At 38.7% G+C, this 144179-nt stretch overlaps 3 protein-coding genes, 5 long non-coding RNA genes, 19 other non-coding genes and 1 pseudogene across 28 annotated transcripts; 6 read left to right on the top strand and 22 right to left on the bottom strand.

Annotated features, from left to right (window-relative positions):
- The first annotated feature begins 5292 nt into the window (after nucleotides 1-5292).
- LOC129432191 (uncharacterized) lies at nucleotides 5293-34797 on the top strand. Of its 2 annotated transcripts, XR_012369918.1 has the most exons (4): nucleotides 5293-6157; nucleotides 27294-27455; nucleotides 27551-27602; nucleotides 33902-34797. It is a non-coding gene; the product is annotated as an uncharacterized lncRNA (long non-coding RNA). The 2 variants fall into 2 exon arrangements; XR_012369917.1 differs by lacking the exon at nucleotides 5293-6157 and having other exon boundaries at nucleotides 26703-27455.
- Nucleotides 34798-42497: 7700 nt separating this feature from the next.
- LOC129436135 (uncharacterized) lies at nucleotides 42498-43928 on the bottom strand. The gene is made up of 4 exons (XR_008641732.2): nucleotides 43601-43928; nucleotides 43409-43503; nucleotides 43198-43316; nucleotides 42498-43118 (listed from the first exon to the last, which is right to left on the bottom strand). It is a non-coding gene; the product is annotated as an uncharacterized lncRNA (long non-coding RNA).
- A 166-nt stretch (nucleotides 43929-44094) lies between these two features.
- LOC129436128 (uncharacterized) lies at nucleotides 44095-45996 on the top strand. Its single transcript, XM_055194047.2, has 3 exons — nucleotides 44095-44370; nucleotides 44706-44761; nucleotides 45256-45996. Exons 1-3 carry the CDS (start codon nucleotides 44340-44342, stop codon nucleotides 45844-45846), a joined length of 678 nt encoding a protein of 225 aa, XP_055050022.2. The 5' UTR covers nucleotides 44095-44339; the 3' UTR covers nucleotides 45847-45996.
- Nucleotides 45997-61566: 15570 nt separating this feature from the next.
- On the top strand, nucleotides 61567-63031 carry LOC129434321 (uncharacterized). The gene is made up of 3 exons (XR_012369806.1): nucleotides 61567-62505; nucleotides 62584-62694; nucleotides 62772-63031. It is a non-coding gene; the product is annotated as an uncharacterized lncRNA (long non-coding RNA).
- A 4206-nt stretch (nucleotides 63032-67237) lies between these two features.
- Nucleotides 67238-67319, bottom strand: trnas-aga (transfer RNA serine (anticodon AGA)). The gene has a single exon. It is a non-coding gene; the product is annotated as a tRNA-Ser (tRNA).
- An 87-nt stretch (nucleotides 67320-67406) lies between these two features.
- trnak-uuu (transfer RNA lysine (anticodon UUU)) lies at nucleotides 67407-67483 on the bottom strand. Its single transcript has one exon. It is a non-coding gene; the product is annotated as a tRNA-Lys (tRNA).
- A 767-nt stretch (nucleotides 67484-68250) lies between these two features.
- LOC141364419 (uncharacterized) lies at nucleotides 68251-76771 on the bottom strand. The gene is made up of 14 exons (XM_073869106.1): nucleotides 76712-76771; nucleotides 75581-75730; nucleotides 75408-75494; nucleotides 75205-75321; nucleotides 74929-75045; nucleotides 74751-74831; nucleotides 74469-74630; nucleotides 73766-74343; nucleotides 73318-73645; nucleotides 71618-72422; nucleotides 71302-71511; nucleotides 70907-71196; nucleotides 69427-70302; nucleotides 68251-69327 (listed from the first exon to the last, which is right to left on the bottom strand). The coding sequence occupies exons 2-14, from the start codon at nucleotides 75728-75730 to the stop codon at nucleotides 68251-68253; spliced, it is 4878 nt and encodes a 1625-aa protein (XP_073725207.1). The 5' UTR covers nucleotides 76712-76771.
- Nucleotides 76772-77688: 917 nt separating this feature from the next.
- Nucleotides 77689-77829, bottom strand: LOC141364574 (U4 spliceosomal RNA). Its single transcript, XR_012370285.1, has one exon. It is a non-coding gene; the product is annotated as a U4 spliceosomal RNA (small nuclear RNA).
- A 484-nt stretch (nucleotides 77830-78313) lies between these two features.
- Nucleotides 78314-78395, bottom strand: trnas-uga (transfer RNA serine (anticodon UGA)). The gene has a single exon. It is a non-coding gene; the product is annotated as a tRNA-Ser (tRNA).
- A 125-nt stretch (nucleotides 78396-78520) lies between these two features.
- Nucleotides 78521-78592, bottom strand: trnah-gug (transfer RNA histidin (anticodon GUG)). Its single transcript has one exon. It is a non-coding gene; the product is annotated as a tRNA-His (tRNA).
- Nucleotides 78593-78785: 193 nt separating this feature from the next.
- Nucleotides 78786-78867, bottom strand: trnas-aga (transfer RNA serine (anticodon AGA)). Its single transcript has one exon. It is a non-coding gene; the product is annotated as a tRNA-Ser (tRNA).
- Nucleotides 78868-78961: 94 nt separating this feature from the next.
- trnak-uuu (transfer RNA lysine (anticodon UUU)) lies at nucleotides 78962-79034 on the bottom strand. Its single transcript has one exon. It is a non-coding gene; the product is annotated as a tRNA-Lys (tRNA).
- A 595-nt stretch (nucleotides 79035-79629) lies between these two features.
- On the bottom strand, nucleotides 79630-79770 carry LOC141364572 (U4 spliceosomal RNA). Its single transcript, XR_012370283.1, has one exon. It is a non-coding gene; the product is annotated as a U4 spliceosomal RNA (small nuclear RNA).
- A 484-nt stretch (nucleotides 79771-80254) lies between these two features.
- Nucleotides 80255-80336, bottom strand: trnas-uga (transfer RNA serine (anticodon UGA)). Its single transcript has one exon. It is a non-coding gene; the product is annotated as a tRNA-Ser (tRNA).
- A 126-nt stretch (nucleotides 80337-80462) lies between these two features.
- On the bottom strand, nucleotides 80463-80534 carry trnah-gug (transfer RNA histidin (anticodon GUG)). Its single transcript has one exon. It is a non-coding gene; the product is annotated as a tRNA-His (tRNA).
- Nucleotides 80535-80723: 189 nt separating this feature from the next.
- On the bottom strand, nucleotides 80724-80805 carry trnas-aga (transfer RNA serine (anticodon AGA)). Its single transcript has one exon. It is a non-coding gene; the product is annotated as a tRNA-Ser (tRNA).
- A 94-nt stretch (nucleotides 80806-80899) lies between these two features.
- trnak-uuu (transfer RNA lysine (anticodon UUU)) lies at nucleotides 80900-80972 on the bottom strand. Its single transcript has one exon. It is a non-coding gene; the product is annotated as a tRNA-Lys (tRNA).
- A 576-nt stretch (nucleotides 80973-81548) lies between these two features.
- LOC141364571 (U4 spliceosomal RNA) lies at nucleotides 81549-81689 on the bottom strand. The gene has a single exon (XR_012370282.1). It is a non-coding gene; the product is annotated as a U4 spliceosomal RNA (small nuclear RNA).
- Nucleotides 81690-82172: 483 nt separating this feature from the next.
- trnas-uga (transfer RNA serine (anticodon UGA)) lies at nucleotides 82173-82254 on the bottom strand. Its single transcript has one exon. It is a non-coding gene; the product is annotated as a tRNA-Ser (tRNA).
- Nucleotides 82255-82380: 126 nt separating this feature from the next.
- On the bottom strand, nucleotides 82381-82452 carry trnah-gug (transfer RNA histidin (anticodon GUG)). The gene has a single exon. It is a non-coding gene; the product is annotated as a tRNA-His (tRNA).
- Nucleotides 82453-82641: 189 nt separating this feature from the next.
- On the bottom strand, nucleotides 82642-82723 carry trnas-aga (transfer RNA serine (anticodon AGA)). Its single transcript has one exon. It is a non-coding gene; the product is annotated as a tRNA-Ser (tRNA).
- Nucleotides 82724-82817: 94 nt separating this feature from the next.
- On the bottom strand, nucleotides 82818-82890 carry trnak-uuu (transfer RNA lysine (anticodon UUU)). The gene has a single exon. It is a non-coding gene; the product is annotated as a tRNA-Lys (tRNA).
- Nucleotides 82891-83466: 576 nt separating this feature from the next.
- Nucleotides 83467-83607, bottom strand: LOC141364570 (U4 spliceosomal RNA). Its single transcript, XR_012370281.1, has one exon. It is a non-coding gene; the product is annotated as a U4 spliceosomal RNA (small nuclear RNA).
- A 484-nt stretch (nucleotides 83608-84091) lies between these two features.
- Nucleotides 84092-84173, bottom strand: trnas-uga (transfer RNA serine (anticodon UGA)). Its single transcript has one exon. It is a non-coding gene; the product is annotated as a tRNA-Ser (tRNA).
- A 3619-nt stretch (nucleotides 84174-87792) lies between these two features.
- LOC129444501 (G2/M phase-specific E3 ubiquitin-protein ligase-like) lies at nucleotides 87793-97244 on the top strand. Its single transcript, XM_073868228.1, has 4 exons — nucleotides 87793-87876; nucleotides 92299-92471; nucleotides 94638-94852; nucleotides 96967-97244. Exons 1-4 carry the CDS (start codon nucleotides 87874-87876, stop codon nucleotides 97221-97223), a joined length of 648 nt encoding a protein of 215 aa, XP_073724329.1. The 5' UTR covers nucleotides 87793-87873; the 3' UTR covers nucleotides 97224-97244.
- Nucleotides 97245-104480: 7236 nt separating this feature from the next.
- On the bottom strand, nucleotides 104481-107197 carry LOC141364131 (uncharacterized). The gene is made up of 2 exons (XR_012369805.1): nucleotides 105417-107197; nucleotides 104481-104944 (listed from the first exon to the last, which is right to left on the bottom strand). It is a non-coding gene; the product is annotated as an uncharacterized lncRNA (long non-coding RNA).
- Nucleotides 107198-107348: 151 nt separating this feature from the next.
- Nucleotides 107349-108345, top strand: LOC141364130 (uncharacterized). Its single transcript, XR_012369804.1, has 3 exons — nucleotides 107349-107884; nucleotides 108035-108100; nucleotides 108198-108345. It is a non-coding gene; the product is annotated as an uncharacterized lncRNA (long non-coding RNA).
- Nucleotides 108346-113190: 4845 nt separating this feature from the next.
- On the top strand, nucleotides 113191-116258 carry LOC129434514 (uncharacterized; annotated as a pseudogene).
- Nucleotides 116259-144179: the final 27921 nt, after the last annotated feature.

Raw genomic sequence — 144179 nt, 5'->3', positions numbered from 1 at the left:
TTTTTACCGGAAACTTGCATTTAGAAACATTAATTATAAAGTATTTACAAGAAAACATTTTAGAAATACTTTCATTGGACGTTCATTACAAGAAACGTTTACAATTAGAAACATTCATAATGTATTTACATGGAAATATAAGAAATACATAAATTATAAAGTATAATTGTCACGGTAGGAAATCCTCTGTTTCCTCCGTGTCATGTGTGTGTGTGTGTTTGTGTGTTTACTCACCTCTGCCATGTGCTCGTTTGATTAAGTGTTGTCACCTGTGTATGATTGCCTCGCTCCAGCTGGTCCTCATTACCCATCAGCTACATATACTCACTCAGTTCTCTTCCTGTTGTCAGATCCTCATTTCATGTTCCAGCCATTCCACTTGGATTATCGTCTCTCGTCGTCGTGTTTGGATCTGTGTTCGTGTTGTCGTCTCCGTGTGAGTGTTTGGTTCGTTCCTGGTTTCATCCATTGGCCATCTTCACACTCTTCACTGACTTCACGCCTCAACACTCTTCACGCCACCGTAGACCTTCGACCACCATTGCCAACATCCTGGACTCAGTCACTTGCTCTATGTGTTTCCCTGCATTTACCATCATTTATAATAAATCTGTTTTGATCGCCTGCGCTTGCTTCCTCCACTTTATTGTGTCGTTACAATAATAGTCAAGTCCGGTGTAAAGGAACCGGTATAGCTTCTTTTATAAATCTCCTCAACCCCTTAGCAGTCACTACGAAGTCACACGCACATTCAGGAGTGATTTTCGTAGGGTTGAAGCTGTTCCTACGGATCTTGATTTAAAGGGCGTTTTGCAGGTAAAATTTTTCAACGAATTTGTGCAATTTGCTTGTTGATAATAAACATTTAAACTGTTATCCATTGTATTTTATGTTGTTGGGTATCACAAAACCCGAAAAAGTATGAAAAAGTACAGCGGTTTGCAATGATTCTCCTTTCCCCCACAACGCACTGTACCAAAGCCGCCTTGAGACCATTGAGAATGACTATATAAAGACGAGTAAAGTACAGTTCTGATAGCGCAGATAATAGATAGATAGATAGATAGACAGATAGATAGATAGACAGATGGATAGGCTAGTATAGAGAGATAGGCAGACAGCCAGATAGCATAACGTTAGCATATCTTCGTGTAGAAAGTAAACAAACAATTAACATACTCGTGCATGCTGGCTTGAGGGGGTCCATGATCCTGCCTGAAATGGGTGTAACTTTATGCGATCTTCAGCACAAACGGTTTTGGCAGCATGTCTCTAATCCTTGAAGGTGAGTGAAGCACCGTCACGTCTGTTTGCGGGTACCAGCGACCCAAACGCACTCACTTTCTTACAGCCAGTAGCGGAATGGCAATCGGGAGAGTCGGGACTTTCCCGGTGGGCCGATCTGATAATAGTTATACATTTCGAGTTATATTAGCACACCGTCTGGCGGCGTGATGTGCGGCCGGTTCCCGCAGCCCGCTGGTCAAACTGTGCAGCCTCTCTGCTCAACAAAGTATATAAAAGTGCTCAACCTGTTCGGCAGGTCCAAACATGTACAGGATTTATAAAAATACGGTGATCAATGAGCGGGTCCTCCTCAAATGACATAGCCTGTCGTGATGGAAAAAGCCGCCGAACGCCTGTTTATTATGTATGTATGCGGTCGGATCCGAGTATGCTGCAGCTGCTGACTGCTGCTGCGTATAAAATGATCGTGTGATTCGTTATAATCGCATAAACAATATAACAAGCATCCTTTTATTTCACAAAACAATATATTTGAGATATTATTTGATAGACTAGTAAGTGTGGATTAAGGATGTTTAAAAATCTCTAGCCTGGTGGTCAGGACATGAATGGATCAAATCAGCAGATTTGCGAAGTTTTATTTATCTCCACATATATCATAAATAATAATTAGCATGGTAACTTTGCAGTATAACACATTATATATTTCCTACGATGTATATATGATTTCCAAATTATATACGTAAGTATTAAACGGCAATAAATGTCTCATCTATCTCTATGGCTCTGGCTGAGTCTTTCTCCACTTCTCCCCAACGTGACGTCATCACAGAATTGCGTTAAAAAACCGTTAATACCAAAAACGTTAAAAAAAGGGGTCTTTAAGACCATTTTTGAGACATTTTAAACATTATACACATATCTTGAGTGATTTATGTACCCATTAATCGACAGTGGTGGTTAACCTGCAACACGCACTTTAACACTGAGCCCGTACCGCAGTATTTACAGGAGTGAAAACTTATCTCTGTGTTATTATAACGTGACGAATGGGAAGAAAACAATGTAATGCTCCGTTTTTCCATTTGAAAGCAAGTTAGAATTCATTCTAGTTAACAAGGAAATGGAAAAGACATTTTTTGCATTTCATATTCACTTTAAATTGGGGTCCCCAAGGGACAGATTAAAGATCACATATTTTTAGGCTTTCTAGAGTTTTATTTTAGGTTATGATGTCCTTAAGAATATATATTTGCTGTTTAAGTACCAAAAACAATCTCTATATATTTTTTACAGCTCCTCCTTCAGGAGCTCTGCTAAAAACAGGTCGTTTTGGCATGTAATAAGTAATATTCATGAGCCTCTCTTCTGATAGGCCTGTTATTTTATGAGTGAAATACGCAGTTGAAATAAAGTTACCCATGGAATGACACTAAGTGTTAGTTTCTGGACACTAAAAATAGGTTAGTAAACCAATAGACACGGAGACTAAGAGATTTTAACCTTACCATGTTTAACTCAATAAACAAACAGACACCAAAAGGGCTTGTGTCTGTAACTTAAGAATACAAACAACGTCTGATTTCCAACAGATATTCTATCAAAACCGGTGGCTACCAAAGACTTTAACGTTACAAAACAACACTTTAGCATCTAATTAGCAAACACGTTAGCGTTGCATAACTGTTTACAACATATCATTTCAGTTTTCTCTGGCTCCATAATGTAATTTAAAAGTTAGGACTGCTGATCATTCGCATGCGATTGTCTCGTGCATCTCTTCAGTAGAGCCGGTTCATTGATTAGTAGTAAATCACCATCAGTTGCTTTCAGAAGCGGCAGCCGGTTCTGAGAGCAGGTGATGCCGCTTTACTACTAACGACGAGATTTGCGTGACAATCGCGTGCAAGTTATCGTGCAGCCCTGCTTAATATGTGTTTACTTACGGGTTGTGGATTTAAGGTCGGATCCAACAAAGTAAGGACTGCAACATCTTTGATGAGTAGATTCCTGGACAAACCAGCATTGAACTGCCACACCGAAGCAGTCACTTGTGAAATGTTTAGATCAGACGGCTAAAGTTGAACTAATTGTTGAAGAATTTCTAATTAAATGAATATTAGCCATTGTTCTCGTATATTAATGTTTTCAGAAGCCTTTGCAATGATTTAGTTTCCTGACATCCATCAATTGACCCACCTAACAGGGAACGTTCCCACAACTTTCGCTAACGTTCTTTAAAGGTTGTGTAAATGTTAGGACAAAACGTTATTTAAATAATGTTTTTAGAACGTTTTTAGAACGTTATAAGTAAGAATTTACGTTCTGGGAATGTTGGGGAAAAACGTTCTTAGAACAATGTTCTTGGAACGTCCTAATGACGTTATTCATACTTGATGAACGTTCTCATAAAGACGAGAGAAAACGTTCTTAGAACAATGTTCTTGGAACGTCCTAATGACGTTATTCATACTTGATGAACGTTCTTATAAAGACGAGAGAAAACGTTCTTAGAACAATGTTCTTGGAACGTCCTAATGACGTTATTCATACTTGATGAACGTTCTCATAAAGACGAGAGAAAACGTTCTTAGAACAATGTTCTTGGAACGTCCTAGTGACGTTATTCATACTTGATGAACGTTCTCATAACGACGAGATAAAACGTTCTCAGAACAATGTTCTTGGAACGTCCTAGTGACGTTATTCATACTTGATGAACGTTCTCATAACGACGAGATAAAACGTTCTCAGAACAATGTTCTTGGGACGTCCTAGTGACGTTATTAATACTTGATGAACGTTCTCATAATGACGAGCTTGTTCTTTGTGTGTGTGTGTGTGTGTGTGTGTGTGTGTGTGTGTGTTTGTGTACCTGGTAATTGTCCCCACAAAGATAGGAATACCAGTATTTTTGTGACCTTGTGGGGACATTTTGACGACCCCATGAGGAAACAAGCTTATAAATCAAACAGAATGATGTTTCTTGTGAATGTGAAGTAGTAGAAGGGTTTCTTTGATGGTTGGGGTTAGGGAATGGGGTAGGTAAGGGGAATAGAATATACAGTTTGTATGGTATAAAATGCATTACGTCTATGGAATGTCCCCACAAAACATGGAAACCAGAGTGTGTGTGTGTGTGTGTGTCCGTGTGTGCGTGTGTTGTAATTGTGCTTCTATTCTTATGCTGTTGTGATAATATTTAAAAAAGAATATTACACCTGTACTTCTGCAATTATATCCTTATTTATGTATTTATTTATTGGCAAAACAATTACAAAAATCAAATAAAAAGTTATTTATTGCATTTGAAGCTTGATGCGTATATAAATAATTAAATAGCTATCTGGTCAACTCCTGTTAAAAAAACTCCTGGTTATGTTACTGTGCAACCCTCCGAGGTTTATCCTATCGCCATTTGCGCATGCGGACAAAACAACAAAAAGGTCTTGGAAACAGCAACAGCAGAACACTTCTAGAAAAGGTATAGTGCCAATGATTTTTCTTCTTATAGAATATTAAGTGTTAGCTTTGTTTAATTACCTTTATTTCAATTGTGTCACCTTATAATTTATATCACACAGATTATTTAAGGTAGAGCATTTCAATAAAGTAAAATACAAAAATGTAATATATGGCCATATATGTACTTATATTTTACATAGTATGACATATATCTATACATATATTTGACTTATCTGAGAACACAATATATGCCTGCAACATATATGTACATTTATATGTCCAAACATGTGAAAAAAAATTTTGGTTCCATCAATATATGATACCATATATCTGCATATATTACACTATAGTATTGGTTTCTCGCATATATGGACAACATTAATTATAAATATGTCACATACATATTTGCTTTCCACATATCTATACATATATTTGGCTTATCTGAGAACACAATATATGCCTGTAACATATGAACATTTATATGTCCAAACATGTGAAAAAAATATTTGGTGTCATCAATATATGATACTGCATACTGTATATTACAGTATAGTATTGGTTTCTCGCATATCTGGACAACATTAATTATAAATATGTGACATACATATTTGTTTTCCACATATTTAATAAATGTATGTAAACATACATGCATGTGATACTGATGCATTTTTAAAGCTGTGGCATATGGTTATGGTACTTTGTGGATGTATTTGTCAAAAATGACAAAGAAAACACTGCATTATTGTATTAAAAATGCTATATTATGAAGTCCTGTTAGTTTTGTGATCTAAAGACCCCCCCCCCCAGGATCACCATCAGACAGGTTTTTGCTTTTATACAGCAAGTAAAAATTATCTGGTCAGATCATCTTTAAATATGTAAGTGAGTGTTCAAGAAGATTTGAAATGTATGATCATTATGGGGAATCAACAGCTATTTTAATTACTTTGAACAAAAATGACTGCATTAGTTTACCATCATCAGAAAACTGCCAACTAAGTCTGTGTATATTAACAAACAGTGAAAAGTTGATACTGATTATTATTAATAATCACAAATCAATTACATTATTATTTTTATTTTATTTTTTTATTTTATTTGTGCAGGGATTGGTAAAGTTAATAAATAATTAAATAACCTAATGTTATTTTGTGGTTGCTTTTATATCTTTTAGTATAGTGTTTGTTTAGCGAATTTACACATTATTATTATTATTATTATTATTAAATCGTGTTAATGTATTGCTTTATTAATAATAAATAGTCAAAAGAACATAGAATTTCCTCCACTGCCTATTGAATGCGCCACACCCAGTCCAGTAGGAGGCGCTAATGACCCTTCAGTTGCCAACCGCCACTCAGGCCAAAAGCGCAGAAGAACAAAATAACCGGGAAAATCTGACAGGACTGAGAGAAGAGTATAACAGCACAGCGGGGTTTCAGAAGTAAGTTTAAAATATTTAATATATTTTGCACAAGTTTCTTGCTGTCTAGTTTGTTACAGCCTAATTAGTCATTACTGTTAGGGGAGGTTTGCAAGTTTTTGTCGTAGTAATCGTGTAGCTTGCGGTTTACTATGGTTTGATACTGCGGTAAAGTTGGTTTGATATTCAGACATTCGGACTTCCGGGGTCAATAACTTTCTTAGTAGACATGGCAGAAGTTTAATCTTAGCAATTTCTAATTACCAAGTGTCTTGCCTATAACCTACATTTTTCACAATCGCTTAAAATATCCTAGTATCGTTGTAATGTCCTACCTTGTTGCGAATGTCTGTTGAATATCCAACTGGGTGCTGAGAGAAGCCTAGGGACCGTCTACAAAGTGATATTTTTCTTCATTAAGTGCGACCACTTAATGATTGAAGCCGTTTTAATTACCTATATAGACCTATCAGAAACTATCAGCTTGATTTGTTATGTCTGCTAATGATGTTTAATGACATTTTTAGCAAGAACATTTACATTACAATGATATGTCGAATGCCTAGAGAATGGAAGATATAAAAATGTAGAAGAGTAGTTATTTGTAAGCAAGTCAAGTGTTACCTCAAGAACAAAGATAATCTCTGCATTTTACAACTCTTTATATGTTTCTGTTTGTCTCAAAATAAAGAGGAACTGTGTTGGTTTTCTTAATCATATGTTTCTTTTCAATAGGTTTGAAAGAAGAAGCCTGATTACCCTGAAATTTTCACTGGACCCTTAAGAAAATACTACAAGCCACATTTTGATGTTTTATTAAGTTCTAAATTTGCGGTTGTGAGTGTGGTAAAGAGCAGTTATATTATTAAAGCATGTAACGGTGTTCTCAATAAATGAACTTATGAATTTACTGTTTATGATTTTTGGGTGTATTTGTTTTATTACTTGTATTTCTAAAAAAAAAAAAAAGAAATTGTCACAGTTTCATAATTTTTGTGCATGTATTGATTTTTAACATTTTGCAAAACAGTCCCCGTCCATGGTACTGAACATCATGTTGTTCACACTTAAAATTGTAGACAAGCAAAACGTGTGGCATCAACCTGTATGTTTATTTGAAGTGAATGATACCCAAAGTAGTTTTCAACATGTTTAAGATGTGTATTTGAGAATTATTTGTAGTAAAGTTTGACTAGAAATGCAGTATGCATGTATTTAATGACACATGATACGGTTCAATAGCTTTTCAAACGTGGGATGCATGATCTTTATTGAACTCTAAAGAACATACTATATCTCTTCTATGTACAATTATTTATAGTACAATTTATAACAGCACATTTCTCTATGGAAAATCCCTATGCAAATACATTATTTTCAATAACTTTACAGATAAGGGGTTCACCCCTCAATACAAGGATGGGAATTAATCAATGTGCTCCAGGGAACATATTACAACTCTCAGATGTTCACTTTTTTGCTCACAAATGAATATTCATCACAGAACATTTCTCTATGGGAAATCCCTATGCAAATACATTATTTTCAATAACTTTACAGATAAGGGGTTCACCCCTCAATACAAGGATGGGAATTAATCAATGTGCTCCAGGGAACATATTACAACTCTCAGATGTTCACTTTTTTGCTCACAAATGAATATTCATCACAGAACATTTCTCTATGGGAAATCCCTATGCAAATACATTATTTTCAATAACTTTACAGATAAGGGGTTCACCGCTAAAAAACAACATGGGAATTCATCAATGTACTCCAGGGAACATATTACAACTCTAAGATGTTCACGTTTTTGCTCACAAATGAATATTCATCACAGAACATTTCTCTATGGGAAATCCCTATGCAAATACATTATTTTCAATAACTTTACAGATAAGGGGTTCACCACTCAATACAAGGATGGGAATTCATCAATGTACTCCAGGGAACATATTACAACTCTCAGATGTTCACTTTTTTGCTGACAAATGAATATTCATCACAGAACATTTCTCTATGGGAAATCCCAATGCAAATACATTATTTTCAATAACTTTACAGATAAGGAGTTCACTGCTAAAAAACAACATGGGAATTAATCAATGTACTCCAGGGAACATATTACAACTCTCAGATGTTCACTTTTTTGCTGACAAATGAATATTCATCACAGAACATTTCTCTATGGGAAATCCCTATGCAAATACATTATTTTCAATAACTTTACAGATAAGGGGTTCACCGCTCAATACAAGTATGGGAATTCATCAATGTGCTCCAGGGAACATATTACAACTCTCAGATGTTCACGTTTTTGCTCACAAATGAATATTCATCACAGAACATTTCTCTATGGGAAATCCCTATGCAAATACATTATTTTCAATAACTTTACAGATAAGGGGTTCACCGCTCAATACAAGTATGGGAATTCATCAATGTGCTCCAGGGAACATATTACAACTCTCAGATGTTCACTTTTTTGCTGACAAATGAATATTCATCACAGAACAATTCTCTATGGGAAATCCCAATGCAAATACATTATTTTCAATAACTTTACAGATAAGGAGTTCACCGCTAAAAAACAACATGGGAATTAATCAATGTACTCCAGGGAACATATTACAACTCTCAGATGTTCACTTTTTTGCTCACAAATGAATATTCATCACAGAACATTTCTCTATGGGAAATCCCTATGCAAATACATTATTTTCAATAACTTTACAGATAAGGGGTTCACCGCTCAATACAAGTATGGGAATTCATCAATGTGCTCCAGGGAACATATTACAACTCTCAGATGTTCACGTTTTTGCTCACAAATGAATATTCATCACAGAACATTTCTCTATGGGAAATCCCAATGCAAATACATTATTTTCAATAACTTTACAGATAAGGAGTTCACTGCTAAAAAACAACATGGGAATTAATCAATGTACTCCAGGGAACATATTACAACTCTCAGATGTTCACTTTTTTGCTGACAAATGAATATTCATCACAGAACATTTCTCTATGGGAAATCCCTATGCAAATACATTATTTTCAATAACTTTACAGATAAGGGGTTCACCCCTCAATACAAGGATGGGAATTAATCAATGTGCTCCAGGGAACATATTACAACTCTCAGATGTTCACTTTTTTGCTCACAAATGAATATTCATCACAGAACATTTCTCTATGGGAAATCCCTATGCAAATACATTATTTTCAATAACTTTACAGATAAGGGGTTCACCGCTAAAAAACAACATGGGAATTCATCAATGTACTCCAGGGAACATATTACAACTCTAAGATGTTCACGTTTTTGCTCACAAATGAATATTCATCACAGAACATTTCTCTATGGGAAATCCCTATGCAAATACATTATTTTCAATAACTTTACAGATAAGGGGTTCACCACTCAATACAAGGATGGGAATTCATCAATGTACTCCAGGGAACATATTACAACTCTCAGATGTTCACTTTTTTGCTGACAAATGAATATTCATCACAGAACATTTCTCTATGGGAAATCCCAATGCAAATACATTATTTTCAATAACTTTACAGATAAGGAGTTCACTGCTAAAAAACAACATGGGAATTAATCAATGTACTCCAGGGAACATATTACAACTCTCAGATGTTCACTTTTTTGCTGACAAATGAATATTCATCACAGAACATTTCTCTATGGGAAATCCCTATGCAAATACATTATTTTCAATAACTTTACAGATAAGGGGTTCACCGCTCAATACAAGTATGGGAATTCATCAATGTGCTCCAGGGAACATATTACAACTCTCAGATGTTCACGTTTTTGCTCACAAATGAATATTCATCACAGAACATTTCTCTATGGGAAATCCCTATGCAAATACATTATTTTCAATAACTTTACAGATAAGGGGTTCACCGCTCAATACAAGTATGGGAATTCATCAATGTGCTCCAGGGAACATATTACAACTCTCAGATGTTCACTTTTTTGCTGACAAATGAATATTCATCACAGAACAATTCTCTATGGGAAATCCCAATGCAAATACATTATTTTCAATAACTTTACAGATAAGGAGTTCACCGCTAAAAAACAACATGGGAATTAATCAATGTACTCCAGGGAACATATTACAACTCTCAGATGTTCACTTTTTTGCTCACAAATGAATATTCATCACAGAACATTTCTCTATGGGAAATCCCTATGCAAATACATTATTTTCAATAACTTTACAGATAAGGGGTTCACCGCTCAATACAAGTATGGGAATTCATCAATGTGCTCCAGGGAACATATTACAACTCTCAGATGTTCACGTTTTTGCTCACAAATGAATATTCATCACAGAACATTTCTCTATGGGAAATCCCAATGCAAATACATTATTTTCAATAACTTTACAGATAAGGAGTTCACTGCTAAAAAACAACATGGGAATTAATCAATGTACTCCAGGGAACATATTACAACTCTCAGATGTTCACTTTTTTGCTGACAAATGAATATTCATCACAGAACATTTCTCTATGGGAAATCCCTATGCAAATACATTATTTTCAATAACTTTACAGATAAGGAGTTCACCGCTCAATACAAGTATGGGAATTCATCAATGTGCTCCAGGGAACATATTACAACTCTCAGATGTTCACGTTTTTGCTCACAAATGAATATTCATCACAGAACATTTCTCTATGGGAAATCCCAATGCAAATACATTATTTTCAATAACTTTACAGATAAGGAGTTCACTGCTAAAAAACAACATGGGAATTAATCAATGTACTCCAGGGAACATATTACAACTCTCAGATGTTCACTTTTTTGCTGACAAATGAATATTCATCACAGAACATTTCTCTATGGGAAATCCCTATGCAAATACATTATTTTCAATAACTTTACAGATAAGGAGTTCACCGCTAAAAAACAACATGGGAATTAATCAATGTACTCCAGGGAACATATTACAACTCTCAGATGTTCACTTTTTTGCTCACAAATGAATATTCATCACAGAACATTTCTCTATGGGAAATCCCTATGCAAATACATTATTTTCAATAACTGTACAGATAAGGGGTTCACCACTTAATACAAGGATGGGAATTCATCAATGTGCTCCAGAGAACATATTACAACTCTCAGAGGTTCACTTATTTGCTCACAACTGAATATTCATCACAGAACATTTCTCTATGGGAAATCCCTATGCAAATACATTCTTTTCAATAACTTTACAGATAAGGGGTTCACCGCTAAAAAACAACATGGGAATTAATCAATGTGCTCCTGGGAACATATTACAACTCTCAGATGTTCACTTTTTTGCTCACAAATGAATATTCATCACAGAACATTTCTCTATGGGAAATCCCTATGCAAATACATTATTTTCAATAACTGTACAGATAAGGGGTTCACCACTTAATACAAGGATGGGAATTCATCAATGTGCTCCAGAGAACATATTACAACTCTCAGAGGTTCACTTATTTGCTCACAACTGAATATTCATCACAGAACATTTCTCTATGGGAAATCCCTATGCAAATACATTATTTTCAATAACTTTACAGATAAGGGGTTCACCACTCAATACAAGTATGGGAATTCATCAATGTGCTCCAGGGAACATATTACAACTCTCAGATGTTCACGTTTTTGCTCACAAATGAATATTCATCACAGAACATTTCTCTATGGGAAATCCCTATGCAAATACATTATTTTCAATAACTTTACAGATAAGGGGTTCACCGCTAAAAAACAACATGGGAATTAATCTATGTACTCCAGGGAACATATTACAACTCTCAGATGTTCACTTATTTGCTCACAAATAAATATTCATCACAGAACATTTCTCTATGGGAAATCCCTATGCAAATACATTATTTTCAATAACTTTACAGATAAGGGGTTCACCGCTCAATACAAGTATGGGAATAAATCAATGTGCTCCAGGGAACATATTACAACTCTCAGATGTTCACGTTTTTGCTCACAAATGAATATTCATCACAGAACATTTCTCTATGGGAAATCCCTATGCAAATACATTATTTTCAATAACTTTACAGATAAGGGGTTCACCACTCAATACAAGGATGGGAATTCATCAATGTACTCCAGGGAACATATTACAGCTCTCAGATGTTCACTTTTTTGCTCACAAATGAATATTCATCACAGAACATTTCTCTATGGGAAATCCCAATGCAAATACATTATTTTCAATAACTTTACAGATAAGGAGTTCACCGCTAAAAAACAACATGGGAATTAATCAATGTACTCCAGGGAACATATTACAACTCTCAGATGTTCACTTTTTTGCTCACAAATGAATATTCATCACAGAACATTTCTCTATGGGAAATCCCTATGTAAATACATTATTTTCAAGAACTTTACAGATAAGGGGTTCACCACTCAATACAAGGATGGGAATTCATCAATGTACTCCAGGGAACATATTACAACTCTCAGATGTTCACTTTTTTGCTGACAAATGAATATTCATCACAGAACATTTCTCTATGGGAAATCCCAATGCAAATACATTATTTTCAATAACTTTACAGATAAGGAGTTCACTGCTAAAAAACAACATGGGAATTAATCAATGTACTCCAGGGAACATATTACAACTCTCAGATGTTCACTTTTTTGCTCACAAATGAATATTCATCACAGAACATTTCTCTATGGGAAATCCCAATGCAAATACATTATTTTCAATAACTTTACAGATAAGGAGTTCACTGCTAAAAAACAACATGGGAATTAATCAATGTACTCCAGGGAACATATTACAACTCTCAGATGTTCACTTTTTTGCTCACAAATGAATATTCATCACAGAACATTTCTCTATGGGAAATCCCTATGCAAATACATTATTTTCAATAACTTTACAGATAAGGGGTTCACCACTCAATACAAGGATGGGAATTCATCAATGTACTCCAGGGAACACATTACAACTCTCAGATGTTCACTTTTTTGCTGACAAATGAATATTCATCACAGAACATTTCTCTATGGGAAATCCCAATGCAAATACATTATTTTCAATAACTTTACATATAAGGAGTTCACTGCTAAAAAACAACATGGGAATTAATCAATGTACTCCAGGGAACATATTACAACTCTCAGATGTTCACTTTTTTGCTGACAAATGAATATTCATCACAGAACATTTCTCTATGGGAAATCCCAATGCAAATACATTATTTTCAATAACTTTACAGATAAGGGGTTCACCACTCAATACAAGGATGGGAATTCATCAATGTGCTCCAGGGAACATATTACAACTCTCAGATGTTCACGTTTTTGCTCACAAATGAATATTCATCACAGAACATTTCTCTATGGGAAATCCCAATGCAAATACATTATTTTCAATAACTTTACAGATAAGGGGTTCACCACTCAATACAAGGATGGGAATTCATCAATGTACTCCAGGGAACATATTACAACTCTCAGATGTTCACTTTTTTGCTCACAAATGAATATTCATCACAGAACATTTCTCTATGGGAAATCCCAATGCAAATACATTATTTTCAATAACTTTACAGATAAGGGGTTCACCACTCAATACAAGGATGGGAATTCATCAATGTACTCCAGGGAACATATTACAACTCTCAGATGTTCACTTTTTTGCTGACAAATGAATATTCATCACAGAACATTTCTCTATGGGAAATCCCAATGCAAATACATTATTTTCAATAACTTTACAGATAAGGGGTTCACCACTCAATACAAGGATGGGAATTCATCAATGTACTCCAGGGAACATATTACAACTCTCAGATGTTCACTTTTTTGCTCACAAATGAATATTCATCACAGAACATTTCTCTATGGGAAATCCCTATGCAAATACATTATTTTCAATAACTTTACAGATAAGGAGTTCACTGCTAAAAAACAACATGGGAATTAATCAATGTACTCCAGGGAACATATTACAACTCTCAGATGTTCACTTTTTTGCTCACAAATGAATATTCATCACAGAACATTTCTCTATGGGAAATCCCTATGCAAATACATTATTTTCAATAACTGTACAGATAAGGGGTTCACCACTTAATACAAGGATGGGAATTCATCAATGTGCTCCAGAGAACATATTACAACTCTCAGAGGTTCACTTATTTGCTCACAACTGAATATTCATCACAGAACATTTCTCTATGGGAAATCCCTATGCAAATACATTCTTTTCAATAACTTTACAGATAAGGGGTTCACCGCTAAAAAACAACATGGGAATTAATCAATGTGCTCCTGGGAACATATTACAACTCTTAGATGTTTACTTATTTGCTCACAATTGAATATTTATCACAACATATTTCTCTATGGGAAATCCCTATGCAACTCATTTTTTCCAATAGCTTTGGAAACAAGGGGCTTACTGTTTAGAAGCATTTATCATTGTACTCCAAAGAAAATATTACAACTCAAAAATGCACAATTATATGTCAAATTTTTAATAACACAGTTCTCTATGTGATTCTTTATTGCAAAATCATTTTGCTCAATAGCTCTTAAGAACAATAATCTGCTTTTCTTAAACTAGTTGGGAAATGTTGATTAGACCATCAATAACATATTACAAGTTTAAAATGTACAATTATTTGTTTAACATATCCAATTTATAATACCACAGGTCTCTATGGGATTCTTCAATGCAAAATCATTTTGCTTAATAGCTCTTAAGAACAATAACCTGCTACTCTAAAACAAGATGGAAAATGCTTATTGGACCCTTAAGAACATAATACAAGTTTAAAATGTACATTTATTTCCTTAGAATTCATTATTTATGACAGCACATTTCTCTATAGGAATTCTCTATGCAACATCATTTTCTTTACTAGTTCTTAAGAACAGGAACATGGTTTTCCAAAGCAAGATGTGTTTTGGACCCTGAAGAATATATTACAACTTTTAAATGTACAATTATTTGCCTCAGTTGTTTCATTTCTTATACAAATCAAAGGATCTCAACACAGTCTTAATGCAGTCCAAGATAACATGAGGAATTAGCTGACTGGTGCTTTAGGCCACCAAGTCATGGTGGTCACCACTGTATTTTGCAATATTTATTTACAATGTCAAACACCTTTTCCCATGGCAGTTTGTTTTCCATGACTTCTCGGGCTTGATCTTTGTTACTCTAATATCAGGCATACCTCTTCAGATTCAGTGGCGTGTTTACCATTTTGGGGGCCCTTAGCAAAGTCCAAGAACCAGGCCCCCCCATGCCCCAGCATTGCCCAAGGTTTTTCATTTGAATTGCACAACAATAACAATATTCAGTATATAGAATTAAGTGAGATATATATAAACCAGTTTTTTTTATTTTACACTGTTTAAAATAACACTAAATTGTTACAGTTTGGTATGACAAAAATTCTTGGCTTAAAAAAACGTCACGCCCCTCTCAGATATATATATCTTTTGCTTGCAAATGTTTTATAGGATATATTTAAAACAATGTAATTAATACTGCAACTTCAGTGTCTGACATCTTACTAAAAAAACTAAATGAGGGAAAAGAGGAAGCATTAGATTAAGATTCATACTGATCTAATAAACTGAACTAACAAACACCAGCAATATTGTAAGTTGGTTTTTGCTTGAATTTATGGATGGGAATCACATAACTCTCATGTTCATGTAGCAAAAACAAACTTACTGTGAGATACAACAAGCATATAGACTAGACATAGACTAAAGATGAGATTTTAATGACAATGATGAGATACAGTACAGAATATGATTTATGTATTTTCGACGTGATTTAAACCCCTGCGTGGTGTCTTTATCATGTTTATACCTGTACGAGCGAGCGTGGAACAAAAGATGCGTGTCGCTGATCAAACCAAACCACCAATAACAGGTGTGAAGCCCAAAGTCTTTAAAGTAAACTTGACCATCGAGTGAATGTTGTGCAGTTACAAGAGCACAGAGAGAGTTGATCGAGTGCTCATTCCAGCACTTGTGTGGCTGCATTTGTGCGCGCTGAGCAGAAGTGCGCTTTCCCAAAGAGTTTCGCTCATGAAGTAGGCAATATGTGCCCTCGCGAGGATGCGCGCATATATTATTCTGCGTGCATACTCGCACATCTCACACTTGCGCGTGCTTTATCCGTACCTTAGATTTCCGTCTGAATAAACGTAACATACTTTCCCACACCTTGTGGCCAGTAGGGGGCCCCCCAAGCCCGCGAGGCCCCATGCAATTGCGTGGTTTGCGTGGTGGGTAAACACGACACTGTTCAGATTTAGTTAAATTTCTTTATCATACTACTTCAAAAGGGAAAGGGTGCAATGTAGGTGTCAAAAGTAAGTTTAGAATTTCTGGACAAAGGTACAGATTGTTTTCACTTGACATTGGCTTGTATGACTGTCGTTCCAGGATCTCTTCAAACAACTGAACAAAAATGCTGTTAAAGGTTATTGATTTGCTTTTAAGTTATCCGCCTTTGGTTTTTCAAATGAGGCATTCACATAAATGCATACTTGGACACTTTTTATATTATGGTTAATCAACAGGACAGTTCACACAGCAGGGATTGGCATTGGAATTGCCTGATATGAGTTGAGCAGAGCTGCAGTACAGTGTATTGCCTGTAAATATATTATTTTCTATATATATTATTTTCCAGCAAATTATATTCTTTGTACAGATCAGTGTTGGGCAGAAAATATAATATTTTACCCATTACTAGTTACTACTTTCAAAAATAAAATGATTACTTATTACTGCAGCCAACCGTAATTAGTTACAATACTGGTTACCATGGAAAATAATATTATTACTGAAACTCGTTACTAGTAACTTGTTACTGCCCAACACTGGTCCACATAAGAAGTAATGTTTCCCTTATTAAACACTAAGAAAACAATTTGCAGCATTACACATTTCTATTCTGCTTCTATTTTGTAGATTTGCAAATGGATGTACTTAATGCAGGGAAACCCACATCAAACAAAATCAATATTCACTCAAAAAAATAAAATGTTGGGTTTAATTAAAAATATTATGTCAACAGGTTCCACGCAATTTGTTTAAGTAATCTAAAAAAAAAATTTAGTTAATTTTACAAAAGATATTTAAGTAAACTTAACAAACCTTAGTAGAGTCAACAAACAAAAATATATTTATTTGTACATGAAAAATGCAATTGATCACAATTTTTTTTTATAATGCCATTTTTAGTGATGGGCGATTTCGAAGCACGCTTCATAAGGCTTCGAAACATTTACAAATCTTCGGGGCTTGTTTCAAACTGGCAAACGTCATGTGATTTTAGCAAACGAGGCTTCATTACGTCATAACTGTTTTGAAACGTTTCGAAAATCCGACAATTCACCACTAGGGGGAGCTACATACAAATGACCAGGGTAGGTGAACTAGGGTCAATTTTATTATACAAGTTCATAAAACATTCATCCTTCTGACTAATAACACCATTTTGTCTCCTTTTTGGTTTATAAACAGATTTAATGACAAAAATTTGCATAATTAAAAAGGGAGTTCATAAGTTTTAATGATTTGTTTGCCATAAATAAAACAAAAAACACAGAATACACTTTTAATTATGTCTTAATTAAATTAAATAATTTATTTTTCTTAAAAACATTTTTTTAGAACAATCTCGCTATTATTTTGTAAAAAGTGCAAAATGTTTGGACAGATCTTGCTGCTTTTACATTTTGCATATTTTGACCAGCAGGTGTCGTCAGCGTGTATGGTGTTTTGAAGGCTTCGAAAAACTGAATCAATTTGGGAACCAATGGATTCAATTGATTTGAAGCTTCAAAAAGCTTAATTTCTCCCATTACTAGCCATTTAATAAACTCCATCCTCTTTCATTAGGGTTTAATAAGTCCATAACATCAATCAATCAGAATGCAGCTGCTCAAAACTACTCATCAAATAAACCTATTTTAATTACAGTTATTGATGGTCGTTTTCGAAGCACTGCTTCATGAGGCTTCGAAACATTTACGAATCTTTTGTTTCGAATCAGTGGTTCAGAGCTTGTTTCAAACTGGCCCAAGTCACGTGATTTTAGCAAACGAGGCTTCATTGCGTCATAACTGTTTCGAAACGTTTCGAAAATCCGATGGTTCACCACTAGGGAGAGTTGATCACATGACCAGTGTCTAATATGTTTAGGTGAACTCGAGTCAGTTTTACTATGAAAGTTCATAAAACATTTATCCTTCTGACTAATAACACTGCCATTTTGTCTGCTTTTTGTTTATAGACAGATTTAATGACAAAAAATGTGCATAATTAAAAGGGTATTTAGATTTAATGATTTGTTTGCCCTAAATAAAACTAAAAACACATAATAGACATTTAACTATGTCTTAATTAAGTTAAATATTTTTTTAACATATTTTAATACAAATCTTGCTATTATTTTGTTAAAAAAGTGTAAAATGTTTGGACATATCTGCGGTTACAATACTTTGACCAGCAGGGGTCGGCAGCGTGTGTGGTGTTTTGAACTGCTTTGAAAAACTGAATCAATTATGAAACAACTGTGCAAATGATTAAAAGCTTCGAACACCTTCATTTCTCCCATTACTAGGTTCAATTGATTCAAAGCTTCATTTCTCCCATCACTTATTACAGTTTGTCATACACATCAAAACTAATTTGAAATGTAAAATTATATTTCAAACCGTTTGTTTGTTTGCTTGCTTGTTTGTTTGTTTGTTTGTTTGTTTGTTTGTTTGTTTGTTCAACAAACATCCTAGAAACAAATGTATTGCCTAATATATGGCTATTTATTACTCACATACTTATCTAATGGTGCTACACTTCTGCAAGATGGTGCCAGAACAACAATTACCCACAATATACTGCAAAATCTTCAGCCAATGGGATGTATTGGTTACTTAACTTAATCTGTTACAATGTTATGTTGGCTAAACAAATAATTTCAAAGTAAAGCTGACAAGACACACTTTTTTGTTGGATGGACTAGATTCAATTAAGATATATTATAAATATAAAAAATTTTACCGGCGTTTTGCCAGTTTTTACAATTCATTGCATTGTGGGTGCAATAACCCCTGCTGCACTCTTTCACTTTTGCCACTCTATCGCCATCTCTGTTTGAAACCTAAAATTACAACTTGTTGCAGTTATTTTCTAAACATGGATGGTAATTTCAAACTTCTAAACTGCTGTGAGAACAAGATACAAGTGCTCAACTATTTTAGCATTCACACACGTTATTTAGTAGAAAGATATTATTTTTTCACCAATTTTGTTACATTAAATCAACAGTTTGTGTTTGTTTTAGATTCATTTGAAGTCACCATTATCGCGATTACTGTTTCCTTTAGTTAGGCATTTGTCCCTTGACTCTTACTGAACTGATTCTTCTCTTTCAGTAATTGCAACAGTGTATTATTAAGACTGCTTGCTAGCTGGTGGAGGAAAAAAATGTTGTACATTAATCAAAAAGCCATGGCATGAAAATCTGATTTTTTTCCTGTTAAGTGTTATAATTTGGGTCCAAATACTTCTCTCAATCAAGAAAATACGAAAAAGATCAACCCAGAAAATTAGTTTTTTTAAACCATTCTTTTTGCTTCGCAAATTGATTCAGCTTTTCGAAGCATTCCAAACACCATGCATGCTGGTGACACCTGCTGGTCAAAATAGTGTGAAAGCAGCAAGATCTGTCCAAACATTTTACACGTTTTACAAAATAATAGCAAGATTCTTCTAAAAATATGTTTTTAAGAAAAATAAATTATTTAATTTACTTAAGACTTTACTTAAGAATTTACTTTGTTTTTAGTTTTATCTATGGCAAACAAACCATTAAACAAACTCCCTTTTTAATTATGCACACTTTTGTCATTAAATCTGTCTATAAACAAAAAGTAGACAAATGGTAGTGTTATTAGTCAGAAGGATGAATGTTTATGAACTTTTATAATAAAACGGACCCGAGTTCACCTACACTGTTCATTAGTGATCAACTCCCCCTAGTGGTGAATTGTCGGATTTTCAAAACGTTTCGAAACAGTTATGACGTAATGAAGCCTAGTTTGCTAAAATCACGTGACTGGCCAGTTTGAAGCAAGCTCCGAACCAATGATTCGAATCAAAAGATTCGTAAATGTTTCAAAGCCTCGTGAAGTGTGCTTCGAAATCGCCCATCACTACTGTGCTGTGGTTGGATAGTGCAGTTTAACGGGGTGGTATTATTATAATAAGATGTCCCTATGACATCATAAGGAGAACCAAATTTCAATTATCTAATTTTTCATGTATTTGCAGAGAATGGTTTACCAAAACTGTTACTGGGTTGATCTTTTTAACATTTTCTAAGTTGATAGAAGCACTGGGAACCCAATTATAGCACTAACACAAGATCAAGATTTAGCTTCCAGACTAAAGAATTCCATAGTTTTAGGAATTTGAAAGTGCATATCACATTCCCCCCCCCCCCCACACACACACACACACTCAAGGGGGGGGGGGTGACAGTGAAAGGGTTAAACATGGAAAAAGTCAGATTGTCATGTCAGGCCCTTTAAACATGAAATGAGAAAAGAAGAATAAAGCATATAAAGTAGATACTCTATAAATGACACTTTATTGAATAAGACTGATGTAATGCGTTTTGTTTTGTGTTTGTTTCTATTGTTTACCTATTTCCTTAAAGCCACTTTCTATTTTGTGTAGCTCAACAATCTTTTGCTGACAGTCTTTGGTTTTACCCATTGTGATAAATGAATTTGTTACATCATATTTATTCTCCTGTGTAACTGGAAGATATGACTGTTGGGCAACATCATGTTTCTAGTCACCTTGATGTGCTAAGAAAATGTTTATATCAATGGGAATATACTTCAGAAATATTTTACTGATAAAAATTTCTGGGGGGGGGGTAATTGTATCCAGTGTGTATTAGAGAAAACCATTTATTTCTTAGTGTAATTCCCCCCACACTTTTTCCCACAATTGTTTAACATCATATTTTTTATCATATATTTATTCAAACTCAAAATGAGAAACATTGTGGGTTTATTTTCACAGCTTTCTTTGCTCATATTTACCAGGGGGGGGGGGTAATATTTTTGTTCACAACTGGTACCTTAAAGGTACACATCTCTAATAAAATGGTACATGGGACCTTTTTTTCTGGGTGTGTAAATCTTCACATTGTCTTGGCCTGCATTAAGACTGTGTTTAAGTCCTTTGATTTATATTAGAAATGAAACATCTGAGGCAATATAATACAATATATTTTTGATACCTTGTTTATTTAAAATGTTTTTCATTGAATAATCTTGTCATTTTAAACTTGTAATGTGTTCTTTGGAGTACAGTAAGCCCCTTGTTTATAAAGCTATTAAATAAATAGCTGTGTAGAGAATTCCCATAGATAAAATGTGCTGTGATAAATAATCAATTCTAAGCAAATAATTGTACATTTGAGAGTTGTATGTTCTTTGAAGTACAATGCTGATTTCCTTTCATGCTTTTGACCAGTGAACCCATTGTTTTTAAAGTTATTGGAAAAATAGAGTTGCATAGAGAATTCCCATGAAGAAATGTGCTGTCATAAGTAATCAATTTAAGCAAATAATTTTATTTATAAAAGTTGTAATATTTTTTTTGGAGTACAATGCTGATTTCCCATCATGTTTTTGAGCAGTGACCATACTGTTTCTAAAGCTATAGGAAAAAATAGAGTTGCATACAGAACTCCTACAGAAAACTGTGTTATTATAAATTGGACATATTAAGCAAATCAGGGCCGGCCCTGGCCAATTTGCTGCCCTAGGCAAGATTTCACCTGGTGCCCTTTAGAATCACAGAACCACAATTGTGTTCCAATCATTTTGTTCATAAACTTACACAGAAACAAACTGCACAGCTTTGTCTTGTTTTTCTTTATTTTGAAAATATTTTGGAAACACCCACAAACACACGCACACGAAAACATACACACAATACCCTGTTACTCAGGCATTTGATCTTGACATTGTTAAAATCTTATATAGATCTTTTTTACATGTTTTAACACTGTACATTTAACTTAAAATATTTAATTGTGTACAAGAAAACAGCTCTTATTAATGAATTATTAGTAGCATGTTGTAGTGTCTCGGGAGATTGTGCTCATTGTTAAATAGCTTTGTGGCTATACACTGAATTCAGCGAACGTCAAGAACATGAAAAAAACAATAAGGCCAAGACGCGGGATTTAAATTACGTTACACGGACCATGTATAAATTTCAATGTTTCTGGACAGAAATACCAACTTTGTCTGGTATTAATAAGCTGCACATTGGAGTGCTGGCTGCTCCCCGCGGTGCTGAAGACGCGTGATGGCACATTTACACAGATATCTACGTGCAATATATTGGAAAGCGGAGGAGTCATTAGTTGGGTTAGTAAAATAACGAAATTACAGGTTTTAAATAGAAGAAAAAAGTTTTTTTTGTAAAGAGATATTTTTTTAAAAGTTTAAAAGTGCAGAACTCTTCTCAAGGGGAAGAAAGCTATAATTTTCCCCTTACGTGCAACCTATCGGAAAGCGCAGATGAGTTAGTTGGGTTAGTAAAATAATAAAATTATAGATTTAAGTACAAAATAGTATTTATATAAAGAGAAATATTGAAATAAAAAGTGCAGAACTCTTCTTAAGTGGAAGTAATAAAGTAAATAGTAAAATAGTTTCCAATAGGTTGCACGTAAATATCTGTGCTGCCACCAGTACTCCGTCTGAACGCGTCTTCAGCACCGCGGCCAGCACTCCAATGCGCAGCTTATTAATACCAAACAAAGTGAACAAGTTGGTATTTCTGTGCAGAAACATTGGAATTTAAACATGGTCTGTGTAACATTATGTAAATTCCGCGTCTCTGTCTGATTGTTGTTTCCGTTTTCTTGTTCTTGACGTTCGCTGAAAACTGGGTTTATATTTTAAACTGCCGCTTCAGTGCAGTATAGCCACAGAGCTATTTAACAAGCCCGATCTTCCGAGATACTATCCCAGCAAACACAGAACGTTCCCCTAACGTTAGTTTTTGGTTATATTTTGGTTATTTTTTTGGGAACCAAAAAAATAACGTTCTGGGAACGTTATTTTTAGGTTTTATTTTTTGCAACCATAAAATAACGTTAGGGTGGTTATTTTTAAATAACCTAAAAATAACTTATACAGAACGTTATTTTTTGGTTATTTTTTTGGAACCATAAAATAACGTTCCCATAACGTTGCAGGGTGGTTATTTTTAAAATAACCTAAAAATAACTTATACAGAACGTTATATTTTGGTTATTTTTTGGTTATTTTTTTGGAACCATAAAATAACGTTCCCATAACGTTGCAGGGTGGTTATTTTTAAAATAACCTAAAAATAACTTATACAGAACGTTATTTTTTGGTTATTTTTTGGTTATGTTTGGAACCATAAAATAACGTTCTCATAACGTTGCAGGGTGGTTATTTTTAAATAACCTAAAAATAACTTATACAGAACGTTATTTTTTGGTTATTTTTTGGTTATTTTCTGGAACCATAAAATAACCTAAAAATAACTTATACAGAACGTTCTCTAATGGTTATTTTTTGGTTATGTTTTTTTTTTTTAGGAAATGAAGTGAATGCATAATTAAACCCATTATTCCTTTAGTGTGCACGTCTAATATGCGCGTGCTTGTCTGCACGAGCTTACCGCCTTCTTCACGAGTACCCGCTTTATCTTGTGCTCAGGAAAAGTCGTTAATTTAAAAAATAACGGTCCTTTCGTTTTTACCTCAGAGACTAACATTACTTTAGCGGTTCTTTTGTCTCTTTCTTGTTTTAGTAACTTAAATATGTGAGAAGAAATATGTATACGAGTGATTTCCAATCGATTTGAGGAGAATTTGAGAAGACAATGATGTTAGAAACTTTTTATTGTTGTAAAAACGGATAGCCGACTAACTGTGGTAAGATCTTTTAACCTAAAGTGACTGATTTATTTGTCATTGCGTTTTTACTTCAGAGTATAACATTCTAGCGATTTCTTTTTTGTTTCTTCATTAGTAGCTTAAATATGTGAAAACGAAAATATATTTTAATTATTTCCATGAAGAGAATATGAAGTTAGAAGCTTTTGATTATTGTAAAAACTGAGAGAGAGATGCTGATTGTTGTTACTTAATAATGGAGAGGCGGCTGCTGTAAGGTCTGTTAAACTAAAGTGAATTAAATGTTTATATATTTTCAATAAATATCTGTTTTAAGTCTTCTTTATTGTGTTGAAGTCACTGGTTATTTATATATTTGATAAAATAGAATGTTTTCTAAATACATAATATGTGATGTGTTGAGGTATTTTTATATAAAATAACCTGTGTTATATAATGGTATAATATTTTAATAGACATTTTTTCCAGTAATAGCATAATTTAATTATTATAGATTTTGTATTAAATAAATTATTTTATTCCTCCTTATATGGAAATGTGTTTTACTTATTTTAGATAGATATGATAGATAAAAACACAGCATGGGATGTACTAATAGACGTGCCGTACTTTTGTAAGCCTTCACTTCTTCACTGAGGCTGAAGTCTTGAGCTCTGCGCGCTCTGTCAGTGCGTGCACGTAGCCACGGCAACGCGCCCTCGCGCCCTGGTGAGATAATTTTTACTCCATGTCAACTGTGCATTTTCCAAGGTTTGTTTTTGGTTAGCCAGGAAAGTTTTCTTTACAGAAATAGAACGTTATTTTTTAGGTTATTTTAACTTTTTCCTAACGTTATTGTAACGTTTTCCTAACGTGTTAGGGGAACGTTTTGAGAACCAAAAACTAACATTAGGGGAACGTTTTGGGAACCAAAAATTGTTAGCTGGGATGCTACTAATAATTCATTAATAACTGCTGTTTTCTTGTGCAAAATATTTATATTATAAAATATATAAATATTTATAGTTAAATGTTTATATACATATATTAAAAAAATAATAATTTGGGCGCACGGACGCTCCAAGGGGTCGGCGGCGCCCTTAGCATTTGCCTATTCCGCCTATGCCCAGGGTCGGCCCTGAAGCAAATAATTATACACATTTCCAACTTGCTTTGGAGGTGTAGGTGCCTCCTTCCAAAAGCCATTGAACTACACTGTAAAAAAATTCCGTAGAAATTACAATGGTATTGCAGCTGGGTTGCCGGCAATTTACCGCAGATCCACATTTATGTTATCCACTGGCAAGAATTCGTTCAAAGTTAAATAAATTTCAAATATTAAGAAGTATATATCTTTACAGAATAAAACTATACAATAACAGCCTCATGCAAAGCATTCTGGGAACCAGAAGTTATCATCAACCTTTTTCTGTTTTTTGCTTCAGATTTTGTTTACCAGAATGTTTTGCTCGATGCTGCTTTTTTAGTTTTACTCTATAAAGACAAATACTTGTAAATGTTTAATGTTCATTTAACTTTGAACAAAATGTTGCCAGTTAAAAACAAATTTAAATCTACGGTAAATTACCGGCAACCCAGCTGCAATTTCTAAGGAATTTTTTTACAGTGTAGATCATATCTCACTGAAGTGAATAGAACACAGTGCTCGAAGACCAAATGATCTGAGACATAAATTGTTTACAAAACATTTCAACATTTTATTTTTAATTAGTTAGAATTGAATGATAATTAAATAAACATTCTGTTTGATGACATGCTTTCTGTGTAGTCAATAACATGATGAGTTCAGTACTATGGACAGTGAAACACTGTAAATATCAAATAATCAAATCATAAAGTAATGCACAACACAACAGTTAATACTGTGAGAGTTTAATGTAATAAATAAATTAAAGAAAATCTCATACAACAGGAAAATATAAAATATGGTATACCCTGTCATTCAACATTTAACACATGAAGAACACTGATACGTTTTATTATAATGATCTCAACTCTTTATTACACTTAACAAAAACAGATAAGAACTCGAAAAACTGGGGTGTAACTTGTTCTGTATGGTCCAATATAGGATTTCATTGGAGCACTCAGTCCATCTTTTCCAAACCTATTGAACTTCTTTATGACATTAATAAATCAACACAACACAGTGGCAGAAAAAAAATCTTCATCTAAGGCAAATAGTTATACAATGAAAACTTCACAGGACATCATCTGAAACGTTTTTAATCAATACAAGCAGAAATGTTCAGTTCACAATAATTTTAGCAGGTTGTTGTAAAAGTATCATGTAATTTGGAGACGGTCCCTCAGAGACTGATGACGTCACACCATTCCATAGAGATTAACGTGTTTAAAAGACTCTTAAAAACCGCGACTTTTACTAAAATACGGCTTGTAACAAATGCACATTTCGATTGGTAAGTGTAATCTGATGAAATTATCACTATTAAATGCATATCAACAAAGTTATTGAACCTAAAAGTCCGAATGTCTGAATATCAAACCAACTTTACCGCAGTTGGTTTGATACTTAATTTTTCTTGGGTGTTTTTGTAAGTACGTCTTAATTAAATGTTATTGCACAATGCACAAAACTGTTCAGAATCTTTCAGTTTATATTATTCTGCTTAACCTAATGAAGCATGTTCTTAAAGGAACAGTGATTAGTAAGGCACTTACTTATGCAGTTAATTCATAATTTACAAAATACGATTTGTTTAAAAAAGGCAATACATTTATGTTGCCTAACAGTCACTTGAGAAATAATTCTAGAAAAATAACGTGTACAGACATTTTCACAGGCATTGTTAATGTAACTGTTACATCTGCATGTAAATTATATAGATAAAAGCAGCATTCTGGCAACAGGTGGTGTGCTTTAGTTAATATATTTAAAAGGTTCATATCTAATGCATTTTGACATCCCTTATATTTATCTTTATGTAAGAGTTATACTTTTATTTTAGTGAGAGGGTTATGTTTGTGTTTAAGCAGACATTGCAAGCAGGCCAAGCAAGTGTATAAGTATGCCTGACATGGCTGGAGTCAATACTACCTCACCAAAATTACAACTAATGTTTGGCTCAAACCTTGCCTAATCGCAGTGTTTTTCCCTTTTATTATTTCTCTTTTTGTAGGCCCATCAGAGTGAATTTCTGAGTTCTTTCACATATGCTGTATGGTAAGAGTGAATTTCTGCCAGTTGATACCGGTGACAGGTGTTAATTAAGTTTATCTTTGTATTATTTATTAAAGGTCAGCGAATGGATGGATTATCCAGTCATGGTACATAATGAAAGGTAAATGGCAATTAATTAAGTAATGTACTAAATGTATAAACTGTAGTGTATTCAGTAGCTACTAATCACATTACCTCTATCACTCTCTCTAAAAGACTTGACTGAGTTAGAAGAAGCTGAGCGACTCTTCAGAGTGAAGATGTTATGGTAATGTAAATCTTACGTTTTTATATTGTAGTTATATATAATATATCAGAGACAGCACGTCATTTTAACCCTGTTTTATGGTTAAAGGGGTTTTGCACCCTAAAGGCGCTTTTCCATTGCATAGTACCCTACAGGTAAGGTCGAGTCAGCTTACTTTACTTTGGCTTGGTTAGCTTTTCCATTGAGTTTAGAAAAACTTCAGAGTGGGAGGGATTATAGGGGTGTCAAATGTATATAGCACGATATTCGTTGCTCGACTTATCGAGGCTGTTTTCTAAGATGGCTCCTGTCTGTATATGCGTAATGTACTGTCTTTATAAAGGATCTTCTTATTAGGGCTGTCACTTTTGAGAAAAATCAAGCACACACATCCCGCGCTTGAGCGTGTTTCTGAAAAGTAATTGTCACTGACAACAAGCACATATACATAACCTATGTATGCGCGCGTGCATATACATTAACCCTGCGCATGCTATTTGCTTGACCGTTTTTAATGATAGAGCACACAAACCATTGATATTTGAGAAATAAAACGTACCGCTGAGTTAAGCAGATCTTACTTCACTCGTCTATGTGACATGTGACAGTCAGCACGTGATCATTTTAAATCAGTTTACAAGACAAATGCTGTTGTTGTTTAATATAAAGTTTACATCAGGGCTTTGAACCTGAATTTTTTTCCCAATTGGTTCAATCCGAACAGAAACAGTATTTAAAAGTTTCCGTTTTTTGGTTCAACCCTAAAGTTGACGTTCCTGAACCGGTTTGAACAAAAAAATAAAGTTCCCGAACCGGTTAATAACGTTCCATGTCAGCTGTGGGACATAAAAATAAGTAGGCTGATCATTAGGACATTATTGTTTTCGCCAAATGTATTTTATACATCAAGAGTTCTGATCTTTGAAGGGCATATGGATAATCATGTTTGACTGGAGTTAGGGCTGTCACTTTTAAGAGAAATCAAATTCGAGCGGATATCGAATATCATGCAATGTATCCGAATATATTTGAATATCTAGGTACCCCCCGCGGGCATCAAAAAAAAAAAAAACACCATAATGGAGATTCAATCACAAATTTATTAACAGTGACAGTCATAAACAGGACTGTCTGAATTATTATTTTTTACTTTTAAAACAGCAGGTTATCAACTTATGAATAACTTGTATGAAAAAAACTATTCAGAACAGGTACAGACAATAACTTAAACTGCAGCAGGAAGCCCAAACGAAATTCGCGCCCGCAGATTTCGGCGGAAAACTCTGCGGATTTAATGCGCATCATTGATGCGCGTCATTGACAAGCAAACATATCCCGCGCTTGAGCAAACATATCCCGCGCCTTGGTTTACATTGCGTTGTAAAAAAGATGATGAAATTCTTCATACATGCTAATTTCACAACAAAAATGTATTAAAGGGATATTCCACTTTTTTTTGAAAATATGCTCATTTTCCAGCTCCCCTAGAGTTAAATATTTGATTCAATCCAATCCATTGAATCTGATCAGACCATTAGCATTGTGCTAAAAAATAACCAAAGAGTTTCAATATTTTTCCTATTTAAAACTTGACTCTTCTGTAATTACATTGTGTATTAAGACCGACGGAAATTAAAAGTTGCAATTTTCTAGGCTGATATGGTTAGAACTATACTCTCATTCTGGCGTAATAATCAGTGATTTTGCTGATGTAACATGGCTGCAGCAGGCGTAGTGATATTACGCACTGCCCGAAAATAGTCCCCTGCCATTGAAAGTAACCAAGGGGACTCCCTTTTTTCATCAGACCCAAAAAGGTGGCGCCGTAGAATAGTAGCAATGCGAGTGGCTTCAGTCCATGCCGGTTTCACACAGCAGGTGTGAGCAGTACGTGCGGGCGCGTGCTTTTTTCCCATGTTAACAAGCATGCACCCTGCCGCATGAGCAGCGCGAGCTCGCAGCTCTGTAGCAACAGTGCTGCAATCGTTTCTGCGTGGGTTTTGCTGCGCTGCTCACGCTCAATTATGTGAAAGTGCTTTGTTTATGGTTTAAATGCTCGTGGATTGACGCGAAAAAGTGTCATTTTTACCATAAAATCATGAATGTGATGCCAAGTGTGTTTTAACAATCATGATTTTGAGCAATTTAACAGAAAGCAATGAAATATGTCACTGTTGCCAGAAGACTGCGCTTTCATTCACTCTCTGTCCAGCAGTAAATGAGTCCTAGTCTATCTTAACAAACATAAGAGAAAGAGATTTAATAATATATGTGCTTCTTAAGTCTATAATTGTGTTTATATCTGTCATTAAATGGACTAGAACAGCACAAAAACAATGTGGATTAAACAAATAAAAGTTATAAAAGTTACACTGACCATCAAAAGGCACATTAAAGAGGTTTTGCTCATAAATGCATGTAAAATAAAGTAATTTGAACTTGAGATTTTTATACTGTTACTAAACTGCACAGTATGGGCTGCAAACGCTTTACTGAATGCTACCTCTGCTCTGACTAAGAATGCAGTATTTTGCACTTGTATAGTCTTTTTTTATTTTGAAATTTTAAGAGCAATGAACATATATTGAAATGTTTACATTCAGATATGTAAATCAACATGTATAAATTGCTATTAGTTAATTAATGGGGAGATAATCGAGAATCGAATCGAAGTCGAATCGGACAGATAAAATGAATCGTTAGATTAATCGATGCATCGAAAAAAATAATCGCTAGATTAATCGTTTAAAAAAATAATCGTTTATCCCAGCCCTAAAACCAACACATAGCCTATGCTGAAGGACATAAGCACAACTATAATTAGCCCTTAAGCATCACCTATTCTTTTAAGAAATGTTTCTTTAAAGGGATCATGACAAATATTTTGTTCTTTGAGGTCCACATTATTTTTGCCCAAAAATTTCCACAAGTTTTCACAAAATAAGGAGATTGTAAAGAAATGCTAGTTTTTTTATGCTTGTTACTTAAATGTTACTTATTTTATGCAAAACTTTTTAGGGGCCTGCCAAAAGATCCACCCAAAAGTGCCAGTTAAGGTGTAAGAAGAGTGCATTGCAGACACCTTGAAGTACGTTCCTTATCGTGATTCAAGAGTGAGTCACCCCCCAGAATTATGACAGAATTATAAAAAAAGTTATAAATTTTTTTTTAATAATAACACATTAGTTAAATCAAAGATGCAAAAATGCATAACAAAAATACAGTTTTATTTCAGTTTACAAAAACGAGATGACTGAAAGTGCATATTCGTTATTTTAAAAAGGAACAATGTTTTGTTTTTATTGTGAGTGTACACACTGTTGAATGTCTTAATCCTATCCATGTGACCAAAAATAAGTATTTAAGCAGTGGTGACCGGTGACTTCTCTTCTAAAATATGTGTTTGTTACGTTATGTGAACCATGTGCATCATGCGTTTTGTTAAAATAAGTGCCTCCTGCACACACGTCGAACACTTACTTAAAGGAATAGTCTACTCATTTTCAATATTAAAATATGTTATTACCTTAACTAAGAATTGTTGATACATACCTCTATCATCTGTGTGCGTGCACATAAGCGCTGGAGCGCGCTGCGACGCTTAGATAGCATTTAGCTTAGCCCCATTCATTCAATGGTACCATTTAGAGATAAAGTTAGAAGTGACCAAACACATCAACGTTTTTCCTATTTAAGACGAGTAGCCATACGAGCAAGCTCGGTGGTACAAAATAAAATGTAGCGCTTTTCTAAACGGATTTAAAAGAGGAACTATATTGTATGGCGTAATAACACTTATGGGAGTACTTCAACTCGGCGCAGTAACACCCTCCCTCTCCCATTATGAGAGGGAGAAGGGGAGCGGACTTTTCAGGTGAGTCGAAGTACTCCCAAAAGTGCCGCCACGCCAAAAAATATAGCTCCTCCCTTAAATCCGCCCAAGCGCCACGTTTTACTTTGTACCACCAAACCTGCTCGTATAACTACTCGTCTTAAATGGGAAAAACGTTGATGTGTTTGGTCACTTCTAACTTTATCTCTAAATGGTACCATTGAATGAATGGGGCTAAGCTAAATGCTATCGAAGCGTCGCAGTGCGCTACAGTGCTTACGTGCACGCACACAGATGATAGAGGGATGTATCAACAATTCTTAGTTAAGGTAATAACATATTTTAATATTGAAAATGAGTAGACTATTCCTTTAACAATAACTCTGATTACACATGAGATTAAGTTTCTGACAAACAAAAGCGTCTCTTTTATCATAAACCCTTTAGACACGTGTGCACTTATTTTGACAAGAACCATAATGCACATACATTAACATGATGCAGAACAAACATTTTGAAACGACGAATCACACACATAACCGGCTACATACATGTGACATGCTTCACATCGTGCGCCCTCGAAAAAGTCGTCACCAGCCGCCACTGATTTTATGTAGTCTCTGCTGTTAAAACGTCAGAGTCTGTGAATGCGTTGGAGCCTCACACAAAAATAATACCAGTTATAGTATTGACATTACAATTTAATTATTAAATGCTTCACAGTCACACATGTTTAACAATCAGTAGTGTGAGCTAGACCTGTTTGAGTGGTGACTCACTCGGATCTTTTACCCGGATCTTTAAATTAACTCATGAGTCGCGAGTCTCTAGTGTCATTAACCCGGATCAGCTGAGTCCTACTACAATTCAATGTAAAACCATAAACAGCCCCACCACATACACAAACCTCTTTCAACATTAATAATGAGACTTCGCTCGCTCTACAGATCCACTCGTAACCGTCTGATCGCGCGAGAACTGACCCGAGATTCTCACTCAGAGCCAGAAACATTGCAAACTCGAGAGACCTGCTGATCCGCGAGAGCCGCAAACTGACCTGAGATTCTCACTCGGAGCCGGAAACAATACGGACTCAAGAGACCTGTGAATCTGCTCTGACTCGAGAATCTCTCAACTCGTAACCAGCTGATCCGCACAAACTGTCTCTCAAATCAGAGCCGGAAACACTGCAGATTCGCAGATCTGCCGGAAAGATTGCATACTCGATACAAATACATAATTAAGATGTAGGTACTCTGAGGAAGAGAGTGTGGAACTCGAGTGTCTGTGGATCTCTCACGACTGTTTTGGACACAGCTAATTATTTCCATTCGAGACGAAACAAATGATTAGCTTGCGCGAATATCACTCTCTCTCGCGACCATGGCACCACCCGTTGCTATGGGATCTGCCCAGACATGCGCACACCCGATTGATTTGAACGTGCACAAGGCACTCTAGAAAGAGCACAAGCATGGCAGAGAAAGTGCATTCAGAACTCTCAGAAAGTGAATTCAGAACTCACAGTACCTGCATATCCAGTCAGCGAAGGCAAACAAGGCAAAAAGGGAATAAACGAAGCAATCAAACGAGAGTAAATATCACGTGGCTTTTCCTCGAGTCGACGATGCAACGTAGCGGTATTGTCTGTGGAGTGTAGTCCTCATCAGAGTCAACAATGCTTTCATCATGGAAACTCTTCCATGCAAAACACTGGCTTAATAGTGAGTACTAGAAGGCATCCTATCTGTTTATATTCCTAGTGATGAAGTTAGGTGTATTATTACATGTGATTGTGACATGATGTTACTACATGCACCGTGCTCCTTCCTCTCCGCTTGTCTGAGGTAAATCCTTCTCCCAGCAAAGCTGTCGGTGTCGCGCGTTCATGTGTTTTGGGGGCGTGGCTTTAGAAGAAACCCAGAAGGGAGGGGGTGGAGTAAATAGAAAAATGAGTGTTTAAAACAGTCGTGACAGGTCTACAGACACTCGATTTTTGTACTCTCTTTTTCAGAGTACTTACATTTTACTTATGTATTGATATATAAAGACAGTTTAAACTAATTCTGCCTATCCTGCCTTTAACAAAGATACTGGAACAGGAGCTAACTATAAAGCCTTGCTTGCATAATAAATTATAGATTAGCAAATTGTTTCATTGTAAAGATGAAAACATTTGCATTTGTGTTCACTGACAGATGTACGTTTCTCTTGTTTAAAGGAAATTCATTTTGGTTAGACGTTTATTTGTCATTTTTAATGAATGCCATAAAAATCTGTTTTAATTTGTAATTGTGTAAATGTAAAAAAAATTATTACAGTTTTATAGCTACTTACATTTTATAAAATATATTGTTTCTGAATACCAGAAAACTTGAAAAGATTAGCTAATATTTTATAGTTTATAATAGCTGTTTTGATTTAAGATTTTATATTTGTCGTACTCATTGCACTGTATCTAATACATTTTATTCTATTTACTTTACAGATGGGGCATGAAGACACAGGCCATGGACAGTGCTAGTTTTCAGCACTCACATCCCACACACACACAAATTTATAAAGTTCTCACTGATTCAATGTTTTTATTAAAGCTAGTTATGTTTTGCTGTCAATTTATATTTTATTGTCGTAAGTATTATGTTATTAAGTATTATGTTACATTTTATATCATTTTGATCTGTTAATGAGTTAAGTTGCACCTGGAATGTTATCATTTAATAAAATTATGTTAAAAGAGAATGAAGGATCACTGCTAAGCTCAAAAACATTTTTTTATCTAAACTTTGTAATGTTCCAAATAAATGTTCTCAGAACGTTGTATTTTTAAAAAGAAATGTTGGTAGCAAGAAGGTTGTGGGAGCAATGTTAAGCAAACTGGACATTTTAACGTTCCAAATGAATGTTTGTAGAATGTTATATTTTTAATTAAATTTAGGTGGTAAGAACGTTGTAGGAACGTTATGCTAACCATAAAATAACGTTCTAGCAACGTAAAGCAAACTGGACATTTCAACGTTCTTAGAACGTTCCAAACAAACGTTTGTGGGACGTTATATTTTTAATGAAATTTAGGTGGTAAGAACGTTGTAGGAACGTTATGCTAACCATAAAATAACGTTCTAGCAACGTTAAGCAAACTGGACATTTAAACGTTCTTAGAACGTTCCAAGTGAACGTTTGTAGAACGTTATATTTTTTGTGAAATTTAGGTTGTAAGAACGTTGTAGGAACGTTATGCTAACCATAAAATAACGTTCTAGCAACGTTAAGCAAACTGGACATTTTAACGTTTTTGGAACATTCCAAATAACGTTCCCACAACCAAAACGGAACGTTAGGAAAACGTTCTCAGAACATAAATTTGTTAGCTGGGGAACAGCATTTTCTCACGTGGTGTGATATAACTTAGGAGTTTGTTTAGCAACAAGGGGGTGGGGCAGTTGACGGTGGACAGTGCTCAGGGTGGAGACTGAAGGCGGCGACTGTCTCACGGTGACGTAGCAAATTCACGGAAGTACAAACAAACTATTTTAACTCACAGCTACTTCAAGCAGACTCTTAAATGACTGTTTTGAAACATATATGTTAGACCTCAGTTATCCTGAAAAAAGCCACAAAATTTCAGTTTTTACAATATGGGACCTTTAATTAAAAAAAAGACATACCTTTAGAACAACCGAATCAAGCCAAGTTTTTTTGTGTATGTAAAGATAGATTATTTAGGGAAAGTCACAAAGTTTTATATCTCTGAGATGATGGGAACCTTTTTTTTAACTAATGAAATGTCGTTTGGGGTCATATAAACCCCAAGAACCGTTTGAGGGTTAACTGAACAATTTTGCAGCTGCACATTTAATTAATACAGTCAGGACTTTGCAGTGTCTTATTTGTATTTAATGCTAATGTTAAATCATAGATTCAACTTCAACTTATTTATTTATAAAGCACATTTTTCTGCAACTATGTTGCCCAAAGTGCTGTACACAATTTAAAAAGAAAATCATAAACACACTTTATATAGCACACACTAACTAATCGACGTAAAAACATTAAACCATTAACAAGTACATGGAATAACACATTGTAAACACATAATACATTTACAGACTACCCAATAAAAACCATCAATCACTCCTCTTCAAAGGCCAAACTAAAAAAATAGGTTTTTAGCTGGGATTTAAAGATCACTAATGATGGCGCCTGACGGATGTACATTGGAAGACTATTCCACATTTTGGGGGCTATTTAGATTCTAATAACTAACATATTTACATTAAATACGGATGTCTGAAAACTAAAACAAGTTTTATGATTAAAGAAAAAAAAAAGATTTGGTTGTTTGTCTGTAGCATTGTTGTAGTGACAGGCAAAATACATCGGCCTATATGTAATTTTAAATTAAACTTTCAATAAATTGTTGTTAAATTGTTTTCTTTTAATGTTTTTAAGTTGATAATATATGCCTTTTGATTACCGAAGAACCAGAATCCAGAACAATTTAAATGGAACACACAGAATTTGAGAATAAATAAAACGAAATTTAGGAAAAAATTAAAATGATTTCATAGGGCCAAATTGCATTAAATCACTAAAGCGAATCAATCTATGGACAAAGCTTTAATCAAGTTATTAGGTTGGAGACCTAATTAAATATTCCACACAACTGAAGTACATACTTATTTACATTAGACATATGTCTCATACCTGCTTTGAACATTTCAAGAAGCTTTTAAACTTGAATTACAGGTAACAAATCCTTAAGGTCATCTTGCTGAATGTATTTGAGATCATCTTTGCATTGTAGGCCGCACTGTTGAACCGCATCTGTTCCAGAATGTCTGATGACAGACTGGGCAGTGCTCTTAGTGCAAGGATGCCACACACACTGTACAACGGCAATGGGTAGTAATCCAACAAATTCCTAATATTTACACAGCACATTTTCTCTGATAGTGTAATACTATAAACACCCATGTTCGGAAGGAAAATTGCTTAATGTTCCAGAGTTGCAAAGTGTATAGATACACCCTGATAAATGAGAATTAGCTTGATCTTTCCAACAACAAGCCCATCCTCAGAATCACTGATTAAAACAGACATGTTTCTTTTGTACTTTGTGCCTCTCACTGTAACATCATTGGCAACCTCAGTGTTCAAATGCTTAAAGTTCATACTTAAAACTGAGTGTCTGATGTCTTCACTGTAATCATCAGGATAAATCTCTGTGCTTTTATCTACTTCAATTAATTGTGAGAAGTAGCTGCCAGCATGAAGATATGCCTGAAAAAGCTGATGTTTCTCAGCAAGTGTTAGATTCTTAAAGTTATGCGATTTTCAAGCACATTGTTTAAATTATATGTATGTTTGCTCTCAAATCGCAGTGTCCAAAAACAAATTAAAGGCTCAAAGTGAAAAATCAAGTCAGGATAGTGACTGATGTAATTGTGTTTTGGTTTGAGCGGGTGATTGGGAAAAGATTGCCATCGAGTATGCAAATATTCATCAATTATAACCTGTAGGTAAGCTATCTGATCAGCAGAAATAGCTGGTGCACATATAAGTTCCACTATTTCTCCTGGCTGCAAAACCAGCTGCCATGTCTCGTTTTCCGATGGGTTTTTGATTTTGTCTCCAATCAAACTAGGCAACATCTTAAGGAAACGCCAGTTTTGAACTGCATGACCTGAAAGTTTGTCACTACCCGAAACCACATCACAGGGTTTATTGTTAGCATCATTGCGCAAATATGACAAATGATTTATTCGCCGATTTAATTCTTGCTAAGTAAACAGCTTCTCCACTGTGACAAAACGATTAATGTACAAAGCTAAATCATATGATGCAACATCTTCAAAAATATCATGGCCAAGACAGGGGGTAGCCCCAGCTGACATACATGAAAATAACTGAGTTGATTTAACACAGAGACAAATTTGACACCTCCAGTTGAACTAGATGTAAAATTGCCTGTCTGACCTTGAACAAGATCCCTATACGACTGTACAGTGCGTTTACTTTCTTTGGACAGTGGATCTTTTTTAAATGTATCCCTATCTATATTGCAGTATCTGCAAAAATTTTGACTTTTTGTGAAATTTTCCACAAGTCCACCGATGTTATGGGAGTCTAGATTATCCCCACAAATGGCAGATAAAGTTCCCCGGTGCAATGTTCCATCGGGCAAAGTAATGCCACTTACCTCAATTTCTTTGAGATCTTTAATGAGAGGGTAGAAGACTTTGTCTTGACCAAAAAACTTGTAGTCCTGCTCCCTGCAAAGCAAAACAAGCTGCATTTGGTCAATGCTTGATCTATGATGTGGAGGAATGTCTGCAAGAGTTGTATATACACAAAGTTATTTATACTTTTTGGTCAGTTTTAAGTGTTTGTGAATTGCATGTCTGAAAAAATTTCACTTTGCAAAATTTCTAAAACACTCAACATTTCTTTTAATTTAAAAAGAAGATGTGACTGGCTCATTTCATGACTTTCCTGAAGGTGATCAACAATTATCTGAACAGTAGAAGATGGAATACAACAAGTTCTTAAAGCAGTTAGTGTGTCGTACAACTTTCTTAAAAAAGCTGTTTTCCTTCAAATTTTAAAGTCCACAGTGAAACAAGAGGTCCAAACTGGTAAATTAAAGCTGCAAGCAGCGATGGAAGGGCCCTCGCACTCATGTGCACCCGATGGCGTTAGGAAATAAAGTGAACAGTAAGAATATGAATTTTAGTGGGTAAATATATGTGGATTTTCAATTGTATTTTTATGTGCCACACCTCCTGTTGGCAGCAGGTTGCTCTATGTCTGTAACTGATTATTGTTATATTGATGTGTTTAGGCCAGCCCTGTCAATTGTATGAAGTCTGGGACAGGTCAGACATTGACTACGTTTACATGCTGTCAATATTCGGGTTATGGTCGAGTTAAGGTCGGGTTTCGGGTTTCTGAAACATTCGGAATAACCCGTTTACATGCGTGAGCAGAGAGAGTTACCCCTGTATACATGGAATTGGCAATATCCCGATGTACACTGTGATTGAAAGGTAAATGCGGTGATTTTGCGTGGCTCACTAGTGCGCTTTGCGGTTTTACTGCCTTCATTTACTAAAATAAAAGTATTATTTAAATCCAGAACAAGCTGCACCGATGTAGAAGCAGGGTAGGCTAAGTTACATGTCTTTCCTTTTTTTGATAAAAAGATTAACAAGCTATATACTAGCCTTCAGCTAAATATATTTTTGAAAAAATAATTAATTGAAGAACAATTTTCTAACAAGAAGGTTTTTAAGTGCAAATTTACAGAGCATCGGTAAATAGAGAACAACCACGTCTTAAAGAAATTTAAATTAGACAGTATTTATGCACCTATAAATGTACAAAACGAATGCAATAGCTTACAGAAGGCAATTAATATTTATTTATGGCATTTTCAATAATATATTAGTAGATAAATTAACATATATAAAGTATGAAAACGAATAAATCATTATTTTGGCTAAATTAAGCTGGAAAGATCGTTTTTATAATTGTCATCCTTTCAGAACAAGCTTTTATGCTATCTATAATAACTTACATTATATCCTGAGTGTTACTTGGCCGAAAATATGTAGAAATACATGCAAGTAAAAAAGTACAGAACAAAAATGTTTAGCTCACACGGATAGAACGAAAAGCCGTTAATTAAGCGGACTGAGGACGTGCAGAAACAGTCGAGTCGGCAGATGATCATCAATGTTTAATGTTTCGCGCAGGTACTGTTGATGGTAAACTTTCATATCTAAATGTCAGGTAAGAGTCAAGTATTCAGTCAGTTAATAATAAAGCCACCGCCGTTATTGCAACATCCTAATCCACAGAGCGGACGCTGCATACAAAGAAAAAACCTAAGGTTTTTATTTTAAGTGGTAAGCAATCAGTTATATTATGCCGCTTTGTATTTGTGTGGATCAGTTAAATTAAAGTAATTTTAATCTTAGAAACTGCATCTATGCAGACGACGCTATGCAGTTATTCTGTCATCTTTCACTTTTTTCACACATTCACTGTATTTAACGAAATATGAATAGCATAGTATTACATTTTGAATTCAAATTCACAAAAAAACCAAGTTACTCTCATAACTATTGACAATCTATTTGAACTTTATTATACATGTATGATGTGAAAAACAAGAAGGGCATAGCAATATATTAATTTAACGTGCAAAGCGCGGTTGTTGCAATTGGTTTCCTCCTCGCTCTAAAAGTGTATACAAGAAGTTCCTCTACTCAAAAGACCAAGATTCCTTGCGAATAGAACATGCGCAGAACACAAATCAATGTTCCTTTTGATGGGAATATCCCGATGCGCGTTTACATGACCAAAATTTCGGGCTAGAAAAGAGGTAACCCAGGGGTAATATTCGGGATTTTAAAAACAGGAATATTAGCATATTCGGGTTTTTGCCGGTGTTTACATGGACGTGCGCGACCGGGTTATTGCTAATATTCCGGATTTGAACGGGTTATTGGCTGCATGTAAACGCAGTCATTGTATGCCTAAGTTACAACAGCTTTCTGTGTCATGGTGAAATATCAAACAATAGGGCTTTCAGGCCTGCTCTTCTGTGCTCGGGCCCTAATTAGCTGTGGGTTGTGTTCCAAGAAGTGATGCTTTGGTAGCAAGTTTGAGTCTGGGAAAACCTTACTCTATGCTCATAGATTTTAAAGCTTAAATAGGCTATTGTTACATCAGTATGCACAGGTGTGACAACAAGGTCCTTCAAGTCAGTTAGAAGACTCCATGCAGGTTCATCAGCAGGTACTTTCTGTTCCAAGAGAAGTGGCAAAAACCTGACCAAACTCCAATTTTCGTAAGAATTGGCACCAATTGTTTTCCTTTTTGCACAGGTAAGTGGCACAGGATGGGGGGCATTTGCTTTATCTTTCCACTTAAAGGGAAAAGTATTAATAGAGTCATTCAAAAATCCCAAAGTAAAGTACTTCTTCAAGGTAAACACAGAAAGACAAAGAGCTATTTCAAGAGGAACAGTTACTTCAAATAAATCATGTACTATGTCTAGTTGGAAACCAGTAGTGACATTAAAATGAGCAAGTTTTTCAGACAAAATACAAGTCCTCTTAACGGCAAAACAATTGTCCAACGATTCCTCCTTACGTGTTTTAAGATGTCTTGTGTGACCCTCCTCTGTCCTTAAACTGAATGGTCCACTTCTTACGTCCCTCGTCTGAATTTCTAATTTTGAAGCTGTACAAAACCTTCAAACATAAACACTTGAAAAACTCTCCACAAAACCAGCACACCCATGAGCACCCAGGTTGTCAGCAATAACACACTGCACTGTTCCCCTTACAGAGTTTCCAACTAGCTCAAAAATATACTATGTTGCTCTAAAATAACTAAATCTTGAATCAAAGGTTGTAGCACTGTGTTATATTTACAGGGGCGTAGCACAAGGCCCCGGGCCCTATGCATAGGCAGTCTTGATGGGCCCCCCATTTTTCAATTTTATTTTTCTAATCACTAAATTAACCTCAAATCACAAAAAGACTTGATTCAATCATATTTTATTTTTCTTAATGAACAAGACGTTACATTTTTACATTACTAGAACATTTATTTTTAATTAGCTTTATTACTTTAAGGCATAAATTAAATCTTAAATATGCCATTTTAATTTTGTACATTAACAAAAAGCTCTATTCATGATAAAAGAGAAACAAAACTTGTGTCACTCACTAGTCATTTTTATCTGAAAAAAAGGGCAAAACGAAAAAAATGCTATTGCTTACATGCTATAGCTGCCTCAAATGTATAGCTGAAGTTTCCTATTCCCTAGTAAATGCCCACTGGCGTGTCTTTTTGCTGGCAAAGTGATTGATGAGGTCCTGAAAGTCCAAATTCCTTGCCAATTGGCTTTCAATGGAGAGAAGAGCAAGACTGTTGAGTCTTTCCTGGCACATTGTTGACCTCAAGTAGTTTTTAACTAATTTCAGTTTGCTGAAACCCCGTTCACCACTAGCAACAGTGACAGGTAGGGTGCAGAAAATCCTCAGAGCAATACAGATTTGTCCAAAAATGCTGTGTAGCTGGAGCTTGTGTATGTCATTAAGGAGCTGAAGAGGTGACGGAATATTAGAAAATGTGGCCTTATGTATTGCTTTCAGGTACAGCATTTCATCCTCAAATTCAGCTGTGAGGTCTCTGTGGTATATTCTTGTCAGAGCCCGGCTTGTTTCTTTTATCTCCTCTTCTGACATATCTGCTAACTTCAGAATTGGTGCAAATGTTTCGCATATGGTGGCTGGGGTCTGGAACCTTGCCCCTAAATCACTGATTATGCTGTCCATTGCAACAAAAAAGACCTGGTTTCTGAATACAGTTGCAGTATTCTCTTCAGTTTCATCTTCTTTACTCTCATCTGGCATACATTTCCGTTTCCGCTTCTCTTCACCCTGAAATTGAGCGAGGATCTCCATGGCTTGGGCTACTAAGCAGGCCTCGGAAAGCAGGGAGTCCTATTCACAACGAAGATCCCGCATTTCCTCTTGTAGTGCCTTGATGTTTGCAGCCTCAATGTTCAAAGAAATATTCCCTGCATGAAGAACCAGGTTACGATTTTCCATACACTGTAGTACCTTTCACTGCATGAAAAGTGGGATTTTCGTCCCCGTAAGCGCCTGTAGGCTCCCGAAAATCTCCCTAATTTTCGGCAGCTTTCCTCAATTTACAGGCAGCGAGCGTCGCGTTCGTCTGTGTCACAAATTGTCGTAAACGAACCATGACGCAGGTGGAGAGCCCTGCGGGGGTACGATGCCTCTAATTAGCATATGAATAGCAGCGAAACCTCTGCCGGCCAGGTAGAGCGTCTCTAGTCTAATTAGCATGTGAGTAGCAGCGAAACTAGAGTAACTGCCCACTTGAATGTACTCACTCAGCACTGGCCGAAGCCACCACCTTTAAACAAGCAAAATTTCCCGTGAATGGTTGGCAGATCACTTCAAACCAATCACAAGGGATTTTTCTTGTTTAAAAGAAGTGGCTTCAGCCAATACCGAGTGAGTAAATTCAAGTCGGGCCGTTACTCTAAAAAGGGGGGTTATTGGGCACCCTGGCTCATTATAAATGTAAACCCCAATAATAATAATAATAATAAATATATAATTTATGTGATATTAATTTTTTATATAATAATGTCATTGTGCTATGTACTTCATTATTCACACCATCAAGAAATATAAGAGAAAACAAAGAGGTTTATTTATAAACACACAGCTGTTTATTCAAAGAAAGAGCTTTAATTAGAAACACACAACTATGTACAAAGCAGCATAATGTCTCTTATGTTGTCCTCCAAACACGTCAAAAAGTGCCCAAGACATTCGGGAAAGATCCCTAAAACTCTTTTTCAAAGTTATCAAGTGTTGAAAAAAGAAAAAAAAACTCAAAAACGTTGTAAAAAGTCGCTTTTGCAGGCGTATATGGTGAGTTGCCCTGTACTTTGGTATCGCCTCTAATCTGAATTGCAGCGTGGCACAGAGCTCGGAAAGTTCCAGGCTGCGAGAGGGCGGTGGCCGCACAATCCATCCAGACACCCCGCCAACAATGCCGTCTTCCTCATCAGATATGAGATCTATGGTGGCGCACTTTCAAATGTCCATCGCACCCTCAGCCAGCACACATCGTCTCGCTTCCAGCAACTGTAATATAATCAATAAAGACAATAAGTAACCAGAAAAATACATTGACAAAAAACTGATCTAATATATTAAATCTTACCCTTTTTCTTCTGGATCGACTCCGAGCTAAACTTTTCGCATTTTCCGCCTGCGATGCGAGTTCAGGTTGTTTGTATCTGAAGCTCCGGCGAACCGACTCATAATACGTCTTACAGGCAGCTGGAAAACAATTAAATGAGACTGGTATTAATAAACAGAGTCACGGTACAATTAAACAAGAAATGAGGAAAAACATTAGAAGTTATACTTACAAACAATGTCGTCATTCTCAGCAGTTAAATGTGGACTTGCTAAAATAGCCCCAACCAAATAGGAGGTCACGGCTTCGTTATGAGGCGACGTTAGTCTGTGAAAACGAAATGTGCGGGTTTAAGCTCGGATCTATTAACGTATCTATTTTCTTATACAAGAATAAAAGCATATTCTTTAAACCGTAACGTTACCTTTGCTCTGGTTCAAAACGCCTGCAGTGTGCCTCAGAGACGCCGTACAGCCTCCTAAAAATTACAAGACAAAAACACCTCTAAGCAATAAAACACACAGCTTGGGCTACTTAAAAATATGCTTTTACATAAAATTATTCTTACCGCAATCTTGGGATTGTGCACCCGTCTTCTCTTCTTGGAGAGTTACAAACACCAAACCAAACATCGCTTAATGTTCCTCTTGTACTGCTGTGTGAGCCGTGGCCATGACCTCGCACGCGATTGGACGAAGGCGAGAAGCCTGTCGGGCTCCTCCAATCACACGCGAGGTTATTGATATAAGGAAAATCTTGTGAGACGTGCCGGCATGCGTATGATATAAACAACAAACGCGATGTGCCGGGAGCTCTGTGTGATATCAACACAGTGTGCTGTCAATTGAAAGATGGAAGTCCCAAGACTGAAGAAACGACCGTGGCGCTGCTGTGAACATTGCAACACTGAACTGTGTCGTACACAGTATTTTGACCACAGAAAGCGCTATTTCAAAAATGGAGTTTGGGAGAAAAAATCCAAAAGGACTACGTCAGGTCAGATAACGTACAGAGCCTGCTGCTATCCAGTCATGAACCCGCTGTGAGTGATGTCCTGTCATGTGTAAAGACCCGGAGGATAACTTTACTGGAGTTAGAGAGATTGGTGAAAGTGAAATGCAATCCGAGGACCCAGAAAAAAAGTGATTGAAGAATTTGAAGAAATGCACCCAGCGAATTGCAGTTCAGACAACGGTGAGCATAATTACATATTTTTATATAAGCTTGGCTTGCTTTACGTATGTTAACATTTAAACAATACTAAAACATATCAACAAGTTAAATAAAATAAAATAAAATCAACAAGTTAAACAAAAACGTTTTGAGTATGCTATATCAAAAAGTAGCCATCCAGCATGTTTTATCCATTGTGGCAGCCCTTGCTCACAAAAAGGTTGGAGACCCCTGGTCTAGTTAAATGTGGTTGATTATCACTGTTGTTGTTATTTTAATAGTATAAATTAATTTATAATTAAATAGGAATATCACGTTATAATGCATAACGGTATCTTCTGTTTGTTGTTTTTCAGACGAAACAGCAGATGACCAAAGCATTCATCTTTTCCTGGACATCTCCTGTTGTGTGGTAAGCATGAAATTACATTTGGATATACCAGTATAAAGTTCAGTACATGCTAATCCAGAGCTGAAATGGGAAAACCTTACATGTTTCACCCACATTATTGTTTTCCACTCTCAAATTTCTGTTAGTTAACTAATGAAAGCAACTAAAGTATAAACACACTTTATAAAGTATAAAAAAAACTAAAATGAAGTTGAAGTGGATGAAGTTCCCACAAAGTACTTAACTGGTTCATTGCACTAAGATAAAGCTAGCTGTTTGAGATGCACATGATCTTTTCCAACTACAGTTTTCAAATCTTTTCATACTCAAATGGCCATATTGATGAGAAATGATTAATTATGTTCTTTTTAAATCTCAAATGACCATATTAACGATGGGGTTTTCAATCTCAAATGGCCATATTCATGATGGACTTTTCAATCTCTAATGGTCTAATGGTGGTGCTGAGTATGTGCATTGCATGTGTTTTAAATATGTCCTTTAAATTTCCATAGGATGACTATGTGGATGAAGAGGGGGAAATCCTTGCTGAGGAGCAGAGTGAAGCCTATCCTCACATACAAGATGGGGAGGAGCATGGAAGTGATCAGTCCAGAAGTGAAAAAACAGAACACTTGTTGATGAAACTTTTGGCCATGATGAAATTGACTGGTATCCTCCGTGACGACTTCTTACAGTATGTGGTTTGTCCAAAATGTATGACAGTGTACATGCTTACTGAAACCTATGAGCTCAGACGGGATGGTACAAAGGTTTGCAGGACTTGTGGTCACATCCCATTCTACAATCACCCACAGCAGAGGTCTGCATTAAGGAAGAAATGTGGCTCTGCCTTGCTATGCAAGGCTACATATTCGAGTGGTGAAGAGTATGTCCATCCAATACGTTCTTACTGTTACAAGAGTGTTGTGCAGTCTCTGGGAGGACTTGTTAAAAGACTTGGATTTGAAGAGAAATTAGATGAAAGACGAAAGCGGGAACTGCCAAAGGGTGTGTTAGGAGATGTAAATGATGGACAAGTATGGCAGGATTACCAGTATGTGAATTCAATAAACTGTAGTCATGCCACTATGCACAGTATTTGAGCTGTGATGTAATTGCACAAGTTACCTTGCTTCATTCCCATCCGGACAGACATTTTGTTGTTTGACATGTTGTTTGATGGTGTTTGCATAGAATGCACAAATTAAGCCTGATTAAAACTCTGTTAAAACAATTAAAATTGTTGAAATAAATAGTTTGGTGTATCTTTTTACCTAACATTTGTTATTGCTAATTACATACAGAGTAATTAATATACACTGTTAGCCTGGAGAAATTGAATCTACTTAAAGGGATAGTTTAAAAATTATTAGGAAAAAATATTTTGAAAGTATTGTGATAAATGGTGAAGAGAAGTTTGATAAATGATTGTCATTAAACTTAAAGTTGATTTTGAATTACTCTGTCCAACATCTCCACTTAGTTAACTGAGTTGAAAAAAATTATATTTTTAAATTATGTATAATTATAATTCTCTTAGTGTTATAAATGGTATTATAACACAAAACTCATGACCCAGTCAGTCACTAAACAAACTTGATTCTCCACTGAAACACAACACAACACAATGTGCCGTCCACGTCAACAAACACTGATCACCTGAACGGGGACTTTCATTTACAAAAATGGTAATTTATCATTTTAAACTAAACAACATGAATAATATTAAAGCATAAACCTCTATGACATTTTAACAAATATTTAAGTAGTTAAAGTTCTTATTAGTTCTTAATTCTGTAAAAAAGCTTAAATAATCGTAATATTCTGAGACAAAGGATTATGGGTGTTCCTTACAACATTCACTTGAATGTTTTAGTTTAATTAATTTTATACACTTAAAAGTTAAATGAACTAAGATTTTTTAAGTAAATGTCCATAACTCAAAATATTAAGTGATGTTTACATCATGAAGACAATGTGTTAACAGTGTAGCATACTTTAAAAATAAATAAATTCAAACTAAAATTTAAGAGTCTGTAATTTGGCTTTACTGATACCAAAGATTTTCTTAAAATCAAAGTTTAAAACCTCTCAGAATGTCACCTGAGTAAAACTTCCCCCAGCTGCTACCCTGATTTGCATTTGTAGAGCTCACAGCATGTTCATTTACATGTTAAAGCCTCCCCTAGAATTAGGGGAAGGGGGGACAACTTCCAAGCAAGACCCACGTCAACTTCTGACAACTTACGGCAGTTTTCGGTGTTGGCTGCAAATTGTCGTGCGCAGTCGTAAACTTGGAGTTTCACAGCAATCTACAGTGCCACATTCTGACGAAAATTCCACTTTTCATGCAGTGTTTACCCACACAGTGAGTAGAACAACTGCATCAAATGTGTTGAAATATTTTTGTAGACCTTTTGCCTCAGACTTGGCATCATTTGTAAGGCTGCATGTGTCTAATACACATTGTAGTGCTACCAGAATAGAGGGTAGGTGAGTTGCCACGACTCGTACTGCAGCAATCCGGGCACCCCATCGAGTGTCAGAGAGACGGTGAAGAGAGCATCCAGTTTTTTATTTTAAGATTGCCCATCGCTCTGGACTAGCGCTAAAAAAATTGTATAGGCGATTAACACTGCCAAACATTGTTGAGGCCTCGGGGCATGACTGAGCTGCGTGTACACCCACCAAATTGAGGGTATGGGAAGCACAAGGGGAGTATGTAGCAAGCGGGTTTTGTTTTCAAATCTGAGCTTGCACGCCTTTTACTTTCCCTGACATGTTGGCTCCATTGTCATAACCCTGTCCCCTACAGTCCTCTAATGGTATGCCCCTGTCTTGCAATACTGCCTGAATCATTTCAGAGATTTTCCTGCCTGTCTTTTTATAAAAGTTTTCAAATAGACAGAATCTCTCTGATATCTCCCATACATCACTTTCTTTATCTTGATGTACATATCTCAACAATAGCACATTCTGTTCAGTGTGAGAGATGTCTGGTGTTGAGTCACATATCACTGAATAGTAAATTGCAGCTTCTCTTTCTGCCAGGATAGTGTTCAACACTCTTTTGCCACAGAGCTCAATGAATTCATTCTGCGTCTCAGGACTCAGATAGTGTGTTAACCTTGACCCCTCTTTCTTCTTTTCCCTTATTTTTTCCAAGTGCTCACGTAAAATGGGATCATAATATGCCAACAACTCTAAAGTGCCAAGAAAATTCCCATTCTGGATATCATCTAAATTAGAATTTTTGCCTCTGAATGCAAGGTTTCGTGATGCCAAATGAAGGGTCACATGCAAAAGCCTCTGCAGAATTACCCTATTCTTTTCTATTTCTGCCAGTAGTTGTCTTTGAAGGTGACCATCAACTCCAGTTGCTGCCAGTAAAGAGTGCTGAAGGCTTTTCCATTTTACATAGCACTGCTTATGGGGCATGTTGTCAGGGTGTGGTGGTGGATAGAACCCAAGCGCAGACAGCTCATAACTAAAAGACGTTTATTAAAATATAAATACCCTCGAGGGGGCAAACAATGACAAAACTAGAAAATAATCATGACTTGGACAAACAAGGCACACGCAACAGTATCTTACGATACACAATGAACCGGCACAGGACAGCAAACACAAGGGCTTTAAATAGGGAAAACTAAACTAGGGAACAATGACAAACAGGTGGAGGGAATTAACTAATCAAGAGTTAACAAGGAAACAGGAGGGTAAGGTTAAGACTAAAGACAAGAGAGCATGCGGTACACCAAACATAAACACAGACCACATGACTCTCCACACAGACACAGAACACGTATACGGGGGTGTCAGGATCCCGGCACCAGAAACAAGACAAAATACACTTAATAACATTCGGGATCCTGACACTACCCTTCCCTTAAGGGTTGCCACATGGCAACCCAACACAACAGTACATGGCAAAAACAATAAACAAAGTCCAACGGCCAGAAGGCCGACAGTGCCCAATGTCCGGACCCCCGAAAACAAGGCGGCGGGACAGACGGTCTCCGCCCAGGAAGTGGGCCCGGAACCCAGCACCGCTCGGCCCGCCAACCCCGAACAGGACACAGGACATGCCGTACAGGAACGCTCGCGGGGCTCACTGACCAGTGAGCATCCCGGAGCTTGCTGGCCGATCCTCTGTCGCGGGGCTCGCTGAACAGAGCTCCATCGCGGCGACACTCCGACGAACAAACACTCCCACGGGATCCGCTGACCAGGAACTTCCCGCAGACCACGCCATCCTGGCACTTCTCCGCGGGGCTCACCGACCAGCCCACTCCCGTGGGGCTTGTCGATCTGGATCCGTCCCGCGGAGCTCCCCGAACAGGAACACACCCGCGAAGCTCGTCGACCAGTAGCCCTACCGTAGACGCCACCGATCAGGAACACACCCGCGGGGCTCACTGCACGGCCACAGGAACACAACTCCACAGACAACGGCAGGACGGGGCAGGACTGGACAGACATCAGGAGGAGGCAGGACTGGACGGACATCAGGACAAGGCAGGACTGGACGGACAGGAACACTCGACGAAGACTAACTAAACGAGGTAAGCAAAACCAAAACCGAGCTGTCTGCTGGGTTCAAGAATGGCCGGTTCATTCTGTCAGGGTGTGGTGGTGGATAGAACCCAATCGCAGACAGCTCATAACTAAAAGACGTTTATTAAAATATAAATACCCTCGAGGGGGCAAACAATGACAAAACTAGAAAATAATCATGACTTGGACAAACAAGGCACACGCAACAGTATCTTACGATACACAATGAACCGGCACAGGACAGCAAACACAAGGGCTTTAAATAGGGAAAACTAAACTAGGGAACAATGACAAACAGGTGGAGGGAATTAACTAATCAAGAGTTAACAAGGAAACAGGAGGGTAAGGTTAAGACTAAAGACAGGAGAGCATGCGGTACACCAAACATAAACACAGACCACATGACTCTCCACACAGACACAGAACACGTATACGGGGGTGTCAGGATCCCGGCACCAGAAACAAGACAAAATACACTTAATAACATTCGGGATCCTGACACATGTTTGTCTCATGTTCTGGCAATTTGTTGTACATTCTTTGCCATTTAATGTGTGCTAATTTAACTCCATCCTTGCTGTTCAGAGCACTTTTTGTTGGCTTTGTCAGCTCATGAGAAAACATGGTATGCAATAAAGAGCCTCTGCGCTCTCACTATGAATAAGCCAGTCTCTTTTGATTTTTTCACGGCCGTTTGCTGACTTTACAAATTCAAGATAAATGGGAAATGGTTTCCCTTCCATATCTTTTGGTGGCATTTTGTTTGTTTTCTCTGTACCTATACTTGCCATCCTGCGTACTATGGTGTCTCTCTGATCATTCGTTAATTTATCTGGCCATAGTCCTGGATCCTCTGGCAAAAACTGGTCTAAATTGCTCTGCCTACTTTCCAGTTGCTCATCCACACTGTGCTCAGAACAACACTCATGTTCCCTGCTCTCTTCACTTCCACCATCATCCTCAAGCACATCTTCTCTATCATCTTTCTCTACATTAAGGATACATTTGATATTAAACTCTTTTCCTAATTATAACCTAATATAATAAAACACACTACAATGTTGGTGTTACTTAACACCTTTCAGTCAAAATGGCTAAACATGGTTTGCTCTAAAGGAATTGTTCACCCAAAAATGAAATTTCTGTCATCATTTACTCACTCTCATGTTGTTACGCACCGGTATACATTTCTTTGTTCTGATAAACACAAAGGAAGATATTTTGATAAATGTTTGTAACTAAACCGTTTGTGGACTCAGTTCACTTCCATAATAGGAATAAAGAATACTATGTAGGTGAATGGGGTCCACAACCGGTTTAGTTATTGAATTCACGGTTTAAGGTGAATTCTTTTTTGGTGAACTTTCCCTTTAATTTCGAACTGTATTAGCTCACCTTGTCTCAAATCCAAAGAGGAGGATGAAGGGTCTGTTGCTACTCCACTCCCTGATGTGACAGTTTCTGAAACTGAGGGCCATGTGTTCACAATGTTAAGATCTGCTTTTATATATAAATATAATGTTGCCATCATGACATGATATAGCTACAGATGAGCTACCAAGCCACCTATGACACTGATTAGCCTATAATTGCTAATTTTAGATAGCCTATTCATTTTAAATTAAATGTGTTTCAAATTAGGCTATTATAACAGTGTTTTGTATGCAAACATCATTCCTAGTATACAGCTTATTTATTTAGCCTTTCATCTCAAATTTTATGTAGCCTATAACCAAATTATCATCTGAAAGTGTATGTTCTGTTTATTCAATGGGTTGTCTCAGTTCATTTTTAGCATTAATAATCACGGGGATATTCAACAGTTTAGCACTATAGATTTCGTGTTCTAGTTTGTGCTCACCTTTCTTCGAAAAGAAGTCAGTCACAAATCGCTTCCCCTCGTTTTGTTTTCTTTCCTTCTCCTGTCTTTCCTTTCTTTTTTGGTGGCCTGATTTAGCTTTCTTTGATATTGAGAAAGACATTTTCACCGCACCGCAGAAGTTGGCGCTTCCCAGCCACTCAACAAATATAAACAAAACGCACGTGCAGATGGACTAAACCATTTGGCGCATTAGCAAGGGGTGGGTGACGTGATGGACTAAACCATTTGGCGCATTAGCAAGGGGTGGGACCGTGAGACTTCAGATAGTTTTACTTATACAAAATGTAGTTTTCAGTTCATGCAATGTTTTTAGCACAGGATTATATTGAAATGACATTCAGTTCTTCTGATTAATTACATAATTATAATATAATATTTGTTGCGCCTCCTTGCAGTAGATGAAGGACCGTCTTTTCCAATAGCAAGTTTAATAGGATGTGTAGTACAGAGTTTTGTGGCTAACTCTTGGACAAGTGACCCATCTACCTGACAGTTAGGATCCACTAAAAGCTGACTAATTGTCTTTTGAGTGACTGAAACAAACACAGACCCAATGAGTTCTTGCAGTTCCTCAAGGAGTACATTTACAGCTGCACTTGACACAAAGTAACTATGTTCCAAATTCAGTAAAACTGAGGCTAACTTTAGCTCAAAATCTTCTGACAAATTTCAAGGTTCATCAAAAGTTGGTTCCTCTAATAACAAATTCTTATTCAAATCAATGTCACTGTTAACTGAATCCAAAGCAGAGGGATTAAAAAGTGATTTGTGAACAATTCCAGCAGTGGCGGCTACTTGTCTGTCAAAGAAGGGAAGCTCATATTCGGCCTACATCATAAAATTGTCCATTTCTTTAAAAGAAAATTCTGCCCTACGTTCCTTTTCAAGAAAATGGTCTGTGACCCTGTCATACCAACTAGGCATCTTTTCCAGTGACTTGACCAGTGTCCTCTCAATGGCCAGCACAGCTAGGCTGCTTAAACAACCTTGGCAGATGTAGCTCCAATTGTTGCCACTAATGAGAACAGTTTGTAAAGCTGAGGCATTGCCCTGTCCAACTCCATGTCTTTACGGAACACCAAGTAAGCACACAGCTTTCCCCTGTTACCCTGCAAGTCCTGATCTGAATACAGGACTTGAAGTTGTGACCTCAGTCTCCCTGAATCAAAGTGATGGCCATAACTTTTCAGGACACTTTGGAAGGCTTCCTCTGGAAATATCTGTCTCATGTCATCAAATTTCCCTGGATTGACTAATTCTGAGAAGAGCATACTTTCCAAATTTGAAAAACGTTGAGGAATCTGCTTCAAGATGTTATCAAGGATGGCCATGTACAGATTTCTGTATCGCTCTTGGGGATCCTGCAATTGGGTCAGACGGCGCTTTCTCGTGGGCTCATCTCATGGGTCCAGAGGCGGTCCTGGCTAGATTTACGCCCTGGGCGAACCATCCCTTGGCCGCCCCAAGAAAAAAAATAAAATCACCCAATTAAAACGACCATAACACACATTTTATTAGCATTTGTTAACATCCTATAAACTAAGCATAACACACTACAAATTATTTAAAAAGCTATATCACTGTGAAGCTTACAAAATGGCATGTCAATGTATATTAGAAGTTATTAAAGTTCACATATAGCGTAAAGCAATAAAAAATTACACAGTCAGGATGTCTGTGTGAGTTTGCACTTGTTGTGTTGCAAACACAAACTAGACTTGTCTATGGGTGAATTTAGTTGCATGACATGATGCCTCAATTCTAATAGTTGCTAGTTCAGCAAAACTAAAACCAAAAAACAGTCGTATTCTGTGGCTAATAGCAACATATTAGCAAGAGGGCAAGAGGGAGATTTCCTACTGTCAGTCACGTTGTCACGCATAGAAATCGGCATACCTTTATCTTTTGCCCATTTTTTCTTCTTTTTCTGAATTGGGCAACTGATGGTTTCTTTGGTCTTTTAATTTGATCCATGGCATGATGATGATGATGAAGACTCGACATCATTAACTTTGCATTACATTATGCCAACAACAACGTCCGTTCGCCCGTCAATCCACCAGAGTCACGTGAAACTGACCACATTAGTCTTAGAGAAGATTTGTTCATATGTGTACAACATGAACACAAACTCAAAATCATCCAGTTTCCTCACAAAGCCTTTGGCACAATCCAGTGTATCATCATCCATTGTCGGATCTGCAATGATGTTCTCAAATGTCTGCAGGAGGCCATCAAAATTGTTTGCCACAGTGCTCACTATCTGTGATGTGAAATTCCATTGAGTAGGAGCGTTTCTGGGCAACCTTGAACAGCCTGCAGACTCCAGAAAAGATGTCCTCTTGAAAAAAACTACTTTTGAAAACAATGTGGCAAACCTAGAGAACAATGCAAAAAAAATCTGCACTCAGGCAAGCATTTAGCCCCCTGTGACAGCACCAGATTCAGTCTGTGTGCATAGCAGTGCACAAACATTCCACTGGGGCCTATTGCTTTCACTTTGTCCTGCAGATCTGAAACCAAGACAGCAGCACCATCATAGGTCTGTGCCACAAGCTTATTCTTAAAATTGTAGCCCTGTAATATTTTCATTTAATACATCAAAAACGGACTGGGCATCTCGGCCCCCAGAAACATCAAAAAATTAAATAAAGCGCTCCTAAATTTTACCTGCACTATCTACATGGCGAACAATGACAGAGAGTTGGGCACGGCAGGATATATCAGTTGTTTCATCCACCTGCCATCCAAAAAGGGAACATCCTGAATTTAATCTCTGATCTGATCAGAAACGGTGGCTACAAGAGCAGAGATCAAGTCATTTTGAATAGTATGGGACATACCAGAAAACACAGTTAACTCAAATTGTGGGGACAGGACAGAGTCATATTTAGATAATGTTTCAGTGAAATCCCTGTAATTCCCCTTGTTGGATGATTCACTATTCTCATCATGTCCCCTAAATGACAGCTCCTGCCAGCCAAGCAAGGATGTCACATCAATAAAGCGGTTTAGGAAGGCCCTGTTTTGTTTGACTCTTTCATTATGTTTAGCCACTTGAATGCGAGCACCTTCATTGATTCGGAAACAAGGAAAGTGGTGTATAATTATATATATATATATATATATATATATATATATATGAATGAACGAACGCACAATCTAAAAAATATAGATTAAACTATGTAAAACTGAAATAAGGAAAGTGGTGTATAATTGTGTGAAATGTATGATAAAAATCAAGCAATTTCGCCAAGCAAATCTCAAGAAATAGGTTGTAGCCATTTTTATTTAGACTGTACTTGGGAAATCCGCAACGAGACTGAGCGTGAATAGCTTCAGCGATTCCTTATAGTACAAAATCGCTGTCAGTCAAAAGGAGATGCAGATATTTAACAGACCCTCCAATCATCACGCAGAAGCCCGGCGTCCAGGCCAGCCCACTCCTCATTCACCCCCAGAGAAGCTGAGCTTCCATGGGCGGGACATAATCGCAGCATTTATCCAATGACAGTCTAGTTTCAAAGCGCTGAAAAAACTGTTCAAAGCACCCCCGTTGAAGTCAATGGAAGCTGGGCTTCAACAGGGAAATGGATAAGAAGGATATCGAGTCAGCCGGCCTGCTGTATGTAACTTATTCTGAACGAACTCATCTTTGAGATGAACGTTTTGTAACGCATTATTTGACAATAAAATGTTAATACAATAGTACATATTTGACCTTTTTTTTTACATTATATGGGAAGCCGAGCTTTCCTTGTAGTCTTCCCTTGTAATCGCCCCTGAATTCCAGGTTTTATATCTCTTACTGTACACACTTTGTGTTTTCTCCATTTGTGAGTGTGGAAACTCCCATAAATATTGGTTGACATGAACAGTCAACATACATACAAAAACAGATTCATTATTTTTTAAATGTTGGCCAATGGGGTGAAAAAACTTGTTTCAGTAGCAAGTTGGCTGTAGGCACAAACGTGGCACTTAAAATGTAAGATGCCTTCTGTTTATAAGTGTGAAGTAGGCTGTTTTCTACACAGATGTTTCAGTAGAGCATTTCATGTTTTGCAAGAACATGGGCAGTTTTCATGCAGGCAGAGAAAAGACTGGTGTCTTCCATAATGTTTATAACTACTGAGTCTACAATGTTTTAGTAGTTCATCTTCTGGTACATGAATTCTGGTCACAGTGCTTGCATCTCCACATCTGTCTGTTAAACAAAAACCCATCCGCTCCCACCAAATAAAGAAAAAACCTCCCCCAAAGAAATCTAAAATTTGCAAAAATGTCTGAAAAAATATTTGTAGAATATAGTGTAGTGGGATTTCTAAAATTGTTTGCAATAAATCTTTTTAAACACACTACATAGGGTTACTGTGCTTTGTATTACTGTAGAATTTATCCACATCTAGAAAAGCCTTTTGTATAAGAACAACATTTATTGCTCAACAACAGTAAATATTACAACATATGTAAATGTAACAATAATACAGATATCAACTCTTAAAACATAAATATATTTCATTAATATGTAAACAGTTGTGCAATGTAATAATAATACAGATATTTAAACTCTTAAAAAATAAATATATTTCATTAATATGTAAACAGTTGTGCAATTCAACAGGTAAAATCACATCTTTTCAATTTTTCTTTCAAAGAGGTCTAAAAACCTCTGTGACTTTGCCTCACTCACTTCATGGCGCCTTTGCTCCTGAAGGGCCTCCTCGGTCAGGAACTCCATAATAGGATTGGACCTCCTCCTAGATGTTGTGGCACTTGTTGCTGCTGGAGTACTGGTTGACATTCTACTGGGTCCTGTGTCAGGGGTCCAGGATGCTGCTGTGGTGGAGAGCTCTGAGGTAGAGGGCTCCACAATATCCTAAAGAAACAAAGCAAATCGTGTTATTTTTTATACATTTTCAGCAAATATCTTCTCATGAAATTTGAGAATGTTTATAAATCTGATGTCAGTGGAATTCATGAAAGCACTGAATTAAATGTAAATGATTAGCCTCACCATGAGGATTGTTATGGGATCCTCTGCCCCTGGTTGATATGATGCCATCACCACAGGGGGGTCCATCGCAGGCCGGGTACCCAAAACCTTGTGCATATCTCCAAAGTACTGCCATGTAGCAACAGTGACCTCACCCTGGTCTGTCCCTGAGCCGGATTTTGGAGTCCTCAATTCCTGCCACATACACACACACACACACACACACACACACACACACACAATAAACACAAGTGGCTAGTTGATACATGCATTAGGCAATAGGCTTTATGCCCAGCTGCACTACTTCCTGAACTTCAGTCAGCTCCTTGTTTCCTGTCTGCCATTATTGGACAAACTGATTAATCCAGGTGTGTCTGATTATGGTTGTTGTGACTACTGAGGTCAGGCACACCTGTATTAATCAGTTTGTCCAATAATGGCAGACAGGAAACAAGGAGCTGGCTGAAGTTCAGGAAGTAGTGCAGCTGGGCATAAAGCCTATTGCCAATTATTTTAAACTGGACATATACCTTGTATTTTTGTTTTAAATTTTCCCATTTTTTGGAAGCCTGCTGTCCAGTCACCTTGCCCTCCAAGCCAATCTCTCACAAATTTCCTGCATCACAACAGACAGCTCAAACATTCAGTATTTTAAGCACAACACACAAATAAAATTTCAGAAAACAGATGCAAGAATATGATTTCACAATGAATTACTCACTCCCATTGTTGTTTGGCCGTTGTTTTGGACTTCATGAAGGCTTTATCATTATCTGCCCTGAAGTGGATGAGCCGCCGAGTCTCCTCAGGTGTCCCTGAGGTAAAAGTAAAATATACGTTATCCTACGTTAGGTGAATCACGTAGCATAGGTAAGCTAACCAGTTGACCGGTAAAATCAAACAATTAATAGTAATGTCAAGCAAATTCATTAAACACTGATTTCACCTAAAAACCATAATATGAAGTGTCATGTCAAGGATCATCAGATCGACAAATAGCGCATAACTTTAGCTGTCTGCTTTCTAGCGGTTAACTAACGTTAGCGATTCAAAACATTACAATTTTATTAAAAGTATCATAAAACACGAGTGTTATAATTATAATAATCAATGAAACTGCTGAAAATACTTACATTTGTGCGACTCCTTTACAGGTCGACGTTCAGCCATGGTAAAAAAAGTTTGATGCACCGGCACTTGCAAGTTCAACCGATTACCCTCGCTTTCAAGTGTGGTCCTCCGCAAACTTCGTTTTAAGGGCTATGTAGCCCTACGTCTTGGCCCTAGCCCTTGATAAAACTGAGAATTGAGACGCCACTTCCCCTCACAAGAACGCGCAAAACCGAGGGGGAGGGGGAAGGGGAAGGGGTAAGACAGAGAAATGAGACGCAGCCTAAATGTAGCAGCACAATTAAATAGTTGTTTCACATACTTGTTTTACCCGCGATGGAACCATTTCCTGAGGTTCAGGAAAATGACCACTAAATGCAAATGAGCGGTCTGGTGACTGGTTGAGTTTCTGTTTAGCAGGGACGTGCGCAGACATTTTGAGGGGCAGGGGCTCAAGTGAAATAAAGGGCACTTCTCATAATTATGTATTTTTTTCTTTTTTAAACAAAAAAGTATATATATTAACGCAATTCTGACTTCCTTAAAATGTATTTAAAAAGTTAATTAATTTTATCTTCCCCAAACTCATGCAATTGTTTCATTTTCAAAAGATGTCTACAAAATAATCAGTTCACACAGAAACCATGGTCTCCTTAGTATTCTAGGTTTATAGAGCAGCAAATGAAACCATTACACAATGTGCATGTTTTGAAAACATTAAATTACACATTAATTACAAATTTGTTAAAATGCTAAAAACAAAGTTGTGACTGCTACATGCCAATAAATGCTGAAGTTCTATTAGTTTGTAATTAGTTGTTAATCAAAATCTGTATTTTTGTCTGATAAGGGCTCAAAATATAAGGTCTGTTTACTAATGTGAGCTTCTGGCATGAGCCTCAGAGCAGAGCTCAACATTATTATTCATGACCCTTTCAAATAGGGCAAAAATAGACCATTTCATTCAAATGACAAATTCTTGGCTTGTAAATGGACATGTAAAAACGTTTCTGAATATTTTTTGCATTTAATAAAGTGCCTTCTTTGTCAAAGAACAATTTAACATATTATGGCAACACATCCTGGCACCTTTAATCTTAGGTTTCATATTTATTAGGGTTACACATGTCAGAAACAACAAATATAGATTAGGCCTATTTTATATTTTACTTTTTGGTGATGTCAGTAAAAATTCTGACTGGGCAAGTAAAATACTGAACCATCAGATTTCTCCCCAATCTACTACATCACTCCAGTTTAACACATTGTAGGCTACTTATTTAACAGCCATTACAAAAAACGCAAACAAAAATGCTTACTACTGTAGTTAGCAATTATTTTATTGTTTGTGCTTTCTTATTTTATTAGCAGTCTGTTTAAACTACATACATACACACTATACTGTTGCAAGTTTGCAACTCTTCAGGTTAATATGGGATTGTCGTGGAAAACAATGTCCCTGAATCGTTGTGTAATAACGTGTCCCATATTTTGTGCATAAAACTGTTAATATAAGAATGCTTTCTTCCTCACACACTTACCGGTAGCTGCCTGGAATCATGCACATCGCGTCTCGTTCAGGCTGAGATTTGGCGCTTCTTACAAGCGCGAATGCAGAATACACGAGTAAAGACAACACCAATCATAAAGCGAAGTAGGTTACAGAGGCGGGACTTAGGAAAAGTAAAGCCAATCATATTAGCGATGTGAGTTTTGGAGGCGGGACTCATCTGTTAACCGTTTGTGTACCACAAATAGCGCTATTTTTCTTTTTATAAGAGTTTTAATCTCATTCAAATGATTCCTGAATAAATTCATGTTAAATTAAATAAGTAACAAGTAAAAAACTTAAGAAACAGACAGACATCAGTTGTTATATGAATAAAGATCATATTATAAAAAAAATTAAAAAGCACCCCAGAAAAAAGGGCACTTTTTCTCCAGGAATAAAAAGGGCAGGTGCTCAAGCCCCCTTTGATGTCTATGTGTGCACGTGCCTGCTGTTTAGTATGAATGCGCTGGTCTGAGTCAGTGTTCCTGGTTTCTTCAAGTTAAATTCAAGTCTTTTTAAGACCTTTTAAAGACCATTTATATAAAAAATTAATACCCATTTCACGTCCCTACCAGCAAAGAAAAACTAAAATCCTTGAACTTGTGTTCATTTATTTTTCCGATGTGAAATGGGTAAAAAGATGATAAGCCAAGCAGGTGTGAAAAAAAATTCCGTAGGCCACAAGAAAGTTTGCCAAACAATGTTAAGTTGTTAAGGAATTTCTGAGATTTTCTTAGATTTTTCCCGCTTCTCCTTTGCCTGTTGCTGTGTTGTGTTGCAGTCTATGGTTGTGGTGATCTTCATTTATTGAAGGCATCACGTGTTCGCAGTATTTTGTACTGTGACCCGGGACTGTGTTGCGTTCTCAATTATTAGATCCGCCACCCTTTATTTATACTACCTTATTAAACAGACAGAGATGCAAACACATGTATGTTCAAAAAAGAGAAAGGTAATCTAAGCCCACACACCCAGGCAAATATCCAGATACTTACCCAGACAGCATTTACATCTGTGACAGATCCGTTTTCGAATCAGCAGATTCGCGCAGCAGTCGCACTCACTATACAGATCTGCACCAACTCTGCGCCAGACTTGTCTGTTGCGAACGCTGTGACAGTTCGTCCTGCGGGTGCGGGGCCGATCCGGAGCAGCTGCGCCGACCAGATGCGCCACAACTGGATTGAATCCTCCCGGCGGATGTGGGCTGGTTCCGTGCCAGCTGCGCATATCGGACGCGCCGCTGCATAACGTTTCTCCCCCCGTATATACCCGCTGACGCATCAGAGAGTGCAGTTACACCGTCTTTGCTTAGGAATTGGTAAGTTCATAAAAGTACGATTTAGTACCTGCATTATAAAAGTAAACTGGTAATGATGTCATGTTTAGTCTGTTAAATTATTATATTAAAAAATAAGTTTACAAACGCTGACTTTCTGAGATGTGTCAGACAAGCTAGTAGGGGCTTACTTACAGTTAGCTAACGTTACGTCTTTTAAAACATCCACAACTAATGTGAACATAGGCTTTAATGCTGAATCGGTGATCTTTTCATATTTTTCACCAAAATGGCTGAATATCCTGTGTGTGTTAACAGTTAACTTGAGAGTATCGGACACATTGGCGCCATTAAAGTTTTTTCCCTGCATCGTTAGTTACCCGGTGATGCATCAGAGTGGAAGACCGCAGGTTACATCGTCTTTGCTTAGGAATTGGTAAGTGCATTTTACAAGTACAATTTGCAATGAAATGCAGACAGACCGCATAATAATAAATATGTCGCTACTCACATATATTGCCATATGGTTCTGATCATTTCTGACAATCCGAAAACCTTCAGCGTGCATTGCAACGTAAGGGTCCAATCTTGTAAATGCATCCCAAATTTTAAAGGAATAGTCTACTCATTTTCAATATTAAAATATGTTATTACCTTAACTAAGAATTGTTGATACATCCCTCTATCATCTGTGTGCGTGCACGTAAGCGCTGGAGCGCGCTGCGACACTTCGATAGCATTTAGCTTAGCCCCATTCATTCAATGGTACCAATCAGAGATAAAGTTAGAAGTGACCAAACACATCAACGTTTTTCCTATTTAAGACGAGTAGTTATACGAGCAAGTTTGGTGGTACAAAATAAAACGTAGCGCTTTTCTAACCGGATTTAAAAGAGGAACTATATTGTATGGCGTAATAGCACTTTTGGGAGTGCTTCGACTCGGCGCAGTAACACCCTCCCTCTCCCATTATGAGGGTGAGAAGGGGAGCGGACTTTTCAGGCGAGTCGAAGTATACTCCCAAAAGTGCTATTACGCCATAAAATATAGAGCTGAGCTGCGCTCCTAATAAAGTAAGTTTGTCTTATGTTCATCATATATTTACAGTTTTTGTTTCATGTTAGCTGTTTTTGATTATAAAAATAACAGTGGAGATGACTAAGACATAAGTCTTACACAGGCTAATTTTTCGACGTTTCATGTCATTACATGTTATGTAAATACATCATATTTATGGCAATATGAATCTAATGCTTAGAATATACAAACTAAAAACAAGAAAATAAGATGTGTGGTGGAAAATGTGAGTATTACTAGCAATGCTGAGCATTATAAGCACAAGCTATTTGGCAAACATAAGACATTTGTAATTATAAATATATTAATGTAATGTGTGTGTGTGTGTGTGTGTGTGTGTGTATATGTTCATCATTTATATTACATCATAGTTTCTAATACAAATAGTTGTATGTTTCTAACTTTGGACTCAAACTAAAATCCTCTTTTGCTTTTGTATTTTCTCCTTGTGATGTAAAATAGGGTTTCAGCTGACACAAAGGAGGACTGGAATCTGGAGTCCATTCACGAGCGCCCACATTCAAAATAACAAGTATTTTGTTATAATGTTGAAATGTTTTTTTTCTGAAATAGATTTTTCTATGTGCTTTGGTGTGCAGAGAAGTTCTGAATTGATATACATCATGTAGTATGTAGTGCTGACTCATTCTCATTTGATTATCATGTCATTTGATTATCATGTGTCTATTTGGAGTCTCCAGGTGCACTTTTTTTTAAATAAAAGTTTACAGAAACTAGATTTTTTGCAGTATCATTCTCAAATTTGAATCACAACATGGTCAGACATTCAGTTTACCTATATGGTGTCCCCAGGTGTGTGACATGGCAATTTCATACCTTTATTGCTAAGTGAATGTTATTTTAAAAAAAAACTGAAGTTATTTAATGTATATTTTACCTTGTTTTACTCTGTTCCTATAGTATCTAAGTTATGACTATTGGGCAACAATATATCAAGTGTCTAGTTTCAAACAAGACCAGAATTATGAATATAGACCATAGGGTTGAAGAGCTGCAGACATTTTAGTTTGGGTTTGTCGTTTTTCAGAAAATGCTCAAAAATAAGGTTGTGGGTATAAGAGGTTATAACATCCACAACTAATGTGAACATAGGCTTTAATGCTGAATAGATGATTTTTGCATATTTTTCACCAAAATGGCTGAATATCCTGTGTGTGTTAACAGTTAACTTGAGAGTATCGGACACACCGCCGCCATTAAAGTTTTTTCCCCCGCATATAACGTTAAGTTACCCGCTGACGCATCAGAGTGGAAGACCGCAGGTTACATCGTCTTTGCTTAGGAATTGGTAAGTGCATTTTACAAGTACAATTTCGCATATTTTTCACCAAAATGGCTGAATATCATGTCCATTGTGTGTTAACAGATAGAAGAGCTGCGCATATCGGACACACCGCCGCCATTAACGGTTTCCCCCTACATATTACCCACTGACTCATCAGAGACTGCAGGTTACACCATCATTGCTTAGGAATTGGTAAGTGCATTATACAAATACAATTTGCATATTTTTCACCAAAATGGCTGAATATCATGTCCATTTTGTGTTAACAGATAGAAGAGCTGCGCATATCGGACACACCGCTGCCATTCAAACTCACCGTTTTTTTTTTTCTTAAATGCAGTAGGGAAAAACTCCGGTTATAAAAATATCTGTGTCTGTGAGACTGCTTATGATTTATGGGGAGTTAGTGGATTTTTATCACTGTAGGGCAGGGAACTACACTGCGACCAAAATGGTCGCATATGCGACCTTTTGAACTGCCATTGCGACCCTAATTTTTAATGGGTCGCAAATGTGCTACCTAATGTTTTAGACAGAAATGTGATTTTTAAGAATACGTTTTATAACATGCTCTGAGCCTTCAACACGTTCGGCACGTCGTGTCTCTCCCTATTTGAGTGTGCGTTCGCGTGCTCTCTGTTTCTCAATGAATTGGGTGCGACGCGAAGCAAGCTCAGTTTCTTCCATGTTTCTGAACTTGAGCAGAGGTCTTTCTTCACTGAGGACGCGGGACCTGTATGGTTCCGGGTTTATATTTTAAATGGTCAGTCGGGTCTGGTTAGGTCCTAGTTTAATTACTTTGGGTCCCAAGTCTGATTAATATCGTGTGTATAACCCAAGTCGATCGGAAAACGGCCATGAGCGCTACCGCGCTAAAGCTCGAGTGCAGTTTCAGCGTGCCTCCGGTTACTATGGCGATGGTTCTTGTTACGACCACGCGCTGCATTTTCTTTCTCACATTTTTTAAGTAATCTTATTATTAATAAACCATATCTTTTCTAAAACCATATCCATATTTAAAAAGTTTGCACAGATATTGTAGCAAAAAAGCAGTGCTAATGTCTAGCCCATTGCACTGAACGAGCAAAGCTTAAGCTGACCCGGGATATAAAAAACGCAAAGCAATGTAAAGTCTGTCACCGGGACAGCAAGTAGACTTTTAAATCTGAAATAATTAGTGGGTTAAGCTTTTTTAATCGGCAAGAGAGAAATAGAAAGATAGAGCAGAAGCAGTAAAAGTGCCTATCTAATGGATGTGGCATTGAGTTTGAGGAAATTGCCACCTGGTTGTCCCCATAATCTTTCCTCTTCTATTCCCAGCCTCACTCTGACCCAGCTTTTCGTGCCTCCTCCGTTTATTATTATCATTATCATTATTATTATTATTATTATTGCTATTATTAAAACACTTTAAAAATATAATATCGACACCATAACCAAAATATAGGGCAAGTGTGGCGTGTGTGCTGGCAAGGGCTTTACTATGACCTGGTTCGGCACTGCACATCACACTGTTTTTAATGCACTAAACACCAGTAGATTTCTTGATCGACATATTAATTCAATATCAACCTAATATTACAAATATAACATAGGGTAAGTGTGACGTGTGTGTTGACCTGACCACTACCCGGGTCTGGATCTCCACTGCATGTCCATTTTTTTAAATGCACCACACATTAGAGGTTTTCATTTTTCATTTATCATTATTCAAACAAAACAGGGTAGGCCTGAGGTTGGAACTACCCTATGGGACCATGAGGGGCTGCTCCTTGGGCCCGATGCCACATCTGTCCCCAATACCTCAAAACACACAAGGCTAGGTGCTTGTGGTGTATGTATTTTCCTCATCTTTCAACCCCTCTGTTTGTGCTACCTCCCCCTTTTTATTTATTGGTATATATATATATTTTTTTTTTTTATTATTATTATTATAAAATAATTATTATTATTTTTTTTCCCTCTTTCTTTCTACCTCTATTCTAACCGTATGAATTTATCTAAATGTATCTATTAGTTGGATTACCTACTGTTCAACGTGTATGCATTACTCTAAATATCCCCTCATTCTTTACACACACATATACTTACAACATATTATGTATGGGCAATGGCTGTATTTATTATTTGTTTGTCTTATCTGTTTTTTTTTTGTTTTGTTTTTTTCCGTTTTGTTCTATTCATTGTTATTTACCACATGTAAATAGAGTCACTTTCTGTGTTTGCACTATATAAATAAAAAAAAAATAAAAAAAGTGCCTATCTAATAGAAATTATAACCATTATAACATCAGTCACATTTATAATCTATAGACCTGCACTGTCTATTAAAATACTATACATAGTATTGTATTATATTGAGCTTTGACAAACAGTGTCAGCTTTGTTAATGGCAAAGAAAGTTTGGGGTGGTTAGATTAATGAAATATAATGTGAAATTAATATTAATTTTCAATAAATCAAAGTATTGTGTTGTGTCACACATTATTAGTTCTTCGTCACATGTAAAGTAGACCATTATTTGTCAGTGGGTAATGATTGCCCTTTTCACCGGCTACCACCACAAGTAAATTTCAGATCTGTGGGAAACACTGCAACTTTTAAGAAAACAAGAAGGCATGTGGTTTAAAAGATGGCAAGTAAAATAAAAAGCATATCTGTATGCAATACAGTTTCATTATTGTTCATTATTATCCAGAGCGTCTTAACTCATTCCCCGCCATTGACGAGTTATCTCGTCAATTATGAGTTAATATTTAACAAATAAATATGCCTTTCTGGACGAATTTCAAAGTGAAAGTGTAATACCGCTTTTTATCCACTGGATGGCGCCAAAACCGAATTTATCAAAAACGGAAGTTAAAAAGAAGTAATGATTTATTTTAACTGGCTATCTGAGTCTGATATCTAACATAAATTCCTTTACAAAAACGCAATTTTTTAAGCTTTTTCCTCAAAATGTTGTATTTTTGAACAGAAATATCCATATTTCAGTGGTTAAATTAAGTGGAAAAAGTATATATAATGAAACGTTTTTTCCCCATTTTGTTTGTTTGTTTGTTTGTTTGTTTATTGTTTGTTTGAAAGCAAAGGGTGTGTTCTTTAATTTGATATAATTTGTATGTTTATATATTTATAGAAGATAATTTTTCCTGCAAGGAATTTTGTGAAACTTTTGTTAAAATCACAAAAATGCAGGTGGGCAACTTTTCTCAAAACGGCTGGCGGTGAATGAGTTAATATAACTTGAAAAAAATATGTGTGACCAAATCATATTTTGCGCCATTAACTGAAAAAGTTGGTAGCGCAAGTGCCACCAGTGGAAAAAGTTAGTGTAGTTCCCTGCTGTAGGGTGGTTGTGTACACACACTGCCAACACACATTTATGTCCAAACATCATACAAAAGTGAATTTTGCATAATTGCAATATTTTGCCCTCCCCCATTTTTTTCCTGCAAATTTCTACAGCTGGTGAGGGATGGATTCAAGAAAAACACTACTCTCTGGGGCTGCCATGAGATGGAAAGCGCGTAGAGATGTTCAGAAACGGCTTCAACATATTAGGGATATGCACAGTGAAAGTTTTGCTTCTCAATGTTGTAGTGGGGAAAATGTAGTGGAAGGACATCCTGGATGTAGGGAAAGACTAGCAGAGACAGTCTTGGCGAATATGCAGGGTGACATGGAAGAGAGAGAGGAAATTGGAAATGAACAGATGATAGAGGAGGAGATTGGAGAGGATGAAACCTCAAATGAGCAGTCCTTTAGGATGGATCAGTCTGGATCTGAGGAGGAGTCTTATTCAGACAAAGATTCTGATGAATCAGAGCAGACCTGTAACTTTGGTGATAGTCTACGCAACTGGGCATTAACCTTTGGAGTTTCCCTGGTGGCTCTTACAGCTCTTCTTGGCCTGCTGAGACTCTATCACCCTGACCTGCCAAAGGATGCCAGAATCCTCCTTAAGACCACAACCACATATAGCATAGAAAGAAAATGTGAAGGGCTGTATTATTATATTGGCATCCTGTCCTCCTTTAAGCAGAAGCTACAACAGGCATTTGAGTCATTTGCAGATGGCTGCACACTAAAACTCCAAATCAATATAGACGGATTGCCCTTATTCAAGAGTAGTGGGATTCAGGTGTGGCCAATTTTAGGATGTTTACTTAGTTTTCCAATTAAAGAACCTGTTGTGATTGCATTGTTCTGTGGACCACATGAACCAAAGACAGCTGAGGTCTTTTTGGAAGATTTTGTTTCTGAGTTGAAAGAGTTGGAGAGCGGTATTGACTTCGAGGGCAAAAAGATTTTTGTTAAGTTAGATTCTGTCATATGTGATACGCCTGCCCGAGCTTTTATAAAAAACATTAAGAGTCACAATGGATATTTTGGATGTGATAAATGTGGCCAGAAAGGAGAGTATCTGTCTGGCAGAATGACCTTTTCCTTAGTCTCTTTCCCACTCAGGACAGATGAATCCTTTGCCCAAAAACATAATGAAGAACGTCACCAGGGCCCTAACCACTATACGATCACGGCGTGCCACCGGGCTGCCCAAGAAACCTGCATGCGGGTCTGCCTGAGTACAATGGCCGTGAGGGGGACTGCCGTCTCTATGCAGAAGTCGCAATCATTTTTGAGTTTTTTTTAAAAACGGCAAAACCCCTGTCGAAGTAGATTCGGTCCCCGAGGCAGGAAGCTGCCATGAAAGCCAAAGGGAGAAGTCTAAAGACGTAGTCGGCAGGATTCGAACTTGCGCGGGGAGACCCCAATGGATTTCTAGTCCATCGCCTTAACCACTCGGCCACGACTACATGCCGCCACTGTTGGTAAACTTTATTCTTTGGCCGTTCCCTCCGAAACGGAGCTCTAGACACACCAGCACAAAAGGCGATCGAGGTTACTCATCGCCCGAACAGGGACTTGAACCCTGGACCCTCAGATTAAAAGTCTGATGCTCTACCGACTGAGCTAAAGCTGGGGAACAATAGTCTGGAGGGAGGGGGGGAGAAGGAGAAAAGAAGGGGAAGAAGGGGGGAAGAAAAATGAGAAAATCGCCAGTTCGATCCCCGACTGGAACATGCAAAGCATACATGAATTAATGCAAACTATTTCAATTGCTATGAATCAAATATAGTTTAAAAACGGATACAAATAGAATTGGTAAGAATGCTTTGTTTGCTTAACAGTAATAAAAATAAGAATATGATACTACTACTTCTCCTGCTTATAATAATAATAATAAACCTTTATATCTAAGAAATGTTTCTGACAATCACTTCTCCCACCCTGTGGACATGTCTGCTATACAAATCTGTCCCTTTTTCTTGTAATTTTAATGGTTTGTTGCAATAACAATAATAAAAATTTGATACTACTACTGCTTATAATAATAATAAACCTTTATATCAAAGACACACCCTGTGAATCTGTCTGGAATATGATCATGTCCCTTTCTTGTAATTTTAATATCTGTGTGAGTTTGTAAAAAGTTTTCCAGATAGGTATGATAGAAGAAAGCCAAAGGATACTGTTGTAGAAATAAAGTTCTTTTTATTTTTATAACAAACACCTTCTCTCTCACATAAACACAACTTTATCAAAAAAGCTTTAAGCTTATTTATATGGGTTTAATGATCAAATGTGAAAAGCAAATGAACAAATTAGCTTTTCAGAGGGTGAACAAATGACCCTAACAGAGGTGTACGCAAGCAAGCACACACACATAGCATTTAAATGAACAAATTATTGTTTTTTATCTGCCCTCTTCTTCTTCATCTCCTCCCTCCATTGGTCAAGTGGCATAACAGCAGTCAGGGGACAGTAAATGTGGCCATAATACTGGCTGTGGCCAGTATCTTTGTTCCGGGGCTGGTGGCACAGACTGCACTTGTTTTTGTCCACAGTGCGGACGTAGGGCCTCCGAGCAGGTAATGGGGAGGGAATGGGGCCAGCTGGAGCAATCTGCCGGATGACAGGAACTGGACATAAAAACACAAACGGGGCAAATGCAGGACTGGGGTTGGGAACAACAGGTAATGGAGCAGAATCAGCAGGGAACAACTGCCTTGGTCGGAAAACCTTTGGAGGAGGGGGGTGCGGGGCTGGAACTGCAGACTTTCGCTTGTCCACTGCCTTTCCCACTGTGCTTGCTGGCAGGTGGTAGCGGTGTTGGGGGCCAAGCTGTGGGGGGGCTGTAGTGGGGCGAGTCTGTCCAGGCGGGAGAGGCCTAGCAGCAATAGGAATGGGGGCTGGCAAGTTCACACCCTGAAGCAGGATGGCACATTCTTGCCTCTTTAGCCGCTTCTTGTGCCATTGATTTAAAGTTGTTTGATTCACCTGAAACAATTGCAGGGTGGTATTCTCCATCACAGTCCCATTGCCCAGGACCAGCTGCCGGATCTTGCTGTAGTCCCTCAGAATTAGAGTCCATCTTGTTACAGCATGATTTCCTATTTTTTTGGGGCTCCTGTGAATATCACAGAGTTTAACAAAGATAGACTCTACCAGGCGGCAACAGTCTGGCCACTGGGCAGGGGATCCTGTTGACCCAAGGACGCAACGGGTCATGCTATCCACACCAGGTGTGAATTCAGGCTTGGTTTTTGAGCACCTGAAGCGTCCTGTTGTAAGATTCACCTGGTGCCGGGCAGCATACGCCACTCTCTGCTGGTCATATGGAAGCAGGCTTTGCCATAGGGCAATGATGGTACTGGCCTGCTGGTGGCTCAGAGTTTGACCAGATTCCATCCTAAGCCCCACCAAGTAGCTTGCAAGGTTGTCCACTCTATCTATCCCTGGTACACTGCGTTCATCCACAGCCTGGTAAAATATAAGAGTGAATCAATGTTAAAAAGATACAATATCACAGGCAGAACAACAGCACAACTAGCACAATGTACTTGTCACAAAAATTCTTACCAGTGGTTTCTCAGGGACTGGTTGCACTGCTGGGGGAGCAGTGGCTACAGAGACAGTGAGGGTGGTCGGGAGAGGAAGGACGGAGGCGTACGTGGTTGTGGCGGATGGAGCAGAGGTGGCGTAGGTCATCATGGCAGATGGACCAGACGTGATGTAGGTGGTCGTGAAGGATGGACCAGAGGTGGTGTAGGTGGTCGTCGAGGATGGACCAGAGGCGGCATAGGTGCTTGTGGAGGATGGCGAAGAGGTGGCGTAGGTCATTATGTCGGATAGACCAAACGTGGCGTAGGTGGTCAAGGAGGATGGACCAGAGGTGGTGTAGGTGGTCGTGGAGGATAGACCAAAGGTGGCGTAGGTGCTTGTGGAGGATGGCACAGAGGTGGCGTAGGTCATAATGTCGGATGGACCAGACGTGGCGTAGGTGGTCATGGAGGATGGACCATAGGTGGTGTAGGTGGTCGTGGAGGATGGATCAGAGGCGGCGTAGGTGCTTGTGAAGGATGGCGCAGAGGTGGGGTAGGCCATTATGGCGGATGGACCAGACGTGGCATAGGTGGTCATGGAGGATGGTCCTGAGGTGGTCGTGGAGGATGCACCAGAGGTGGGGTAGGTGGTTGTGGAGGATGGCGCAGAGGTGGTGTAGGTGGTCGTGGAGGATGGACCAGAGGTGGTGTAGGTGGTCGTGGAGGATGGCACAGAGGTGGTGTAGGTGGTCGTGGAGGATGGACCAGAGGTGGTGTAGGTGGTTGTGGAGGATGGCGCAGAGGTGGTGTAGGTCATCATGGCGGATGGACCAGACGTGGCATAGGTGGTCATGGACGATGGCCCAGAGGTGGTGTAGGTGGTCGTGGAGGATGGACCAGAGGCGGCGTAAAACTGAAAAAAGGGGAAAAACATGTTTATGGAATTTAATCTATCTTGTTTACTTTGCTTTTTATGAATCTATTTACTCTTTAGATTGAATTAATGGTATTTTGTTTGTTTCTATTTTTCATTTTATTGCGCTATACAAATAAAGTTAAAGGGATAGTTCACTTTAAAATGAAAATTCTGTCATCATTTACTCATCCTCATGTTGTTCTAAACACAAAAGAAGATATTTTGATAAATGATGGTAAACACACAGAAGTAAGTGACCATAGACTTCCATAGTAGGAAAAAAATATTTTGGAAGTATTGTGATAAATGACTAAGAAAATATTTTGATAAATGATGGTAAGCACACGGTTGACGGTACCCATTACATACCATCATTTTTTTATTCCTAATATGGAAGTCTATGGTCGCTTACTGCTGTGTGGTTACTATCATTTCTCAAAATATCTTCTTTTGTGTTCATTAGAAAAAATAAATTCATACAGGTTAAGAACAACATGAGGATGAGTAAATGATGACAGAATTTTCGTTTTAAAGTGAACTATTCCTTTAATAGTGCTATACAAATAATACTACTTGAACTGTTATTATTAAGAATAGTTACCAGTTGTTGATTAGGTGCTGCTGTAGTGGTGTTAGCAGACCCAGTCTGGGCAGAGGCAGGAGTGCTGGCAACGCTGGTCGTGGCGGGTGATGAGCCAGAGGACAGGTCCAGCGCCTCAATAGTGGGATCCAGGTTGAGGTCCAAACTGATATCTCCGAAGCCCTCATCCTCCAACTCCTCCTCTGTGCCCACATCCTCCAACATCTGATCTGTCACCTCAGAGTCAGGATCCAAATCCTGTAAGGCCTGCCCTGTTTGACGGTACAGGTAATCTATACCTATGAGTTCACCTGGGACAGACAGGAGAACACAGTTAGAAGGAAATAAAAAAAATATATATATAAATATTATATATTTTTATGCAATATAAAAAGCAATTTAAAGTTGAAACTCACCAGTATAGACAGATGGTGGCTGAAAAGATGGTGCAAGCTCTCTTCCAAGTACCTTAACACTTTGGGTGTTGACACAGTGCATCAGGTCCCCGGAGTAGCTTAACATGGATGGAGGTTTGCCTGCCAGAGATGCCATTTTACGGTCTTGATTCCATCTGTTTAGGCCTTCCAGGAGGTACAGCTGGAAATTCAAGCTGTTGGCACTTGTTCCTTTAGACAAGATCAATAACTTTACATTACTTTTTTGTGCTATGCTATTGAAAGCCATTCATTGTGTCACCCTTAATATTTCTGATGAATAATGATTTATACTGACCTGGAATGAACCTGTTCAGATGGAGATGAAAGGACTCCAGTGATGTGGAGCCCCTTGCACATCTGTAATTTGGCAGCACAATACCATTTTTGGTGGTGGTGCCGGTCTGTGTGTAGAGCAGCACACCTGGTTCGTCCTGAATGCACTTTACGTGCTTCTTCTGGAGTTGCCAGATGTTCTGCATCCTCTGCTGGTCCAAAAGAGGGACACCAAGAAGGTCTCGACCCTTTACCCCCATCAGCTCACTGAGGAGGTGCTCAATCATCAAGATGGTCTGCTTCTCTCCTCTTGTCCGCCTTCGGCAGTGCAGGGCCAATTCCTCCTTGGTGATCCGTTGATCCACCATATTGTCGGTGATGTTAGGGATACCTTCATGTCTCAGCTGCTCCCTCTTGGCCTGCCTCAGCAGAGACACATCCCCACTGTCCCATTCAAAAATACAGGAAGACATGCGTGCCATTAAAATGGGGTAAAGAGGATGTGCATCCTTAGTGCACCCAGCTGCCAGTCGCCGCATGAAGTGGTAGATGTCCAGCTTCACCACCAAGTCTGGCCACCCACCAAATCGCTGCTTGAGCTTGGTCTGCCCAGTGCCCTCCCGACAGCAATCGCAGTCCACATAAAGGAGCTGAGGCGGAGCCACACCTGCATCAGTGTACCTCCGGATGAGGTCAGCTGCCATTCGGTCCAGGGCTGGACCCTCCTGAGCTGTCAGAACACTAATGAGGATTTGGCCCACCTCATTGCTGACAGATGTTAGCCACAATGCTGTCCCCTTTGCAAACCCCGACAGCTTCTTTGTGATCTGTAATTACACAGAAAAGACAGTGAGTGATGCTTTATTCACTCACTCTCAATTATTTATACAGTTATGCAAAAATAATGTGAAATATAAGTAAATAAAGTGCAGAAATTTTATAAATAGATTTTATTTCCTTATTTCAAATGTATTGAAAACATTACACATTCAATTCCAAATCAAAATATTAACAAAATGTACAAGTCTGTCTTGTTCTTTTAAAGGGAAGCAAAGAAAATGAATATTAAGCTGTTCAAAAAAATAGAAGTGTCAACACTTATAAACTGAAGAAATTTCTTAAGATTAAACTTCACTTTAAGCTAATGAATTACAAATATTTAGTTGCATAACCACTGTTGTTGATAACTGCTGCACATCTGTGTCAAAATAACCAATACTGCCTTTACTGTGTACTGTTGCTTGAATTCAGTACACGGGGGACCCCTGAGGTTCTGTCAATAACCACTAGACCCTAAAATAACAATTGTACTCTCATCAGGCCACAAAATGTTACACTATTTTTCTTTGGGCCAGGGCTGATGTGATTCTGCAGATGTCTTTATTTTAACACAGATATTTTACAAGAGCTTATTGCAAACTTTGCATCATAAACTTTGCTGCATTTCTTTATACGCAAGGATGGAATGGTCCATTTTACTGCGAAATTCAGCAGCAGATGTATTTTATAACAATGGGTGAAACATTTGCGGGAACAAAATAATTTCCAATGCAGAAATATTACTACGAATAACGAATAACAGTGGTTTATCAGGTTACTGATGTTGCACTGCTATTTTTTTGTACATAATATTTTATGGAACATTACTTACGTATTTTAGGTCAGTGCTACTACTAATGGTGTATTTGCAATTCTTTTTATTGAAATGTAAAAAGTAGTTACCTTTTTGGTGGAGTCCATATTAAGGATGCATCCATATGTGGAGGTTATGCTGGCTTTAATGTGGTCAATCCTGCACAAGATATCTCGCCCATAAACAGCCAGCATCCACCTGTGGGAGGGGATAGTTTCAGGCTCAGGTGGCTCCTGAAACCTCACAGGAAGCAGGCTTGGCTGGGAGGTGAAGTCTGAGCAGGCACCAAGGTATCGGCAAAGGCGCTTCAGCCACTCTTCGCTGTGGTTCTCCCGCAGCTGCCTCACTAAGCGAGAAGGGCTGTTGCCCAGGGCCCTCTCCCTGAGGAACCTTATGACCCACATGTCACAGGCATACCTGAATGAAACAAAGTGAAAGAGAGACAGAAAGACACAAACATTAAAACCAGCTCATCTCAATTGTGTTTTAAATGACAAAACAGTTGTTACACAAGCTAAATAATCTCAGTATACTCACTTTCGAGTTAGGATCAGCCTAAATTCCAATCTGTGAGCTAAGTCCAGCTGGTCCAAGATGGCCTTGCTGGTGGAAATAAAGGCCGCTTTGCACCCACTGCACCAGAGAGTCTCTGTGATCATAAGATAAAAGCGGTCCACATCCAGAACCTGGCGGGCTCTCTTGTGTGCCCCATAGCCTGTGAGCTGTCTCCCACACACAGGACAGGACAGCCTGACCTTCCAGAGGTGGTATGGCATCCAGAGTAGAAGCCTGTGTGTAAAGAAACGCTCTGGAGCGGGGCCTTGGTGATAGATCAGAGCTGGCTCTGGTGGATCATACCACAGCTTCAGGTCGGTACGAAGCCGATGTTGCTTCCACAAAGCTGCTGAAATCCACTTCTGATCCTGTAGTGGTATGGTTTTCATCAACTTTGTGGGAAGCCATCCAGACTCTGAACCTGGAGCGGTCACCCTATCCTCGGCAGGTTGGACAGAGGATCCAGCCACAAATGGAGCAGCAGAGGAAACACAGGTGGAGCTGATCACAGGGGTGAGAGGAGCAGAGGACGTCCCAGAAGAGGCCGCGGCTGATACTTCCTATTGTAATAAAAAAAAGACAAACACATAGACATGATTACAAGCCACTTATGAGGAATGTAGCATATTTATGTGATCCAATAATTTTAGTGTGAAGAAAACGATTAAATTAAAGAGTTTCTCACAACACTGGAAGCAGCTCCTGGACCACAGGAAGAAGAGGTTGCTTCAGACACAGAAGAAGGAGGAAGAGACAGGGGGGAGACGGTCTGAATATACAGCCTGGGACTGCGAGCAGGAGATGGTGTCCTAGGTGCAGGGCTGGGCAATGCAGAAGTGCTAACAGGCTGCAAGATTAAGAGATGGCAGTTTACAATTTTGAATGAAATAATCTATCATTATCAGTAACGATGATTAGATAAACTCTGCATATCTTTATGGAATGAAATGTCTTTTTTTTACTATACCTTGGTTGCATGCGTCCTTGCAACACCTAGATTTGGCTTTAAAGCTGCACCATGGACACCACCAAACCGCGGCTTTGTAAACTGACAAAAAGAAATTAGTAACATTATGTGAAGCATACACAGTGATAAAATGCTATAAAATATGATAACATAAATATCTGCAAAGGCATGCATTTACCGATGCCAAAGTTAAAGTAGGCTTTAAAGGTGCCTTTCCAGATGTTGTTTCTGACTGCCCTGGTGTTACAGGTGGTGACGTGGATGGTGTGGATGACACAGGGGCCAAACTGGAAGGCTACAGTTTCAGAGAAAAGGAAATTAAATTCAAAAACAAACAAAACACAGCGGCTTTGTAAACTGACAAAAAGAAATTAGTAACATTATGTGAAGCATACACAGTGATAAAATGCTATAACATATGATAACATAAATATCTGCAAAGGCATGCATTTACCGATGCCAAAGTTAAAGTAGGCTTTAAAGGTGCCTTTCCAGATGTTGTTTCTGACTGCCCTCGTGTTACAGGTGGTGACGTGGATGGTGTGGATGACACAGGGGCCAAACTGGAAGGCTACAGTTTCACAGAAAAGGAAATTAAATTCAACAATAAACAAAACACCATCAACACATCACAGTTTTATGAAACACTTCTTATACCTTTTTTGTATGGAAACCACAGTCACATGTCTGTGTCCCCCCAAACAGAGACATTTGCCCCCTGTGTTGCAGTGGACACTTCTCAATCTGTAACATATGACAGTGAATCATAACTACCTCTTCCCTCTAAATATGACATTCTTTCTTGTGTTTATATACATGTCCAACTTTACCTTTTGATACAGGTCATGCCATTTCTTCTGCCGTGGTGCCGGTCTGTTTCCCGCCTCAGAAGGCCAGACCCCCTGTGTGGCAAATCTGCGCAGGCGGGCCATCCATTCACCCTCACTCATAGCCCTGTGCTTCTTGTGCTTGGAAGCCATCTTCCAATAAAAGATAGCGTGTGGCAAAATACAAAGTTTATGACTATTCAATAGAACTGAGTAGTTAATCAATTTCATACATTTTTTTTCAAATAGCATATATTTAATCTCAGTGTTTTATTACAAGGTTATAGTTTGATATTTGGGAGGAAGGGATAATGTGGTGGTGTGTGGGTAAAATATGCCATAACTCAAAAAATCCTGATTATTGCATACCATTTCAATTACATAGGCTTAACCTTATGAAAATTAACCATGGTTTAACTACAGTTAAAACCATGGTAACCACAAAATAACCATGGTTTTGACAATCGTGGTTTTCCAAAACCATAGTTAAACCATGGTTAGTGTAATAAAACCATGGTTTTGCTGATTGTAATAAATACACCAAAAAAACATGATTACTACACTTTCACCACAATAAAACCATGGTTATTTTCACACCCCTTACGAAAATTAACCATGCTTTTACTACAGCTAAAACCAAGAAGCCATGGTTACTGTAGTAAAACCATGGTAACCACAAATAACCATGGTTTTCACAATTATGGTTTTCCAAAACCATGGTTTTGCTGATAGTAATCAATACACACAAAAGTAAACATGGTTACTACACTTTTACCACAATAAAACCTAACGTTAGGTTCATTTTCATAAGGAACAATTAGCCTAACTTACATAATGTTTACTATCGATTAGCCCAGTAAACAAGCCTCATATTACGTTATAAAACGTCAGCTATTTTTAGCCAACTTAATGTACGCATATCAACGTAATAACGTGAATTATGCACGATAGTAATTATATCGATATAAACATGTAAAACTGTAAAAGTAATGAAACTGGCCGCTACTTGATCTCTAAGTTACATAAATAAGACGTTTATCTGTGTAACTTACACGTAAAACGTTAGCTAATTAGCCAATTAACTAAATATAACACACAAAAAAACTAAATATAACACCATTATTGGCTTCTTACCTCTAGTTGGAAACGTGAAATTCAAAGTAAATCCGGGACAACTTTCTTTCTAAACTGCTGGATGGAAACCGCTGGCGATGCTCCGCCAGGTAGATGGAAACGATGCAGTGATTGGTTGTCAGCAAAGGCAAGGAGACGACGATTTCGGAAATTGACTTTATTGATTGGCTGAACTGTGAGGTAAAGATACACATACTGATACGTGATTGATGCATATACGTATAAAAAAGTTGAAAATGGATGATAGTGACTGGCTGTCAACAGAGGCAATGATGGGATTAGGCTTTATTGATTGGCTGTGACAAAGTTGGAAAGATGCTAACAGTGATATGTGATTGGATGGCAATAGACAGTCTCTCGTTCTCCCGGCACCGCTATCCGGGCTCACAAAAGAGTCCCAGGGCTTCACGCCTCAGGCAAGTACGGGATTTCATTACCATGACCTGTTAGCTACTCTTTGGTCTATGGACAGGGTAAATATTACTAGAATGCCAGAATGAGCAGGTAACTGCTTCAGCCTTCAAACAGAGTGCGTATTATCTATTTAAGTGGAGAAATCTTGCTTCTGCTTGAGACTCTCTTTACTTCAGGAAAAGCAGTCTTCATCCAAAACGTCACCAGAGAGGCAACGTTTCTAAGCTCAAGGAAATGTAGCTACGTCTACGTAACATGCCGAAGTGACTCTTGAGCTGCACGAGAAAGAGCACATTTGACAAAACGTGAGCCTGCCAGTGAAAACCCAGCTAAAATCTTTTTTGTGATTTGGTCTTTTCTACATAAAACCGTCCAACATAAATAAAGGGTGTCGTGTGAAAACGTCACCGTGATATCCTTGGTAGTGATTGCCCGACCGAGGGGCGAAATCAATGCGATGTCAAGTACCGGAATCAAACTTTGACGCTTTTAATCTCGGGACTATAAACATCAAAACAAAAAACCACACACAACAAACTTCTCTTTTGCAACAAAGTCGTAAGTCTCTCAAGAGACTGGCAAAAATTGCCAAAGCTGACTGTATTTCAAGTCATCCTGGCGGGGTATTGGGTAAAGTTTTCAACCAGCAATGATCACGCCTCGGATAAACCTCATAGGCTACGATATTGCCTCTGCGAAAGAATGATGGAAAAGGTCACGACCTCTCCTGTTCACATTCCCGGACGCTGGACGACAGGGTGGTATTCAAGCTTAAAAACTGAAATTAGACTTCAGGTGCTGCTTTGCTGCATGTTGTGCCTTTTCAGCAGGTGAGAGATCTGCACAACAAGTTTGTTCATGATCCGCTTTCTACTTAGAAAAGCAAAAGTGCAAATACACGTTTGAATTATTTAAGGAAAACAATCCGGGGGAGAGAATGGTGGGAATCCCGAAAACAAAGAGGGTGGAGCCATAGTCCTTAACCTCTCGGAAAATGGCTCAGGTCAGGATCAACTGGATTAGCGACGATCTACAACAGTTGAAAACAAAGACCTGTTCCAGCTCTTCTATGGTTTCATGCTGTAAGTGCAGTATGTGGTCAAAACCATATACTTGAGCTGCAGAAATAAAGCAGCTCGTGAGCTGGAACGTACAACAAGAGCAGTCCAAAGCCAGGGAACAGACACTCGTAGTCGGCAGGGTTTGAACCTGCGCGGGGAGACCCCAATGGATTTCAAGTCCATCGCCTTAACCACTCGGCCACGACTACAACAGGGCAACCCCGTGCACGCTCTGGGCCTGGACTGTGCTGAAAAAACCCGAAGGTCAGGCAACAAGCCGATCACAAAAAAGGGCAGGGGCGGCAAGACCCCAGCAGACTTCCCCGGGAAGGGCTGCCGTGACCCGGATTCGAACCGGGGTTGCTGCGGCCACAACGCAGAGTACTAACCACTATACGATCACGGCGTGCCACCGGGCTGCCCAAGAAACCTGCATGCGGGTCTGCCTGAGTACAATGGCCGTGAGGGGGACTGCCGTCTCTATGCAGAAGTCGCAATCATTTTTGAGTTTTTTTTAAAAACGGCAAAACCCCTGTCGAAGTAGATTCGGTCCCCGAGGCAGGAAGCTGCCATGAAAGCCAAAGGGAGAAGTCTAAAGACGTAGTCGGCAGGATTCGAACTTGCGCGGGGAGACCCCAATGGATTTCTAGTCCATCGCCTTAACCACTCGGCCACGACTACATGCCGCCACTGTTGGTAAACTTTATTCTTTGGCCGTTCCCTCCGAAACGGAGCTCTAGACACACCAGCACAAAAGGCGATCGAGGTTACTCATCGCCCGAACAGGGACTTGAACCCTGGACCCTCAGATTAAAAGTCTGATGCTCTACCGACTGAGCTATCCGGGCTCACAAAAGAGTCCCAGGGCTTCACGCCTCAGGCAGGTACGGGATTTCATTACCATGACCTGTTAGCTACTCTTTGGTCTATGGACAGGGTAAATATTACTAGAATGCCAGAATGAGCAGGTAACTGCTTCAGCCTTCAAACAGAGTGCGTATTATCTATTTAAGTGGAGAAATCTTGCTTCTGCTTGAGACTCTCTTTACTTCAGGAAAAGCAGTCTTCATCCAAAACGTCACCAGAGAGGCAACGTTTCTAAGCTCAAGGAAATGTAGCTACGTCTACGTAACATGCCGAAGTGACTCTTGAGCTGCACGAGAAAAAGCACATTTGACAAAACGTGAGCCTGCCAGTGAAAACCCAGCTAAAATCTTTTTTGTGATTTGGTCTTTTCTACATATAACCGTCCAACATAAATAAAGGGTGTCGTGTGAAAACGTCACCGTGATATCCTTGGTAGTGATTGCCCGACCGAGGGGCGAAATCAATGCGATGTCAAGTACCGGAATCAAACTTTGACGCTTTTAATCTCGGGACTATAAACATCAAAACAAAAAAAAACACACACAACAAACTTCTCTTTTGCAACAAAGTCGTAAGTCTCTCAAGAGACTGGCAAAAATTGCCAAAGCTGACTGTATTTCAAGTCATCCTGGCGGGGTATTGGGTAAAGTTTTCAACCAGCAATGATCACGCCTCGGATAAACCTCATAGGCTACGATATTGCCTCTGCGAAAGAATGATGGAAAAGGTCACGACCTCTCCTGTTCACATTCCCGGACGCTGGACGACAGGGTGGTATTCAAGCTTAAAAACTGAAATTAGACTTCAGGTGCTGCTTTGCTGCATGTTGTGCCTTTTCAGCAGGTGAGAGATCTGCACAACAAGTTTGTTCATGATCCGCTTTCTACTTAGAAAAGCAAAAGTGCAAATACACGTTTGAATTATTTAAGGAAAACAATCCGGGGGAGAGAATGGTGGGAATCCCGAAAACAAAGAGGGTGGAGCCATAGTCCTTAACCTCTCGGAAAATGGCTCAGGTCAGGATCAACTGGATTAGCGACGACCTACAACAGTTGTAAACAAAGACCTGTTCCAGCTCTTCTATGGTTTCATGCTGTAAGTGCAGTATGTGGTCAAAACCATATACTTGAGCTGCAGAAATAAAGCAGCTCGTGAGCTGGAACGTACAACAAGAGCAGTCCAAAGCCAGGGAACAGACACTCGTAGTCGGCAGGGTTTGAACCTGCGCGGGGAGACCCCAATGGATTTCAAGTCCATCGCCTTAACCACTCGGCCACGACTACAAGAGGGCAGCCCTGTGAACGCTCTGGGCCTGGAGTGTGCTGAAAAAAACCCGAAGGTCAGGCAACAAGCCGATCACAAAAAAGGGCAGGGGCGGCAAGACCCCAACAGACTTCCCCGGGAAGGGCTGCCGTGACCCGGATTCGAACCGGGGTTGCTGCGGCCACAACGCAGAGTACTAACCACTATACGATCACGGCGTGCCACCGGGCTGCCCAAGAAACCTGCATGCGGGTCTGCCTGAGTACAATGGCCGTGAGGGGACTGCCGTCTCTATGCAGAAGTCACAATCATTTTTGAGTTTTTTTCAACGGCAAAACCCCTGTCGAAGTAGATTCGGTCCCCGAGGCAGAAAGCTGCCATGAAAGCCAAAGGGAGAAGTCTAAAGACGTAGTCGGCAGGATTCGAATTTGCGCGGGGAGACCCCAATGGATTTCTAGTCCATCGCCTTAACCACTCGGCCACGACTACATGCCGCCACAGTTGGTAAACTTTATTCTTTGGCCGTTCCCTCCGAAACGGAGCTCTAGACACACCAGCACAAAAGGCGATCGAGGTTACTCATCGCCCAAACAGGGACTTGAACCCTGGACCCTCAGGTTAAAAGTCTGATGCTCTACCGACTGAGCAATCCGGGCTCACAAAAGAGTCCCAGGGCTTCACGCCTCAGGCAAGTACGGGATTTCATTACCATGACCTGTTAGCTACTCTTTGGTCTATGGACAGGGTAAATATTACTAGAATGCCAGAATGAGCAGGTAACTGCTTCAGCCTTCAATTTAAGTGGAGAAATCTTGCTTCTGCTTGAGACTCTCTTTACTTCAGGAAAAGCAGTCTTCATCCAAAACGTCACCAGAGAGGCAACGTTTCTAAGCTCAAGGAAATGTAGCTACGTCTACGTAACATGCCGAAGTGACTCCTGAGCTGCACGAGAAAAAGCACATTTGACAAAACGTGAGCCTGCCAGTGAAAACCCAGCTAAAATCTTTTTTGTGATTTGGTCTTTTCTACATATAACCGTCCAACATAAATAAAGGGTGTCGTGTGAAAACGTCACCGTGATATCCTTGGTAGTGATTGCCCGACCGAGGGGCGAAATCAATGCGATGTCAAGTACCGGAATCAAACTTTGACGCTTTTAATCTCGGGACTATAAACATCAAAACAAAAAAAAACACACACAACAAACTTCTCTTTTGCAACAAAGTCGTAAGTCTCTCAAGAGACTGGCAAAAATTGCCAAAGCTGACTGTATTTCAAGTCATCCTGGCGGGGTATTGGGTAAAGTTTTCAACCAGCAATGATCACGCCTCGGATAAACCTCATAGGCTACGATATTGCCTCTGCGAAAGAATGATGGAAAAGGTCACGACCTCTCCTGTTCACATTCCCGGACGCTGGACGACAGGGTGGTATTCAAGCTTAAAAACTGAAATTAGACTTCAGGTGCTGCTTTGCTGCATGTTGTGCCTTTTCAGCAGGTGAGAGATCTGCACAACAAGTTTGTTCATGATCCGCTTTCTACTTAGAAAAGCAAAAGTGCAAATACACGTTTGAATTACTTAAGGAAAACAATCCGGGGGAGAGAATGGTGGGAATCCCGAAAACAAAGAGGGTGGAGCCATAGTCCTTAACCTCTCGAAAATGGCTCAGGTCAGGATCAACTGGATTAGCGACGACCTACAACAGTTGTAAACAAAGACCTGTTCCAGCTCTTCTATGGTTTCATGCTGTAAGTGCAGTATGTGGTCAAAACCATATACTTGAGCTGCAGAAATAAAGCAGCTCGTGAGCTGGAACGTACAACAAGAGCAGTCCAAAGCCAGGGAACAGACACTCGTAGTCGGCAGGGTTTGAACATGCGCGGGGAGACCCCAATGGATTTCAAGTCCATCGCCTTAACCACTCGGCCACGACTACAAGAGGGCAACCCTGTGAACGCTCTGGGCCTGGAGTGTGCTGAAAAAAACCCGAAGGTCAGGCAACAAGCCGATCACAAAAAAGGGCAGGGGCGGCAAGACCCCAACAGACTTCCCCGGGAAGGGCTGCCGTGACCCGGATTCGAACCGGGGTTGCTGCGGCCACAACGCAGAGTACTAACCACTATACGATCACGGCGTGCCACCGGGCTGCCCAAGAAACCTGCATGCGGGTCTGCCTGAGTACAATGGCCGTGAGGGGACTGCCGTCTCTATGCAGAAGTCACAATCATTTTTGAGTTTTTTTCAACGGCAAAAACCCTGTCGAAGTAGATTCGGTCCCCGAGGCAGAAAGCTGCCATGAAAGCCAAAGGGTGAAGTCTAAAGACGTAGTCGGCAGGATTCGAACTTGCGCGGGGAGACCCCAATGGATTTCTAGTCCATCGCCTTAACCACTCGGCCACGACTACATGCCGCCACAGTTGGTAAACTTTATTCTTTGGCCGTTCCCTCCGAAACGGAGCTCTAGACACACCAGCACAAAAGGCGATCGAGGTTACTCATCGCCCGAACAGGGACTTGAACCCTGGACCCTCAGATTAAAAGTCTGATGCTCTACCGACTGAGCTATCCGGGCTCACAAAAGAGTCCCAGGGCTTCACGCCTCAGGCAAGTACGGGATTTCATTACCGTGACCTGTTAGCTACTCTTTGGTCTATGGACAGGGTAAATATTACTAGAATGCCAGAATGAGCAGGTAACTGCTTCAGCCTTCAATTTAAGTGGAGAAATCTTGCTTCTGCTTGAGACTCTCTTTACTTCAGGAAAAGCAGTCTTCATCCAAAACGTCACCAGAGAGGCAACGTTTCTAAGCTCAAGGAAATGTAGCTACGTCTACGTAACATGCCGAAGTGACTCTTGAGCTGCACGAGAAAAAGCACATTTGACAAAACGTGAGCCTGCCAGTGAAAACCCAGCTAAAATCTTTTTTGTGATTTGGTCTTTTCTACATATAACCGTCCAACATAAATAAAGGGTGTCGTGTGAAAACGTCACCGTGATATCCTTGGTAGTGATTGCCCGACCGAGGGGCGAAATCAATGCGATGTCAAGTACCGGAATCAAACTTTGACGCTTTTAATCTCGGGACTATAAACATCAAAACAAAAAAAAACACACACAACAAACTTCTCTTTTGCAACAAAGTCGTAAGTCTCTCAAGAGACTGGCAAAAATTGCCAAAGCTGACTGTATTTCAAGTCATCCTGGCGGGGTATTGGGTAAAGTTTTCAACCAGCAATGATCACGCCTCGGATAAACCTCATAGGCTACGATATTGCCTCTGCGAAAGAATGATGGAAAAGGTCACGACCTCTCCTGTTCACATTCCCGGACGCTGGACGACAGGGTGGTATTCAAGCTTAAAAACTGAAATTAGACTTCAGGTGCTGCTTTGCTGCATGTTGTGCCTTTTCAGCAGGTGAGAGATCTGCACAACAAGTTTGTTCATGATCCGCTTTCTACTTAGAAAAGCAAAAGTGCAAATACACGTTTGAATTATTTAAGGAAAACAATCCGGGGGAGAGAATGGTGGGAATCCCGAAAACAAAGAGGGTGGAGCCATAGTCCTTAACCTCTCGGAAAATGGCTCAGGTCAGGATCAACTGGATTAGCGACGACCTACAACAGTTGTAAACAAAGACCTGTTCCAGCTCTTCTATGGTTTCATGCTGTAAGTGCAGTATGTGGTCAAAACCATATACTTGAGCTGCAGAAATAAAGCAGCTCGTGAGCTGGAACGTACAACAAGAGCAGTCCAAAGCCAGGGAACAGACACTCGTAGTCGGCAGGGTTTGAACCTGCGCGGGGAAACCCCAATGGATTTCAAGTCCATCGCCTTAACCACTCGGCCACGACTACAAGAGGGCAACCCTGTGAACGCTCTGGGCCTGGAGTGTGCTGAAAAAAACCCGAAGGTCAGGCAACAAGCCTATCACAAAAAAGGGCAGGGGCGGCAAGACCCCAACAGACTTCCCCGGGAAGGGCTGCCGTGACCCGGATTCGAACCGGGGTTGCTGCAGCCACAACGCAGAGTACTAACCCTTTCCAGGGGTTGAATGTAGGGATGGTATCTCAGTTTCCAGGTGATTATATGCATTCTGTTTGTTTAGGTGTCGTTAGGAAGCTTCTGAACATTTGGCTTAGAGGAGCTCTCAGATTCCGTTTACCTGCTTCGATTGTTGACCGGATGTCTGACAGTTTAACAGGCTTGTGCAACTACATTCCTTTGGAATTTGCAAGAAAACCCAGAATATTGAGGGACATTGACAGGTGGAAGGCAACAGAATTAAGGATGTTTTTGTTGTACATCGGACCTGTCATTCAGCCTTCATACATGGACACAAATATTTACAAAAATTTTATGCTGCTGTTTTCCAGCATTGCCATTTTAGTCAGCCCAACCTTGTCCTTGATTCACTGGCAGTATGCTGAAAGATTGCTCCATATGTTTGTGACACATTTTGGCAAAATATATGGCAAGGAGGCAAATGTGTACAATGTGCATTCACTAGTACACTTAGCCCAAGATGTGAGACAGCATGGTTGTCTTGACAATATTTCAGCCCAAATGCTACGTCGATTGTCTGAGCAAAATCAACAGAATCAAATCATTGATAGAACACCGGTCTCTTTGAAAAAGCCACATTTTGTTGGACCGGTTCCAAATGAGCTTGCCTCTAGAAAGGTTAAAGGGCAGTACAGCCAAATGGTTTCTAACAAGTGGACTATCAAAGTCTCAACATGAAACAATATATTTGCCATTGCTGGTGATATTTGTCAGATTGACAATATTGTTGAGGGTCATAATGGGATCTACTTGGTTTATAGAAGGTTTTCTGATAAGTCCATCTTCTTTACCTATCCATTCAGTTCAGACTTTCTGAATATATACAGTGTCTCTCAATTATCAGAACAATACATGTATGCCAACATTTGTGCAGTTGCATATTAATGTGTATTACTCCCCCATCGAAGAGGTTTTGTATCCATACCAATTCTACATTCTGTGAAACGATAAAGTAGTTGGCTTGAATTATTTATTTATTTTTTTTAATTTTTTTGGAAGTAGGATCAGTTGTTTGATCAATTGTTGTTTTTAATTTTTTTGGTTGGAGGGTACTACAGCTGATAGTCTGATCTTAGTAATTGTTAGATTTTAATTTTAAGCATCTTCATCTACATTGTGTCAATTCTTTTATGCACATGTACGTACACTTTCATGACACCAGTAAAATGTATTTTGTTAATAAACATGCATACACAACAGACACACCAGCAATATACAGTGTTTATGAAAAGTATTCACCATCCATACTTGGCTAAAGAATGCTTTTTCAGGCACCATAAATGGCTAATGCTTCTCTCTCTCTCTCTCTCTCTCTCTCTCTCTCTCTCTCTCTCTCTCTCTCTCTCTCTCTCTCTCTCTCTCTCTCTCTCTCTCAAAAGAATGTTCTGTGTTGTGCAATATTTTGATGCCAAGAAGTCTGTGTCTGTGGTGCCTCAATCATGGTACAATGACGGTTTTACTTTCTGGCCAAATTACACAAGCGATGAGAGGATTAACAAAACTGTGAAGTCCGCTGAAGTGCCAGGCCACAAATGTTCGAAGCATCCTGTCAGACTATTGAAGACATGGTATAGATTTTTTAATCGCCTAGTTGTTATTATTACCTTGTACTGTGTCTTTCCCGATTATTCACCTATGCAAATGTTCTTTTAGGTGACTTCCTGCCCAGCTAACAGAAAAAAGTTCTAAGAACGTTCCCTGAAAGTTCTTTACGTTCCCAAAAACGTTCTGCCAACGTTAAAAGTGTCCAGTTTTCTTGGCGTTCTGGGAACGTTTTTGTGTTGTCTCAACGTTAGAGGAATGTTACATTTTACCATTTTTAAACGTTATGACAATGTCATGTTTTTATGTTCACAGTCACACAATGTTTAAAACAACAACTGTTTATTATATTGACTTGTTTAATTGTTATGTAAATGATAGAGAAACATTGCATTTTATTATATTTATTTTTTATATTTATATTATTTTATTATATTTATTATATATTATATATTTATTATATATTATATATCTATTATATATAAGTTTAGATGTTGATGTTTTGTTTCATTTTAAGTCACCATTATTGTGATTAGTGTTCGTTTTAGTTGGGCTCTTGAGCCTTGTCTTTTGGTTGCTATTTTTTCCCTGGTTGTGTTAACTTTTTGTTAATACACCACATTTGTTATGAACATGTTAAGTTAGTAGTGTAATTCTGTGGTGTGGTGGTTGGTACATAATGGTAAAAAATCATTCCTAATTAATTTACTAATCAAAACTTTATTTTCTGTCAAAAATGTAAATGAGATCCAGCACTTTCACAGCAGTTTGTCATTAAGGAGTTTTAGAAACTTTGGACAAAAAATATCCGCTATTTAACTGGGATGCCCAAACATCAAGAATCAGACTATGAATCTCAACCATGGTGACAATTAAATGAAAAACTTCATGCTGCAATGCATGCTGGGTATTAACAAATTACAAATCTCATTCAGGACTCCCAGCATGCACTGCAGCATGGATAAAAATTTTTTTTCCAATTTTCTTTGTCACCATGGTTGAGATTCATAGTCTGATTCTTGATGTTTGTGCATCCCAATTATACAGCGGATATTTTTTGTCCAAAGTTTCCAAAACTCCCCAATGACAAAATGCTGTGAAAGTGCTGGATCTCATTTGCATTGTTGACAGAAAGTAGACTTTTGATTGGTAAATTGATTGGGGATGATTTTTTTCCATTGTGTGCCAACCACCACACCACAGAACCACACCACCAACTCAACATGTTCACAACAAATGTGGCGTATCAACAAAAAGTCAACACAACCAGGGAAAAAACCAGCAAGCAAAAGACAAGGCCCAAGAGCCCAACCAAAACGAACACCAATCACAATAATGGTGACTTAGAATGAAGCAAAACATCAACATCTAAACTTATATATAATAGATATATAATATATAATAAATATATAATATATAATAAATATAATAAAATAATATAAATATAAAAAATAAATATAATAAAATGCAATGTTTCTCTATCATTTACATAACAATCATATAAGTCAATATAATAAACAGTTGTTGTTTTAAACATTGTGTGAACATTAAAACATGACATTGTCATAACGTTTAAAAATGGTAAAATGTAACATTCCTCTAACGTTGAGACAACACAAAAACGTTCTTAGAACATCAAGAAAACGGGACACTTTTAACGTTGGCAGAACGTTTTTGGGAACGTAAAGAACTTTCAGGGAACGTTCTTAGAACTTTTTTCTGTTAGCTGGGTGTCAGCCTGGCAAGGAATGAAACAGTCACTGACATGTGACACATCGATGAGATTTATGTAGTTTTTGTGTGTTCTGTGTGAAAGTGCAAGTGTCAGTCTAAGTGAAATGTGTCTCCTAAAAATTAGGCACCATTATGGTGATACTGAGCCTGCATCTAGGAAAGCACCCACATCATTGATTCAACATCGCCATCTTCAGGACCCTCATTAACGTCACTATGGTAAATAACTTTTAATAAATGGTGGGCATAGATAAATTTTTTTAAATCTAGATTAATTTATTATTGAGAACTAATCGATCGTCGATTAATCCTTGACATCCCTAATCAGGGTTTCCGCGGGGTCTTAACCCTCTGGGGTTCGACCATTTTGGGACACTGTCAGAGGTTCTGACATGCTCTTACATTTGGTCTTTTTTCAGTTGCTTTAAAACATAATAATGGCAAGTGTCTCATACCAACAAATGTAAATTGTCCACAGAAATACCCTTACATACATAACTGATGGGTAAATGATAGCACTACATTCAGATAAACTATCATAAACTAAATTAGTATCTCAGATAAACATATGCAATGATTAGTTATATAAAAAGCTGTTTTCAGATGACTGTTTTCAGATGCCCATCCCCTTATCGTCTAGCTTCTGTTTTAAACGCGTTTCTGTAAGCGAGTATGAACTTTAAAAACACATTGCATGTGCGCGAGCTCGCGTCTCCGTGTAAACAACGCGGAGCTCATAATAAAACGGTGTCGCGTGTAAAGCGCAATGTATGGAATGCGTTGCATGTAAACAATATCATATAACAACAGATTCCCCAGTGCAGCATTACTCAAAGTTGCCATGAAGGATACGAAAGTGAATAACGGTGTCTAACATGAAATCCGCCATTACGTGATCACACATACTCGTTTGTAAATAAGCATGTAAACATGGAATCATATTACAGCACATACTGTGTGTTTAACAGCATGTATCAATGAAATCTGCCATTACGTGAAATCACGCGCCCTCGTTTGTAAACAATGCGAAAGTTTTTCAATCCGAAGCGTGCAGTCTGCTGAGGCTGCTTATGTAGGCTGAACTGCACAAGCCATAACATATTACATGATAGCAAATATAAATGACGACAAATGACTTACAGTTTCTTCAGGAATATATCCTTCTCCATTGCGTCTTCCATTGTTCTTCTTCTTAGGTGACGTTAAAGATAAACGCTTCTCTTCCTCAATGTCCAGACATAAATGAAGATATTCCTCACGTGTGTGTGTAAAGTTTATAATCCAAACATGTGGTAAAGTCTTTAAATCTGATAAAAGTTTACGCTTTGTTTATTATTGTTGGAACTGCTCGTCATTACCATGTCAACAGCCTGAGGGCGTGACCGCATTAGAGATAATGAGCTCAGCCACGAAAAACGGTACTCTCTTTACTTTAATGCAGATTATATAAACAGGAAATATTTGTTTTTGATTATAATTAGCTTGTTTAAAAGTAGACATTTCAGGCTTTCTTTTGATATGTGTATCATGTTTGTGTGACGAGTATTCGCGGAGTTTCAACTGATTGTTGTAACGTGATTTGAGAGACAGCTGGCGGAGACAGAAATGTCTGAATGCGCACCCTGTTTTTTTTCTTTATTTGACAAAAACACAAAGATCTCTTGTTATTGTGAATGTACACTAATTAAAGAGGACCCTTCAGAGTTTCAAATGATGTCAAACACGTAAGTGTTTGATTATTAATGATGGAGTATTTTAAGTTGATTCTGCTATGATAAGGAGAAAACACATCAAAACGCGTCCCCCCGTTTTTGGACCCCTGGGGGTTAAAGCCTACTGTGCCATCTGTTGTATGTTTTTTGCTCTGGTTACACTGGTCCTACACAAACAGTGGCTGCATCTGAAGGCTTAGGCAGCTGACTTGTTGGCTCACTGCCTCATGACACAATGACTTCGGAGGCATAAAGGCAGCTCAGTAAAAAAGCATTTGGACAGACTCCATAGGCAGGAAAATTGAATTCTCTGTTAAATTTAAACAGAGAGCATCTTTTTAATAACTAATCCCATATTTGAAAACTACAAAACTAATTTCTCGCTAAAAATGCAATTAAAATGTGAAAAAGTGAAAATATTACTTTATTTAGAGTGAGGAATGTGCTACATTTGTGCTCCAGTTACTTCCATAGACATTGGGTGTGTCTAGCCTACAGGGTGAGTTGCGTCACTTGCTGTTCCCGCCCACTACGCTGGTCAGCTGTACACAGCAGCTGAGACTTTTCAGACTTTCAAAAATAAATACGGAACCACAAATTTTTCTTAAGTGACACATTCATGCAGATTAAACTACTCAACAGTATATACAATTTACCAACCTTAGAAATTTACAAAAGTAAACTGCAACATTGCAGCAACAATATTAATTCACATCACTAAAACATCATTTATAATAGCAAAAACGTGACTAGAAAAATACATTTTTATTTAACTACAGTTCTGAATTTGTATTTCAAAATTTGTTTATTTTACCATTTATAGTATTGTCATCATAACTGACAAATCTGTTAAAAACTTGGGGAGTTATGATTATTGTAGTTGGGGAATACACTTTATTCAGTAGAAATTAATGCAGAGGGGGCATTGGGGATCCATCAAAGATGGCTGTCACGCTGATACTTCAGCTCCAATAGGCAGCGTCAGTCTATGAGGTGTTTATGTATATTAGGCTTGGGCGGTAATACGGTAATATGGTATACCGCGGGATCTAAAATAGCAAAGATATCAGTTTCTATACCGCCATACCGGCATTTAAAAAAAACAATGAACTTATATAGCAGACAAGGATTAAATATTAAATTAGGGATGGCTAAAACTAAAAATGTTCTTCACTGACCACCGAGCCATTAACTGATTAGTTTAAAACAAGTTACGCTGTTTGAAATAACAGCCATTTCGAGCTGCGCCTGCAATTTCGCAACTCATTCCCGCAAACGCGTCGCCGCGGAGCTTGTATGCTGCTTGTATGTAATCGGAGGACAAATGACTCCTTAGTTTCAAAATGGTTTTGGTAAGGTGATCGCGTGGAAAATAAAGGCGTTTGTCTTATTAGAAGCTCATTTGAAACATTGCCGCGGCTTATTTAAGAAAATGACAGACGCCGCTTAAGTTTGAGGTAGTGCTAAAAATAATAAAGAAAGTTGATGATCATCATCACCTTATCAGTTAGTACTGAAATGTAGATGTAATGTATTTCCAAATCTAAACCCAACTTGTGCGGAATGTTGCCTAATAGACAACACGATAAAACAGGCACCTTCAGAATGCATAAAAGACGCACCGCCAAGGCAGGTCTAACTCCCTCTGTGCCTTCTAGTAACGACTAGAACAACTCTTTTGTATAATTATTATTACTTTTTTTTTTATTTACTTTTTCAAAAAGACAAGTGTCAACTTCTGTAAAGTGCAACATGGACGATGCAATGTTTTGCTGATGCGAGCCGCGAGAAAGCCCTTGTCTGTTTTAGAAAGAATGCAGCAAAGATATTTAATGCTAATGTATGAGTTTCATTCATTTATGATGATGTCCGTGCGTTCTAGTTAACAATGCAATGCAAGCGAACGCGCCGTGCCGGCGCCTCAATGTCACGGTTATTATATTGTCTATATTTGCTTTTAATTTATTAAATACATGCAATTGGTTGATAAAACATTTATTAAAATTAAGACACAATTTATACAAAACAAAATTCACTTTAAAGAAAGGCTTTCTACAAAGCAAAACCTAATTAAGTGGTAAAAATGTCTAATGATTTCCAAAAACAAAACTTTATCTGCACTTTACTGTTAAAAGACGTGAATGTTAATAGTTTGGAATACAACCAGGAAAGACGTTCGTTTTAATTATTTAATTGCTGGATTTTACAAAAAATATTTTTATTTTATATGCTGGAATATGCAGAAATATAAGTTAACAGAAGGAGGACTTTCTTTATTTCATTACAATATGGCGGAATGTGCAGAAAATAGGTTTAAATGTTCAGCAATTTTCTTCAAGTCTGAGACTGTTGCTTTGATTAAATTTTAGCTTGATGCAATGTGAGTGCACAAAACCAAACGCCGTGACCTCGCGCCAGAACCCAAATGCCGTGACCTTGCGCCAAATGTTTTTATTGGTTTATAAGTACAAACAGGCGAGTTACGAAATATTGAGTGTGAGGGATTTGTTTACTTCACACAAAAATATCCTGGAAATTGGAATGAGATGGCTAACTGTAGTCGCGTTTAGTCCACTGTCTATAATAGCCTAATTTAGAGATCATTTTTTTAACCGACAACTGGTTAATTCTGTTTGACCTTTTGTATTTATCTTTTTTATAAACTGCTAGTTGTTGCTAATAAAAGTTGTTAATATTGTTGTGCATGTTATTTTGTTATTTCAGTATTAGTGTTTGGTATTCAGTTTCTGAAGGGTTTAGCCAACATTATAGTGACGCTGTCTGATTACGTCATAATTTTATAATTTTTTAGCTTCCGGGTGCAGCCAGCCACTATCAAAAACCTCCACTGTTAATTAGTAATTTCTGTTTATTGACTACTAAATTAAGACTTGACTCCATACACTACACTTTTTTTATTCCTCATTAGATCCAATCAGCACAGAATGTTCCTGATGCACAGAAGGCCATTATGACAGCTTCTGAGGAGCTCTCAATGTTGGGGTCTCTGCGACATATACAAGCCTTGGAGGACAGAGATGACTTGGTACACGCAGCAATGAACTTCTTGCTTGAGAGCAGGTTGAGAGATTCTTTGGAACAGTGAGTAACAAAATCTACCCTACCAATGTTTTTACTTTTAAGAGTTTTCAAAGTCAAAGAGAGTGGGCTTCTGTTCTGATCAACATGCGTAATGAAATAAAGAACTAGTCTTTGAGTCCATGTGCTATCCAGGTGAAATAGTAGTACACTTCCATAGTGTACTTAAAGTGCTCTATTTTACACACTAATTTTGTACTTGATACTAAAAATTCCTCATTAGTACATTTTGAGATGTTCTTAAGATCATCTTAGTGTACTTATTTGTGCTATTTTGAGACACCATGCATATGAACTAAAATACACTTTTAACATACTATATCTGTATTAAAAATGTATTTAGTTTACACTTGTATTAAACTTGAACTCAACTTTCATACAAAGATGGGTTCAAGTTTATTACAAGTGGTACCTAAATATATTTTTAAAAACATTTTTAGCAGATTATAGTTCATATTTATGGTGTCTCAAAATAGCACAAACAAGCACACCTAGATAATCTCAAGAACATCCCAAAAATACCAAAGAAGAATTGTCAGCATATCAAGCACAAAATTAGTGTGCAAAAATAGAGCACTTTAAGTACACCTTAGAAATCGACTTATTTTTCACGTGGGTAACTTAAAAATAAGTAGATTTAAAACAAAAAATGTGGATATGAAAACCCACCTACTGAAAGGTAATGTCAGTTGCAAGGAATAGACATAGGAAGGGTGGTTACTGATATAACTAAATTGTTAATTGGAACTACTGGCACAGCAGAAAGATGCTACTATGGTAGTGTGATTTTAAAATATATTTTCCTCAGAGACATTTTAAAAATGTGTCTTAAAAATCTGCTTTTCTAACAGAGCTCTTTCCATAATACAATGGCTAGCCTCAATATATATTTTGCTTGTATGCCCTACTACCTCTGAGAAAGGAAGGTGTGTCCTACACTTGGAAAACCCCTTGAAATGTAATGCATGGAGAAGTTTCAGGGTTCCCACGGGTCCTCAAAATCCTTAAAAGTTTGAATCTGGGAGGAAAATTCAAGGTCCTGGGAGGTTTTTGAAGATATAAATACATAGATGCAGTTAATTGAAAGTGCTTGAATTTATTTTATGCAAGAGGTTTTCTGGAAAAAAACATATTATTCCCTGTGTAGTGTAGGATAATATCATAAAAATTCTAGACTTTTTAAGCACACGTGTTAAACTGTTCGCTTTAAATGCTTATATCTTCTGTATGTGAATGTTGATTCGTACGAAAATGCTTTTTTTGCATAGTTGTGTTTGACACATGAAAACATGTTGGGTTACATATGTAACTGTTGTCTCCCTTGCCATACTTCCTGCATCCCTGTAATGCGTCTTTGGCAATATTGGTCCTGTCCCAAATGGCACACTCCGGACTTGTGGTCCTCCTCAGAGTCCACACTTTGATGACATCACGTAGTCCAGACTTTAGGGACCCTTAATGCGAGTCCACGTGGATGCAACAGAGTCGTATTTTGGGACAGACTCGAGCGGCACACCGGAAATAGGAAGGGAAGTTGCCGTCAGTGTCAGTGTGAACTCCTCCCTTCCGTCGTCGGATTGGTCTGATTGCTCTGATTGCTCTTTCGCAAGGACTTCTGGGTTGGTAAAGTGCGCGAAGCCTGCTGCAGTGCGGGCTTCGCTGAAGACCGCATCAAGGGGGCAAAGGAGGCGCTGATGAGCACACTTCAAAGCGTAAAAATGACAGATGGGACACCCTACGGACTCGTGGACTAAGCGAGCACGCGCAATTTAAGGCCACGAGACCGAAAGTCCACATGAAGTGCGCCATTTGGGACAGGGCCTTTACAGATAGCGATATACTTCCTGACTCCTGCGTCACCCTGTCTTTGTCGTTAAGCCTCACTATTGTTTGAATTTGATATACCGGTACACATTCAGACGCACTTGCCCCTGGAGGTGTCCCCAGAGTGTCACCGCAGTGACGCAGTGCGAGTTTCCATCAAAAGGGAACTTTAACAATGTATTTTAAAAGGTAACACGATGTAACCTTGTTCTCACTTGAAATGTGTCCCCACATTTACTCCTTGAATTAGAGGGTATTGGACCTGGAAAGTCCTTGAAAGGTCCTTGAATTTGGAGTTAATAAGGTGTAGGAACCCTGAAGTTTGTTTTTGTGTCCTTTTTTCAGATTTCAAGAAGGCCTGCGGTGTTTGGGGCTAATTCAAGATTTACAGAAGAATCCCAGTCTCTTTAGAGGGGTACTGATGTTTGAGGAGAAGCCCCTAACTGCAAAAGATTTGGCTGATCTGTTCGTACCTCAGCTGTCTCCGCTAGGAACCAATAAAAGAGTACTGGAGAGTAAAATTATCTGCTACTGGAGGGACTGGCTCCTGGATGTCGAAGGTAACACATGCATCATAACTTATTATCTAGGGTTAAAAGAATGTTTGTTAATAATTGTTTTAAAGCTATGGTCTACGATTTCAAAGATTGTTCATTATTAATAACCTCGTTTAGATGCTGGTTATGGTTCTACAGTAACATCCTAACAATATGAAGAGAAAAAAGAATTTAAAAAATCCATTCAGTCTATTGGGTGTATGGTAGCAGATAAGTTGACCAATGTAAACTGTCCGGCCGGATAGCTTACATTGGTTAACTGCTCTCATCCAATCCCTGCTACATTTGAAAATCCACCTCGTGCTCGCGTCTCCACCCCATCGCACACCACCCCGCCCCTCTCCTGCCTGCGACATGAAATTTGTGTCAGTGTATGGTAGCTAGCGAAGCAGCAACATCTCACTAATGGAAAAAAAACTAAACGACAGCAGCAAGCAGCCCCTGCTTGTCCCTACAGTAGAGGTTGGAAGAAAAAGGAAGTCTGTTGAAGAAAGAGCAGAGGTTAAAAAAATTTGAAAAATGCCAGACTCTAAGTAGAATCAATATATGGTCCGCCATTGACCGTTTGAGGAAGCTTCAGGGAGATTTGGGGCTGAAAACCGACGCCGACACGGCAGGCTTTTTGTTGAACAGGTACGCACTTATTTATACTTTTATTGTGTGAGGTGTTACATAAATATCTTTTTATGAGTACATGCTGTCGTTCGGCATCGGAATGTTAGCCGTTTAGCATCGCGTATCACGGGTCAAAGTAATTATATTTACTAAGATTGTGTGAGGTGTTACATAAATAGTATTATAATCTGACTACATGCTGATGCTGCCGGTCGGCATCGGAATGTTAGCCGTTTAGCATCGCGTATCACGGGTCAAAATAATTATATTTACAAAGATTGTGTGAGGTGTTACATAAATAGTATTATAATCTGACTACATGCTGATGCTGCCGGTCGGCATCGGAATGTTAGCCGTTTAGCATCGCGTATCACGGGTCAAAATAATTATATTTAAAAAGATTGTGTGAGGTGTTACATAAATATGATATTATCAGTCTGACAACATGCCCATGCTGCCGGTCGGCATCGGAATGTTAGCCGTTTAGCATCGCGTATCACGGGTCAAAGTAATTATATTTATAAAGTCATTTCTTGAAGCTCATGAGGGGAAACGTGTTGTGAAAGTAAATAACGTCCATTACAATCATAATTGTAATTGTTCATTCCTTCAAGCCTTTATTTGTTTACTGCTCTGTAAATCTCTGTTCTGATGTTTACTACCAGTGATCACAGCTTGAATGAGTGACGTTGTTCAGGTGGTTTCCCGGTGGGAGGGATCAGGTAGCACAGAGGGGCGGGATGAGTTTTTTAAAACTTACTAACCGTAGACTACAGCTTTAAGTGTTTTTACTGATTCTATTAATGTGCCCCTGGGGCTCAATCTTCTTAAGTTGCTTATTACATTCAAAATCAAATAACAGATGTCCAGTTGTGATCTGATTGACCAAAATGCATCTTAAAATCAGGTGTAAACAGACCCTAAGATTGTATATACGTTGACAGCATTAGTGCTGTCTCCAGCACTCCACTGTGTTGTATGTTTAATTATTCCATATTTGTCCTTAATTAACGTTAATGTACAAACTGACTTCTCCCTTGACTGCAAGATACATCACCTTTTCAATTTTATCATTTTCATATAAACATGGAAATGGTACAATAATAATGCTAAACCATTACAGGCTACTTGATTCCAACATCTATTGAGGGCATGTATTAATGTTTCAAGTTGTAAACCAAAATAGTCACCTATTGTAAATTGAAAATAAAATATAAAGATGGCTACAACTTTATTTTTGCATCAAATGAAATTTTAACCTGAGCTCACACATGTAGCATATGCATATTTTCTGGAACCGTTTGGTTAATTTAAACACTACATCAAAACAATTATTATTAATAATAAATAATGTAGTAAATATCCTAACTTAGCCCCCTTGACATGCAAACTTAATCACATGTCTAGAATGTCGGCAATATTCTGAAGTGAATTTTTTTTATAAAGAACACTTAATCTCTAAATGGCCAACATTACCTTTTTGTCTTCATTTTTATTTACAGAGGGAGCTTCATCACCTCTTTCCCTGAAGAACATTTTGGCATTTGCGTCAGGATCGACAGAAATCCCTAGATTGGGTTTTCCTGTAGATCCAACTTTGGAATTTCTACATCAACAGGAAACTGAGACTCCAAAGATTTTTCCCGAAGCCAACACATGTAGTATTTGTTTGAGGCTTCCTATACATAATAATTACGAAGCATTTGTAGAATTCATGAGGAGTGGCATTTTGCAAGCACCTACATTCGGTGTGATTTAATTGAATTTTTTATTGTAATGCCCATTTCACGAGTTCACACTTACAAATAAGTTAAAAGAATTAAATTAGTAAACGTATTTGGCGTGCTGTCTGGGGAGAGGGCTCTGAGCAGGGAATGAGCCTGAAACACAGAGTATCCCCCCCCCCCCCTTAAGGAAATAACTTGGTAAGTGAGAGGTGAAGGGGTGGAGGAGGGATTCTGAAAGATGCGAAGGATTTTCAGTGAGTTCAACTGTGATTTATATATGGCTTGCTTTCGAGCTGATTGGGTGTATTGTTGATTACCGATTGAAAGCGGCTGGTGCCATTGACTACTGATTGAAAACAGCTGAAGTCACTTAGGTATTTTATTTGACATGTTCCTCCCGAACTTTGTTAATAAAACATCATTTGTTGTGGCTGTTACTGTTCTCTAAAGTCACGTGTCATTAAATAGTCATTGATTTATTCAATGTTTTTGACTTCTAATAAAAGACATGCAAAAGAGTTAGTAATATCTTAAAAATGTTCCAGAAGCCAACACATGTTTGTAGAAAATATGAAAAGTGAAAAATATGAAAATTTTGCAAGCCCCCCTGCATTTGGCATGATATAACTGTTTTTTCAATGTCTTTGACTTCTAATTAAAGACATGCAAAAGAGTGTGTGTGGGGTTTTTTTTGAATAGTTGTAAGGGATACACTTTTTCCAAAATGAATTAGGGCCTAACCATATAATTTATATAAAATATGAAAACAATAACAATTTATTCTAAGTAAAATTTCTATGTAAGATTGCCATTTCATTACAATAAAGTAAAATGTTTTGCTATAAATGAACAAACATAACATTAATTAAATTGTAAACTACATGAACTGCATTTATACAGCATTTATTGATCTTTGTTAACATTAATTTCAACAATTACTAATTAATGATGTTGCATTCTTTTTTTGGAAGTTTCATTTATGTCGGGGGAGGAATTTTTTTGTCATATTTGAAATTATGTGAGCGGTATTATTTTTCTTGGCATTTATTTTAAATATATAAATAGCCTCACGTGACTATCAGCTTTTGTGGTCGTGCCCTTACATCAGAATAGGTGTCTTATGCATACATTCAGCTGCTGGTCAAGTGGGTAGTGCTGTGCGCAGTGGACAGGGCAGACTTTGGACCTTAGTTCGAATACTGGCTTGGCATATTTCAGTATTATACATGACAAGACATTGTAAAATTCGTAGCCTTTTATGCTAAGTCTTATGCTTACATGTAATTTTTGGCTGATATGCGTTTATATTCTTTTTGTCCATGGGATTGCATCTGCATGAAAATAAATATGATGAATAATAACGTTCAGTTCCGTTTATTTACTGACATGATGAACAATTAAATGTACGCATTTACTAGAGTAGCAATTTCCAACAACTCTTTTCTTTAAAATAAATCCTCATAGTTGCTGTATACTTGCAGCAACACTTTCAGTTTTAGTAGGATTTAGAACTCTTTATTCACCTGCTGTTGCCATGGTGAATCGTAATATCGGAGCTCAAATGATAATGAATTTTCATAGTATTTGTGCACGCGCATAACTCGGAGTTATCTTTTCAGCTGTTCTGCAACCGAAAACTCAAGAGTTTCCCATCTCAGAGTAAGTCAACTCTGAATTAAAACTTGAACTCTGAGTTGGTTAAACCTTACTAAAATGGGCCCCAGCTTATGATGACTATTACAAACTACGTTTAATAAGCTACGTTTTTACAAGTATCTGGCTATGTTGACAAGAAGCAATGCCATAAATTAAAACAATGCCAAAGGTAAGAGAAGAAACATATGTAAGAGGGTAATACATGAAATCCTAAGAAATAATCAGACATAGTCATAGAAGTAACAACAAATAAATGTGTGACTTAAAACCATACATACGATCAAAACAACAACACCGTGAAGTCAAATATTTTTAAAATAAGCTTTAATATGCTTTAATAGTACACAATATTACAGAAAAGTAAAGCGCAGACGTCACGCTGGGCAGGCGCAGACGTCACGTTGGACAGGCGTTCCATTGAAGTGCAGACGCAGACGTCGCGTTCGGCAGACGCAGACGTCGCGTTCAGTGACACGAGTGTGTGTTGCAGAGTAATAATTTAGATCCGTTTGGAACTCCATAGAGAGCACGTGAACGTACAGCAGACTCATCGGGAGAGACACGATGTGCTCGCAACCAAAATGCCATTAATAATAAAAAGCCGCAGGCGCCGAAAAGCGATGTGTTTGCATCCCTGATTTAATCAAAATGTGGTTGACAAAGAAACTTTTAGGAAAAATACAATATGGAGAAGTTACATACAGCACAATTTTTAAGACCCAGACATCAAAATTTAAGACTTTTTTAAGTTGTAAAGCAATTTGGTGAATTAGCAAATGATACTATCAAGAAGTTAGGTATAAGAAGTGCTATACTGTTGAAGGGCGTTTGACTGGCATCAGCCACTGTATGTCTGTCAAACATGCAAGCAGCAATGGACCCCAGAGAAAAGAATATGGCTGTGCTTGCAACTCTTATATTTGCAAATTTTATATTTAGTTTTTTTATATATATATTTGCATCCCAATAAACGATCCATACACTTTTCACTTAAAGCGTAACACCAATTATAAGTGCTATTGCAAAAAGCTGACAACTCCACATAAACAGTGACCAACTATTTACACTACATTGCACTTGCAAAAAATTAAATTTCATAGAACTTTGTCACTCAATTGTGGGCGATGTGGTCGCATTATCACCCTACCATGGCTGAATACATGTTCAGCAGGTGCACTTGATGTAGGGATAGCCATAACTCTTACCGCTACCTTGAACAAAGAGGGGAGAGTGTGCCTGTTCACAGCCCAAAACTGCAGGGAGTCCTTAAAATGTTTAAAATGTCCGCCAAAAAAAAAAAAATTCATACTCCACACTCCAAAAAGATGGGGGCAGTATACCTCCAGAAAGTGAGTTGGTCTATTTTAATTTAGCAGCTGCTAATTTCGCAGCATATATCAAGTTTGATTTACATTAGCAACTGAGTAAGTTATCCTTAGTCACCAAAAAAAAAACATTCGGTCTCATTAACATTGCAATGTTTTCCGCTACGTTTCGTGCGTCCATTTGGTGTTCATTATCATCAAAGACATTTCAAGCTTCTTAGCTAATGTTACATTTTAGCATCAGCTTGGTAGATAACAGGTGAAAACCGGATCGGATCTGTGGGTAGAGCTAACTATTAAACGCTAAAAGCTAAGGATGCGCGATAATTTGCATGCGATAGTCATTGCGCTTCTCGTCAGTGAAGCCGGTTTCTTGATTAAAAGTGAATCGCCATCAGCTGCTTTCAGATGGAGCCACATTTACTGCACAAAGCCATGGTTCATGTACAAGCTGAGCATAGGTTATCGCAAGGCCTATTATAAGTGAACTTCTAGAGAAATACTAACAGCATCTTACTTACCAATCAAAAAGAAATGTTGTCATTTCGGAGTCGAACCTCATTTCTTTCATGTCCATTAGTTGTCTCCAGCGATGAAAAGCAGTGCCAGTATTTACTCTAGTTCGGTTCCTTTATTTATCATATTTTATTTGTGATTCCGAGCGCGTTTTTTCCTTGCAGCGAATGGTTATGGTAGTGGTAAATGTCTCTTGCTTCAGCCATTCTTCCGCTCTCTTCCCTGAACTGAAATGCATCCGAAAACCCTGTTGCAAGGCAGGAAGGCATCAAGGCATGTCCGAATCCATGGCTGGCCGAATCTGAGCTGCCTTCATGCCTCTTAAGTCAACGAGGCAACAAGTCAGCTGCCTTATTTTTCGGACGCAGCGGTAGTAGTGGGCTGTACTTCCCACACGTGCAACTTATTTGTGCATTGCAGTTTGGCTGGCGGTTATGTACGTGGCCCGCATACCGCCTTCCCATGGTCGAAACTGGTATTACGACACCTGTCGGGCTGTAGCTATGTTGCAGTTTATAATTAGGTCTGACAGTATTGAGTTTGTAATGGCTCTCTGCTGGGGATGGTTGCTGCTGTAGTGTGGTATCCTTGATTCAATGAATTGGGAAATTGGACGCTGATCTAAGTCAAATGTGGCCTTGGTGTGGAGGTATTCTTCATGTCTAAACAGAAGGAGGAGAAACAAACATGACTTAAAGGCGGAGTCCACGATGTTTGAAAACCAATGTTGATATTTGAAATCATCTAAACAAACACGCCCCTACCCCAATAGAATCTGGACCTTCTGTTGATAGGCCTGCCCCACACATACGCAACCCGGCAAGGATGTCGGTTAGTAGACACACTCCTTATTGCTTATTGGCTACAAGTGTGTTTTGGTAGTCAGCCCGTCTCCTTTTCCAAAGCGTTTTTCAAACATCGTGGACTCCGCCTTTAATTATCATTACATTAAAATTTGTAATCTGAATTAGGATTAGGATTCTTTATTGTCATTCCAAAACATTTACATGAACTGGAATTAGTTTCTGAGGTCCGGTTAAAAAACATTCACAATAAAAATAACTACTACACATTAATAAATACAATAAATATAAATACAATATAAATAGGACAGCAAGTTCAGTTTGTCAGATTCTAGCATTGGCAGTGTTAAAAAGTCTTACAGCATCTGGATAGAAGCTGTTTTTTAACCTTGATGTTCTAGTTCTGATGCTACGCAACCTCTGTCCCGAAGGAAGAGGGTCAAATAGTCCATTAGCAGGGTGGGAGAAGTCTTTCATAATGTTTACAGCCCTGATCTTACATCCATTGGTGTATATATCTTCAATTTCAGGCAGACCGCAACCGATGACTTTCTCTGCCATCTTAACCACACGCTGTAGGGCCTTCCTATCTGTTACAGAGCAGTTTCCATACCACACTGTAATGCAAGATGTTAAGGTGCTCTCCACCACACACTTATAAAAAGATGTAAGAACTGCAGTTCCCAGGCCAGCCTTTTTAAGCTTCCTCAGCAAATACAGTCTTTGATGAGCCTTTTTTACCAGGCTGCTGCAGTTGAGTTTCCACTTAAGATCATCGGTTATGTGTACTCCTAGATATTTGTAGCTTGAGACAATTTCCACCTCAACCCCTCCAATACAGATGGGAGGGGGGTGTGTCCTATTGATTTTCCTGAAATCCACAATAATTTCTTTGGTTTTCTTCACATTAATGCAAAGATTGTTATCCTTGCACCAAGCCACCATTTGTTCCACCTCTGATCTGTAGGCTGACTCGTCATTCTGAGAGATGAGTCCCATCACAACTGTATCGTCTGCAAACTTGACAACATGGTTGCTCGGGTGTCTAGCAGAGCAATCATATGTCAGCATTGTGTACAGCATTGGGCTCAAAACACAGCCCTGCGGCGAGCCGGTGTTGAGAATGATGGAGGAAGAAAATGTGTTATGGATTTTTACAGACTGTGACCTATTTGTTAAGAAGTCCAATACCCAGTTGCACAGTGAATAACTCAGTCCTAAAGTTTCCAGTTTGTGTATCAATGTCTGGGGAATGATTGTATTAAAAGCTGAACTGAAATCCATAAAAAGCAGTCTCACATAAGTGTCCTTGCTGTCCAAGTGGGAAAGAGCTAGGTGTAAAACTGATGAGACAGCATCTGCAGCAGACCTACTCTTTCTGTAAGCATACTGATTCTGATCAATGCTGACATCTTAGTTGTGTTCATTTAACTGGTATACTAGGTGAATCAGTTTGCTATTGAGATAAGTACATTGTGTGAAAAATACTGAGTTTTTTTACACGTGAAACATGAACACATGTTATATTGCGCACTGTAAACACAATCAAAGCCTCAAAACACAGAAAGAACGGGACCTTTAATAAGGTTTTTATATTAAAGTATTTAGTGTCATAGAATTTTCATAATTCTCACTCTATATATCTTATTAAAGGTAGAAAAGTGATTTAGTCAAAAGCAGTAAGCGATTTTGTGTCAATGCTGTTTGATTAACATGAGTGACAGTCAAGAGTAAAATTAGGTAATTACCCCTTTAAGAGCAAAGTCACTCGGGACCTAATATACTAGCTGTGTTCCAATTCAAAGGCTGCGACCTTCTAGGGATATAAGACCGACTGTTTTAGTATTATAAGTTATGTTTTATGTTAATATTATTCTGTTTATGCTGCGTATACTTCGAAGGTTGATTAATTTGATATACTGTTGAATAGTTTAATCTACATCAATGTGTCCTTTTTTTTTTAATAAATTTAATAATTTTCTGATTCCATATTTATTTTAATAAGTCAGAAATGTCTCCGCTGTGTCCTGCTGACCGGCGTGGTGGGCGCGTGCAGCCGGTGACGCCAATTATAGGAACTCCAAAGGTAAGACCGTATCATTTCAGTTCTCTTCGCGAACTTCTGAGGCTGCCACCTTGAAAGACAGAGTGCTCACCTTTTAAGTTCACATGCTTAGAAGGCCACGGCCCTTGAATTGGGACACAGCTACTGTTACACATGCATTTTCTCTTTTAGCGGTTTACTTTCTCTTAAGACCTAAATGGCCATATTTATGAGGATAATTACAAAGGCAGGAATTTTGATGCATATGTGCATATAGGGCCAATAAGCGGCAAAAAATACTCACAAGCTTAATAAGCAGTGGATGCGCGACTTGCAAGCTCCTCTCACACTGAAACAGCATGCGCATTATTCAGCACTGTTGTTTGTGTTTGTTCGTCACGGCCTGAGGCTGTGGTGTTTAAATATGTGAACAAATGTTACGTTTTTGTGACCATGCATGCACACAGCAAGTAACGTTGGCGCTTAATCTTGATAGAGACGATAGTCCAAAATCTCTGCTGGTTGACACATTTCTACCGGTTTATCATACCTACCGGTAGAATATCTATCATACATTTTTTTCTCAATAACATTTGAGTGCCTTGGATTATTGGATTATTTTTACCAACTTCTAACATGGCTAAGACGTTAGCTGAAAACAATGGAACAGACTTTGTTACTTACAGTTTTTTGTGGGATTTGTAGTGTTGAATGAAATTCAACGTGGTGCTGATTGTATCAGATATCTTCGTATTGCAGGCCTTGCATACTGCTGTTCTTCTCTTCTCATCTTGCACAAAATCCTGGTACCTGAACTTAATTATTTTTGGTGTAGTGCCTTCCATGTTTCGTCACAACTGTTAAGGTTGCGCGCTCTTCCTCTGCTTGCCTGTGTTGTGGTTTTCTTTTTGGGTTCTTTAAGAATAAAATACTCAAGCCGTAGGTTTCATTTTCAAAAGATAGACTTTTATTAACCAGACAAATAAAAGCCGAGCAGTCCTGCAAAAACTCCAAGACTCACTGAAAACCTTTTCCCTGTATCACAGTATTTAAGCCTATCTTCGCACGCAATCCATGACCTTTACATTGACCTTAGCATATGCTTCTATTCCCAAGGGTTTGAAACATGAAGAAACATATGGTTTGTATCATATAGAAAACATACGGCATCACTTTAACAAGATTACATTTCTGGGACAGTACGTCTTTTGTCTCTGCCCTTAGCATGTAGACCCTCACCATGTACATGAACAGACTGCAATGCATGCTGGTAAATTTCCTACACACACACACACATACACTGGAAAACTAAGTGATACATAAAACTGGTAATATTCATATAGAAAAACATAAAAACATAATGGTAAAGTATTTGATACACATATTCGGATTAAAACAAACCACTTCACCTGCTGCGTCACATGGTTAGATTACGCTCTTGCGTCCGTTCAAAAACAGATTTAAAAATAAAAAACAAGTTATTTTGAGTCATTTAACTCAAGTCCAAGTCAAGTCTTGAGTCATGAATGTCAAGTCAAAGTCAAGTTGAGTCTTTTTTTAATATTTGTTAAAGCTCACGTAACACAAGCTGTTTCTGCATTTCTGATGTTAATCTGGAGTACCTATAGAGTAGTATGACATCCTTTATATCTCTGAAGAGTCTTTAGTTTAATCAGATTTATAAAAGAAAGATTAGCTTTACCGAATCTTTCCGATAACGTACGAAAAAATGAAGAAGGAGGAGTTACTACCGCAGGAGGTGCGAGTACGAGTCATGCAACACTATACAACACTGTTTTAACTTATGATTCACTACATGTTCGTGTCATTTATATAATATACACGCGCCTATTTCCAACATAAGACAGAAGTCTGTCTTACCACGTGTAACTCGTCATGACCCGGTTCTGAAAATCCACAGCATCAAACACACACGCAAAACTCCGCTGCTAATCCGGATAATAAACTATATCCATTGTTTCCATAAGGCTGGATGTCTTCTCCTTACATCCAAAAACACACTTCTTCTTGTACCATTGTTGACTTTTGAAATTAAACAAAGCTGAGTGGCGTGATAAGCTGTTAGAAAGCTCTAGCGTCTCCCGCTGACTGACGGCTGGGCGGGGTTTTCCGGGGGAAGTTTTCCGGCGGAAGCCCATATAAAGAAGTGATACGTATCGAAAACCCCTGAAACGTCAGTTAGAACTGTAATCGAAAAAAACTAGCCGAAACTTATACGAACCCTGGCGAAGTGCATTCGGCACAGAAATACTCTGAAACACGCCCAACTGCGGTTTTGACACTTTGCCTACGTTTAGCATGAGGAAACAACTCTATAACTGTGTTAATAAGTCAGAATGCTTGAAATACCATTAAACCCCCATTTAAGCAAGTCTCAAGTCTCAAATTTGGGACTTAAGTCTGACTCGAGTCAAGTCATATGACTCGAGTCCCCCATCTCTGGAATGCACACTCAATCAATAGAAACATCACAGTAGCTTCAAAATAAAAACAAATAAATGACTACAAAACACATGGGTTTACATGGACATTAAGGTCATGCACTATAGAATGCACACGCAATCAATAGAAACATCTTATTAACGTCAAAATCAATTGAATAAAGTACAAAGTAAAACGTTAGTAAAACATTTAGTCTTTTCCCAGACAGGGGTCAGTTTAATCCAGGAATGGGCCTTAGTTATTATTAAATGGATAGTTCGGCCAAAAATGATATTAAACCCATTTTCAAGATGCAAATGTTCATAACTTTTCATACAAACACATTTTCTTTATTTTAGAAAATGTCCTAAATCTTACAGTTTATAAAATGCAAGGGTATGGGGTCCACCGCCTTTAAGTCCAAAAAATGTGCATCCATCCTTCACAAAAGAAATTCAAACGGCTATAGGGGGTAAAAAAGGCCTTCTGAGGGTAATCTGTATGGTTTTGTTGTAAAACTTTATGGGCCTTTTTACACCTGGTAACTTCATGTGTTTTCTCAAATCGGATAGCTATCTGATTTGTTAAAACTGTTCCATTTACATTTGGCCACATAAATGCGTCTTGGCAAAATGGATATTAATCCGATCTTTTACCCCCGCCCAAAATGTAAATATACTATTTATTACTTCGCCTTAAAAAACTTAAGATGACGTTTATGCAACAATAGGCAACACTTACTGTATGTTGTACCGTATGTTGGGCAGGGGATGTGCGTCTCCTTACTCGGCATGAGCTGAAGCTCGCAGTACAGCGCAGCAGGAGAGTGACAGCGTGGTGATTTAATGCAGGTCCATGACGGGAAAAGCATTCACAAAACTCTCTCTTAAAGTTTTATTTCTTTGTTTAATATCATTTGAGTATGTCATTAGACTCTTTTATTGATTCAGGGAAGCTTTTTTACCCGCTGTCGTCGCTCCCCCTGCTGGAAAAACAGCTAATACCAGCTTAAGCTGGTAGCTGGTTTAAGCTGGTCCAAGCTGGTCATTAGCTGGTCCAAGCTGGTCATCAGCTGGTCCAAGCTGGACATTAGCTGGGCCAAGCTGGGGAATAGATGGTCAAAGCTGGTCATTAGCTGGTCCACCAGCTCAGCCAAGCTGGTCCACCAGCTCGACCAGGTCCCCACCAGCTCAGCAAGCTGGTCCACCAGCTCAGCAAGCTGGCCCACCAGCTCGACCTGGTCCCCACCAGCTTGACCAGGTCCCCGCCAGCACACCCAAGCTGGTCCATGTCCCCATCATATATTATATATGTATATATAGCCATAGGTCAAAACATAAAACATGCAGAATAAACAGGCAACTTTTAATATGTTACAATATATTGTGGTCCACCAGCTCGCCAGGACCCCACCAGCTCAGCAAGCTGGTCCATGTCCCCACCATATATAATAGGTCGCCGTGATTTCACCAAGTAAGATGTGATCCCGGATTCACATCAACAAAAGGAAAAAAGTTTAAAAAAGTCAAGACAGCAACAAAAAATAAGTTTAATAATTCTGTTACTGTAACTTATTTCTGTTTGCTCTGCTACACTGTAAAACCTAACAGTGTAACTCATTAAACGAAATGAGTTTATTCAACTTATTGTTTTATAAAAAGTTAATTTCACTTAAATAAAAACTGTGATATGAACTCAAAAACTGCAAATGATTAACCATAACTTAAACCGAATAAGTACTACATAAAAAATTAACTTAAACTGAATACTGAATACCAGAATCACACATTCTCCCTCACACACACACCTGAAGTAAATAATGGCTTTAATTTTGACAAGCACCCATCCCCCACATCTCTCACGGAGTTTCACAGAGCAACAGCAGCCAGGACACAGACAGCTAACAGGTAAGCATTGCAAACACTTTTAACTTTTTTAAAGCATCTTTAAACTTTATAAACATGTTACCACGTTTATTTATTCATTTATTTTGTTGCGAGTACACCACAGTTATGTTAAGTGAAAAATTAATTAATATTTGTGTGTTTCTCTCTCAGTAAGGACTAACGTTAACTGACTGTCTGTCTGTTCTCAACCAAACAATCATTCAAGACCTTTTAAAGGTAACGTTACCACGTTTATTCATTCATTTATTTTGTTGCGAGTACACCACAGTTCTGTAAGTAAAAAATTAATTCATATTTGTGTGTTTTCTTACAGGTAAGTACGAACGCGTCTTTACCATTGAGGAGGCTGACTGACTTTCATCTACCAACCGTCATTAACACAACAAAAACTAAAGAAATGTCACTACAAGTGGACCTATTTATTTACTCATCATGCTGTAAGTACACCACAGTTTTGTCAGTGAAAATATAATATATTTTAGTTTTCTCACTGCTTGACGACAATTGTGACCATGTGTAATTTGGAAAATAGCCTACATGGAAAAAGTGTATGTCTTAATGTTTAAATGTTGTTTGAATTAAGGGACAGTACACTGATTTTGTTTGGACAGTCTATTAAAGTCATAAAGGAATACTTGATTTATTTCATAAGGAATGTGTAAATCTAATATTAGTTTTAAAGGGGGGTTTAATGGTATTTCAAGCATTCTGACTTATTAACACAGTTATAGAGTTGTTTCCTCATGCTAAACGTAGGCAAAGTGTCAAAACAGCAGTTGGGCGTGTTTCAGAGTATTTCTGTGCCGAATGCACTTCGCCAGGGTTCGTACAAGTTTCGGCTAGTTTTTTTCGATTACGGTTCTAACTGACGTTTCAGGGGTTTTCGATACGTATCACTTCTTTATATGGGCTTCCGCCGGAAAACTTCCCCCGGAAAACCCCGCCCAGCCGTCAGTCAGCGGGAGACGCTAGAGCTTTCTAACAGCTTATCACGCCACTCAGCTTTGTTTAATTTCAAAAGTCAACAATGGTACAAGAAGAAGTGTGTTTTTGGATGTAAGGAGAAGACATCCAGCCTTATGGAAACAATGGATATAGTTTATTATCCGGATTAGCAGCGGAGTTTTGCGTGTGTGTTTGATGCTGTGGATTTTCAGAACCGGGTCATGACGAGTTACACGTGGTAAGTAAGACTTCTGTCTTATGTTGGAAATAGGCGCGTGTATATTATATAAATGACACGAACATGTAGTGAATCATAAGTTAAAACAGTGTTGTATAGTGTTGCATGACTCGTACTCGCTCCTCCTGCGGTAGTAACTCCTCCTTCTTCATTTTTTCGTACGTTATCGGAAAGATTCGGTAAAGCTAATCTTTCTTTTATAAATCTGATTAAACTAAAGACTCTTCAGAGATATAAAGGATGTCATACTACTCTATAGGTACTCCAGATTAACATCAGAAATGCAGAAACAGCGTGTGTTACGTGAGCTTTAAAGGAATAGTCTACTCATTTTCAATATTAAAATATGTTATTACCTTTACTAAGAATTGTTGATACATCCCTCTAGAAGTAGTTATACTAGAAGTGACCAAACACATCAACGTTTTTCCTATTTAAGACGAGTAGTTATACGAGCAAGTTTGGTGGTACAAAATAAAACGTAGCGCTTTTCTAAGCGGATTTAAAAGAGGAACTATATTTTATGGCGTAATAGCACTTTTGGGAGTACTTCGACTCGCCTGAAAAGTCCGCTCCCCTTCTCCCTCTCATAATAGGAGAGGGAAGGTGTTACTGCGCCGAGTTGAAGTACTCCCAAAAGTGCTTTGAACCGGGACGGAAAGAGATAGAAAAATCAAAGCGTGTGAAAAATAATGCCCAACGAGCCTGACGCACATTCAATCTCTTAGCGGAGCGAATATATTCTAAGTTGCGATGGTCGGTCCAGACAATAAAGGGAATAGAAGAACCCTCCAACCAATGTTGCCACTCGCCGAGAACTAGGCGTATGGCAAGCAGCTCCCGGTTGCCCACATCGTAGTTACATTCCGCAGGCGAGAGACAAGGGGAATAATAGGCGCAAGGGTGGATCTTTCCATCAGTAGCAGATCGCTGTGATAGAACAGCACCCACCCCTACTTCAGACGCATCAACCTCGACGATGAATTGTCTAGTGACATCAGGCGTGATAAGAATGGGTGCGATGGTAAAAAGAGACTTTAAATGATCAAAAGCCCTTTGAGCGGGCTCTGACCATTTAAAGCATGACTTGACAGACGTTAAATCGGTAAGAGGAACGGCCACTTGACTAAAGTTTCGGATGAAGCGGCAATAAAAATGTGCAAAGCCGAGGAAATATGTAACGAGACACGAGAATCGGGAACCGGGCAATCAGCCACCGCCTGCACCTTAGAAGGATCCATACTAATCCCCTCTGCCGAGATAACCGAACCCAGAAATGTGACCGAAGAAACATGAAACGAACACTTCTCTGCCTTGACAAATAGCCGGTTCTCACGTAAGCGTTGAAGCATACGGCGTACATGCTGGACATGAACCTGGAGAGACAGAGAGAAAATTAGTATGTCGTCAATATAGACAAACACGAAAATGTTAAGCATGTCGCGGAGAACATCATTGACAAGAGCTTGAAACATGGAGGGGGCGTTGACTAACCCGAAGGGGAGGACCCAGTATTCAAAGTGACCGAGGGGAGTGTTGAAGGCGGTCTTCCACTCGTCTCCTTCTTTAATACGCACTAAATGGCATGCATTGCGGAGATCGAGTTTGGTAAAAATCTTAGCTCCCTGCAAGATCTCGATAGCTGAAGACATCAATGGCAAGGGATAGCGGTTCTTAACTGTGATGTCATTCAGCCCTCGGTAATCAATACAGGGACGTAGCGAACCGTCTTTCTTCTTAACGAAGAAAAACCCCGCACCAGCGGGAGATGACGATGGAACAATGGTACCCGCACTAAGTGAATCGAAAAGATAATTCTCTAGCGCCTCCCGTTCAGGAGCCGACAGAGAATAGAGTCTACCCCTTGAGGGCGTGGTCCCCGGCAAAAGATCTATAGCGCAGTCATATGGACGATGAGGAGGGAGAGAGGTGGCCCGTGAACGACTGAAGACCTCCCGCAGATCGTGATACTCCTCCGGAACTCCAGACAAATCACCAGCCTCTTCCTGAAAAACAGAAACAGAAAAGACAGGAGGAACCGCAGATACTAAACACTCAACATGACAAGACAACCCCCAAGAAACAACAGAACCTTTAGACCAATCAATATGTGGACTATGGCCTTTAAGCCAAGGATGACCCAGGACAATAGGGGTAAAAGGAGAACGAAAAATCAAAAAAGAAATTGTCTCTCTATGGTTACCAGAAACTATAAGAGTCAATGGAACAGTCTCCTTGTGTACTTTGGGTAGTGAACTGCCGTCTAAGGCAAAAAGAGGAGTAGAGTCGTTTAAGTGTGTGAGAGGAATACCTTGTTGTAGAGCCCAATCCTCATCAATAAAATTTCCCTCTGCCCCAGAGTCGATTAAGGCAGAACTGGCAACCGATGAAGCGGACCAATGAAGCATGACCGGCAGTGACGTACAAGCCCTGGAAGGGGTTTTCTGTGTGATGGCGCTCACCAGTAACCCTCCGCCTACCGACGAGCGTTGGCTTTTACAGGACATGCTGACACAAAGTGATTTGCAGCCGCGCAGTACATGCACAAACGGTTAGAGATCCTTCTCTCCCGTTCCTTGGGAGAGATACTACATGGGCTCTGGCTCAGCTTCAGTGGAGACAGGCGCAGCCTCGACAGAGGAGGTGGAGAGAACAGCTGTGTCCGTGCGACGGGCTCTGCGACGAAGCTCAAACCGCTTCTCAACCCGAATGGCCAGAGCAATGAGGTCATTGAGGGAGGAAGGAACGTCCCGGATGAAGATCTCCTCCCTGATCTCGGGCAGCAGTAATGTCCTCCTTGTGACAACCCAGAAGGGCACCCTGCTGTTCAACTGCTGCCTGAAAGGGACTGCTACTCGCTGAATCCATGCCTTGGTCAAAATGTTCTGTTATGGTGGAGAAAGGACTCAAAAGCAGAGATAGCAGTCAAAGTATTTTAATTAGCTGGCCACAGGAAAGTCAAATCGGCATAAACAAAGGACAATAACAGAGATGTCTTCAGATGTCTGGTGATAATGGAACCACAAATATCGTCCATGGCTTTACTAAACAAAAAGGGCAGCGGGATTCACATTGGCAATGAAAGATGGTTCAGTACCCACTTTATTTGGAACAACATGCGTCTCCTAACCACAACCTGTAAGTATGATTATAGCTACATACTTGCTTAAATGAGTGTAAAATGTCTATAGTCGTTTTTATTGCTTGGATTAATGATGAATGGTATCGTTGTTTAAACTCTATATACTGTCAGAGTCACGAAAGCAAGCGGTTAACGTAACTCACTAAGGGTTTGCTATGACCCAGTTAGTTTACATAAGTGCTTAAATTAGTGTAAAATTGTTAGTTTCGATCGTCGTTTGTATTGCTTGGATTAATGATGAATGATGTCGTTGTTTAAACTGTTAATTTACTGTCAGAGAGTCACGTTAGCAAATGGCTAGCGCATGCTCACTTACGGTTTTGCTATGACCCGGTTAACTTGCATAAACGCTTAAATTAGTGTAAAATTGTTAGTTTCTATCGTCGTTTTTATTGCTTGGATTAATGATGAATGATGTTGTTGTTTAAACTGTTAATTTACTGTCAGAGAGTCACGTTAGCAATCGGCTAACGCATGCTCACTTACTACGGTTTTGCTGTGACCCGGTTAGTTTACATAAATGCTTAAATGAGTGTAAAATGTTAGTTTCAATCGTCGTTGTTATTGCCTGGATTAATGATGAATGATGTGTATTGATGTTGACAATGTCTTCTCAGTAAATCAATCTCATGTTGTTACAAACCTGTATATTTTTTGTTTTAATGAACACATAGGAAAATATTTTGAGGAATGTTTTTAACCAAACCATTCATGAGTTCCATTCACCTCCATAGTATTCTTTTTCCAACTATGTAAGTAAATATGGGCAGTGCCGGCCCGAGCCTCTTGTTTGATAAATGTTTGTAATTTCTTTATTTTTTAATTTTTAAAAAATGGTGGGAGGGGGCCAAAACAAATTCTGCTTAGGGCCCCCCTCCCACCATTTTTTAAAATAAAAAAAATAAAGAAATTACAAACATTTATAAAAAGAACAAGTTGCACATTAAGTAAGGGCTAAAATTAGCATTAGGTGCAGAAATCAAATCAAATTAATCATAACATTGTCTTTATTGTATTAATTAAATATAATTATTATTTTTAGAGCTACAGAAGTGATTTTCTCTTTGTCTTGGATTGTTTGATTAACATTAATGACACAGACTTAATGACTAGTAGGTTAATTAAAGGTTACTGTCTCTTTAAGAGAAGCATGGACCTGGTTTCTGCCTAATCTATACATAAACATAAGATGACATAAACAAACGATTTTATTGGATTGGAAAAAGAGTACTGTGGAGATCACTTTGTTTGTATGTGCCCTGTCAAGAACAGAAAGATTTTATGTTTGCTCGCTTTCTGAAACGCATCTATCCATTGCACTATGGAGTGCACTTAAACGCGTGCGTTCACTAAAAAGCTAGGCAATACCTGATTCATTACTGCAGGCAAATCGTTTGTGACTACAGGACATCAGACGGATTGTTTTGTTACAAGACAAAATGTTTTACTAACGTTTTACTTTGTATTTTGTTCAATTGATTTTGACGTTAATAAGATGTTTCTATTGATTGAGTGTGCATTCTATAGTGCACGACCTTAATGTCCATGTAAACCCATGTGCAGAGGCGGTCTTACCATAGAGGCATAGGTAGGCGGCCGCCTGGGGCCCCCCACCAGCGGTCAAATTAGGGGGGCCCCCATCCAACCTAATAAATAGCCTACATAAATAAATAAAACCCTTATCATCACGAACACTTCAAAAGCATTGTAAATTGTATTAATATTCTCAATAAATACGTTGAAACTTTAAAATAGTAGTTAAAATGTCCAGTTCATGTTCTGTCACTAAACACTTACACCCCCTTCTTTCACAATGAAATGGACTAGTCCATAACGGTGCGCGCTGCGGCACGAAAGATAAACACAAAGTGACACGGGGTCTGGGAAAGTACACTAGTAATAGCCCTAGATTGATAAAAATTATTTTGTGGTGAAGTAAATAATGTTACTACAGAAAAAAAAACGGATGTAACCCTACAGGGCTCCAGACTGCGAGTAAATAGTCGCATTTTGCGACTATTTTTTATTAAATGTCGCACTGGCTGGACTGTGAAATTTAAATACAATTATATTAATATAATGCGCAGGCGATTACGTCTGCGGCACAATTCAGTCACTCTTCCTGTTGTTGCCCTCTCCCCCGCCTTTCTATCACAGCTCAGGTGCATATCACCTCTCTAAATCCATCTCTTTTGTCCACTTTTGACCGCTTCTGCCCTGATTGTTTTGAGGGGTGGTCTATGGAGACTGCGGGCGAGAGCCTCTGCTTTCGTTTTCGGGAGAAATGACGGGCTTAAAATGACACGCACTAATATTATGTCGGAGTCCGGTGCTTGTGTTGTAATTAACGATGCTGCACAGTGTTTTTTTATGTGTATGTAAAACTTTCTTTGATATTTCAGCGCAGCCCGACTATCCCACCCATCGGGAAGTGGACCGTAGCTGGCCTGAGACAAGCGTTGGGTAACTCGGATATACAGGCTACAAGAAAAATGAATAAAGCTGAGTTGTATGATCTGTATGTCTCCCTACAGGCTACTTCCAAGAAGACCCACAGACAGAGCAAAGCCTGCAGGGCCCAAAATTCACCTGTCCAGCCATCTTCGTCGTCTACCCATTCAGAACACGGCTCGCTTCGCCAATCGAGTCACAGCAACAGGGCTCCAGTGAGTCTAGGCCATGTCCCAGTCTTCGCCACGGCAGGTCCTTTTCCACCTCTCAAGGAGACCCAGCCCTCCGCCATTGCCTCTGCTGCAGCAGCACCGCAGCCCCCTCATAACCCTTTTCTTTTTCAGTGGCCTCCAGCTCCTGTCACAGACACTAACGCAAAGCTATCCCAGCTAGCAGCACAGGCTAATCCATATCAACAGTCTCTCTACCCACCAGGTTACAACCCCGCCCACATACAGCAGCCTGCCACTCTACCATCCAAAACAAGTGTGGGCCCGCCTCCGTTTGCAGCTCAAGCCCACACTTCACCCTTTTCTCCTTCACACCTTCCAACTAACTTTCATTCTCAAACCTCTACAGGTCACCCAAGCACAATGCCGCCGCCGACATTCTCAGCCCCGTATTATACCCTTCTTAGCTCTTCATCTCAAACTAAACAGCACTCTCTCTTAACAGCAACACAGATGCCCATGCCATCCATCGCCCTCATCATGGAACCACCACCAGTGTCCCAAACCATCCGTGCACAGATTCTCGAAGAAATTCAGGACGCTGGCTCCAGAGGCGGACAAATCCCCAACTCCAGTACCTCACTATTCGCAACTGATATTCCCATAACCCACCCGCTAAAACCCCTCCTTGACGCATCGCTCGACACCATCCTCCAAGCAGTGTCTCCCAGGACCCTCCAATCTTACGTGACCGTTTGGAGAAACTTTAGAGCATTCCACGTCTCCTATAACATGCCGTTCCCTGATTTCTCTCTCCTTTCTATCACCTCATTTATTTTCCGCCTTAATACCATTAAAGGCCTCCAAGTAGGATCCATTAAAGGTTACCTGAGCGGCATTCAGTTTTTCCATAAACTAATATATGGCGCTCCCTTGCAGGAGATAAATAATTCTCAAACCTCCCTCCTGCTTAAAGGTATTCAAAGACACAGGCTAACAACCTCTCAATACCGCGCAAACACTCAACACCATGTTCATCCTAGCCTTTTTCGTCTTTCTTAGATGCCCAGAACTTGCTATCACTTCTAAATTCAAAACAAAAAACAACCCCACCATCTCAGATTTATCAGTACTACATAGAGAAACAATCTCCTTTTTGATTAAGCAAAGTAAAACTTACCAAACCAAAAAAGCCAAATCTCCCGCGGAACCCCTGTTCATAGACGAATCAAACAAACCCGTGACTTGCTTTTGGTTCCAGAAACACCACAAATCTGTCCTCCAGCAGTCAGGTGTCCCAGCAGAGCACTTTTCAGCCACTCATTTCGCATAGGGGCCGCAACTACAGCAGCCCAAAAAGGGCTTTCCCAACATTAGATCCAAGCTCTCGGGAGATGGTCCTCAGACGCTTTTCCAAAGCTACATTAGGACCAACCGTTTCCACATCAAAAAAGCCCATCCTCATCGACTAAAACCCTCTGGGCCACTCAGCAGGGTTAACGAGCATTGGTCTCCCAGATGACAAAGTGAGAAATCTCCTGGGCAAACACTAATTTTTCTTTTCTGTTTTTCAGCACCCCAGGAAGGGGAAAGTTTACATTCAATGAGCCAGCAGGAAGTTTCCACGCAGATAAGAAAAAAAAGTAGATCGTTTTCACGCAGTCATGAAGGGGTGGAGAGTCTCCACGCAGTCGTGAGGGGATGGAGAGTCTCCACGCAGTCGTGAGGGGGTGGAGAGTTTCCACGCAGGCGTGAGGGGGTGGAGAGTCTCCACGCAACGTGAAAGAGTGGAGAGTCTCCACGCAACATGAAATAGTGGGCAGGCGTGAAAGAGTGGAGAGTCTCCACGCAGCGTGAAAGAGTGGAGAGTCTCCGTGCAGGCGTGAGGGGGTGGAGAGTCTCCACGCAACATGAAAGAGTGGAGAGTCTCCACGCAACGTGAAATAGTGGGCAGCGTGAAAGAGTGGAGAGTCTCCACGCAGCGTGAAAGAGTGGAGAGTCTCAGTGCAGTCGTGAGGGGGTGGAGAATCTCCGTGCAGTCGTGAGGGGGTGGAGAGTCTCCATGCAGTCGTGAGGGGGTGGAGAGTCTCCGTGCAGTCGTGAGGGGGTGGAGAGTCTCCGTGCAGTCATGAGGGGCTGGAGAGTCTCCGTGCAGTCGTGAGGGGGTGGAGAGTCTCCGTGCAGTCGTGAGGGGGTGGAGAGTCTCCACGTAGCATGAAAAAGTGGGCAGCCTGAAAGAGTGGAGAGTCTCCACGCAGCGTGAAAGAGTGGAGAGTCTCCACGCTGCGTGAAAGAGTGGATAGTCTCCACGCAGCGTGAAAGAGTGGAGGGTCTCCACGCAGCGTGAAAGAGTGGAGAGTCTCCACGCAGCGTGAAAGAGTGGAGAGTCTCCACGCAGCGTGAAAGAGTGGAGAGTCTCCACACAGCGTGAAAGAGTGGAGAGTCTCCACGCAGCGTGAAAGAGTGGGCAGCATGAAAGAGTGGAGAGTCCACGCAGCGTGAAAGAGTGGGCAGTGTAAAAGATTGGAGAGTCTCCATGCAGTGGTGAAGGAGTGGAGAGTCTCCGCGCAGCGTGAAAGAGTGGAGAGTCTCCGCGCAGCCGTGAAGGAGTGGAGAGTCTCCGCGCAGTTGTGAAAGAGTGGAGAGTCTCCGCGCAGTTGTGAAAGAGTGGAGAGTCTCCGCGCAGTTGTGAAAGAGTGGAGAGTCTCTGCGCAGTTGTGAAAGAGTGGAGAGTCTCTGCGCAGTTGTGAAAGAGTGGAGAGTCTCCGCACAGTTGTGAAAGGGTGGAAAGTTTCCACGTAGCCGTGAAAGGGTGGAACGTTTCCATGCAGCCACGAAGTATGTTCATCGTCATTGTCTCTCCCACGTTTCACCTTTCCTATTTTCTCTTTCAGGCGATCTCCCAGTACGATGGTCCTCAGACCGCTTTCAGGGGCCTCCTGGTCAAGTAACCAGGCCTCACCTAGAAGGCCAGCCTGTCAAGCTCTGCACTTCTTGGGGGTATTTAGCCAGGCGGCTGTCCGATGCTCTCTAGCATTTTGGGGGGTACTCTGGGTTCGGGCCAAGTCCGAGCTCGAAGCCCTCCCCCGGACAGCACACCAAACACGCATTCAAAATTACTCTATAAATTATATGTAAGTGTGAACTTGTGAAATCATAGTCAAGTCTTCTCTTACCAAACAATATTAGTATGGGTGTGGCTGGCAGGCTTATGTCTTCCTCGATAGATTACTTTGTTGCAGTCGTCTTTAAAACAGAAACATTTGTGAAAACGTAATTAAAAAATTATGAATAATATGTTACTATGTTATGCTAATATAATGTCTATATACATCTGCCAAAATAAAGATGGAGTCTTCTTTTTCAAGAAAGTGCTTCATCAGAAGAAGCACTGCTGCTATGCCGGTCCGGTTCTGCTGCATGACGGTTGTGTCATTTTCAATGTCGTGTAAAAGTCTCTGGATATGGATGTCTTTGTTTTGTGTTCCTATTTGAAATAAATGTATGATCCTCTTCCCTTTGGTTTGTAGAGCCCCTCCTACTTGATCACAAATGTCAATACCTCTAAGAGTTTAACTCTAATCATACTTGGGGGAGGGCAGCTGTTTATCATGTGACATTGATAAATGTATGTCAAATTCATTGACTAGTCAATTTCTGGCAAGTTGTTAGCTCTGGGGCCAGCAGACTGAAATATGACCATCATATATTGTCTTCTGTCTTCTAAAGATTCAACTCTTTCTTCGTCTGGTAGATGTTTTGGCTGTCAATTTGTGCAGCCATAGCAGTCTAGTTAGCTTCGTACTGTTTTGGTGGTAGTGCTACCACCACTAGTTTCTGTCACTGCCCTTGGTTTCCGTATTCTCTCACTTACATTGTTGCGGCTGACATGTTCAACTCTTGTTTTAAGTTGATTAACAAGTGAATAGTAACCTATTACTAATTATTCACCAAAGGTCAAAGGATATTTTGACACAATCACTTTGCCTATATCTACAAAGGCAGCCCTTTTGGGATCTGGACAGCTTTTATGCATACCTGCCACCACAATTCTCACCATGGCTCTTCTGTCTGCAGGGTTAGCCCTATGCCCTCTTAATATTGCCTCTGAGAGTGAAGTAGGCAACTTGTCCCAAGGAATCTCAAACTGATGGGTCCATGAGTTCTGTGTTTTCGTTAAAGATAATCCAGAATTGCGGGACTGGGTACAAGGTGTTGACTGGGAACATTCATCAATCAATTCGATGTTCAAGGTAGTGACTGACACTGGGACTGTAGAAGCTGGTGTCGTTCTCCCAGTGTTTGAGTGCTTGCTCTCAAACTGGAGGGTCCACAAGCGTATCAGTGGCCCAAACTTAAGAATAAGATCAGGGTAATTCAACATGTAGTGATGCTTTGGTTTGAGGGTGTGGTCAATAACCTGCTGCTGCGCAAATGCATATATATATTCCTCTAGCAAAAAATTCAGATATGCAACCTCATTCTGATTGATTTTTGGAGCGCAGATTAATTCAGCTATTTCCTTTAGTTTTAGACACAACTGCCAAGCCTCACTTTCAATAGGATGTTTGATTCACTTACCAACATAAACTGGTAACAGTCATAAGAGACACCAATTCTGTGTTGCTTTACCACTCAGCTTTTTAGCATTTTGCTTACTCACATGGTTTGTTATTCGAGTCACTACACAGAAGTTTTGTTTGTGAGATGGCACAATTTATCTGTAAGAAAAGGAAATCTTTTTAAACTTTTACTAAATGTTTAATATAGAGGTCCAAATCATTTGCTACTACTCCCTCAAAAAGGTCATGTCCAAGACATAGAGGAAGGCCGCTGCAGACATGAAAAGACTTTAGTGTGTTAAAACATGAATCAAATTTGATTCCATCTAGTAAATTATTTTCAGATGTCAGTCGTTGAACATTGTCATTAAAATTTGCAGGTATTAATTGTGGGCCAAATACCAGTGGTGATTTGGCAAATGTTTCCCTGTCAATCAAGCAGTACCTACAAAAGTTTGTGCTACTGCTAAAATTTTCTGTAAATTCACCAACAGAGTGGGAACCAAGATTATCACCACATGATGATTTAAGGTGGCTTCCATCCTCTCGCTAAAAACCTGAATCCTCCAAGTCTTTTAGGTCAGCAATAAGGCGGGAAAACACCTTGTCCTGACCAAAATACTTAAAATCTTACTCTCTGCATAGCAAAACAAGTTGTGTAGGGTCAATAGTGGATCGATTATGGGGTAATATTTATGCTTTTTTCCCAGAGCCTAGGGGGATTGTCACCTCAAAGGCATCAAGGTACAGAATAACTGACAAAGAAGCAGATTCCTGTAAAATTATATTTTGCTTAAAGTTTATGCCATCATTTACATCATTTAATACCATATCACTTTGCACAAGCAGTTTGGACTGTGCATCCTGGTCTTTCACAGTGGACTGCTTTAACAATGCAGTAAGTGTATCCTTTACAGGAACATACTGACAAAAACGTTCCTTACCACTGGTATCTGTCCCTAGGTATATTTGAGAAGGTGCAACATAATCAAAATTTTCTTTGAAATATGTTTTCCTGGTTCTGTCAGATCTCAAAATACCTTCATTGCAAACAGTAAATAGATCCATCTGTCTAATGTCCTCAACAATTTTCTGTATTTTATCCTTGGTAATGTTTAGCCCTGTCAGTGTCTGCTCAACTTTTTGAAGCACTTGCTTCATTCCAGTGCAATGGACCTCCTGAAAGTCCTTAACAATGCAGTGTACTGTACTGTTGTGGCTGGCAAAAGCAGTTTGGCCTTAAATAAAACAATGCCAGATTCTTTATAAATATGTCAGCGTATAAATCTCACCATTAAGCAGTGTACAAAGATTCTCATCAATGTCACTGATATCTTGATCTTGAACTTGCGGTCTTAAATCAGTATCTGGTGGTGTATTTGTCTGTGCTACAAATGACTGCCTGTGTTTTCTAGATATGTGTGTAGCAAAGGATGAGCTCATTCTAAAATATTTTGAGCATCCCTCAAAAGGACAAGTGACTTTTTTACCATTCCGTATGTGTATTCCTAAATGTATGCACAACGATGATAAATTATCAGTCACATAATCACATCCTTGAACGCTGCATTTTTGGTTACCACTTTGCTGATACACGTTATTTTTTGTGACACAGCAGGTGTGTGGTTTCTGTACATGTGGGACTTTAATGCAGAAAATGTCCTGAAGTCGCAAGAGCAGTGTTCTATGCCACATGAAAATCTGTGATTAGCCAAGTTTTTATTTGGGCACAAAAGGTTTTGAAACTGGCAGTGTGGTGGCTACAAACTTTGCAAATATACATGCTGCTAGCTGTCTTTTCATGGGCACTACAGACACAAATGAGTCATATTTATACAATATGGTCAATAATCAGGGGCGTCAGTTTGTGTTGAAAAGTGGTGGGGACAAAAGATCAGATGAAAAAACATTACAGCAGGAAGGGAAAAATATTGAATAACGGCGTATCAAAAATGGGCATAACGTAGGCCAGTCAACAATATGAAAATACTCCGCATAAAACCCTCAACAATGTCGACTGCACATGTAACAGTCCCTGCAATACCAGCTCAACCAAACAGCACCATACTGTAGAAAACAGCACTGCGTTAAGTCAATGGTTACAATGAAATTCAAAGTGGTCACCAAGGCCGTAGCCAGGATTTTTCTAATACCGAGGACACCAACCCCCAAAAAAATGACACTTGAGAAATAAATTTGGCTGACAACATATTTATTTTCAATAATAACATGTGCAAACTGTGCACCTTGTGTGTGTATGTGTGTTTTCCTGTATCTGGCTGTAAATGGTTAAACTATAACCTTTAGGCAGTTGTGGCTTCTTGTACAACCTCTTAAACGGTGTAGATCCATGTGTATTTTATGGCTCTGTTTACACGTACATGGTTATTTTTAAAAACTGAGAGATTTACCTTCGTTTGTGCCCCTCATTTACACGCAAACGGAGAACTCGCCTCTGAAACCGATTGTTTCTAAAAACTCCGGCCAGAGTGGAGATCTTGAAAATCTTCGGTTGCACAGTTGCATGTAAACTGAGACAAACGGAAGTTTAAGCAGGCAACGTCACAGAGTATGCGCCAGAGCTCGCACCTACGTCAAAAGTGCGACCCATGTTTACATGTGACTGCTACTCTGAACGCTTCCAAGATCACATTTATGTTCGTGCAAACTCGTTTCGTGTGTTTGTATTTGCAAATACAGCTGCTCCATTATGTCGAGGAGCAGAGACGAGTGCTCGGAGGTCAGCAATTTTACCCGTGTTTGACTTCATGCGGCGTTGCAAGAACCGACAGACGGATGATGTCAACGTTCCGCGAGAGCGATTCGAAATTAAACCTCTATTTGTGATTCCTCAACTCGCTGTCGCTGTACGTTGACGTCATCAATCACCTACTGCAACAACTCCTCCCTCCAACATGAAGAACCAGTTCACGTCACCACCAGCGCTGCCGGTGATTGGCTTACGTGGGCTTGAGCGTCTCTTTGACGGCAAATATGCACGGGTACGTGTAAATAAACACTTTTCTGAAAACTGACATTTGTGCACGATATTATTTTTGAAACCGGAGAGGTTGAAATGTCCGTTTATGAAAATAGCCGCCCACGTGTAAACATAGCCTATGCATCCTCTGAAATGGATTTGGGTTCTCACCACTAACTGTAATGGATAGAAAAATATTTCCATTATCAGTTCAGTTGACTCAGCTGTTAGTTGATATAACACATGTACTACAATGCATACATATAATACATAAAATAATAAAGAATACATTTAGCTTTCAGTAATTCAGTCTCACCTTTTATCAAAACAAGTAACTATTCTTCTGTGGCCAGAAGCATTCCACCTTTGCAGGACCCTTTTGGGATCCACTTCCATGTTTCTGTGGACATTCATGAGAGCAAGACCAGACAGCCTCTCATCACCTGTAGCAGATCGAAGCCAGGTTTTGAGATGACGTAATGCTGAAAAAGACCTTTCGCAAGAGCAAGTGGTGACTGGCATCGTCAGGTAGATGCAAATGATGCATTGTATGTTAGGATAGAAATCCATGTCGATGTTCTGCAATGTTTCCTGTGCAGTTTCCGGGAGAGGATCAGTGTAGTTCTGGAAACGATGCTTCCATCTGTGTATTTCCTGCTCTGCAGCATCAGGTTGAGGCAGTTCCTCTTTGTACCATGACAAGAGAAGGTCCTCTTTCTCTTCACTCAGCTGTGGCAGTGCTTTGGGCACTAAGAAGGCTGCAAGCAGGGCCGGTTCATTGGATTCGGCAAATCGGGTCCTCAGTTCTGTGGTGACATGGTCAATGAAGGGAAGAAATAAATTCAGCCTAAAATGCTCTCCAACTGATTCTGCAGGTACATTGCCTCTCTGTTGTTGTTTTACTGCTATTCTCTTCTTCACAGGGACAACATCAATGGTACTGGCCAGCTGCACTGCTTTTTGATACATTGGGCCCTATTTTAACGATCTGAAACGCAAGTGCGAAGCGCAAAGCGTAAGTGACTTTGTGGGCGGATCTTGGGCGCTGTTGCTATTTTCCCGGCGGGAGAAATAAGTCTTGCGCCAGGCGCAAATCAATAAGGGGTTGGTCTGAAGTAGGTTCATTATTCATAGGTGTGGTTTGGGTGTAACGTCAAATAAACCAATCAGAACGCTATTCAACATTCCCTTTAAACGCAAGTGCGCAAGTTCCATGGCGGGTTGCTATTATAATGACGGATTTACCAGGCGCATGCCAGGAGCGGTTCACAGCCGAGGAGACCCACGTTCTTGTAAGAACAGTCAAAGCGCTACAATGACGTCAGGAGACGGGGGAATCCCAAGCTTGCCAGCATAAATCGGGCACGCCGTGTAACGGGAGGTGGATCTGTCTCTACACATGACCTGACGCCAGCAGAGGACATCGCTGCGTCCACCCTCACTGCTGAAAGGGTTTGGGGGCTTTGAAATCGGAAACGCAAGCAAGGTCCAACCCCAAAGTACACTTACAAATCAAGTTCATATACATTACGGTTTTTTATGAAAACATTGTAATTATTATTTACATAAAATAAACGTAATACAGCCACACAACAAACTTATGAAAATATTTTAATCGTTATTTGCATGAGAATTTTTTAACGCAGCCACACAATAAATAAAAACTATCACCACAATGCTCACCACTATGATTTCCCTTATCTCATGTGTTAATATTTTTTATTGTAACAATTTATGATTTGCAAAATTAACTGTTGCATCTGTGTAGATAAGATAAGCAATGCGCGTTGTGCACGCTATACATTATGGTCAAGCATGCACCCTTAAAATAGCATAATGAACTACGCGCAACTGACTTTAGACTAGTTTTTTTTTTGTTAGTAGCGCAATTGTTTTTTGAAACTGCAAAATAGCATCAGGGATGGTTTGCGCCGGAACACGCCTCCTTTTTTGCACTGAACCGCCCAGGGAGCGCAAGTTCATTCCCTAGTTTGCCGACGTCCGTCTGTGGAGGGAAAAACCCGCTGTGCGCCGGTGCAAAATACGAAATGATACATGCGTCACTGACAAAGTCAATTGCCCTGGGTGCAAGATAGGGCCCATTGTGTTGTATCTCTCCTCACTGCGTAGGATTTCTATGACTTCAGCCACTTCTCTTCCTTCTTTATATGCACTTACTATGTCCACATTTGGAGATTGCAGTCTTGTGGTCAATGGCAATATATATCCAAGAACGTTGTGCATTACTACTGCTGTAACAATTGTATCAAATGACTCAATGCTGTTCCGCAATGTAGTGGCTTTTTGAGAATTGTGATGTGTCCCTTCACTTTCTATGTCTTGAAGTGCAGAGTGTATAGGACCAAGCTTTGAAAGGAAAGCACCCACTGTCTTTATTCTGGACCCCCATCTGGTATCCGACATCAATGGAATTCCTCCCCTGGTCCCTTCACTTCCCTGCTCTTGCAAAACATGCTCTTGGAGCATGTTCTTCTTTGGGGCTGAGGCAGAGAAGAAAACGGCTATCTTCTCAATGATGCCCTGCTACTGTTCCTGCTCTGCTACTGTTCGGACGCTTTTGCTTACTGCTCTGCGCTTTGCTCTATCGCTTTTTATATTTTATCTTATAATTTTAACTTCAGCAAATCAGCATAGTGCTCAAACAACAAAGCTTGGCATCAACGTTAATTTACAAACTTTCGGGACTGGAGGATTACAAAAAAGTGGAATTTTTCATCCGTCTAGCCTCCCACCGCCATCAGCTTACATTCCAGAAAGGAAAAACACAGCTGCCTGCATTCAAAAGGATAAGAAAAAGAAATGCCTTATCAACAATCTACTTGCTGCACAAACTGCCACAGACTTTTACAAAAGATTGCTTTTCTTGAAACAAAGTTACTTACAGGACTACCAAACCAAACGGAACACACAACAGAGCTTCGTCATCATGGACGCTCTCAGCATTCATCCGGTGAGTCCCATGAATCTAATGATCAACACACTAATCAATGGTACAAACAGGGAGCAAGACCCAAAATCACTCGAGAAATCAGACTGTCACGAGCATCACATTTTGCCGCTATAGCTTCCTCTACCCCAGAGACAGCTAGGACAAGGATTGCAAACACTGACTTTCTACCACCACCTATACATCTTGAGAACAGATTTGAAGTATTAATGAATATGAGTGAGGAATCCCCAAATGTGATAAATGTGACTGAACACCGATCAAATCAGCCAGCAGCTAACACTGATGCTAACTTCCGCTCAAGATCGAGCAGACAGCGGCACTCAGCGCAGAGCGCATCCGAGCCCAGAACTCTGATATTGGGTGACTCAATTATCAGAAACTTTAGCAACAGAGACTCAACTACGTGCTGCCTTCCACAAGCAACCGTTTCTGATGTAAACAGGGAACTTAAGAACATTCTGATGAAACATAAGACTGTAAATCGAGTTGTCATTCATGTGGGGAAGAATGATATTCACAAAGAGCAATCTGAACTCCTTAAGAGAGATTTCAACAAACTTTTTGAAACACTCAGAACAGTGAAAGTTCAGCCGTTCATCAGTGGACAACTTCCAGCAAGAGGAACAAATAGATTTTCACGTTTGCTTGGACTTAATACATGGCTACAAAAAACCTGCAACATAAAAGGACTGAACTTTACCAACAACTTCAATCTTTTCTGGAGTCAGAGACAACTATTTAAACAGGATGGCATCCACCCAAACAGACTGGGTCCAAGAGTGCTAAAGGACAATATCTATTTCTCCCTTCATCATCCTTCAGCAGTGTGTGCCAATCCACTCAACCTGAATGGCACACACACCCCTAGAGAGAGTATGAATGACCACAGGACTTCTCTCCAGCACCTGAATGGACATGATGTTGACATATCCCACAAGGACAGAGATAACACCACGCAGCCACAACAACCACTGCTCATGGACACAATCTCAGCTGAGTCCTGCCCACAGAGCTCACCACAGTCAGACTGTGTCACATTAGAACGGCTCCAAGATTCAGCACCCAAGGACGACTTTCTGGAAAACAGCCAGGGAAACCAGGACAACATATCACAGCCTCCGGTCACATCAGAACAACAGGACTCCTCACTAGATATGTCATTCCTCTCTCCAGCATCCCCGCTTTTGACCTTCTCTGGAAAAATGGAGAAACTGGTTTATCCTGGAACTAAACTATCCCACTCTATTGCTGCAAGCCCCCAGATTTCAACCAGAAAACGGCAAGCCCCAAAACCACCAAAGCCAGTGGGCCCAGTTAGGCCTGTCACGATAACAAATTTTGCTAGGCGATAAATTGTCTCAGAATTTATTGCGATAGACGATAGTATTGTTGTTTCCGGGACCATTATAATAATTCAGATACACCTTTTCAAAGATCTATAAACTTTTATTTTTTTTAAACAATATGTAATACTGGAACTGGAAGACATTTTAAATATCCACAAGAAATGAACAAAATAACCAAAAATAATACATAATATGGACTTTCAGTCTCTGTTAACAAAAACTGCACTAGAATAGAAACCAGACACAATCAAAAACAATAAATAAAATGGAAATTAAAAACCACACTGTGGTCCTTACACAACCAAAACAATGAATAAAACAGATGTAGACAAAATTGTACTTCAAAAATATTAACATTAGGCTCAGACATAAAGAGTGATACATTCTTAACTGGTAAACCTGTCAGTTAGGACCTTTGTAAACAAAAAGTGCAGAAGACATGAAGCAGATGCCTTTTCAAATATCAATAAACTTTAATTTCTAAACAATGTGTAATACTAAAAAAAGGAAATAAAATGGAAATTAAAAACCGCACTGTGGTCCATACACAACCAAAACAATGAATAAAACAGATCAAAAAATATTTAACACTAGGCTCAAACATAAAGGGCCCTATTTTAACGATCTAAGCGCATTGTCTAAAGCGCACAGCGCAACGTCTAAATGGGCGTGTCCGAATCCATTTTTGCTAATTTAACGATGTGAAAAATGGTTTGTGCGCCGAGCGCATGGTCGAAAAGGGTTGGTCCTATTGTAATGGGAGTATTTTGGGCATAACGTTCAATAAACCAATGAGAGTCTCAGCTCTCATCCCCTTTAAAAGCCTGTTGCGCTGGCGCTATGTCTAATCCCTATTTAGATGATGGACTTTGTAAACTGAAAAACTAAGCGGAGGAAGAAGATCCCCAGTTTAAGATTAATGTTAAAAAAAATTGTGTTGTTTTTCACTTGTATTGAAATTGTTAATTTTTTTATTAAAACCTTTAAAACCCGTTTTCTTTTAGTCATGGAAGTAAAAAAGCAGGCTTTTAATTGCTTTAAATGTATGGCTATCCAATATCATCAAAAAATAATTTACAAGTATGTAAGATAAGGTTTGTACTCTAAAAATACTTTATTTGTAACAAACAGGAGATAAAGAATTTACAAACGGCTCTCCGCACGTTTCAGCACTTTGGACAGCGTTTTTTTAGCAAAGAGTTTTTTTTAGCATTACTTAAAAATTTTCTCATCTGACCATATCCACAGGTACAGAGTCATCATATACAATAAATCCGTGAGGTAGCATTTAAAAACATTTAAAAACAGATGCATTTGTTTAAAGCAAAGCATTTATTTTCTTACCAGGCTGCAGGTGAAGCAGCTCTTTGTGCCTTTTAACGTCTCATAATTAGTCCTCATTTATGTCCAAGAGACTCAATAATAATCTTTTACATTGAATCCTTAAATCTTCCATATTTAAAAGCATTTTTGTGCTGCTGCGCATTCATGTACTTTGTGATAAGCAAACCCGCGTTGTCCTCCCGTTTATAGGCGCATATTACTAATGCGCTCTTTAAATAACATAAAACATATTGCGCCATTGACTTTAGACTTTAGACCAGGTTTTTGTTGGTCAATGGCGTAGTCTATTTTAGTTGCCTCAAAATAGCAACGCGCCAACAATGCGCCTGAACACACCTCGTTTTTCAGACCAGAACGCCCATGGGCGCAAAGGGGGCGCAAATGCATTTGCTATTTAAACAACGCGGCGCGAAACGTGAAAAATAGTGTGGAAACTAGAGAAAGACACTTGAGTCGCGCATTGCGCTGCATTGCGCCGGGTGTAAGATAGAGCCCAAAGAGTGATACATTCCTTAACTGGTAAACCTTCCCGTTAAGACCTTTGTAAACAAAAAGTGCAAAACACATGAAGCAGATGCCTCAACAGGTCATATGCAAAAAGAATACTGAGAAAGAGAGAGAGTTTTTATGGCAGATTCCGAGCAAGAAATAACAACATGTTGACTTTGTGTGGCTTAAGGCAGGATCTCTCAGGAGTAGCAATTTTGCCAGCTGTGCTAAACATTCTCTCTAAGCAGTGTTGGGGGTAACGAGTTACAAAGTAACGGATTACAGTAACTATATTACTTTTTTGGGTAACGAAGTAAAGTAACGCATTACACTAATAATATTGGTAACTACACTACTTTACTAGACTATAGGAACGCGCTTTCCTGCATTACCCAAGCAGTGTTTGCCTGGGTGTAAAGTTCTGTCTGTTTAAGTGGTGCGTGCATGCGTGTCCCTGTACGTGTGCCGTTGCCATAGAGATTGATTTGACGTAGCTGCTGGTGCAAAGGGGTGCAAACTCTCAACTAGTGTTTTCTCCTGCTACACTCCGGCGCTCGCGCTCCGTATGCCTACTTTGTGATAGGCTACGCCAGGAGCCCCCCTCCCCACACAGACAATGCGACTGACAAATGACTGATGAGGGTTCACTCCTCGTCACTCGTTGCACAGGAGTGTTCATCCAGTCTCTTTGGTAAAAAGAGAGACGAGGAAAACAAACAAGAATGCAAATGTAAATTATCGCGGGCGGAAAAAATGATCGAGCTAATTTTATTTATCGGGCGATTAATTGATTTATCGCTTATCGCGACAGGCCTAGGCCCAGTTCCCCCTCCTCGTCCTGTGAGAGCTCTTCAGTCTCTGACACAACGCCAAGGCACACACCCTCCTCCATCTACTGTAGGTGAACCAAAAACAACTGATAACGGCTCTCAGTGATGTGTGTCGGGTTCCTGCTATGAAAATACTAATACTTTTATCAAATGTTTACAAAAGCAGGAACTCAGTGTGCCTATATCTTTCTCTATTTCTGTTTTAGTACATGATAGAAAGCGTAAGGCTAGATCAAATCGACTTGTCAAATTAAGATCTCTGTTAAGGAAAAAAATTGTACTGTTAAGTTAGCACTTTTAAATATCTGTTCACTTAAAAACAAATCACTTCTAGTCAGCGACTTAATATCCACAAACAACCTGGATTTTATGTTTCTAAATGAAACATGTCTAGAAGAAAGCTACAGTGCAACAGTCCTTAATGAAACAGCCTCTCCTAACTTTACTTATATGAGTTTCTGCAGAACTGCTAGGAGAGGTGGCGGGCTAGCTGCTCTCTTTAAAGATGTCTATCAATGTAAGCAAGTGTCATTTGGGAATTACCCGTCTTTTGAACATCTAGGTATTGTGTTGAAAGGTACCCCACGCATTCTACTGATAATTATTTACAGGCCACCAAAATACTCTCCAGCATTTGTTGAGGACTTTACAGAACTGTTATCAACGATTTCCTCAGAGTTTGACTGTTTTGCTATTGCTGGAGATTTTAACATTCACATAGATAAGCCAGAAAGCATTATGACAAAAGATGTCACAGCTGTTTTAAATACTTTTGATCTGACTCAACATGTACATGGACCCACACACAATCGTGGACACACTCTAGATTTAATTATCAGTAAGGGTGTAAACATCAATTCATCAATTGTTATTAAGGATGTAGCACTGTCTGATCATTTCTGTATTTTCTTTGATATTTTAATCTCTCCTACTATTGAAACTAGATCTGTGTCTGTCAAAAAGAGATCCTTAAATGAGAACACCAGTGTGCTATTTATGAAGGCTATATCTTTAACACCAAGCATATCTGCAGACTCTGTTGATTTTCTCCTTGATTCCTTTAATTCGAAAGTTAAGAGTGCAATCGATGATATTGCTCCTGTAAAAGTTCGGAAGAAGAATGGCAGGCAAAAATCACCTTGGAGAAACTCAACAGAGGTGCAGAATATGAAGAGACAATGCAGAAAAGCTGAGCGCATGTGGCGGAAGACAAAACTTGTAGTCCATTACAATATCTATAAAGACAGCCTTCGTGCTTTCAGTGTGGAACTAGGCAAAGCTAGACAGACTTTCTTTTCAAATATTATAAACAAAAACATAAATAACACACGCACACTTTTTGCTACTATAGAGAGACTAACAACCGCCCCAAGTCACATTCCAAGTGAAATGCTCTCAGACAGCAAATGTAGTGAGTTTGCTAACTTCTTCTCTGAGAAAGTCAATAATATCAGAAAGGTGATCAGCACATCCTTGAGCCGCGCCGGGGTCAGACAAATCAGACCACAACATCAGAAAGTAGTTATGTCTGATTTCGAAGCAGTTGATGGTAAAATTTTGGAATAAACAGTACAGCATCTTAAAACATCAACCTGCGCCCTTGACACACTCCCCACATCTTTTTTCAAAAGTGTCTTTAACTGTTTAGAAGCAGATCTCCTAGAAGTGGTAAATTCATCCCTTATCTCGGGGACTTTTCCAAAGTCCCTTAAAACTGCAGTTGTTAAGCCCCTCCTGAAAAAGAGCAACCTAGATAACACTGTATTGAGCAACTACAGACCAATCTCAAATCTTCCTTTCATAGGCAAGATCATTGAAAAAGTTGTTTTCAATCAGCTGAACAAATTCTTAATTTCTAATGGTTACCTTGACATTTTTCAATCTGGTTTCAGACAACACCACAGTACAGAGACAGCGCTCATAAAGATAATACATGATATTCGCCTCAATACAGACACAGGCAAACTATCAGTGCTGGTGCTACTCGACCTCAGTGCTGCTTTTGACACTGTCGATCACAACATACTTCCTGACAGGCTGGAAAACTGGGTTGGGCTTTCTGGGGAGGTCCTGAAATGGTTCAAGTCATACTTAGAAGGGAGAGGTTATCATGTAAGTATAGGTGGCCATAAATCCGAGTGGACATCCATGACATGTGGAGTCCCGCAAGGCTCAATTCTTGCGCCACTCCTGTTCAACCTGTATATGCTCCCACTAAGCCAAATAATGAGAGAGAACAAAATTGCCTATCACAGTTATGCAGACGACACTCAGATCTACTTAGCTCTATCCCCTAACGACTACAGTCCCATTGACTCCCTGTGCAAATGCATTGATGAAGTTAACAGTTGGATGTGCCAAAACTTTCTTCAGTTAAACAAAGAGAAAACTGAAGTTATTGCGTTTGGAAACAAAGATGAAGTTCTCAAGGTGAATGCATACCTTGATGCTAACAACTAAAAATCAAGTCAGGAATCTTGGTGTGATTCTGGAGTCTGACCTTAATTTCAGTAGTCATGTCAAAGCAATAACTAAATCAGCATACTATCATCTCAAAAATATTGCAAGAATAAGATGCTTTGTTTCCAGACAAGACTTAGAGAAACTTGTGCATGCTTTTATCACCAGCAGGGTGGATTATTGTAATGGCCTCCTCACTGGCCTTCCCAAAAAGACTATTAGACAGCTCCAGCTCATTCAGAATGCTGCTGCCAGGATTCTGAGCAGAACCAGAAAATATGAACATATCACACCAGTCCTCAGGTCGCTACACTGGCTACCAGTTACATTTAGGATTGATTTTAAAGTATTATTAATGGTATATAAATCACTCAGTGGACTAGGACCTCAATACATTGCTGATATGCTCATTGAATATGAACCCAACAGATCACTCAGATCATTAGGATCACATCAGCTAGAAATACCAAGGGTTTACTCAAAGCAAGGAGAGTCAGCTTTTAGCTATTATGCCAGTCGCAGCTGGAGTCAGCTTCCAGAAGAGATCAGATGTGCTCCAACAGTACTCACATTCAAATCCAGACTCAAAACACATCTGTTTAGCTATGCATTTACTGAATGAGCACTATGCCGTGTCCGAACTGATTGCACTATATTTTATATGCACTATTTTAAATATTTTCTATTTCTCTTGATTTTATTCTTATTTTTAACTGTTTTATACTTTTATTCCTGTTTTATTCTTTTTCACACATTTAAACAGTTTTTATTAAAATCACATTTATTTTCTTTTAATTGATATTTTAAATCCATGTATCTTTGATTTTTGTTTTCTCATTTCTATGTAAAGCACTTTGAATGACCTTTGTGTATGAAATGTGCTATACAAATAAACTTGCCTTGCCTTGCCTTGCCATGGTTTTCCTCACTATTGGGACATCTGTACACCCATGGACCACCACGAGGTTCAAGGCATGGCTACGGCAATGAGTGAACAGTGCCCGCGGCTGCTGCTCCCTTATCTTCTGCTGCACTCCACCCAACCTACCACTCATGGTGCTGGCACCATCATACCCTTGGCCCCGTAGAAAAGACACATGAAGTCCCCAACTCCCTAACTGTGATAGTATGGCGTGAGAGATGGATGCAGCATCCTGCTTTTCAAGTGGACAGAACCCCAAAAAATCTTCTTTAATATCATACTCATCCGATACATAGCGGATGCAGATAGATAACTTCTCCGTCCCACTAATGTCTAATGACTCATCAGCTAAAACCGAGAAGTACTTAGCTTTGTGAATTTTCTGAACAATTTTGTCTTGAATTTCATCCCCACAACATGCAATCATCTCATTTTGTATTTGGGGTGAAAGGTATTTTGCATTTCCAGGGGCATTCTCAAGGTGTTTTTAAGTGCTTCATCAAATGAGGATTTTTTAGTTAACAAAGTGGCTAAAGTTTCCATCCTCTTCATTATTTTCCAAATTATAATTGCCTCTAAATGCAATGTTTCTTGAACCCAGATTTATCACTATATCAAGAATTGATAACCAGTGCCGGTCCTAGATGCTGGGGGGCTCTAAGCAAAGCTTTGTGAGGGGCCCTCTGTCAGTGCATTCAGACCCTGATAGCACACATACATCTCGGAGACGTCTATTTGATGTCTGCGTTTACATCTGCAAGATGTCTTATTTAGATTGTTTTCTCATCTGCAATACGTCTGTGAGACGTCTCCTAAAAGATGTCATATAGATGTCATATATTGAGATGTCTGCAAGACGTTTTTGATTTAGAATGTATGTAAAGCAGCTCTTTTCCTTTATAAGATGTTTTACACACCAGATGTATTCCAGATCTTCAGATCTTTACCAGACATCTTACAGACGTACCTGTGCTATCTGGGTAAAACCCAGTCAATGTTGCTGTAAGTTAGTTGTTAACTAACCACGTAGTGTATTATCTTATAGCTGTATATTATTCCCATATGCACATTACTTTGAAACCCTGACTGATAAACTTGCTGATTATAACATGAAACATGTATTTGCTGATAAGTTGTTTTGATTTAAAATATGTTGTGAGAAGCACTAAAAAAATGTACCTGATCTAAATGAATGTAATGAATCAAATTAAATTAAATATAAATATATACTGTTAATACACAGGGGTTCAATTGGGATTTGTTATGTGTGGGGGGGGGGGCTCTGTGGGGAGGGGTACTTTGAGGAAGTTGGCTGACTCTCCCTGGGACGAAAAAACCCCCTAGGAAAAAACTCCAAGAAGGACAAAAACCCTTGGGAGGAATTAATATATATATATATATATATATATATATATATATATATATATATATATATATATATGATATAGATACTGTAGGGATAGGAGGCGGGTAAGCGGATTAAACTGGTTTAGCCGGTGGTCGTTGGTCGAGACAGGGAGACAAAACAGAGTTCTATTAGCGTAGGGGCCATTCGCATGTAATGCAAGTGTCATACATTATAGTGGTTTAAGTCAGCTCGGTTCCAGACAGGCTAACTATTGCGGCAATAGTATATTACCCATATGAGGTATGTGAGTGCTTTGTTCTAGACAAACTAACTACTGCGGGAAAGTACATTTACTGGACATTTTATGTGAATGCTTTGTTAAAGAAGAATGTCTTAAGTTTAGATTTAAATTGATTGACTGTGTCTGATACTCGAACATTATTTGGTAAATCATTCCAGAGCTTAGGGGCCAAGTAGGAAAAGGATCTACCACCTTTAGACACTTTTGATATTCTAGGGATAATTAAGTGACCAGAATTTTGTGAGAGCAGTTTACGTGATGGATTGTATTCTGATAGTAGTTCTTTTATATACGAGGGCACTAGGCCATTTAAGGCTTTGTAGGTGATTAGTAATATTTTAAATTGTATGCAATATTTAACTGGTAGCCAGTGAAAAGATGCCAGAATTGGACTGATGTGGTCATACTTTTAAGATCGAGTAAGCACTCTTGCGGCGGCGTTTTGAACCAGCTGTAGCTTGTTTACCTGATTTGCATGGCATCCCCCGAGTAACGAGTTACAATAGTCTATTCTAGAGGTCATAAAAGCATGGATAAGCTTTCCTGCGTCTGATGCATATGACAGCATATGGCGTATTTTTTAGATATCTAAGATGGAAGAATGCTGTGCAGCAGACGTTGGCGATATGACTATCAAAAGATAGATTGCTGTCAAACATCACGCCGTAAATTCTTAACTGTGGAAGATGGCACCACCGTGCAGCCATCTATGGGCAACTTGTAATTTGACACATTATGTTTGTAGCGATTCAATTAGCCGGTTCAATAATAAGTATCTCTGTCTTATTGGAGTTTAGCATAAGAAAGTTATGTGCCATCCAGTCCCTAATATCACTAATGCAGTCTGTTAGCTTAGAAAACTGGTGGGTTTCGCTAGGATGCGACGAGATGTAAAGCTGGGTATCATCCGCATAGCAGTGAAAACTTATGTTATGTTTCCTGATAATGTCTCCTAGAGGTAAAATATATAACGAGAATAGGATAGGGCCTAGAACTGATCCCTGAGGTACGCCGTATTTAACGGGGGAGTGATATGACTCTTCCTCATTTACATAAACAAAGTGAAATCGATTGGTTAGATACGATCTAAACCAGGCTAACGCCTGACCACTGATGCCAACATAGTTTTCTAGTCTATTGAGTAAGATTCTGTGATCTATTGTGTCAAAGGCTGCACTAAGGTCTAGTAATATAAGGATTAAGATTTCACCACGATCGGATATTAATAGGAGGTCATTTGTAACTCTAAGCAGCGCTGTCTCTGTGCTATGGTGGGGCCTGAATCCTGATTGGAACTTTTCATATGTATCATTATTTTCTACGAATGTGCGTAGCTGGCTTGCCACTACTTTTTCTAATATTTTAGAAAGAAAAGGTAGATTTGAGATTGGTCTAAAGTTATTAAGATCTCCCTGGTCAAGGTTTGGTTTTTTAATGAGCAGTCTAATAACTGCTAGGCAAGGCAAGGCAAGTTTATTTGTATAGCACATTTCATACACAGAGGTCATTCAAAGTGCTTTACATAGAAATGAGGAAACAATATATAAAAGAGATAAAAGTAATAGATAATACAATAATAGAATAATAATAGATACACAATAAAATCACAATAAAAACAAAGATACATGAGAATTTAGAATAACAATTAAAGAAAATAAATGTGATTTTAATAAAAACACTTTAAAATATTAAAAAGAATAAAACAGGAGTAAAAGTGACTTGAGTTAAAGGTGCAGTCAGTGTGAAGCAGCACAGTGCTCATTCAGTAAATGCAGAGTTAAACAGATGTGTTTTTAATCTAGATTTAAAAGTGTTTACTGTTGAAGCACATCTGATCTCTTCTGGAAGCTGATTCCAGCTAAAGGTGGCATAATAACTAAATGCTGATGCACCTTGTTTTGAGTAAACCCTTGGTATTTCTAACTGACCGGATCCTAATGATCTGAGTAATCTTTTAGCTTTATATTCAGTTAGCATATCTGTCATGTATTTGGGTCCTAAGCCATGAAGTGATTTATAAACGAGTAACAATACTTTAAAATCTATTCTAAATGTAACAGGAAGCCAGTGTAAGGACCTGAGGACTGGAGTGATGTGCTCAGATTTTTTGGTTCTGGTCAGAATTCTGGCAGCAGTGTTTTGTATTAGCTGCAGCTGTCTAATGGTCTTTTTGGGGATCCCAGTAAGGAGTCCATTGCAGTAATCCACCCTGATGAAAGCATGAACAAGTTTCACTAAGTCCTGTCTTGAGACAAAACAGCTAATTCTGGCAATATTTCTGAGATGGTAGTAAGCTGATTTGCTTATCGCTTTCACGTGACTACTGAAATTAAGGTCAGACTCTAGAATTACACCAAGATTTCTGACTTTATTTTGTGTCTTTAGACCCCTAGAGTCAAGGTATGTGTTAACCTTGAGAGTTTCATCTAGTTTGAAAGCTGTTGGAACGTATCCTAATTCTAGAGATGAGTTAAAGATATTAAGTACCATGTCTGACACTACATGAAATACCTCTTTTAGTAATTTTGTGGGAACGGGGTCTAGTATACAGGACGATGATTTGGATGACGTTACTAGTTTAGAGAGCTCTTCTATTGTAGTAGGTTTAAATGACTCAAGATGTTCGTATGGTAATCTAGTGGTAAATGTACTATTGGGTATAGTGGTGGCTGCTTGCGTAGTTTCTATGTTTTCCCTAATAAACATAATTTTGTTAGTAAAGAAGTTCATGAAGTCATTACTATTGTGTTGGAGTTTACTATTGGTTTCTGTTTGTTCTTTGTTTCTAGTCAGTTTTGCAACTGTGCTAAATAGGAAACGAGGGTTGTTATGATTTTCTTTAATAAGCGTACTGAGATAGGTAGATCTGGCAGTTTTAATAGCCTGTCTGTAGTGTTGAACACTCTCTTTCCATGCTGAACGCCATACCTCTAACTTTGTGCTTCGGTAGTTTCTTTCCATTTTTCTAGCTACTTTTTTAAGGGCTGCAGTATGATGGTCATACCATGGAGCTGGCGGTTTTTCTTTGATTCTCTTTTTTCGAATGGGAGCAACGGCATCCAACGTGCTAGAGCAGACGTTGTTCAGGTTTTCTATTATAATATCCAGATCTTCACGGTTATCTGCTACATGTTTCATTTGAGACAGGTCTGGAAGAGTGCTAATAAAGCTGTCTTTAGTGGTGGAAATTATTGTTCTGGCTAATCTGTAGCATGTTGTAGACTGAGCGGTCCTATCTAGTAGTATTGTGTATGACACAAGGCAATGGTCTGAAACGGCATCGCTCTGGGGTGACCAGTTCAGTTAACAGGTTTATTAACACACTAGCACAACCTGCAGGCCATGCTTATTAAAAGGTAATAGGCTATCCATCACTTCACAACACATTCATCATCCATCTAATATTTAAGCTTAATTGTCAGTGCAGATTTGCTAGCCAATGGATTTCAGCATTTCAGTAGGATATACACTACCAGTCAAACGTTTGGGGTCACTCACTCGTTCTTTATTTATATATTTTTTTCATATAACAGAAAAATAATAAACTCGTCCAATTTACAGCATAGCACAAATGTAACTGTGTCTGAGAGAATTATGTTGGTGACTAAAAGCATCCAAAATAAATCAAAACTCTGTTACATTTCATCATCTGAAGTGCAGTCATCCTTTGCCTAGAAAATGCAAAACCGTACACATGTCATTTTGTCAAGAAGCTTCTTAATTTTTTTAATTTAGGATGAATTTTAAAGAGTATAGAAAAAGTTCATATATAATCTGGGCTCTTATTGGCTGCTTTTTCTTCAATATGAATTCATTGCAATTCATCTATTTCAAAAATACAATTTTTGTTTTCTAATAATCTGTTTGGCACATGTGTATTTTTGTCTACAAAAGTCATTTCAATCATTTAACCATACAACTTCAGATTAAATTATTTTTAAGATCATAGATAATATTTTAGTCAAGTGACCCTAAACTTTTGAACAGTAGGCTAGTGTGGGTTTGAATCTCATTGTATTGCATCTCATATTGTAGGCTATTTGCTGCATATCCATTAACTTTCTCACCTTCCCTCCTTCTCTTTGTCTGCTCATTTTCTGCTGGCGTTCCAAATGATAATTTAGTTTGTTGCAACCTTTTCATTTTCGGTCATCATTTGAATGAAAACAACAGTCAGAAAATCACATCGCGTGACGCGTCAACTTTATTTTGAACAATGGATTTGTGGGTATTGAAGTCTATGTGAGATGCGCGGGTGGGACACTGCGTTGCGTTCTTTAATTGGTTTAGAAACACTCCGATAAAAGCCGACAACTTAAGTTTCTTTTTGAGATGGCAGCGGTATTTGCAAGTACGTGTGTCACGTGACGTCTGTAGATGCGATGATAACTGTCTCGTCGGCTATTTTCACATCAAAATGAATTATCGATTACAAAAAGAATCGATAGCTGCAGCCCTAGGAACAGTGATTAATAAGGCACTTATTTATGCAGTTAATTCATAATTTACAAAATACGATTTGTTTAAAAAAGGCAATACATTTATGTTGTCTAACAGTCACTTGAGAAATAATTCTAGAAAAATAACGTGTACAGACATTTTCACAGACATTGGTAATGTAACTGTTACATCTGCATGTAAATTATATAAAAGCAGCTTTCTGGCAACAGGTGGTGTGCTTCAGTTAATATATTTAAAAGGTTCATATCTAATGCATTTTGACATCCCTTATATTTATCTTTATGTAAGAGTTATACTTTTATTTTAGTGAGAGGGTTATGTTTGTGTTTAAGCATACATTTGCGAGCAGGCCAAGCACTTATAGCTTGACATGACTGGAGTCAATACTACCTCACCAAAATAACAACTAATGTTTTGCTTAAACCTTGCCTAATCGCAGTGTTTTTCCCTTTTATTGTTTCTCTTTTTGTAGGCCCATCAGAGTGATTTTCTGAGTTCTTTCACATATGCTGTATGGTAAGAGTGAATTTCTGCCAGTTGATACCAGTGACAGGTGATAATCATTAAGTTTATCTTTGTATTTTTTATTAAAGGTTAGCGAATGGATGGATTATCCAGTCACGGTACATAATGAAAGATAAATGGCAAGTGAAGTAATGTACTACATGTATAAACTGTAGTGTATTCAGTAGCTACTAATCACATTACCTCTATCACTCTCTCTAAAAGACTTGACTGAGTTAGAAGAAGCTGAGCGACTCTTCAGAGTGAAGATGTTATGGTAATGTAAATCTTAAGTTTTTATATTGCAGTTATATATAATATATCAGAGACAGCATGTCATTTTAACCCTGTTTTATGGTTAAAGGGGTTTTGCACCCTAAAGGCGCTTTCCATTGCATAGTACCCTACAGGTAAGGTCGGGTCAGCTCACTTTACTTTGGCTTGGCTAGCTTTTCCATTGAGTTTAGCAACACTTCAGAGTGGGAGGGATTATAGGGGTGTCAAATCTATATAGCACGACATTCGTTGCTCGACTTATCGTGGCTGTTTTCTAAGATGGCTCCTGTCTGTATACGCGTAATGTACTGTCTTTATAAAGGATCTTCTTATTAGGGCTGTCACTTTTGAGAAAAATCAAGCACACATATCCCGCGCTTGAGCGTGTTTCTGAAAAGTAATCGTCACTGACAACAAGCACACATACATAGCCTATATATGCGCGCGTGCATATACATTAACCCTGCGCGTGCTGTTTGCTTGACCGTTTTTAATGATAGAGAGCACAAACCATTGATATTTGAGAAATAAAACTTACCACTGAGTTAAGCAGATCTTACTTCACTCTGTCGTCTATGTGACCTGCGACAGTCAGCACGTGATCATTTTAAATCAGTTTACTAGGGCTGGACCAGAAAATTTGAATATTCGTTCCGTGGGTTGACATTCGATTTTCAGTTTTGAGATTCGAATATATATATATATATATATATATATATATATATATATATATATATATATATATATATATATAAATATTTTTCAGCGTTAATGCAGAGTTTTTGCCAAGCAGGAAGTGCGCTTCACGCTCCCACTCTGTAGGTGGCGCAGAGAGACCAACATCCATAGTCAACAGCCACCAAACTGCACCAGTAGAAGAGATCGCCTCAAACGGAAAGCGCGCTTCCTGCTTTGGCATTCACGCTAATAGTGTTGTAAATAACGTTCAGTTTCTTGCAAAAACTGATTTATTTGATTCACAATACGTCAATATGTCACACGCAGTTATGGGGTATTACTTTTGTATTGGATATATATGCTTTAGCTCTTAAAGTGTGCGGATCGGTTGACTTGCATGACGGAGCACTGGGGTTTCTGCAAAATATCTTCTTTATTGTTCTGCTGATGAAAAAACATATTGGATGGTGTAAGTGTTATAAATAAACTTGATTTTAAAAGTATGCTACAGTTTTATTACAGTTTGTTGAACTTCGTTCATTTATTTTCGTTGTTTTATTTAAATCACACCTGCAAACTTGTCGCTTTTCGGCGACAATCGCCGTTTTCTTGGTCAATTGGGCCATTTACGTGAATCGCGTAGAACCGGAGAGTTGTTTTTGGGGGGGGGGGGGGTAGGCAGACCCTTCATCTAGAATTGCGAAACATTATTGGATAATTCTTATAATTGACATTTCTCTGGGCCAATCGGAATCTTAGAACTTGATTTTCTCTGGGCCAATTGAAATCTCAGCACTTGCTTCAGAATCTTGAAGCACACAGCGCGCGCAATCTGAGCTGCTAGACACTGGATGAGACACCTCCGGCTACCGCGAGTCTGATGGAAACCCGACGTGACCTTAACGACGAGAAGGAATCTTATGCTAAATTCGAGGTAAGTCAAAAGCTTTTTGTAGCAAACATAACAGCTATTTGTTTGCTATTTGATTTTTTTTTACCATTTTATAATCTATTCAGACGGTCTCCAAATCATTGAATCTGATTAACGTTAGACCATTAGCATCTCGCCAGCTAGCATCACGCTTAAAAGTGACTAAGATTTACTAACAGAAAATGAAACGCTTTTATATGCTGATTTGACATTTTGGTGGTATCGTCAGAGCCGGACAGTAACGGAGTACATTTACTTGAGTACAGTACTTAAGTAGAATTTTGAGGGATCTGTACTTTACTCAAGTATTATTTTTGGGGAGTACTCATGACTTTACTCAAGTACATTTGAGAGGCAAATATTGTACTCTTTACTCCACTACATTTCTATCCATAACCGTGAGTACCCGTTACTTCTAAAAAAAAAAAAAAAGAAAAAAGAAAAATCTCAGAAACCCTCGATTTGTTGTTTCCCTTTTCTCAAACGTGATTGGATTGTGCAGGCACCACTGATTGGGACAGCCTATCAGCTATCACCTTCAGCTTTCCGCCAAAGTCCCAATAGTCAGATTTAAATAAGAGAAGAAACCATGGACGAAACAATGGATGAAGACGCAGCAGGTCCATCCCGGGAATGTGACAACCCGTGGCTCCACCTCGACAGACTATTTTAATTATCTAAACAAGTTAATGATAGTTTTCGCTTTAAGTGTTTGCTGTGTTTACCAAAACAGAGCTTCATCACCGCTTACAAAAATTCAACCCCTTGAGAGCGGCAGGGATCACTGGTGATCCCGGATTATTGTTGTTCAAAACATCACACTCTTACTTGATCTGGACAAACTCAGCATCACAAGACAGGTTTAAGACTCCAGCTTTGACATTTGACCACTGTTTGTTATTAAACTGGTTTGCAGTGACATTCATTTCTTAATTTATGCCAGGAGTGCAAAATAATGAATCTGTAACGTTCGTTATTTTGAATAGAAATCATCACTCATAAAACATTAATTCTCGTCTTCTCTGGTTTAATTGTATTTAAATACATAAAATATACAGAATCCGCCAGGGCTATTAGTACAATGGTGCGCATATTTGGAGAAATAATGATTAATTATCACATGTTAGTAAAATATTTAGTCTTACAGAATAAGATTTCTATTCATTTTCCACTGAATTATGCGATCTGAAGAGCTCAAAGAGCGAACGGAGTGAGATGTGTGTCTCTTCTTCCTGATTCATGTCAGATTTGACCTCAGAGCTCTATCATTTGCTGTACAGCTGTCAATCATCTCACGTGGTTCAATGTGCACTGTGGCAGTAGTAATGCTACATTTTAAAATGTACTCTTGTACTCTTGATACTCAAGTACATTTAAAAACAAGTACTTTTTACTTCTACTTGAGTAGACATCTGACTGCAGTACTTTTACTTGTACTTGAGTAAAATTTAGCAAGGGGTAAATGTACTCTTACTCAAGTAATGAAGCTGTGTACTCTGTCTGCCTCTGGGTATCGTTACTGACTGTCAGCAATAGAAAATATTACAAGTAGAGAGATTCTGAGTACATAAATCACCAAACTTAAGAAACTCAACAAAACAGAGAAAAAACCTTTCCACGATAACTTCAACAAAGATGCCAGGGACCATTATTTCGATAAACTGTCATCCATTCAGAACAACGAGCTTACTAAGTTACATTAAGTCGAACTGCTGCCTCCAACCTCATATTTGGTTATAGTAAACAATGTTATTTATGGTAGTGAACAATTTAAACACTATAAACCTGCTGAAGCCAATGCTGGGTACAGGATTTATTTACATTTCGATTTAACTGTTACTTTCTGTATATGTTTGCACTAGTTAGACAAGGCTAAAACTTGTTATTTGCTAATACTAACTTAAATTACAGTGTTTATTTACATGTACAGTATATAAAATGTACTGTACGGCTTACTTACATGATTGCAAGAATGGTCAAGCATTAAAAAGTATTAGCATAAGGCCTATTCTACATTAAATAAAATGTATAATAACAATAATAATCATTACAACAACAATAATGATAATAATATTAATAAATGTATCAAATAAATATAAAACGTAACTACACTCCAATCCTGATATTGGTCAGCTCCAACCCCACTTCAATACACTTCAAGCACACCGGAAACCTAAAAAATAATTCTATGTGGTAAGGTTTGCAACCTCTTCTATTATGAGACTTAAATTTGGCATATTTCTTGAAACACTGATCAGTCCTTGTACCAATGAGATTGGCTATTTTATGCTGTGATTTTTTTCCATTTCAGAATGAGGGAGCTTAATGAGGAGGACTCATTATATATAGCACAGCTAGACTCAACAGGGAGGTGCAAGTGGAGCTGGGCATGGCTCAAGGTGGAAGTGAAGCAGGAAGTGAAGGGAGTTGCGCATACACTACCACTTTCATTGTGTTTCAAAAAAGTAGATAAGGCAGGACATGCCAAATGTACCCTATGTACAAAAGAGATCAACTATGCCAAGAAGGGGGTGCATGCCCTAACATCCCACTGTGACACAGCCAAACACAAAGAGAAAGTGTTCAGCGTTTTGACAAACAGGGCTATTTGTAGTCCCGCTGAAAATGCCGTTCCTGAGACTCAGGGACCAGAAGCAATGAGAGAGAGGGAGAGAGGGAAATTGCCTGTGTCCATGTTTCAGCATATTGCAAATGCAGAGGTTTGGTACCTAGCTACTATTTATACAGAAAATCGAATGAAGTGTTTATTTGAATTTACATTATGAACACTAGCACTTTGAGATTGTTTTTTCAATGTAAAGAGCACTACATATATAATGCATTATTATTATTATTATTATTATTATTATTATTATTGAATAGAAATGTATTTTGATATTCATTGCATATCAGCCATACAATATGGAGACACACTGTTTTATCATA

Source organism: Misgurnus anguillicaudatus, chromosome 6 (genome assembly GCF_027580225.2).
Source record: "Misgurnus anguillicaudatus chromosome 6, ASM2758022v2, whole genome shotgun sequence".
In the NCBI taxonomy this organism is placed as follows: domain Eukaryota; kingdom Metazoa; phylum Chordata; class Actinopteri; order Cypriniformes; family Cobitidae; genus Misgurnus; species Misgurnus anguillicaudatus.
Note: the sequence above shows the minus strand (reverse complement) of the source record. Positions and strands in the feature narration are given on the sequence as shown.

What these genes read in the sequence shown, in the direction of transcription:
- LOC141364419 (XM_073869106.1), bottom strand. Translation starts at nt 75,730, where the DNA reads ATGGCTTCCAAGCACAAGAAGCACAGGGCTATGAGTGAGGGTGAATGG. An exon ending in CAAGGACGCATGCAACCAAG is followed by an intron (nt 74,631 to 74,750) that starts GTATAGTAAAAA and finishes TTAATCTTGCAG; the next exon opens with CCTGTTAGCACTTCTGCATT. An exon ending in CAGCACCTAATCAACAACTG is followed by an intron (nt 70,303 to 70,906) that starts GTAACTATTCTT and finishes CCCTTTTTTCAG; the next exon opens with TTTTACGCCGCCTCTGGTCC.
- LOC129436128 (XM_055194047.2), top strand. Translation starts at nt 44,340, where the DNA reads ATGCACCCAGCGAATTGCAGTTCAGACAACG. An exon ending in GAATTGCAGTTCAGACAACG is followed by an intron (nt 44,371 to 44,705) that starts GTGAGCATAATT and finishes GTTGTTTTTCAG; the next exon opens with ACGAAACAGCAGATGACCAA. An exon ending in TGGACATCTCCTGTTGTGTG is followed by an intron (nt 44,762 to 45,255) that starts GTAAGCATGAAA and finishes AAATTTCCATAG; the next exon opens with GATGACTATGTGGATGAAGA.
- LOC129444501 (XM_073868228.1), top strand. An exon ending in TTGAGAGATTCTTTGGAACA is followed by an intron (nt 92,472 to 94,637) that starts GTGAGTAACAAA and finishes TCCTTTTTTCAG; the next exon opens with ATTTCAAGAAGGCCTGCGGT. An exon ending in CTGGCTCCTGGATGTCGAAG is followed by an intron (nt 94,853 to 96,966) that starts GTAACACATGCA and finishes TTTTATTTACAG; the next exon opens with AGGGAGCTTCATCACCTCTT.